The sequence below is a fragment of the Erpetoichthys calabaricus genome, chromosome 1, assembly GCF_900747795.2.
Source record: "Erpetoichthys calabaricus chromosome 1, fErpCal1.3, whole genome shotgun sequence".
Taxonomy (NCBI): domain Eukaryota; kingdom Metazoa; phylum Chordata; class Cladistia; order Polypteriformes; family Polypteridae; genus Erpetoichthys; species Erpetoichthys calabaricus.
In genome coordinates, this window is record NC_041394.2 from 106,019,890 (window position 1) to 106,141,785 (window position 121,896).

Below are 121,896 nucleotides of genomic sequence, written 5' to 3' on the forward strand. Positions count from 1 at the left end.
TATGATTTCATGGACACTTTTCTGCTCATTGAGGGGTTAAAGTAAGGTAACCTAGAAGCTAGACAGTTTAATGTGTGTGTGTTTGCCCTTAGGCGGACTGGCACCCTGTCCAGGGTTTGTTCCTGCCTTGTGCTCTATGCTAGCTGGAATAGGCTCCCTCAACCCTGGTCTGGATTAAGCAGGTTAGAAAATTAATAACTAAATAGACTTAAAAACTTAATCTGAAAGAGTTATCAATAGGACATCATGTATTTCCTTATTTAACACGTGGATGGACTCTGGGAAAAGCTCCTACTCAGTCTCTGAATTGGACTTTAGGCAGTGGTAGTGTTTATCTGACTGCGCGACAAAAAAGAGGCTATTGTAGGGATGGCTAGTGTCACAGATAATTTATTTTGCCCTGATTTGATATTGCTTAGTGTGGATGTCTTTAAGGTTAGTAAGTGCACATCCTGTGATGCGTTCATCTGACTGTATCACTCTCTGCTGTGCTTTGCGTTCCTGCTCCTTGCGGTTCCCAAGCCAGACGGTGATACTTTCTGTCAGAATACTTTCAATGGTTGATGTATAGATGTTCTTTAGTATCTGGGAGAGCAGCCTGAAATCCCTGAGGCTTCGGAGGTGATACAGACATTGCTGTGCCTTTTTCACCAAGGTGTTGATTGCTTGGACCAGGTCAAGTTCTGTGATGTGGACATAGAGTTATCTGAAACTGTCCACCATATGTGCCTGAGTGCTTTTAATACTGAGGGGGCATAGTGTATGTACTGTTTCCTTCCAAAATCCACAATCAGCTCCTTTATCTTGCTGACATTCAGTAGAAGATTGTTGTCCTGACACAAGTGTGGCAGACTGTCCACTTCATTAAGGTAAACCTGTTCATTGTTGTTAGAAAGCAGGTCTACCACCGCTGTATCATGAGCAAACATGACAATGATCTTTGAGTCGTGTACAGCTGTGAAGTCAAACATGTAGAGGGAGTACAGCAGAGGGCTCAGAACACAGTCCTGTGGAGCCCCTGCATTAAGAGTGAGGGACTGCTGAGGTGCAGCCACCCACTTGAACCACCAGGGGTCTGCCTGTCAGAAAGGTAAAAAAAAATTCAGCTGCACAATGAAGTGCTCAGCCGAAGGTCCCTGAGCTTGGTAATGATTTGATGTTTTAAACATTAAAAGTTCAGTTAATTTCCTAAAGCACTGTAAGTCTATCTTTCTAAACACCAGAATTTTCTTTTCCTTTCTAAACCCTGCCGCTTCTTTCATTTCAAAATACTAGTTTCTATGCTCTAAACTCTTATGCCTTCAAGTTCCTTTTGTCTGACAAGATTTAAAAATTCAAACTCTCTGAAACTGACATTTTCCCACCATTTGATTTATTTTTGTTTACCCCAACAAAACTGTAAATTCGTATCTGTTATTTGTTCTCCTTTATTTGCAGCATTTTATCTTTTTTTTAGCACAAAAATGCTTTAAACAAACAGTTTATCTTTGAATACCCAGAGCAATGCTGCTTTATACTCAAAATGACACCCTATAGTATCAAAAAACATTATAGAACTTGCTTTATTCAGGCCATGGCCAGGTTGTCACTGATATAGTATATGAGACAGTTATTGGAAAAACATATACAAAGAAAATGTAAAAGAAATAGAGCAAAATGTGCTTAAAAACTCCTGTGAGTGCTGATGACTGTGCTCTTGTATCACTTTTGGTTGCCTGGGCTATACAAAGTGAAAGTTCAAATCAAGATGGACACCAGAGGAAACCAGGTTCAAACAGGTAGCTGAACAGAAAAGAGGAAGACGGACAAAAGCACAGGCTGGTAGCTAAGTATAAGACTGAAGACAAAAATATAAAATTAATAGGCAAAAAATAGCAAAACTAAGTTGTAAGTTGATACTATCTGTTCAACAGAACAGATGCAAAGAAGCCTTCACAAAGCAGGTACACTGTTGATCGAATCAAATGATTGCACCATAATTCATTTTGCTTAGTAAATATGTGAGAAGAGGACTGATTGGTGTCTGAGTTTTCCTAATATAGTGTTATGCACATATTTAACTAATGGACTGTATGTTAAATGTGTCAGCATAATGTGCCATTTACAGGAACAAATTTAATGGGTGCAGGGGGTGCTTATCCAGCGTGTACAGATAGGTTAGGGACTACACATTTGTGTGTATGATATAAAGTTTTCATGCATGTGCAAAACTGATTGAGCAATTTGATAAAGTGTAATATAGTATACACACGTTCTGCACATGTGTGGTGTGAATTGGGCAGGGGACACATATTCAGTAGTGACATACTGTTCTGAAAATAAATGACCTGGAAGAGTAGCTGTGACCTAAACTCAGATTCCCCCACCTCTCCACTACCCCAAAGACAAGAATGGCATTGCAGATATCTATGTTTCTACCATTTTCTCTTTACCACAAGTGGTCAACTATTAAATGAGCTTTATCGCTTTCTACTTCTAAAACAATTTATGTAAAATTAAAGTAGCATGGAGCCCTGCAGGACTGCCCTTGTGACTTTAGTTAATTTAGAAAAAGATTTTTCAAAACAAAAGCCAGTGTGTTCTTCTCTTGGGTCCATTCAATACCAATCTGCATTCTCTCCCCTTAATTCCTGTCTGCTCTATTATGATGAGTAGTCTCTCATGGGTTACCACATTAACATTTTTATGAATCATTTCATTAAATTAATGTAAAAAAAGTATGAGACACCTTGTTACTCAGAATAAGTGGGTTCAATAAGAGAACAGATTAATGAAATATTTCAATAACGTTTGCTTTCAACTTTCAAAGCATCTAGGTGTTATTGGTGAAAAGGTTTATGTTTAAATCATACCATTTTCTAAGCCCACTTATCCTGAGCAGGATCGTGGGATTGTGGACAGGGCCATTTATGTTTAAACCATACAGAATAATACCTTAATTGCATATTTATTGTTCATTATCCTAAACATTATGTTACTTGTTTTATATTTACCAAAATCCAATTTCTCATCCTATGACTTCACTGTATGAAGTTTGATCATAACAGTTATACTTATCATAAGGTTAGTATTTGTCAACAATGATTTGTTATTTATGGTGATAACAATAATGTAGTATATTGAACTAATATAAAACACAAAATGCAATAGAAGTGCATAATTAAATTAAATGTGACAATACTATTACGGTGCCTAAAGAAGTTTGTAACAATTAGAGCATCATGAAATCCTATGAATTCGGCACCACTTTGACCTGAGGAGAGCTAGATTAGTGAAACTGTTGGATCACAGAAGGATCACCTCTAAACAGTAGCTAAACACATCATCCTGCCTGTAAAATATCATGTAAATAAGTACAAGTTGGATAATAAAGGAAACAGAAACATTAAAAGAAAAAGGAAATGAGATTTTCATGAAATAATGTACCTGTACTGAGAAGGTACCGTAAAACCCAAAATTAAAAACAGTACAGTGTCAGCATTTTGGTATTTTTGGAACTGGAAGTAAATGTCAGGTTTTTTCTCAATCGCCCCCCCAAGTTACACCCACTGCTCATTGCTATGAAGTGACCATGACTTTCCTTTGGCGCAGCACCATGGCATTGCACCTGGGAGGAGGATGTGAAAAGTGATACGGTGTTGTGAATTATGTTGCGATCAGGAGTTCACTGGCTGCACTCCACCCTTTTATTGCTTTTAAGCGATCTAGAATACATTGGTGACCCAGCCCCCTTATTGCTTCAAAGCAGTTGCAGTTTCACGGGGACACTGGGATTTATTACTTCAATGTTGTGCATGGTACAATTTGGAGGGGACTCCAGGGGACTCTAAACTCTAAACATCTCTAAACATTGTGTATTGCTTCACCGCATCCACAACTTTATGTGGAACCCAGTTGCTTCGGAACCTTGTAACGGCCGACTCACTCTCTCTAACTGCCAGCTACACTGCCAAGATCCATGGCCTGGCAAGCTGAGGACGTTAAACTTGACAAGCCGTACTTCTTCCAAATAAACTTTCCCAATCAATGATCAAAGATAAGCCAAAAGACAAGCAATATGTAAAATAATAAAGTGAGTATATATTAATAAAGAAAGAAATGAAACAAACTCCAAACAATATATATGTCCCACCCCAACCAGCCCTAACATAACACTCAACACGGAAAAGTGACCGGCGGAATGCAATAATAAAAAGGTGCAGCAAAAGAGGTAATATATAACACAAACCCTCCCTTGACCCCACACTGAACAGGAAATCAATGAGACACACAGAAAACATGAAATTCACATAAAAGTCCAGAAGATTAAATGGAAAACAAATAATGTTTGTGAACCTTGTTCAGCTGGAAAATTGTCCCCAAACAACAAGAAACAGTCTCACCATGCTTATCCTCGGTACGTTGGCATAGGCCAGGACCCTGGGGTTTTGTGTTGCAAAGGTGAAGTTGTCAGGTGTTGAAAGTGGCAAGTTGAAAAAGGGGTAAATGATCTGGATCGCTGCTTTCTCGTGGCTCTGCAATGATTTGGCGGTATAGTAAAACAGTTTTTTTTTCTTCTTCTTCTTTTTGACCTCCTGTCTAAATAGTGAATGTCCCAGATGAAGATGATGGGATTGACAGGACAAATTTTCATGAGAGACCACGGCTTCACGGTGTTATCCTTCCCCCTTTGATTTCAGGGGAGCATATTTACTGTATATAGACACATAGACCATGTAAACAGGACAACGCTATGAAAGACGGGACTCAAAAGCACAAAATACATTTATCCATCCATCCATTTTCCAACCCGCTGAATCCAAATACAGGGTCACGGGGGTCTGCTGGAGCCAATCCCAGCCAACACAGGGCCAAAATACATTTATGATGACATTAATCATGTAGCACCCATACAACCTGATTTGGTATTAGTACTTATGTCCGAAAGAGGGTATTGATACCAAAGTCAAAATTTTATTTCCAATCGAACACTAATATCGGATTAGTGAAGGAACCAGGTTATAGGGAGGTGGATTAGTGGTAATGCAATACTCGAGCTAGGACGTGCCTGCAGATATATCACATGTGCAGGTCTGGTGAGTTTTTGGCAGGGGTTATTGTGATAGCACAGGGCAGTGGCTAGGGGGAGAACACAATTTCATTGACAACATTCAAGAAAACAGCAATAGCAGTGTCCTAACTTCAAACATTTCAATGTTTCCATTTTTCAGAACATCTGCTCCCCAGCAAGCATGCCAAGTGTCTGTTCCTCTGAGGGTAGAGCGTATTTGTCTTTTCAAACTGTTTGGTTAAGTTTGGTGAGATCAACACAAATATGTACCATCCCATTCTTTGTGGATACCAATCTGTTGGCTCATCCACTTTGGATGTGACACATAGGCAGTCCATGGAGCAAGTTCCTCTCTCACTTTGCCGAACGGCGTTATTGCTCTTCATCTGCATCTAGTAAGGAAGAGGAGTTTTGCCTTTGGTCCCAGCTTCATGGCGTATAACTGGTACACCATTCCCAAATCATTTCACAGCTAAGATTAAGTTTCCTTTAGCAACTTTAATGGCAGTGCTCTCCAGTCTGGACACAAGTTTCAACTTAACTATTGTTGGTCTACCCAGTAAAGCAGTGTGTATTCATTTAACTATATAAATGTCCACCTGAACTTCAAAATCATATTTTAATAAGTAGCACACTTGTCACCACAAGAACAGAGAGTGGTGCACCATCTGGACCATAAAGAGCTTTTGGGCTTAAGTGAGATTGCATGGGCTGTTTGATTTGGTAATATCTTCATAAATATGCTGTGGAATTCTTCAGAACCAGTGTCAATTTTAAATTTAACTTTATGGTTTCTGTGATACATCACAATTGTCCATGGTTATTCTCCAGTGTCCACTATGCTGAGGATTGTTAGATTCTACAACATGCACAGCCGTGGCTAATCTGCAAGCTTTACTGTAGTGATCCTTTATCGTACATGTGCGACACTGCATTCCTGGCAGGGCACTGCCACTTCTCCTGGCCTGACCCTTCTCATTTATAATACACTTACTGTTGTAACCATCCCTTCACTGCTTTTGTAGTAGGGGTTTTCTGTGAATGCATTTTTGTTTTACAGATACTTGCTTTCTAGCTTTAAATGAAGTAGCGTCCTCTTCTGCAGCAACAATTCGATCACAAGTAAGCTCATCTCAGATGGCTCCGTAATTACAGTTTTCTGGCAGATGAAGCAAGGATAAAAGAACCAACTGTTTAACCTCATGTGTTCGTGGTTAAATTAAATATTGAATGTGACAACTCAATGTGGGCATCCAACGCGTTCAAAAAAGGTTCAATTGTTCAGTCAGAATTTTGTCCATATTCTACCTTTTTAGAACATTAGAACAATCTACATTAGACGAGAACAGGCCATTCAGCCCAACAAAGCCTGTCAGTCCTATCCACTTAATTCTTCTAAAATAACATTAAGTATAGTTTTGAAAGTCCCTAAAGTCTTACTATCTACCACTCTACTTGGTAGCTTATTCCATGTCTCCCATATAAGACTAATAGTCTTAGTCTATTCTGACCATGCCTCCTACATTTGGACAGGTTTTTTTATCCAATTAATTTTAAACTATTTCCTTTACATTTCACCTTTCTGACAACTGAATTAACAGTTTTTGTATGTGGTGATTTACACCATGCACACATGTCTAAATGTTTTGCAGAGAAAAACTAATCAAATGAAAATTGTATAATTCATTTTGGCAACATGACTAATAAAACTGATTTTTGGCCTAATTCAAAGTGATTATTACCTAATCCCATATAAACTGAATCTAAATCATTTGTAAAAACAATGTGAAATGACATTCTGTTGTGAGAAACTGACTTAAGGGTGTTTAGGTTTTCCTATGTGGTTATCAGAAGTACCATTTCCAATTGAAGATTTGTCCAAAGCAACTGAGACAAACTGTTACACATCTTTTTTTTTACCGGATTAATTCCTTCCAGCCTTAAGATGACTGTTGTTACACCGGTCCTTAAATAACCTGAACTTAACCCTGTGTACTTTAAAAAACTTTCTATTTCCAATCTTCCGTTCCTTAGTAAACTTTACTGTAAGTGCTCTTGCGTGGTTTAAAACACACGTTAAGGACTGACAGCAGTTTCTTGCCAATTGTTAAGTCTGTTCTGTTTTATTTGTTTCATGGTGTCCCTCAGGTATCAATTCTTGGCTCCCTGCTCTTTATTATTGATATGCTTCCTCTTGGTCACAATATAAGATGGTTTCACTATTATACTGATGACACACCACTTTATTTACACACAGGACTTTACCTCCTTCTGCACTGGCTGCCTGTTTGGCCGATATAAAACTCTGGTTGTTTGAAAACATTCTTAGACTAAATAGTGAAAAAACCGAAGCATTAATATTTGTTCTCTAGGATTTTTAAGGGAAATTGACAATTTTTCATTAAAAATCACAGGCTTTTCTTCATCTCTGTTTGCATAGGTTAAAACTCTTGGAGTATTTTTAGATCCTATACTCTCCTTAGTACCATATATTAATAATATCAACAAGGTAGCCTTTTTCCATCTTAAGCAAATTTCAAGGTTGTGTCTTTTTCTTTTGGATACAGAAACCACGTCTCTTATCCATGTTTTTGTCACATCACAACTTGATCATTGCAATGCATTGGAGCCTGCTACAGTATGTCCAAAACTCAGTGGCAAGGGTTGTTGCACACTTAAAACCTTGGGAGCATTTCATGCCCACACTTCAAAAATTACTACCCATCCTTTTTTTTGCATTCAACATAAACTTCTCCTCTTGGTTTTTAAGGTCCTTTATTGTCTTGCCCCATCTTTCTTTTTTCTTTATTGAACCCATATATCTATCACGCTCACTTCACTCTTCCAATTCTATGCTGTTAACCGTGTCCCACTGTGCAGATTGTGTACTATGGGTGACAGAACTCTTCATGCTTCAGGCCCATGGTTATGGAATGCCCTGCCTTTGGAGCTTTGTATTTGTACCTCATGTAAACTTAAAATGTATCTTTTTAGTGTTGCTTTTTGTTGATTTTGCTAATTAACTATATGTATAGGAATGTTTAACGTGTTTTAATATTTTGTATTGATATACAGTGTCCTTGGGTATCTTGAAAGGTGCTTTCAAATAAAATGTATTATTATTATTATTATTATTAATAGGGTATGAGATGTATCGCTTCTTTATGCAGGAAGTGAATCACACCTGTCCTTTTACTCAATGAAATAATTGACAGTACATGACTACATTGGTTCCTAATCCTGAGAGGTGACAACATGAGACCGATATAAAATGATGAAAAACCAAAAAATTTTTCACTGCATATACACAGCATTGGCCCGCTTAAAGAGGAAATAAAAGAGAGTCTGTACATGATGTTCATCACATTTGAGGTTTAATACATTTGTCATGTCAGTGCACATTATAATAAAAGTACGGCGATACTAATTACTATGTGTGTGTCGTCATTTAGTTGTTTTGGCTGCATTTTCCTACTTGATCAAGTTTCTCCAAAATGTTGTGTACAGATGGGTCAGAGATGCAATAAATATATGCAAGTTTTCCTGTCAAGTTTTCTTGTATAAATTCCAGCTTTGGCAAGGAACATTGCATACGCATATTTTCGTGTGTATATACTGTCAGAAAACGACCAAAAGACATCGAGAAGGTTTGGGGCAGCCACCCATTTAATCGATTATGGCTGCAAAAGCTATTAAAGAACAGAGACATGTTCATTCAATTGAGTCCAAAACAGAACTGACTTCCAGGTAGCAAGATGGCAGCTTTAAAGGCCAGTAGCGGAAGTGATGTCATCCCGACCGGAACCAGAAGTGACGTCATTGGCTGCCCCAGAGCTGGGTGGGATTTCCCTAGAATGGTCTGCAAAAGATCGAGAGGGAAAATTAGTGCACTCCGCCCCCCCCTGGTCTGGCATGGAACTACCTGTATTTAAGCCCTTTAGCTGTCTCCTAAACACACGTGTGTGACAATACGCTTTATAAATCTGACCCTGGAACTCTGAATGAATATGTAGAATTTGAAATTTCTTCTGACTTTACTAAAACGTTCAAATTATTTCCTTTTCAATATTTCTGTTTCTGTATGGCATTTGAAACTTCCCTGCAATAAAACAAAAATGTTATTTATGTTATTATTTTGTGAATAAATTTAAATGAAAACAAATGCTCACACCACATGAATGCTCAAGCCTCATATAAAAATAAATGCCAAAGGTACATTCATATTTTTTATGAGGGACCTGTGATTACATTTAGCCATATTTAATACTTGCATTTTTTTATTAAAATCAACTCTTGGACAATTCCACTGGGAAAATATTACTATAGAAAATGTTATGTTTGCAAACACATGGAATGTACACATGCACTAAAATGTTTATTAATGGACGTTTTAATATTTTGGTCTTGCAATGATATATACAAGTTAGTTTCTCACAGAAACAGTAAAATTTAACTCATATGTTGCTTGACATTTCATAATCACCAAACAAATTAAACTAATAAATGCAGTAAAGTGAAAAAGTAGATACACCCTCATTCAGTTTTCTGGTTTTACATATCAGGACATAAGTAATAATCATTTAGTCCTTACCAAGTCCTACAATTAGATAAATCATTTGAAAAACAACATATAACTTTGTCTTTATTCATTTCAGAAAAGGAAACAAGAAGAAGTTATGTGTGAAGAATTCAATACACTGCACGTTTCATTAGCTTTTCTGACCATTTGAGGCCCACATATTAATACAAAACCGACATTGATAATTGTGAGAATTTGATAAAATGATTATTAAGTAGAAATAGTATAAGGTTTTATATTTGGTGTAGATAGAAAGCATATTATATTATGCAATGCTACATAAATGGAATGATTTAAATGTTTTTAATACAGTTAAGCCATAGTCCTTATGGACTATGATGTTTGCTAATGACATTGTGATCTGTAGCATGAGTAGAGAACAGATTGAGGAGACCCTGGAGAGGTGGAGATATGCTCTAGAGAGGAGAGGAATGAAAGTCAGTAGGAACAAGACAGAATACATGTGTGTAAATGAGAGGGAGGTCAGTGGAATGGTGAGAATGCAGGGAGTAGAGTTGGAGAAGGTGGATGAGTTTAAATACTTGGGATCAACAGTACAGAGTAATGGGGATTGTGGAAGAGAGGTGAAAAAGAGAGTGTAGACAGGGTGGAATGGGTGGAGAAGAGTGTCAGGAGTAATTTGTGACAGACGGGTATCAGCAAGAGTGAAAGGGTAGGTCTACAGGACGGTAGCGAGACCAGCTATGTTATATGGGTTGGAGACAGTGGCACTGACCAGAAAGCAGGAGACAAAGCTGGAGGTAGTAGAGTTAAAGATGCTAAGATTTGCTTTGGGTGTGATGAGGATGGATCGTATTTTTGCATTAGATACACAAGAACAGCTGGAATCTATCTTGGCAGCATACTGTACAAAACAAAACCCAAATTTAAGAAAGATACCATTGCATCAATAATTATTGAAGTGGAACAGTGAAAAGATGGTGTTTTAGGTTTGTTAGCACTGTGACCTGAGGTTAGAATAAGGTCACTTTAAATCTTGTAAAAGCTGATTTAAGAAGGTCGGCATGTAGAAGGGCAGTGAACACACAAAAAATGGTCACTGAACAGGTATGGAGAGAACTGTCTTTAATTATAATATTGTAAATGCCTTGATTTTGCCAATTCATTTATTTCTTAGTGATAAGAAGCTTTCAGAATGAAAAAGTTAATAATATCTGATCAAAAATGTCTCAGGTGCTCTGTTTCCTTTTAATTCTATTAATAAAATCTGATCATAAAAATAAATAAATTCTGTTTTGAAGATTAAAGCCATCTTACCTTTGTGGGCACACAAAAAAGTGCTCTATAAAAAGCCCTTATATGAGTAGGTGTGAATGACTGTGGTCATTCTTTGGCAGACAAAAGTAGACAGAAATAGACAGTGTTATAAAACTCTCCACAGGCTATTAATAAAGGCTCGTGATTAGATACTAGCTCATTCAGTGGTTTAACACAAACTCCTACACATGGTGTGGAGGAGGGCATTGACTTGCAATACAAGGATTTCTATAGAAGAAGCCTTTTTTGTCGACATGTTGGTGCATTAGCTGAGCCTAAGTAAAGATATTTTTTTCATTCTAAAGTGTAAGCATGAAGCAAATTATAGAATAAGAAAATATATATTTAATCAGCCAAAGTGAAGTTTCTTTGCTGTTGGATATACATTTTAGAGTCGCAAAGCAAAATTGAGTCATTTGTTTCCCTTTAATGTAGTTTCTAATAGATATACAAAATGCTTTTCAGTAGATAACAAATGCTTTATAGAATAACTAGATATTACAGGCAGGCAATGTGGCCTAATAGCCAAAACTCTAAATTTTGAATTTTAAGATTATAAACTGAATCCCTACCACTGAAAAACTGCACTTCCCTATGCAAGTCACTTAACACACCTATAATTTTACTGAAAAAAAGAAATGATTGTAAAGAAAGTACTAAAACTAAAACCGTGGAAAAGTGTTCAGTAACGAAATTCAATTTTTAAAATGGAGCTGTGTTGCCTGGTCAGCTGGGTATATCTACATTAGTTGACACTTCTAGTGGCTGAGCTTAGAGGTCACCACGCTGTGATCAGTGAACATCTTAGCACTTCATTTTATCAAAGTGACCACAACTGGTAACATGACTACTACCAATGACCTATGATCCAAAGAGATCTAGTGCCAGGTTTCTAAAAAAAATGATGTTCATTATGAATTATGCCTGACTGGCACAGAAACACAATAATTATTTAGCAGTCTAATTCAGATCAGAATGCTGTTGTAAAAGCCAACTATATTGAGATTTTTTGTATAGCCTATTCATACTTTTTCTTGCTATTCTGTTTTAATTGATGTCACAGTTGAGCTTTGGTTTTCTGTCAAATCCCTTCTTTTGTTTCCAGTTTTCACCTAGCCATCCCATCTCTACTGTTTTGCTAGAGAACACAGACCCTAGTGCTCATAATGGCAGTGTACCAACATACCCTGAAATAAAGATTACCAAAAAGAACATCATATTCAGTCAAAAATACACAAGGGAGAAAAAGGCAGAAGCAGTAAAGACACGCTCAAGAGCTTAATCTACAGTATGTACCCCAGTATTCATAAATATGAAATGGCTTTCCTCTAACTCTAAGGTGGGGTGGCTTTCTCACTTACCTACCATCTGAAACAGGGAGCTCAAGCATCAAACAATCTTCTGCTTACATCACAAATCCCCATCTTCGTCTGAATTCTTGCCTCAGTACCTCCCTGCTAGGTAACAATATAACTGGCATGCATTTTTTGGGTGCCAAGTGGTGTCTGTGTCTTTTTGCCTACACTAAAGTTTGTCCCTACTGCCCTGCCTCACAGACCATAAGTATCCAAATACAAGCAGCTTAAGTTCACATAAAAATGAGTTTTTTTTTATATGCAGCTTCTAATTTGCATGTATTGTTTTAACTAAAAAAAAAGTTTACAGAGTGGTGGTGCTGCACAGCCTAAAATAGCTTCATTTATGTATTTGTGAAAAGCAAACCAAGATATTTCAAGAAGCTGGGTACATAAAATGACAAAACACAGTTGAAATTGATATTTTTTTGCTGAATAAATAATTTAAAATGTATAGCCATACTCACATTTTTCACATTTGTCTATCCACCTCTGATGGCCAGTTACCTACACAGGCACTTAGCTTAGCTTTACAGTTACCTGTGTGGAGTCTTTTTTAAAAGAGCTACATACAGAAGAACATGAGCTCTGTCCAGCAGCTCAGAAGTAAATGTTACCCTTTTGTGTCCATACTTCAATGCTGGAGTATGAATGCTTATCTCATACTGAACACTCTGGTTGTTTACCTCAAATCATCCGTTTTCATTATTACCACTGAACATTAAGGTAAAAAGCCGCAATGCATACTTTTCCCTACATAACACTTAAAAAACATGTTAGTCCAGATGTCTTTGTCATTTCTAGAATGAAGTTTTAAGTCTCACAGTCAAACTACAAAGTAAGTCCTAAGGTGAGTGATCTACCACAAGATGAAGGGTTGATTTTGAGTACTAACATCTCTCTCTCTCTCTTTTACCAGATCCAAAGAAGACAAATAATATCTCCATGCACTTACCTCCACCACTTCCGGATTCTCAAAATGGCCACTCGACATCAATTCCGTTTTCGGCTCCAAAAGATGACGTCACTTTTCAGTCCCACCGTAATGATGTCACTTCCAGCTACTAGCAATGATACTGGTCCTGCCATGATGACATCACTTCTGTCTCCTAGTGATGATGTCACCTCCGGTCCCGCCATGATGACATCACTTCTGGCTTATTCGTGATGACATCACTTTCAGTTTCTGCCACGATGACATCATTTCCAGCCTACAGGTTTAGTGTAATTTCCTGCCATATCACATCCTGTTGCCATTTTCTGTATAAATATCTCCATCTCAGTACTGTATGTTGTCAAATGCTTTGCTTTTTGATCCACTTTCATTCATTTTCCATCAAGTCCAACAGACATTATTACGGGGCAATTTCCCCAACTCTTTTTGACGTGTCTGTGTCAAATTAATCATGTTACAGTGCCAACAAGGAAACAACAGTTAAATATTTGGTCTCTACACACATTTTATTGATATAGTACTAGTGAATGAAAGGATAGACCCCAATTGCAAACAAACCTGCCGGGGACTTATGAGTATCTTAATGCCCATTCATGTCTTTCTTAATGGAACAACTGTAGTTAGTGAGACAGTGCTTTATATAAAGGCGAGTCTGAATAGATCTGTTCTGTGCTTTTTGTCTCCATCAACACCTTTGGCTTGTTCAATCACTGGATCTGTCCTATGCATGTCCATGATCTGGTGGGCAGTGCACCTGACTACAATCATTTTAATAGAGTCAAGTCAGTGTAAAATAATGGAATATGAACAAAAGAATCCAATCTGTTTGTTGCAATTCTCATGTGACTCACTATTATTATTTTCTTATGTGTTTCCCATGGCTCAGAAAAAAATCAATTTTGTACCTTTAATTATAATTTAATCTAATCTAATGCCATATCTGTACCTGTCAGGCAGGCATAGGTGCTGCAACATGATAACATGTCTAATACATATCCATGACAAAGGCACTGATGTTTTCTAAGGAGGTTTTAGAGTAACTATTACTAAACATTGAAGTTAAAGACAAAGAAAGCCTACATTTAAAATAAACATATGCTTTAAGATTCTGAATTTTTAACTCTAAATATTTACTTAAAATATTTGATACTACAATAATTTTCATGATTTTAAAAATATTTATGTAATGTAGAGATCAACAGCCTAACAGTCGGAAATGTGAATGTCAAACAAGTAAGTCAATGCAATAATCTGTAAAGACTGATTAGGTACGATGATTGCCAGACATGCCAAAAAGAAGAATGAGTTATTCTATCCCAGATTCTTTAGTATTTGAACTCTTCGTGAGTAATTCATAATTATTATGTGACCTTTATTCTAATGTGTAAAACATGCGTTGTCTTTTTTACCATATGCTAAGCAGGATATGTGAAGAGCAAACATAAGATCTAACTTGTAAGGTACACAAAGTTTTTCATTAAATCAGTACTGTCTTGTTATTTTATTGTGTGCCTTAACAACTGAAAATTATATTCCTAAAATTTCTCTTTCTTGCTTATCTGGTGAAAAGAGAAGATGATGTGCAATAAATTCTTCACATGCAGATGCATATATAGCTGGGGGCAAATCGTGCTAGGGGGCAGTTCTATTTGCAGAGTCTCAAATGAAAATAGTCTCACAATGACTAACAAGTTATGGAATTTTATCATTTATTAATTTTCTAAACTACACATACCTACTCTTAAGGTCAGTATCAGCTTACCATCTAACAACACTCATAGGTGTGGCACCAGAAAGAAGTATCTGAGGTTTTTTTACCAATTGGTACCAAAAACCTTGGCTTTTTTGATACATACATGCATAATTATATTACTGTCTGTCTTGACAGAATGGCTCTGATTTTGAAATTTTCATTGGAGTATTATTTATGTTTTTGTATATAGGAATAACTAAGGAGAACCCCTCTGACACATGTTAATGCTTTTTCCGCACATTCGTATATCCTTCTCTATTCAGTTCAAGGACACATTAGGACAATTTGTATCTCTAATTTGTCTTATTTTAGGTTGTCTATGTGCTCAGCTATTGACTATCATCCTGCTAAATGTTAGTTTCACTGTGCTGAGTGCTGAGGACTTGGTTACCCAATACAAGTTATTCATCAGTTTGAGCCTTCAGTGCTAACACATTTCATCAGTTTCTGGATCTGCAGACGTCAAAGTGCATTTTATCACTTTTTCTTGTGTTTAGTGGCATGCATATATCATAGTTTTCATCTTTTTGCTTTTTTGTTTGTGTTCTGGTGTTCATATCCTGATCTGATAGTGTCACTGTTATGTGACTAGTTTGTGATGTTATAGGGGCTATTTTATTTATATTCAGTTGAAGAACTCACCATTTTATCAGGTCTTTGTGAATGCATGTGGAGACAATGGAAAGTCTCAGCTAAAAGATAAAATGCCTTTTTATTTTTCCAGTATGCTGTATCATTGTTTACAGTCAACTCTATTTTGATAGTTTACAGACTTTGGTGTGTTCCTATATTTGAGTTTTGATTAGACTTCTAATATAAAAAAATACATGCATAAACCAAAATTATGACTAAAGCATTGCTAAGTAATTTGTTTCCTGAATCTTTGCAACTTCGTTACAAATTTCCTATGCTAAACAATTATTTTTGAGCCAGGGCAATCGTGACAGTTAAGTCATTAACAGAAATCATTTTTGCTTTCAAGTCAACAAAGTTTCAACGTATTTTTCCAAATGGAAAAGGGCAATTGCACAAAGGTAGCCGGGAAAACAGAAAAATTACAGGAGCACCCCAAATTGTAATCGTTAAACAGGAAGGGGTTTAGAAAGCCAGGGGAATGAATCAGCAAAGCCAGAGTTGATAACCAAAGATCCTGAAATGAACTTGTTTTGTTTTCTCCTAACTGTTGTTAGATTAGTTGTGTTTTTAACAAAAAGAATCCAAATCTTGGCCAATGAGTAATGAGTTATTGGTTTTATAGATGGAGGGTAATGACATGTGTCATGTGACTTCTTCATCACTTGACCAGCAAGACGTGTGGCGATGGAAAGCGGCATGGCTACTGGCCATGCAGGTATGGCACAAAATGGTGGTGATAAAGATGCAAAACCACAAAATGGCAGCAATTCAACATCAATATCATAACAATAAAAATAAATGATCAAATAAATTCAAAGCAAAGGAAAACAAGTGACAACATCTACAGAGACCAGAGAAGGCCATGCCCCTTCCTGTCAGGAACGAATAAAAGGGGGCATGCCTGGAGTGTCAGATCTCAGTCTAACTAAAGATATGGAAGGAGAAGGAACTCCCAAGCTGTCTGATGCCATGATCTGTTTTGTTCATGAAGTGCTTTTTGTTTTACTGCTATTTAGAGGCTAGAATTGCTGACTTTTCTTTTGTTTGCCAGCAATACTTCTGTTTTATTAACATTAAACTGGGTTGCCTGGCTAGCTCTCCAACAATTATTGTCGATTCCATGACTGGTAAACTATTCCTTGCTTGACCAGCAATAAAATTTACAGCGTATACCTACAGTATATACATACACATGTCTGTACAATCATGCAATCTTAAAGTCATTTACTTGGTGCTTTAACACCTGGTTTAGTGCTGTCACATTACAGTGAAAAGAATGACAATGACAAGCAAACTAAAAATTTAATTTAGTAGAAAACACTGTAGAAGAGCCCAAATAAAAGTTTTTAAAAAACTGCACAGGTCATGAAAACATGAGGTTCAAATGAGGTGCTTTTTTATTTAAAAATATAGCAAAAAATCTTTCCCTGTACATCAGGGAAAATTGGCAAAGGGAGACCAATTCCCGCATCAGTCATTAGTAGTGTGAGTTTAGACAATACTCACTTTTACAAGATGCATCTACATGTAAGGCATTGAAAACAAATCACATACACCCTCAATTTAAAGCCAAACTACTACTATTAGGCTCATTATGTACTGTATATACATATCATACTAACCTGCATTGACTGACTGACCTGCATCATTTTTTCACCTTTCACCCATTATCCCACTCTAACTGAAGGATATAATGAAGTAAGTGAAGGTCAAACAAGTAAATGTGAATTATAACCATAAAAACTTAACACAAGAAAAATAAAAAGTAAAAAATGTAATTGCTAATAAAGGAGACTCCCTCAGTCTTAGTACACAGAGTGCATAATTGTGGCTTACGAAACAGAATACATTATGTAATAAAAACTGCCCATATAACAATTTATTTTGTCTTTGAAACATCCCTTTGTTTTGTCAGAATTCTACAGACAATAGGAGGAAAGTGTAAGCAGACTAGAAAAGATTAAAAAAAATTAAAAATAATAAATTCCCGTGAAAATCAACTTCTCTTTTTAAAAATGTTTCACTGCTTAAAAAAGCAGCTTCCTCAGTTCTTGATGCAAATTGCTTATCCTGAGTATTTAAAGCGTTGATGATCAATCATGTCTAAGGTCAAGCTCAAAGATGACCAATCACATAATAGAAGAAACGTATTCATGGTGAAATACCCAGGGAAGCCCCAAGATGATGCCATTGTAAGCTGCGGATAGGTGGTGGGGACAGATGGCGTCTTAATCCGCCTCCTTTGTTTAGTGATGGTCATTCTTTCTTCACATAAATCACCAATTTCACCCCTCTATTCATTTTTAATGTGGATATTTATTGACAAATCAAAAGACAGATCTTAATATATAATATAATAACATATAACATATATATATATATATATATATATATATTAACGTATGTGCGACTTTGGGAAACTGTTAGGGCTTAAGTAAGGTAAACGATGCCACCCCAAACCCAGAGGAGGCGCTGTCACTATCTGTTCTCTCTGTTTTATCTGCAATACTGAGAGGGCTGAGCCCCAGCGAGGCAAGTGATGCCATCTGCAGAGAACAGAGAAGGTTGTGCCCCATCCTGTCAGGAATGAATAAAAGGGGGCATGCCTGGAGTGTCATGTCTCAGTCCAACTAAAGATGTGGAAGCAGAAGGAACTCCCAAGCTGCCTGATGCCATGATCTGTTTTGTTCCTGAAGTGCTTTTTGTTTTGCTGTTATTTAGAGGCTGGACTTTTCTTTTGTTTGCTAGCAACAATACTTCTGTTTTATTAACATTAAACTGGGTTGCCTGGCTCACTCCCCAACAATTAACTGGTAAACTATTCCTGGCATGACCAGGAATAAAATATACAGCGTATACCTACAGTATATACATACACATGTTTGTACTGTACAATCATGCAATCGTGAAGTCATTTACTTGGTGCTTTAACACCTGGTTTAGTGCTGTCACATTACAGTGAAAAGAATGTCAATGACAAGCAAACTAAAAATTTAATTTAGCAGAAAACACTCTAGAAGAGCCCAAGGAACTGAATAGCAGATGACTTGCCTCTTTATTGCACAACACTAAAAATATTTTAAGATTTACTGAACTTGTAAAATACATCTGGCTTAGAAAATATATGCAACTGATTTGCTTCACTGAGCCTGAGATTTGGGAAAAGCAAGGGACAAATTTAGAACAGATACTGTAGGTTAAGTTTCCTTATCAACATGTTTAAGAAAACATTTTAGGCACAAAAGGCTCATATTGCTGCTTTCCTTGCTTCCAAGTATGACAACATTTGTTAACACTCCTGAACTTTAGATGACTTTGGAAAGTCAGTGCTGTACAAAACTTAAACTTTAACATTTTTTTTATTCATTCACCTACACAGCTATTTGGTTTGGTTGACTTTGTTGAAAATACATTTGGATGGAATTTAAATGAAACATGTACAGGTGTCTGGGCAGACATACAAATTACAATATTTTGTGCCATATTTAGCTAAGTAATGTCATTAAGATTGCTTTTACTCGCTCAAACATATATTATAAAAATTATTTCCTCACATCTTCAAGAAACTGACTTCAAACTCTTATCAGGTTTCTTGACAAGATGCATTTCATCAGCCTTCTTCAAGATCTCCTTGAAACTCCAGTGTGTTCAACAATTAACTGATAATTCATACAGACACATGACCAGCTGTAATAAAGAAAAAAATAATATGGGTAAATATTTGTGAAAATTCACACACAATTGTAAAGATCTATTTTTTATTTAACTTGACTAAAATAAGAATGAATGTTGCCGTGTGTGCTGACGAACTTAAATGATTTTGCCCCAGATAACAGTTGTATCCTTAGGCCAAATGCAGAACATTTGAATCACAAAAGCAAATTAAGTGGCAGTGCAAGTGAGCACACAGTGAAAGACAAAATTAAAGTGGAAAGAGAGCATAGCGTGATAGGATGGCGTCATTTATGATTTACTGCAATTGAGGCACTGACAGAGTACAAACATTCCTTTTGGAAAAGTGGATCACCCACGTTTTGAAGCTTATTTCAACAAGCAGAGGTGCAATTTCAGCACAGTGTAACTTTGCAAGAACTATTTGCCCCAGGGCTGCTAAAATCCTAAAACCAAACAACTTATCAAAATGTTTGGCTGAGTATCTTTTACTACATTAAAACATACAGATATGAAAGACAGGCAGACTTCTGAATTTTTAGGTTAATTAGGGTGCTTTAGGAATCATTCAAGCTGACACACTGAATCTGAATCTTGCTTCCAAACTGAACACATTAAACTTTATAACAGTATCCCTGGAAAGTGTTGCAGAGAAAAATAATTATCCCTCAAGTTGCCAATTTCTCACCACTCCATAAAAAAGTTATTTAAGGATGAAACATTTATCATCCAGCTTTTTAGAACCGACAGGAATATTGACATTTCACCAAAGCCACGGAAGATACAGTTTTGGCAAAGTCTAAATAAATTGAATATATGTCTACCTATAAATGGAAAGTAATGAAAGACTCTAGCCCAGTTAGGCAGGGAATGTATTAGAAATGCAGGGCCGTGATGCCTCCACCTACACTGAGAATAGATGAATGACTGCTATAGAAACAGAGGCTAAGTCACTTGTGATTTTTACTCCGACTGAGGGCTGGTGAGCAGGCGGTTACGGATGTGAGTTCGGGAGAAGACTAAGCTAGCGAAGGGCATTTCACAAACCTTCTTTCAATATCTGGAAAGTCAGAAAAGAAGAATCCATGAAGCCTACGGTTCCATGTGAATATCCAGCAAATATTACAAAGCACCTTTTGCAGAACACATCATCACAAAAATTTTACAAAGCACAATAATTAAGAGTGCATTTAAAAATATCAAGAACAATGGCAGATCATCAATAACAGTGAACTAATGCAAGAGTGATTGTATGAGATGACAATTTAGAGAAATCATAAACACTTCAGAAGAGGCTATAGCTCTGTCCATTATCCAACCCACTATATCCTAACTACAGGGTCACGGTGGTTTGCTGGAACCAATCCCAGCCAACACAGGGCACAAGGCAGGAACAAATCCTGGGCAGGGTGCCAGCCCACCACAAGACACACACACACACACGAAGCACACACTAAGGACAATTTAGGATCGTCAATGCACCTAACCTGCATGTCTTTGGACTGTGGGAGGAAACCGGAGCACCCAGAGGAAACCCACACAGACACGGGGAAAACATGCAAACTCCTCGCAGGGAGGATCCAGGAAGCGAACCCGGATCTCCTAACTGCGAGGCAGCTATAGCTCCAGGAATAGCCAATTTAAGAGCAAGAGAGTAGAGATGTGATTTTAAGAGTGAAATAAGTATGTTACCAAACAGAACTCTAGGAAGAGTTTCAAAGAGTAGGCGCCATAAAGCTACCTGGACATTCTCAGGGTGTTGCTTTGCAAAAATGAGGGTGGCAGAGTCGGAGCATCACAGATGTCTAGCAAATTGGTATCAGCCAAGAAACAATGACAGGTATTCTCTGTTTCAAAAATTAACAGCTTTAAAAGCCAATATAGTGTAGTGAAGCCAGCCTTAGGAGAATGTGGAGAATGGGTTCATTACGCTTGGTCCGCCTAAGAACCTTTTCAGTAGCATCTTGAATCTGTTGTATTCTTTTGACATTTCCAGCAGGAAGATTGCTAAAAAATGAATTACAATAATCCAGCTAACAGCCTACAGTAATGTACAAAGACCGCCTGAGTGCTGCAGATATTTAACTTTCAAAGCAAATAGTGCTGTCATCCATAACCTAAAGACTGGTGAAGATGGATGACGGGAAAATCTTACAGGCTATGTCAACTGGGATAAGGACTGAAGCTTTTAGAGATGAACTGAAGATCTCACAAAAGCTGTTCACTTTTGTTTGTATTCAGGTGAAGAAGCTGGCAGATATCCATTGACTAATGCCATCAGGCAGGTGGTGAGCTTGTTTGTATTGATGTTCATCCAGAATGTAATTTCATACACAGCTGTGCATCTACATATGAAGGGAAAATGAAGTCAGTGCTGACAAATCAAATATCCCAGGGGCAATTCATTAATACTAAATACAACTTCACCAAGCACTTACTCTAGGGTCACACAACTGGAAATTGCCAAGCACAAGAGACAGCATCCATCCAATGATTAATGACCACATCAAAGAGTTGCACTATAATATTGTTGCTGTTTTTTTGTACCAGCACCTTTTATTCAGATGTCCCTGCTGGTATCGTCTTCATTCCTCTTTTTTGTAAAGCAACTCATAATATAACATTCTAAAACTCACTCCAAGTCCAAATCAGGGTCACAGGGGGCTACAGCTTATCATAGCAGTGTCAAAAACAAAGCAGAAGACTGCCCTGGACAGGCCACTGTTTCATCAAAGATCTTACTTATACATACTGTAAGCCCAAGTTTATGGTGAAGTTCATTGGCATGTGTACATAGTACAATTACATTTTTACTTGCATGTTGCCTTACAACACTAATGCACACACACAAAAAAAATCTTCTGCAACTAATATAACACACAAAGGAGAAAGTGTAAAATCCATGGACTATGACTGCATTTGGAATTTGAAATAAGGATGCTGGATCTGTGAAGCAGCAGAGTTAACTACTACATTACATGCAAGCTTTGTTAAACCAGTACCTGCAGAAAGACCAATGTGTTTCTTAGTCAGGAACGAGACCACATTGACCTTTTCAAATGGATGCACAGGAAACTTCTGTACTTAGAGAAATGACTCCTCCATTTGTGGTCGCTAGCAAGTCTTTGGAAAGTCTCTATAATCTCAGAGACAGCAGGTCTAATGCTTAATACCTGCATGTAATGCAGTATTGCACCAATCCAAGACATTTTAATTTCATATAGGCGTCCATCATAACCTGCTCTAAATGGGGTTTTTTCCCCAGATGGGATGCTAACTGTTTTTTTTTTATTTCAGTTTTACTTCGTAGCACATATGTTACTGAATTGACTAAAAAATCAAACTCGCCTAACTTCATGTCACACTCTCAGACAGGCTTAGCAAATGCAACCTGGTTCTGTCTCTATTTAAGCTGTGAGTCATTGAGTTGAATGGAGAATTGATGTTAATATTCCAGTGAATCCCCTTTAATAGAACATTTTACAGAATGTCATACATTGCAATAAGAAAGTAATGAGTAGTAAAATCAAGAAGAGATTCCCAAGGCTTTCATATATCACTGTGGCTTCATTTGTCTGTTTTTTCCACTTAAAAAACTTAAAGGAAAAATAGAATTATTCTAATCAACCATGCAGAAAGCTTGGCCAAATAAATGAAGTTAAGGTTACTGTTTAGAAATGCTTCTTAGATATCAGCTACCCTTGAGATTAGTTTTAGAAAATGTTATCATCAATTAAAAAATGTCCAGGATGGCATTGTTGTGTATCATATTTTATCCGGCTTAGTTCAGGGTCATTTATACTCGAGACCATCCTTGAAACATGAAGAAGAACACAGGAAGCAACCCTGGATCAGGTGCCACTTCGTTGCAGACCACACTCATACACACAACCACACTCATACCAGGCAAATTTCAGAGTTGATAATTAATTTAACATATACGTATATACTCGCAGATAAGTTCTAACGCGAATAAGTTGGGACTTGCTTTTATAGTATAATTTCTGGTATTTTATAAAGTATAAGTCGAATGTGTAAAGCTCACACTATTGGTACAAGGGATTATGATATGCTAACGCTTAACTGAGAGAGTAACCACGGAGCATGCTGCCTTTTTTTTTTCTATGTGGGTGTGGCAATGCACTGTATCAGCGTGGGCTCCTAACCTCTTCTCTCTCTGTTGTGCCTACGTGACCACATGGTAATACCCGAACTGTTCCGAAGCAACATTTGCACTGTTTTTTGTATCTTGTATCTCAAACCCTCATACACCTTTATCATAAGAGAATACCTTATCTACGATGGAGCGTTCGATCAGAAGAAAATATGAAGCTGGTTTTAAATTAAATGTCGTTGAAGTAGCGAAAAAAATTAGTAACTGCGCTGTTGCAACAAAATTTGATGGGTCTGAGAAACTGGTGTGAGATTGGAGGAGGCAAGAAGATGTAAAAAAAAAAAAAAAAAGTGTTGCAGTTTTGAACGGGCGTATAAGTTGGGGTCTGATTTTATGATCAAAATTTTTGGGTTTCAAGACCCGACTTCTACATGAGTATATACGGCATGCCTTTGTGAAGCTGGAACAAAATTAGAGTTGGGCTTTAACCATTGCAGACACAGACAGTGGATGGATATATTAACAAAGCTGTTATGATTTGGAAGACAGTTTGGGCATGTAACAAGAACAAAGAGAGAAGTCAGTAAACAAGCAGAGGTCAAAACCAGGAATGCTCAGTATGTGAAACAAAAAAGAAGTCAAACATAACAAAGCCAGAAAATCATAAACCAAAAAAATAATAATTTAGGAAAAGCAGGGATGAAAGGTTTTAGAACTGATCCACAAACTTGAATAACGATCCTCGCAAACAGCATTGTATTGATGACATCAAATGATGCAACATTCAGGAAGCGCAATGCTAGCAATGGACATTAAAATCTTAACCTCTGCTGAAAATGTCAGTGTGAAGGAAACAACACCAGCAATAAAATAAAATAAGTCAAGCAGCAAACCATGGAAGCAAAATAAGAGTGAAGCTAAAATCTCAGAATATCAAAAGAAACAAAAAAAGAAAGAAAAAAGCAAACAGACATCCTGCACAAAAACCTATAACAGAATTGATCAGGAAATTTGCCTTTTCGCATATCACCCCGGTCTCTACAAAGGTTAGGGTTAGGGGTAGGGTTCATTTTTTTTTATATTCATTATTTACCTGTTTTTTTTGCCTAAGAGAAAAAGAAAACCACCCATTGTACAGAAAAAGTGCTCCCTTTGACATGTATTTCTGGGTCTGAAGAGATGCTTGGAGATGCCCCTTCCTGTTTCAACAACAAAACAGAAACACACAGTGGTCAGTGGTTTCAAATATTGGCACTCCTTATTGTGTTAGCATGTTTTCCTGTGCTCAGGTCAGTAGGTACAAAATTCCTCTGCAGGTGTCCTCAGCCAGACTTGCAGCAGTCAGCACCTAATGCCCGTGCTGTTAGGTCACCACTGCGTGTTGTGTTTTGAATACAACAGTTACCAAACGTTAAGGTGCCTTGCACCAGACTACACCAACAACAACAACAAGAACATTTATTTATATAGCACATTTTCATACAAAAAATGTAGCTCAGAGTGCTTTACATAATGAAGAAAACAAAAATAAAAGACAAAGTAAGAAATTAAAATAAGACAACATTAATTAACATAGAATAAGAGTAAGGTCTGATGGCCAGGGAGGACAGAAAAAACAAAAAAGAAAAACTCCAGATGGCTGGAGAAAAAAATAAAATCTGCAGGGGTTCCAGACCATGAGACCACCCAGTCCCCTCTGGGCATTCTACCTCACATAAATGAAATAGTCCTCTTTGTATTTAGGGTTCTCACGGAAGGACTTGATGATGATGGTCATGCAGACTTCTGGCTTTTAATCCTTTAATGTTGGAACATCATGATGCTTTGGGTAGACAAACCTGCTCACCTTCTGTAGTCCACTGACAGACTGAGGAGATCGTTCCTCCCCCAAACTATGCGACTCTTCAATTCCACCCAGGGGGGTAAACGTTAACATTTAACATTATACAAAGTTATTGTCTGTTTTTACCTGCATTATTATCAATCTTTAATTTAATATTGTTTTTTTGTATCAGTAAGGTGCTGCTGGAGTAATTGAATTTCCCCTTGGGATTAATAAAGTATCTATCTATCTATCACTGCTGCTGGCAATCTTGTCGTGTCCCAAACTAATGTATGCTCCATGGGTGGCCGAGACTTCACTCCTGTTTACACCAAGAGCTGGCTGCACTAAAGTAATTTGATTTTCTACTCAATTAATTCTTTTAAAAGGTGATTTAAAACATATTTGTTTAATAGGATATTTTACAAAACCCTAACACTCTGACCATTTTTCCAACTCTCTCTTTCCAAGTGCTTCTGATAGTACAGTGTACCACAAATTATGTTTTCAGTATGTCTTCTGCGCCAAAACCACCTGATTAAAGCACCGTGATGTCCCTACATTAATGGATTAAAGGCCAGAAGTCTACATAGATAGATAGATAGATAGATAGATAGATAGATAGATAGATAGATAGATAGATAGATAGATAGATAGATAGATAGATACTTTATTAATCCCACACATGACCATCATCATCAAGTTCTTCCATGTGAACCCTGAGGACTGATTGAGGTCATTTATGTTAAGTAGAATGCCTAGAGGGGGCTGGGTGGTCTTGTGGCCTAGGAACCCCTGCAGATTTTTTTTCTCCAGCCATCTGGAGTTTTTTTTTTTTTTGTTTTTTCTGTCCTCCCTGGCCGTCGCACTTTACTTTTACTCTACGTTCCCTAATTCTACCTTCTAATTTATTTTGTCTTTTTTCTCTTTCTTCATCATGTAAAGCACTTTGAGCTAAAGTACATCATTTGTATGAAAATGTGCTATATAAATAAATGTTGTTGTTGTTCTAGCTTTTTGATTTGGTTCCCGTTAATTAATCTGATGTAAACCTGTGATGTGCCTTTTATTTGTTGTTCAATTCTTCAATACTGACGGTTTGTATCCATTTTAATTTACTGAGTTTTTCCTGTGTTTCTGCTCCTCTTGTTCCTTTTTGAATATATATGAAGTGCTTTGAGAAGGGCACTTTACAAATAATATATATTTTTATTATTATTAAGAGTGGAGAGTGTTTAGGCAAACACTCTGCTTTCATTAATTGGACAGTCTGACTTTCAAACCTTCTTGTCTCCTTTTTACTTTGGTGATTTCAGCTTTTTGATATTTTCTTCTACCTCACTGCCATTTTTCTTATACTGCTTTCTTTGCATATCAGCCATCTGCTTGACTTCTGCTGTATTCCTTGCCTCTCTTTACTGTTTCATGTTTACCTACTCTGATTATTGAACTTTTGCCAGCTTTAAACAGCAGGCTTTCTTGTCTAGAAAATGTTCATTCCTCGGTCTGGCCCTTGGCTTTTGTTTACAATTCCTGTGCCACACTGATCAAGTAAACTCTTTTACATTTACAAGAAATAGCTTAGTTATTGCTAATGCTTGTTAGATAAGCAATCAAACACATTTTAGCCGTGACATGTGTAATTAAATCAATTCAAGGTCTTTTGTAAATTGCTCTTTTAATATTAGTGTTCATTAAAAAGAATGGTACATGTTTAATAGAAACTGGAGAAGTGTCCCTTACAATAAAAGGTGTCGTACTGGGTGTCTTTCTTTTCTGTTTTACTTACTGTATGATTAAAAATGTTCACAGTGTTTGATGTAAGAATGTTTGTAAAGCATATAACATAACATTATTTATCATTCTTTTACTGTAAATTGTAAATGGATGCATGAAGAGATTCATAAGCAGTATTTCTAAATATTACAAAGGAGTGCAAAAGAATCAAATCACTTTCAAGACTTGTTGAAAGTGAAAACATTCACCCCCTACGTCCACCTATATTTTTTCACAGTGGAAAGAAAAAAAAAAGCATTTAAAGTCATATTGGTTTTATAGTTAGTCTTTTAGTTTTTAAACAGTATAAGGTGAGATCAAGTCACAATCCAAGTAAGTGTAAAATCAATCAAAATGATTTACTTTTCATTTGTGCCCACTGGATCGTTAATTTTCTTTTTTTTTTGTGAATGGTAAAGTTTAAGTACAACTTAGAGGCTCATCCCACACTCACTCACAAAGAATTCAAGTGAATTTAAGAGAGTGGAATACTCTGTAGTAATCAGAGGGTCCAGTCCTCCATTGCTGGCTAAAACTATGATATGGTATGAATTACATCTTTCCTGAAGAAGGGGCCTGAGTTGCCTCAAAAGCTTTCATATTGTAATCTTTTTAGTTAGCCAATAAAAGGTGTCATTTTGCTTGACTTCTCACTAAATAAGGAAATAAATTTAGAGCAACACTATGTCATCAGCCCTGCCAGTTATATTCTACCATATACCGTATATGTTGCCATGCATGTTCGTCAGAGGATCTCTGATCCCTTTGGATGAGAGGTGGAGCTGTCGCTAACATTCTCTTCTCCTTCTCTCCCTGCTGCACAGAGAACCTGTCTAGTTAGGGCACTTAGCTCCGCCAATTCCCATTCCCCAGTTAAAAGAACCCCGGCTGCCTGGAAGGAGGCATCTTTTGTGACCTGAGCAATTCGCCAGACAGAGCTCCTCTCAGACCATAAACCTACGACTTCTGTTTAGTTAAAGCCTAAAGGCGGAAAGCTTGCACTCCTTGAGGCATTATTTTTGTTGGATCTTTCCATTAATTAAACAGGACATCCCAGTTGTCGTCCCAACTTTTAATTTTCAATGCTCATCATATTGCACAAACTCACTACATACAGCATGTAAACCTGGTGTAGAGGTTTAATTGTTGCTGTTCAGCCAAACATTGGAATGGGCTGGAAACGTGACTTTGACAGCAGTATGATTGTTTGTGCATTTCATAGTGTTATAGGCATCTCAGAAACAGCTTCTTTCTTTGCTTTTTATGGACCACAATCTCTAAAATTTAAATAAAATTGTGCAATAAGAAAACTTCTAGTGAGTGGCAATTCTGTGGTCAAAAAAAACCAGTGTTAATGAGATCTCAGAAAAGATTTGTGATATTCATTCAACAGAAAAGCCACAAATATTTGAATAATAGCTGTTTAAAACAATGGTGTGTAGAAGAGCAGCTCGAAAAAGTGCAACATTTTATACCTTGAGGCAGATGGGATACAGCAGCAGAAGACCATGCCTGGTTCCACAATTGTCATGTAAAAACAAGAAGATTAGGCTTTAGTGGGCAGGGCTTCAACAACACTGGACAACTGATGATGGGCAAAATGTCCTCTGGTAACGAATCTGAAAAAACAAATTAACAGCATGTATCCATGGATTCAACCTGCCTTGGTACAGGCTGGTTTAGGTAGTGTAACAGTATACTGATTTTTTTTTGCACATATTACACCTTATAACACCAACTGACCATAATTTGAAGGCTAAGGCATAGTGTCTCTAAGCTTTGTTGCTCATACATTGTCACTACTTTTATGACCACTGCCTGACCTTTTTCTTACTGATACATTGAGCAGGGTAATATGCCATGACACAAATAACCAATCATCTTGGGATATCCCTAAAACATGACAGCTACTTTAGTTTATTCCAGTGGCCTGGACAGTCTTAAGTTCCCAGTCAAACAGAAGAGGTGGAGTAAGAGGCTTACAGCATGAAATTGGGATCAAAAGATCGCCAGGAATTGAATGATGTTATTAAGTCTGTATAGACGAAAATATCAAAGGAATGTTTCTTTGTTAAATCCAAACCTTGAAGAATTCAGGCTGTTCTGGAGGTAAAAGTCATTCTCACATGGCACTTTGCAGGTATATCTGAAAAATGTTTCACTGAGTGCGTATGATCAAATTATACAGTAAATATGTGGGGAGGCTAGGCTAACAATGGTGTGGCTCAAATGCTTTATGGCTTCTTTTTAGCTTTTGTTTTCACTCTAATCAATTTATGATTTATATTTTCCTTTTCGCCAGTGTGCAATCTTACAATACATACCAACTAGTGCCTACAGGTTGATCTACAATAATCATACCAATTACCACGGTGGAAAACGATGCCTTCATATCAGTATCACTTTTTTTTATCTTTCATACTTGGTTAATTTAGTAAGGAACTTTCTTTTTTGGTCCAGTCAGCTTGATTTGTAGTTTTAATGCTGGGTTTAGTACTCTTGGAATGTACAAAAAGTTGAGTAGTCAAATACAATAAATAGCAAATATAAATAAATAATAGCAAATATACTTGGACATTTCTCTTCTCATTAACTTATTATATCATACTGTGCTCCCTAAAATTAAGGTTTGACAGAATGGCATTTTTAATTTCTTGAGTTAGCAAAAAGAACCAAAACCCTATCTTTCATTAGCTAAATAACACCTTCAGAGTTGGCATTAAATGAGAAATGGTTTGAAATTCTGATTAGCTTTCCTACAGCTGTAAATCTGTGTACCCATATATAACAACTAATTTCTTTATGCTCTTTTTAATGCATGTTGCACTGAAAGCGTTTGTTAAATAAATAATTTTCCAGTGATTTAGTGAACACCACTAAAGTACACTTTACGACAAGAGGTATACCTATAACAATATTAAGAATATAAATTGAATTATAATTATTTGTTCCATTTTTAAACTTCATTTCACTGCTAGCATGCATAATGCATTGCATCTGTAAATAATAATGTTGTATTATGAAAAGCCAACTACAAGAGGTTTAACTAGCACTGTTTATAGTGATTGCTTTAATTACAGTCACTTAATAAGAATGAAAACTAATTTGAAGTTTAAGTTTTATTTGAAAATCATAGAAGAGAAAGGACATGCATAATTTAATTGATGAAAGGGAAATAATATTCTTTAAGAAACTCAGTCATTGCAATTAGTGAGAGCTGCCTCAGTATATTTTATAATAAAGTAAAAGCTTAACTTTTATACATTGCACATAGTGCATCCACTTTTTTAAAATGGCAAAACTATTGCAATGGTGGCACCAGCAAATGCAGCAGCAATAGCAACAGCACAGCAGGCCCACCCAAATAAAAAAAAAAATCATAGCGGTAACTGGACCACTGTCATATAAATGTCATTTATAGGTGCCCCCTATAAAAGAAACCATCTGCACAGCCATCTTGTGTTCAGTCTTCTACTGATGACTGGGTAAGCAGTCCTTGCCAGGAAAGCGAACCCATAAACAGCCATGAAAAAAAGCTTAATTTCATATGAGCCATATGCACTAGCAATGTGCTTCGCTTCACTATCATAACAATAGCATCGTGAAACACCTACGATGCTGCAAAATAAAAGCATCAGAACACATTAGTACGTATCCTCTGCCTGGTCATCATGTTTCCAGTTCCGCCCTGGAGCAGACACATAAACTATCTAATTGTCTGAGCCAAAGAAGAGCTTCTGTAGCTGGAAAGGCTAATGTCTTTGTTTACAGTTGGAGCAGTGCCATCACCGATTTGGAAATGTTTTAGACATCCATGTATAACAGGAAAATTGGAAAAATGTGATTTTGTGATGGCACAGTTTGCCTTCTGTATTTTGGCATTGTCAGTTTTTAGGCTGCGTCTCGGTAATATTCATCGATTCATTATGCCTCCTCCCTCATCACAGACTATATTTGCTTACCCTCATCTGTGCTACAGTATTACTCAAAATCAAACACACCATTTTTATGATGCTTTCACCTGAAATACTTTGCACATTAAAATCATATTTTGTACAACTAGCAATACGCTAACTGTGTTAGCATAATGATTTATTTTCCGTGGAGGATGTGTGTTATGACACATGTAGACAGTTGAAATGCTTAGTTTTTTTTCCGAGGGAGATACATTATATCACTCATCCAAGTGACTTCCTCAGGCTCCATAAATTTAAGGTATGCCTCCTTAACTATGTGCATACAAAAATATGTTGCCAGTTTGTGGACATCTATATTCATCTTTAATACTTCCTTTTCTAGGTTTTGCTGTTGCTTTGTTTGTTTGATTTGCTGATGATTTATGTATCAAATGTTAGGTCATGCTGATTGCATTCTGTTTCCTATTTTAATGTGTGTTTCTGCTCCAAAAACTTTTTTAACACTAAGGACATATAAGGGGATTTTCCAGTTTTAATTCATTGTAGAAGTGTCTTTTTGCTATTTTATTTCTTCCATCTGTACATAAGCAAACTTGGTTATGCTGAGCAAGTAAATGTACAATCATACTGCCAAGTCCGCTGAGCAGACTGGCCAAGAAAGCAGTATAAGTTGTTGGGAGTCTAATTCATATTATTTTAATTCATAATATAAAGAGGAACTTAAAAGAAGAATGCTCATAGTAAAAAGAGCAGTAAAAATTAATTTCAGATGAAATGTTTTTTTAAGCAGTCATAATGAAAAGCTGTAATCAAAATCAAAACAATTAGAAACTTTAGAAGTACTCATAAACATATAATTTGGATCCTATAAAATAATGTTGACAGATGCTTGAAAAAAGAGGTATGCTAAAATGTAATTCCCAAGAGACTTGGATATACAGTAAAATTTAGCAGGGGTAGTAGAATTTCCCCAATCTTGTTTATTTAAATTATTCATTTTAAAAATTAAAGCAAACTTTCTGCTTGATAGCTGATTTCAAGGAAACTCCTTGACGTAAGATTACTTCTATGAAAGATGCCAGCTCATCTAATATTTCAGGATATAAATCATTAAATTTAGAGTGGAGGTAAAGTCAGCTGCACTAATTTTAATGAAACTGTGTGTATTCCATCAATGTCACAGGATGACAAACACTCCAATCCACAGATGCAGTGACATATGGATTATTATTGGACATAAGCACAGGACAAGAACTGAACACTTTCAAGAGTTGTCAGTTCGTAGGTTCAAGAACTTTTCAAGAACACTATGGATCCCAATAACTAATTGCTTGTAGGACACTTCAGAAGGCTCTACTTAAATATAAATATTTAGTAGAAAAGGGCTCACTTATTAGGGCAATACATATATACTGTAGCTGTGGACTGTCGGTATGGTTTGTCCATTTTGCTGCTTGGCTGGTGAACAGCAGACTTCACTAAGCAGGTAAATAAACTGCTTTGAGTTGTTGTGGATCCATCTAGGTTAATTGGGGTTGACAAGGTATTACTGGTTGTATCCCATTCTCTTATTGTTCTTGTATATCACAGACCAAACAGGGTCTAACAACAAATTTTCCCTTGGTATAATATAGTCTAACCTATCTAAATCATATATACTGTGGCAGATTGCCGGGGTCATTACCTAGCCGGGATGCCTAAAAGGACCGGAAGGTGGCAGGAATAGCTTCCGGGCCATGAGGGGGCAACCGCCCTGGAGCAGGAGAGGACCACGGGAGAAGAACAAAAAGCTTCTGGCCTGTTGGGACCCGTGGCCACCGCCAGGGGGCGCCTCAAGCCTCGTAGGACTCGAAAATAGTTACTTCCGCCACACTTGGCAAGATGGCGGAGGAACCTGCCAGGGAAGTCCGGAGTGCTTCCGGTGCAAAGGGCAGCACTTCCGCCACACCAGGAAGTGCTGCCGGATGGACGTCATCAGACACCTGGAGCACATCTGGGCGGGAATAAAAGGCGCCGCCTTCCTACAGTCTGGGAGCCAGAGTCGGGAGTGGGAGTAGGACAAAGCTCCCAGGAGGAGAGGAAAGACGGCCAAGGACTGAGACAGAGAGATATAGTGGTGATTATTGCTGTGTGCATTGTGTGCTGTGTGGAACTGTCTTTATTTATGAATAATAAACATGTGCTTTTTATAAAGATGTGGTTTCTGACTGGTGGTGTCCGGGCAAGTCTCACAATGGCGCCCGAACATGGACCTTCCGCTTGTTACAAAGCGGGGAACCCAACAAATAAAATTTTTGTGAGCTGCCCGGTACCTCAGTCGGCCACACACACGTCCGGCATGAAGACGGTCCGCACACGCACCGCGGACATTCCGCGAATCGCCCTGAGGCCGTCGGAGATTCTCCAGAGTGCTGTCTTCCACCCAAGGGGGCTGAGGAATGCCAGCCAAGGCAGAGGAGAAGGGGATTCCCCAGCGTTTGTCGTCGCCGGAGGGACTGCAGTAGGCACAACCACTGATGCGTCCGGAGGAGCTTTCCTGGAATCGCGTCACTGGCTGGGGTGTGCCTATCCTGTCCGTGAAGCCAGAACGGCGTCGCTAGAGGAAAGGGAGGATTCACCATGTCTCCAGAAGCCGAGGCAGAGTAGCTGCAACAAGTCTCACAGACCCCTTGGGAGAATGGTGAAGATGGCAATAGACCGGAAGTCCCGCCCCGTGACAGGCGAGGAATTGGACGGTGTGTGCTGTGCTCCCGTCGGTGATTGGTTGACGACGGGACCGGCAAATGTCCATCCTGAGCAAGGGGAGGGTCCGGTGAATCCCGGAAGAAGGCTCCAGAAAGAACAGCCGGTGAGTAGGAACGATTTAAAATTAAATCCTCCACTGGCTGATGAATATTTTCTATCTGCAGATCAGGATATTTCGAAGAAGTTGCTTCAGTTATGGCAGATGGTGCAGCAGGTGGAACACGACCTCCGAGTCTGTATGGACGAGCTGAAGGGGAAGGCGGTCGTGCCATGTCAGACGGGACGTCACAGGGCGGAAGGGCGTGATGCTGGAAACTTTGGCCGGGGGTTTGTGGCGGTAATGGTGAGTAAAACCGATACCGAAAAGGAAAAGGGAGATGCGAGCGAATTCGTTCCAGGATCGTGTAGTTCCAGGGACTTAGTAGCTGCATCTTCGACAGTGGAAGTGACGCAAAGCGCTGATCGCTTGGAAGGGGTGGAGCCAGGACGCCAGCTGACGAGTGCCATGGGTCCTAGTGCTCTACCGCCAGAGCCAGCATCAGTCTTGCGTCATTCTGCAGAGGCGCAGACGGCAAGGGGTCTTTTCCTTTCCCGTAGAAAGACCCAAGCCGTCAGAATGCCCCAAAGGAATAGGAAGAATCGAAGGAGGAAAGCCGGTTCTTCCTACAAAGGGAGACGTGAGCCCGTGAGCTCACATAGCGTGATCAGTCGTCCTCTGCGTGGGCATAGGGAAACTCTGAAGTCAGCAAGGGCGATCCCAATATGTAACCTGATGAAGGAGAGTGGACAATACAGGAGCCGGTGCCGAAGTTTTGGCGACCAGGGTGCTGGTCAAAGGGGGGAGCATTGGCCTTATTTCAGAAGGAAAAAAAACAGACAATGGCATCAGGGTAACGTCTCCGCCCCTAGGCATATTTTATATTTTATAGGACCAGGCCATGGGAGAAAACCAATGATGCTCGCTTCGTTGGAATTACCCACTCGCGGGACAGGCCGCTACGAAGGACTGTTCTTCACTGGTGATGGGGCACTGTGGCAGATTGCCGGGGTCATTACCTGGCTGGGATGCCTAAAAGGACCGGAAGGTGGCAGGAATAGCTTCCGGGCCACGAGGGGGCAACCGCCCTGGAGCAGGAGAGGACCACGGGAGAAGAACAAAAAGCTTCTGGCCTGTTGGGACCCGTGGCCACCGCCTGGGGGCGCCTCAAGCCTCGTAGGACTCGAAAATAGTTACTTCCGCCACACTTGGCAAGATGGCGGAGGAACTTGCCAGGGACGCCCGGAGTGCTTCCGGTGCAAAGGGCAGCACTTCCGCCACACCAGGAAGTGCTGCCGGATGGATGTCATCAGTCACCTGGAGCACATCCGGGGGGAGATAAAAGGTGTCGCCTTCCTACAGTCTGGGAGACAGAGTCGGGAGTGGGAGCTGGACGAAGCTCCCAGGAGGAGAGTAGAGGTGGCCAAGGACTGAGACAGAGAGATATAGTGGTGATTATTGCTGTGTGCATTGTGTGCTGTGTGGAACTGTGTTTATTTGTGATTAAATAAACATGTGCTTTTTATAAAGATGTGGTTTCCGACTGGTGGTGTCCAGGCAAGTCTCACAATACATATATACATATATATATATATATATATATATATATATATATATATATATATACAGTACATTTGCTTTTAATATACCACTTTACTTTGCTAACTTACTATCCATTTCCATACATGCAATATTGCTTTGCACATTTAATCACAGGTGATTCAGAGGAATACCTAACCACCTTACCCTAACTAAACTATAAATGTACAAAGCCTTCCATACCGCTGTTGCTTACAATAACTTTGCGACTTGACAAACCATCTGGCTCACAGAAGAATCACCAAGGTCATCAGGTGGGCCCCCTTCTCTCAACTGGTGTTTCGTTAGATTTAAGGTCCATGACGCTGAGGTTTTAACCGGTCATGTACCATGTTACATGCACTACCCTCCTTTCTTGACGACAGAGGCCCAGCCAATTCTGTACATCTCCCTTAGCTTTAATTATACTAAAATAATCTAAAAACCATAAAATAATAAAACCAATAAGTAAATTCACGTCAGAGCCCGTTCCGCCAAACTCAAAAGTAAACTCCTATCGGAGTCACACAAAACAGGCTTGTACTATGAGCTTGTCTCAGCAACCTCTAAGGTGAAGTCAGATTGGAGTCGCCCTGGACTTGATTGTATTATTTAAAACTTATTAGCTACTACCTAATAAGTTAAAACCTATAATAAATAAATCATAAAATCCTAAAACGTACATTTCCCAACATGCATTCACCACTTACCTTAAAAACCAAAGCTAATTATTGCTATCTTAACATACTGTTAAATACAGCTAAATAACCATACGTACCTGCTGGGGTAGGGCCTCATTTGAGATTCATAGTCTCAGATGCTGCAGTCATTAAGACCGTGGCTACCTGAGAGGACTACTTAAAACTTTCACTAGTCTAGGAAATGTCCAATTCTCTTTCTAAGCCACCTTGATGGCTAACATCTCTCAGTCACTGACATCATAATACTCCTCAGAAGGGGATAACTTCTTAGAAAAATAATCATATGGATATAATGTATTCATATCAGAAAATGTTGTTATAAGATAGTGTTCACTTCTACCTGAAAATATAGTGAAATATTCGGTGACAGAGAATCCTGGCAGAAATAAACTTCTCTCTCTGAGTAGAAAATGCATTTTGAGGTTCCAGCATCCAAAACAAAAATGACCCCCCTTCATCTTGGTAAGATTTGTGATATGAGCAATTAATTCCCCGAAATTCCATGTAAAAAACATGAATAACAATTAGCAAAACCCACATATCTCTTGTTTTAGACAATCTGGTAGTTTCCAATGTAAGATACCATAGACCTTCTTTGGTTTCATCTGAAAACACACAGAACTGATATGATAGCCTATAAACAATGCAGAAGGCTGATGAAATTAGCACTTTTATAGATTCAAAAATAACTTTTTGCTCTAAGTCATGAGAAAGCCTCCTTCACCAATATGCAACTCAAAATCTTGTGTGTAAGTGCTTCAGAGATCATGCTTAGTGAATATGGTGGACTCGGTAATTTGATCAAAAAGTGATAAGATCACTGACGGAGGATAATTATTTTTTAGTGTTATTTTATTAGACTCTCTGTAATTACTGACTAATGAATGGACAAATAAAGTGACTACTGGGAGTACCAAAAGTCCTTGACCAAGATTTCCTTGGATATATTCAACTGTTTCATTGGTTTCAGTACAAGATAAACGATAAATTCTCCATAAATAAGTTTATACAGGCAAATGTGTGTTCTGTCACAATAGGAGACACAGAAAAGATTTTGATTATAAGATCAACAGATAAAATATGGGTCAAAAAATATGAGCAGGAGTCAATACCAAAAAGACAAACTAATTTTTCACCAAGCCAGTAACATAAAACAAGAATCAGAAACCACTGAATGAAAGGAAAGCATACTGAAATCAGAAAGACATGGATAAATTAGAATTGCATGTGCTGTAACACATTTGGAAAGATGACTATGATATCACAATGAAGTGACATCTCCCCAATATGACCGCTACATATGTGTGGTACATATACCACAAATATGTAGAGCCAATTGCAATGCTTTAATTTCAAGACCACATGCCCCAACATAATCGATACTAATGATGCTTTTAGCCGAACCTAAATCAATGAACACCAAAGCCTTCTTATTTTTTAATGCTGCAGGGAGTCAAAGTCACACAGAATCTTAATTCTAGAGCCTACTTGGAAAATCAACTAACTACTGCTAAGTAAAAAGATGTTATATCCACTGAGAGATGAGGCAGTGTGTGATTGCTGCCATGTTTAATTCGTCACAGCCTGTGACATCATCATGGTCACATAACTGGAATCAAAATGGCATCACATTAACAAAGAAAGCTGAGACATTAGCAAAAAATAACTGCAAATACAAATTAAAACATGAAACTAATATCAAACATTAATGAGGGTAAACAAACCACCAAACTTACAAATTTAATTCAACTTTAATATTAGAGCTGTATAAACTTTTAATACATTTTATGTATGTATATATATTGTCACAGGAGTCTGGGGGCCAGACCCAGCTGGGATGCCTGGAAGGACTGGGAGGCAGTCAATACATCCCCCGGGCCGTGAGGGGGCAACTGCCCTGGATAAGTAGGGGACCACGGGGATGGAGCAAGGAGGCACAAACCTGTGGGGGCCCGTGGCTACTGCCAGGGGGCGCCCCAAGTCTCATAAAGCCCGGGAGTTCTGCACTTTTGCCACACTTAGGAGGGTGGGGGAAGGTTCTTCCAGCGACACCCGGATTGCATCCCAGTGCTCATGCGGCACTTCCGCCACACCAGGAAGTGCCACCGCAAGAACGTCATCAAGCACCTGGAGCACATCTGAGTGAAAATAAAAGGGGCCACCTTCCTACAGTCAAGGAGCTAGAGTCGGGAGCTGGAGCAGGACAAAGCTCCAGTGACAGGAGAGAGAAAGGTGGCCCAAAGAGGACATTGGGAGAGGCCCATGTTGGGAGTGATTGGTGCGGGAGCACTGTGTGTTGTGAGGACTTTATTACTTTAATAAACGTGTGTTTTTGTAAAGTGCTGGTGTTTGTCTGATGGTGTTCAGACCCGCTCTCACAATATATATATATATATATATATATATATATATTGTGGCACATGGCTGGGGGTGGCACCCAGCCGGGAACGCCCAGGAAAACAGGAGGAGGGCTCATACCTCCTCCAGACCACGAGGGGGTGACTGCCCTGGTTGCTTTGGGGGCCATGGGTACAGAGCTTGGAAGCTCAGTCCTGTAGGGACCCATTGTCACCGCCAGGGGGCGCCCCCATTACTGAAGGTTCCTGGACCCCAGTACTTCCGCCACACCAGGAAGTGCTGGGTAGAAGATGTGTGGGGACACCCGGAGTGTTTCCGGGGATACAGCCGGCACTTCCGCCACACTTGGGCGTGTCGGTGGGAGATTGCCGGTGCACACCTGGAGCACATCCAGGTGCAGATAAAAGGGGCAGCCTCCCTTCACAGAAGAAGACATAGTGTGGTTGGCCTGGACTTTGGGGGAAATTGGGGTTTATGTGGCACTGAACTGTAAATATTAGTTGTGTAAATAAACGTGTGGTGGTGAGTAAAACGTGTCTGCCTGTCTGTGTCCGGGGCTCGTTCCACAGTATATCTACAGTATATATATATTTGAAATCAAAGCCCATAGCAAATATATAGTATAAATAATTGGATTTCTATTCTAGAAACACGCTTTTAATTTGTGTTCCTATTCTTCAAACATTTAATATACTTTTACAAGAGTCACCATCAATGAGCATAAGATGGAATGAACAATATTGCAAGTGTGTGGATCACCCATGAGGGTCTCTGTTATACACTCGTTGAGGTGAATAATGTACTCACAATAAAACAGAAGAGAGAGGATGATCAGAAGATGAAATTAGACAAAGAGAGCAGGTGGAATCAGTGTCAAAAGGTTCAGAAAGTGTTATTTTGAAAAAGAGCAAACACATATTGCAAAACCCAATGCACAGCAAAAATCTTTAGTCAAAAAAATTTATAGCGAAGATCAAAAAGCCAGAACTAACAAAAAAAGAAACATCCTAATCAAATCAGGTTCTTAGAAGCACATGACCAAAAAGATTTTTAATCACCCCAAAGCTTGGATACTCAATACAATGAGCCACCATCCTATATAGGCAGGACCTGAAGACAAAATGTGTCATGTGACCTTCATGTGAAGTGACTAGCAAAGGGCATAGCAAGGATAGTCACAATATAGAGACAGCCATACAAAAACAAAACACAAAATGGTGTTGCCAGGATAATGGTGAAAATTATAAAGAGATGAAACAATCAACAGAAGCGAAAAACCTAGATTTATAGCAGCCACCATGAAATATGGTTCATTAAAATTTGTTACACACTAGTTAATCATATTTCAAGGAAAGCTGCAAGACAAAATACATGGAAGAATCAATATGGAAATGGATATTCATAGCAAGCAAACTGACCGGCTTTGTTCTATTGTTTCAGATATGTCAACAGTAGCAGATATACCATTTGAGAGTGTCAGTTCTAACAGATATCTTTGCAACAGAAACAAAGTGCTTTTAATAATATATTTTAAAATTACTATCTTAGTGATGTTCTATTTCATTATGTGATGTGCAAAAAAAAAAAAAAAAAAAAAAAAAAGGGTACAATTTTTGTGAGTTCAATCAAATGTACAGAAAGAAAAACACTTAGGCTTTGATTGAAAAATACTGGAAGTTGACATAATATGGCAATAATTAATCTGACCCAAATTGAGCAAATACATGTTGAATGACATATCATTTAAAACATAGCCGTAAGGAACCCTTGAGTATATTTGAGAGGCTTGCAGTCATCCATTAATATAAACAATGGAAACTCTCAGACACTGATTTAAAATTAAGAATATCTGACAACTGACAGAGACACCTTCATAACAATCCACATGATGAATTAGTCTATTTTCTATGCTTTACACTGTTCTTTGGTTTATAGTGTCAAAGTGAATGGTAAATGTATGAAGGACAAAAATGGACACAGACGTTTTCAGACATCAAACATGTAATTCAAAACATTCATCAAAGCTTTTTCTGCATGATTGTATTACCTGGAAACAATTGTCAACTATGGGTGATTAACTTCTGACATTAGGTATATATCACCACTTTTGTATTTTACATGAAAACATTAGTATGGAAGATTTGACAAATATCTAGACTCTTGTGCATGGTCTGCAGCACAATACAACAAACATACTAACTGTGATGATTGATGCAATGATTGGTGAAGTGATTTCAAACACAAATAATATAAAGCTGCAAAAAAAGAAATAATACATTTCAAAACACTCCCACAACTCAGCTTTATCAGTTAATAAAAGCCTTACCACCTCAGCCCAAGTTGCATGAGAATGTAAAAGAGAATAATATGCTTATCAATCCCCATTATTTAAAAGCAAGGCACTGCTAACTGGCCTTTTTCACTTCACATAATCTTAACGCAAGGATCAAGGACATGGACATGACATAAAACAGATAATAAACATGACAAATGGCAAGAAGAAGGGTTATTAATCAAGATACCAGAGAAACCAAGGAATGCAGCCGGTTTGATCAATGGACTTCAGCTCTTGATACTTTTCTGTCAACAAAAAAGAAGTAGCAAACAATAAAGACTGATACATAGGTTAACCAGTTAGATTATTAATTCAACACACTGATAACAATTGATACTTAGCATAAAGAAATGCATTTACCTGACTGATACAGGGTATTTTATTTGGAGGCTCTAGTACATCAAAGAGAGACAATTCATTTTCTCCATCAGCCTCCAGCTATTATGGAATCTGTCGGCCAAGACCTAAAAGAAGGTGGAGTGAAGAAGAACTATGCCAACTGCTGTTTTTTGTCTCCCATGGCTGTTACTAGTATAACTTACATATTAGGAAGTATCTGATAAATTGAACTATTTTCTATTTTATTAGTAAATACTAATAAATTCTATTGCATTGCATAAAATTTGCATTATTCATTCACAAATATTGGTGGAATACAAGCCACACATAGAGTGATATCTTTGAAGGCACCTTGATGGAGTAAGGGCATAGCCACACACGTGTGTTATCTAGGGTAAGTGGGCCTTGTTCTCGGAGGGGATATAAAAAGAAGGCTGTGGCTGTGAATAATATCACCTCAAAAAGTATAAACAAACACATTATTCCTCTAAATAACTTTAAATCTTTGGTGAAAGTATGACAGATTGTTTTCAGAATTATCTTCTTTACTGATCTTCCAATGATACTCAAACATAGTCTGGAAACACAAGGATTATTCCTATAGCCACTTGACTATGCTTTAATCAAATTTAAATAACTATATTACTGAACCACTGCCTCTTTGTCATTCATGTAATTGTGTACATGTTTTTAAATGAGAGGTAATCAAAATATTAAGTGAAACGGTAACAAAGCAAAACAAGTTTTATTTTTCAATATAATCCCCTTGAACAGTAATGCATTTTTATATGTTCACTAAGCTTTTTAATCCCACTGAAATAAAATATTTTGTCACACTTAGGTGACCATTCTTCTGTAGCTGACTTCATACCTTCATCATTGGAATAGCATGCCCAATGAGAAACAGGTGGTAGCTACATGCAGCAGGCAGGAGAAGAGGTGGCTGTGGTCTCCTTTCAAATCTAGTTTTGCAAAGTAGACTTTGTAAGCTGTGCCAAGTAACCTTACACTTCTGCATTTACCTGTGCATTTTCTTCAGCCACATAAAGCCAGTGGTCAACAACACAACAGTTCAGATCAATAATATTTTATGGATTCTATAGCATCACTGTGGAGGAGTGCAATATGTTTTTTCACAAATGTGACTTGCTGTATTTTATCCATATGAAGACACACTAAAATATATCAATATGAACATTACTGTGTTTTCTCTGTCATTACCTAGCAATCACTTTATTTCTGTTTCTTGATTCCTACAGATGAGGTTCCAAATATGAAAGTTCTAACCTACATGTAGAAATATAATGAGTATCCTATCTGTCTCCGAAGCTTCTTGAGAATTGCAGTTATCAAGATTGTTGTCTTATTTGGCAAATAGGGTATCATACCACCAGAACAACCACTACACAAGTCTCATGACTCCATAAAATGTCTACACGTCACAGGAGATTAGTCCAGTGATGTTGTTTTTCCCTAGACAAGTTTATTTAAGCATGAAATGACAGACAGACACATGCAAAATTAGCTCTTTAAAATGCCTCCTGACTGGGACTAAACAACTTTTCTCCTGTATAGCTGTAAATTTTGCTTGTTGTGAAACACCATTTGTTCTGAAAAATTCAATGTGAATTAAATTTTACACAAAATGTTAGCTTGTCACTATTCCCAAATATTAACATGCTATTGTTCATAACAAGGACCTTATTGTTGTGCTACTGGAGGAAGGCATGCTGCAAAGGCAATAGAAAACAGGACCGCAAAATAGATGGGACTTGAAAACAAAATAAATGGTCAAAATCGGGAAGACCATAAATCTAGCATCAAAGCTCAAAAACTTGATCCTAACTTGTCGTTGCTAACCAGGAACTAAATAAATGTCTTGAATTTTAAATACACGTGCTTTGTATTTTTATTGAGTACTAGCAAAATACCTGCGCTTCGCAGCGGAGAAGTAGTGTGTTAAAGAGGTTATGAAAAAGTAAAGGAAACATTTTAAAAATAACGTAACATGATTGTCAATGTAATTGTGTTGTCATTGTTATGAGTGTTGCTGTCATATATATATACATATACACATATACACACACATATACAGATATATTATATATACATATACACATATATTTTTTATATATATATATATATATATATATATATATATATATATATATATATATACACATACATACATACATACACACACATAGATGCACTTACAATAACATAGAAATCAATATAAACAACATTAACATCATTATCATATGAGAATATGAAGTAATATATAAGAAGCACATTTCATATAAATATAAATTATTAAACAGTAAAATCTTCTTCTATAATTTGCTACCGTGGCTTTTCGTTGGTCTGTCCAGGATTTTAAATCACCTGTAGCTTGCAAACCGTTTCACCTATTGACTTGAAATCTGGTATACATATAATACGTTACGTCTGCTATCCGCTTTATGGGTGATGATTGTATTACTCTTTTTATGTTTATTTTATTTTAGAATCAACTCCTATCTGCGCACACCAGGGCGGCCGTGGGCAGATGCGTATGGTGTATTCACTCCATGTTATCGTGCATTGCGCTGTCACTGGTATTTTGATAAAAGAATTTGAACAATATATAAGAAGCGTATAAATTATTAAACAGTAAAGCATTAACATTTAAGAAGTAAGGTTACATTGAGTACTACTGCAGTGCCTTCGGGTATACCTCATTTTTTGTTTGCCCATTACATGCTTAAATGTATACATTTTTTGGTGTACCTACCCGAGAACACGCGACATATAACCGAGCGTGGGAGAAGCATGGATTTTAAACACGCGTTGAGTTCATCTGCTGGTCTCCCTCGTGGAATAACTGGTAATGTTTGACTAAAATGTACAGCGTGTAAAACGACATTACCTCCTTTTTTTTTTTTACGATCTCTGAGATCTTGCTTTTTTCGGTTCAAGGCTTCATAAGCTCTTTTATGTGCCATGGTGTACTTAATAAGTACTAATTATCCCAAACCATCATCTTTGAATGTTGCAAGACTTTCGCCTTGTATGTAGATCGGGGTAATTACATTCATTGCATTCCTAGTCTGAATCACAATCTGATTGTATGGGTGGTTACCTGGCACTGTAGGGTTGCCACCCGTCCTTTAAAATACGGAATCGTGCCGCGTTTGAGAATGAAATTGCGCATCCCGTTTTGAATCAATACTGGACGGGATTTATCCCGTATTTTTTTTATCATTTTTTTTTTAAAGCAGCGTGTCATGCAAATCATCCCACACGCATTTTATGAAGATGCCTCCTTTCCTACTTTTGATTGGGTAATACTTGATGTCATCGTTAGTTTGATTGGTCTTTTTAACTGTCCAGTGAGGAGGGCGTGTCTTTTAAGTAGAGTCTGTAGAGAAAAGCCAAGCAAAATGACACCTTTTATTGGCTAATAAAAAAAAAGGTGTCATTTTGCTTGGCTTTTCTCTACATTCATAATGGCTAACACGGTACAACACCCTAGTACTACAAGTAGAGTCTGCAAAGTGTTGGCACTGAGATGTGGCGTCAGCGCCATAGTTGAAGCCCCTAACGTTGCGGTCAGCAAGTCGGCTAACATCCGCCATGTGCCGTCTTTCAGTTGCGAGAAGCAGATCATAGAATGGTTGAAACTGTTGCCCCTAACGTTTGCGCCACGGCGTGTGGTTCGTTTATACCTCGTGTCCTTCTCATTAAACTTTTATCTCGCGAATATGTTATTGCAATCCGCAGCGGGAGCGTTTCTATAAACTTAATTTAAAGTTACGTTTTACACCGTGCTTTGTTTCCCTTATGAACATGCTTGTATGCTTCACTCACTCCGTTCTCAATTGTTTAATTAATTTTTTGCTCTTCGCTGTTTCCGGCTCTTCCTCCATTTCCCCCTACTTCGTTCTTTTATCTCGCGAATATGTTATTGCAATCCTTAACGGAGGCATTTCAATAAACTGATTGAAAATAGTTTTTGCATTTACCTTTTTAGTAAAAGGCGAGCTTTTAAGCCTGAGAAAATCACTCCGTAAATGCACACGTTTAATTGCACATGTGTTAATATGTATGGTTACACAGTATTAAAAGACAGTGAACAACGTCAGTTACCTTTGTTCCCGCGTTTTGATAAAAGGTGCGCTTTTAAGCCTGAGAAATCACCCCCGTAAATGCACACGTGTAATTGCACATGTGTTAATATGTATGCTTACACAGTATTAAAAGACAGTCAAAAATTAACGTCATTTACCTTCGTTCCCGCGTGTGACTCGTGCTGTAAATCTCTTCCTTGTTTTTAGTTCACGTGATTACGTAGGAGGCGTGATGACGCGATACGTGACTCCGCCTCCTCCATTACAGTGTATGGACAAAAAATATGTTCCAGTTATGACCATTACGCTTTGAATTTCGAAATGAAACCTGCCTAACTTTTGTAAGTAAGCTGTAAGGAATGAGCCTGCCAAATTTCAGCCTTCCACCTACACGGGAAGTTGGAGAATTAGTGATGAGTCACTCAGTCAGTCAGTCAGTGAGTGAGTCAGTCAGTGAGGGCTTTGCCTTTTATTATTATAGATCCATTAGTTCAGACAATGAGGAAGTCAAAAGGGTCGACCTTTACCCTCACTGATGTCATGGTCTCCATGACCCCTAATAAGCACACAGCAAACTCTAAACAAATCTGCATAAAAATAGTGACACCAGGAGAAAAAAAAAAATGGTTTTTGCATTAAAAAATGTAAAATTATTTCCATGACCATAAAAACAAAACACCCCAAAAAATAAATGTCAGGACTGGGGTTCAGTGACTACAGAAATGTATAAGGACAATAACATTCCAAAAACTTCAGTAGGCTTTGCGTCCAACAAATCAGCACATGTCGTCTCATAAGATGCTTAAGTTTTGAGTCTGGCATTTTTCTGTCAGCCATTTTAACTCTAGACCATCTTCAGAAACTGTGACACACCAGACATACACACAGACAGAGACAACCCCATCATCGAGATATTGATGTTTTCGATATCCATTGAAAAACTGGAGATTGAAATTTTTGACGAATCTAAAGCTTTTGCTCCTCCCCCGATAAATAACAGGTTATGGTGAGGAGGGGCGCAAAGCAAAAAAGGATAATAACACTTCTAGACATGTTTGGCATCATTAGATTCAGTTTGGGCGTTTTGTTCCAAATGCTCATTTTCCTTGACTCCCCCATGCTGGTTTCCTTATTTTTTTAAATTAATGCCACCTGACAAGTGACACTGAGTAAGTTAGAGAGTAGAGTTTTGAAAAAGTTTTAGCTGATTCATTTACAAAATTGGGTAACACTTTAGTTTAGGTACGGCAAGAAACGCATCTATTACTCATTTGCTCTTATGTAACAAACCTTAACAAAGGCTTTTTTTATCTTCATAACACTTGTAAAACATTAGTAGATGGGTTATTCATCTCTGTGCAGTGTGGCATATTGACATGGTGGGTAAAATGACTTGTTAATATGAAGGATTTACAGGTCTTATACTAAATATGTGAAATCAAAAGAAAATGTGTCTCAGTGAAGCCAACTCAGACCACTACAAAATGATGTTTTGTTAGTATGTCACATTGTAGAGAATAAACACTTTACTGATGTTGAGTAAGATTTATGAAAATTCAATCTTGTGTTTGTTATGGTCTTGTTACATAAAAGTGTGGGTGCCCAGGAGGAAAGACAGTCATCCTGGCTGGGATAAAAGGAAGGTTTCATACCCAACCAGGAGGCCATAATGGAAGGACCAGGAAAAATGGAGTCACCAACAGCATGCCATTCCCCCACATGGCAGGGTGACAGTGTTCCACAGGGCTAAGCCCGATTAAGACACCCACTGGGTTGCATGGGAAATGTAGTCTGGAAATGCAATCCTGTTGGGGTCTTTGTGGTCAGTCAGAGGGCACTGTCGGGGGAAGACTGCCCTGCTTTCTGCACAACCCAAAAGTGCTCTGGATGACTGGGAGAAAAGACCGGAAGCAATTCCCAGGTAGGGCTTAAGCACATTGCTTCATTTGGACTGAGACACAGTCAGGAGGGCAGTTGGCTACGCTCTTGGAGGAGTAAGGAAGATTTCTTTTGTTATTATTCCTGTGAAGAAGGCATTGGGAATCAATAAAATCCTTTATTTTGAATTGAAAGTGTGTCTGGGCATTACTGTGTCTGGGGTTTGGGGCTCTCAGGCCCCCCCTTGTGGTTCCAGCAGTAATAGAGTTATGGATTCATTTTTACAGTACCTAAACTAGAGTGTTGCTCAAAATTGTTGTGGTTACTGTGTTTAGTCCTACAGCTGAATATATGAAACCGTTGTAATCACAATTTCAGGCAGGAACATAATTGAAAAATAAGACTAATAATTTTTCAGTAACACTTTAGTTTAAAGTACTTCAGAAATGCATTGATTACTCATTTACTATTATGTTATAAGGCAGTAGCAAATACTTTGGTCTTAGTAAGACAAAGAATCAGTTAAGTGTTTGTTCATCTTGATCTACTCAAACAACTTTACTTTAAATTGGCTAAAGGTGGCTTACCTGATATATATTTCTCTTGATATTGCATATTTGAGTATATGACCTGTAAAACCTTTATATTTGCAGTTCATTTTACCAGCAGGTCAATATGATACACTGCACAAGGTGAATAACGACTTTACTCATGCTTTGTAAATAACGGACTTTGTTAAAGTCTGTTTACATAACAATAAATGAGTAACAGAGGCATTTTTGAAGTACCTAAAGTGTTACCAATTTTTTATAGATGTATTAAAGAGCTGAAAATGGAGAGGTAATGCTTTTACTCTTACAACATTTTGTAGACATATGTGATTCAAGAGATAAGGTCTGGGGTGCCATTCAATTCAGGTCCAAGGCTGGTAATATAACATGAAACAGTTAAGATGCCAAGGTTTCAAGACTCCATCTATCCATCCATTATCCAACCAGCTATATCCTAAATACAAGGTCACGGGGGTCCGCTGGAGCCAGTCCCAGCCAACACAGGGTGCAAGGCAGGAAACAAACCCCAGGCAGGGCACGCACACACACACACACACACCCATCCACACACTAGGGACAATTGCATGTCTTTGGACTGTGGGAGAAAACCAGAGCACCCAGAGGAAACCCCACGCAGACACAGGGAGAACATGCATACTCCACGCAGGGAGGACCCAGGAGAGCGAACCCAGGTCTCCTTACTGTGAGGCAGCAGCGCCACTGTGACGCCTGGTTTCAAGACTCCAACATTTAAAATGAAAAGTTGACACTTTTGCATTAAAAAAGAGATTTCATAAGAATCAGTTCAGCTTTGTTTTGTTAACATTTTGTTACTGAAAGATAGCAGACATCCATGCACCGATATTACAGAACAGACAGAAAGCCAATAACACTCACTTGTACAGTAGCTCTTATGTAAAATGGAGGTGAGCAATGCCACATCCAATACAGTATTCCCAAGAAGTCCCAAGATGGATTAATAATCAGACTTAATGTTGCCAAGAGGAAAGCACCTATTGAAGTAATTAGGAGTAATTTAAACCAGAAATTTAATGAGTAACAGGAAAAGGGAAAAAAAACATGGACAAGTAAAAGAAATCAGAGGAAAAGAAAGCCAAACAAGTTACAAAATGTATAAATGGCATAATATTGAGGAGCATTTGGGGACTTAGTTAACAGAATTGAAAGTTGAGTATTTTGAATTTTTGAGTTACTTCGAAGAGATTGTAATCTAATTTTTGTTTATGAAATATTTATGTAACAATATGTCATATTCGCGCAGTGGGTAGCGCTGCTGCCTCGCCGTTAGAAGACCTGGGTTCACTTCCCGGGTCCTCCCTGAGTGCAGTTTGCATGTTCTCCCCGTGTCTGCATGGGTTTCTTCCAGGTACTCCGGTTTCCTCCCACAGTCCAAAGACATGCAGGTTGGGTGCATTGGCGATTCTAAATTGTCCCTAGTGTGTGCTTGGTGTGTGTGTGTGTGCGCGCGCCCTGCGATGGGCTGGCGTCCTGCCCGGGGTTTGTCTCCTGCCTTGTGCCCTGTGTTGGCTGGGAAAGGCTCCAGCAGACCCACTGTGACCCTGTAGTTAGGATATAGCAGGTTGGATAATGGATGGATGGATGGATAAGTCATATTCAAAAATATCAATGGTAACAGAATGCAATTACATGTTGTGGAGAACGGCCAGGGCCCTTGTCTGGCTGGGATGCCTCCATGCTGGAAGGACCGGGGGAGCAGGCGTGGCCAGAACGTTACCTCACCCAGAATGCTAGATGGCAGCCCCCCTGGGTTGCAGTGGTGGCCTCAGACTCCCGCAGGGCTTCATGGGAGTGGGAGTTTGGTGCTGCCCTGTTGGGATCCGTGGGGTGCCGCCAGGGAGTGCTGCAGCTGAGATAGGACGTGCTGAGCCTTGGAGAGCAGCTCTTCCACCACACCCAGAAGTGCCGCCGGAAGTAGGTCAGCGAGCACCTGGAGCACTTCTGGATGACCTACGTATATAAGGGGCCAACAAGCAGTATTCCAGGTGCCAGAGCCAGGTGTGTGTTTGAGCAGTTGGGGACACTGTAAATAAAATTCACGTGTGCTTTTGGACTTGTGCCTCTAGCATCTGTTTGTGTCGGGGTTAGCATGTTATAGTGCCATCTATCTTACACAATGTGTTGGTGCACTACATTAAATACACACTTTCTAACTGATCACAGATTCAAATTGAAGTGATGTAAAAATTGTTAGTTGTTGGTTTGAAACAGTCTATAACTAGTTCAAAATTGTTAAACAGATAATTATTGAAATAGGTACTAGAAGAGTAAAAAAAATCTGTTAAAGTCTCAATTTAAAATTGGTGGCTGCTTTGGACCATAATGGAGAGCAGGTCTGGAGCTTTGCTGATAAATTGTACTGTCAGAAAATGCTCAATTAATATACTGTACAGATAAAGCAACTATGAGGTTGTTTTTATTATAACATACTGTTGACACTGACTACATATTTGTTCACTCTATACTTAAAGAGTGAGGATTATGTAATTATTTATCTTACATTCTTTTTTTTATTGAATTTATTGAATCTTTTGCTGAACTTATTAAAAGCATGTAACATTATTAATAATAATAATAATAATACATTTTATTTATATAGCGCCTTTCCCATGCTCAAGGCACTTCAACAGATTTTAAGAAAGAATGGCAGGGTATACAGTATATAGCATTGTACAAACCAGATAAATAAATAAAGAAGATTGACAGTAAATTCAGAGAAAAAGCCTAACAGACAACATAATTGATGGCATAGCACACACACACAGGTTACATGAGCATTTTGACATAGAGATAAACTGAAAGAAGGGTAATAGTCAGGTAGAGCTAAAAGACTTCCTGAACAGATGAGTTTTGAGTTGTTTTTTTAAAAGAATTCAAAGAATTCATGGAGTCAGCTGACCTGATTAATTTCAGTAGGTCATTCCAGAGTCAGGACATTCCATACAATGAAGTCAAACTTAACAAAACTAAATTCAATTCATTTCATCTTACATTCACTTCTAGATAAATGACTTTTTTTTAGTCACCTTAAGCAGCCGGAGAAGTGAGCTGGCATACCACCCTGAGCACTTAACTGACTTGTTTTGTGTACCCGTTTCACTGTCTGGAATGACTGTCGGATGAAAAAAGATGAAGATGCACAAGTTGAACCATCCTGTCTCATGAAATTCAAATGATTGGTAACGTTTGAGTGAGCCTCATTTTTTTCCTCATAATACAGGTTTTTCCAAAGATGGCTTACTTAGCAATACTTTAGTAAAAATACATGCGTTTGAGACCTTGTGAGCATACTGCTGAATGACTTGATATGTGGGTTATACAACACAATTAATGTGACATGTTTTCATGGATATTTGAATATAATTACTATTGTCCAGTGTTGGTCACCATTGATGCCTATTGTATCAGGAAGTTTCTTATCTTCCTTCTGCATGAAAACATGAAATTAAATGTATTTTCTTAATTATCAGTACAAACAACATGAGATAAATAACAAACAAAAATATACCATACTTGAGTAGAGTATTCCTTCAAATTTCCATTTGAACAACTTTTTAAGCTTTTTTTCCATAGCATGACAGGATTTAAGTTCAGATGCCTGACCTTTGTGTGGATTTTTATATAATTGAGCTTGTGACATCATCACAAAAAAGAACAAACTGAAGTCAAATACAGTTGGTAATGTTTTTAACTTCTGGATTCAAGATAATGTCAGGATTCAGGTTTCCAGTTTGAAATTGTATACTTTTTGTAAGGTCTGTTCATAAAACACTAAATCTGAAATATCAGAAGCATAAAAACAGCAAAATCTCTTAGCCAGTATTTTTCAAGGTTTTACATTAAACAGCAATGTTGTGATAATGACTGCCATGTCTGAGAGTCTCTTTCTCTGCCTTTTCCTTTGCTGGCAGAATTTCTGTCTAATTAGCAACAGATGTAGCTGTGCTTACTGTGTAGCCAAATTATCTTTGATTGTGTTTGAGTATTTAGGTAGATTTTGCATTTACTGTACCAGTTGATGGCCAATTCTTTTCCTAGATTAGTGCTGTTGACCTCTGCTTTTTTGGTATTCTTTGCTTTCACTCACTCCTGCACAGGCTTGCACTTGCTCTAACTATGCATGCTCTTTCATAAACTCTTCTACAGATACTCACTGATCTATGCTTCTTGTACCTATATAGTAGTTCTTTAAGCTCATGTCACTGATGTGAGGCCATTTTTTTGAGTAGTAATATTTAAAAAAAAGAGTGTAAGCATGTATAATGTGGGACCAGATATCAGCTTTCGCTGTATGTACATTGTCTTATTAAACTACCAATCCCATTGAACTTACTATTGTAATAAATAAAATTTTCCTCATTTTGTAAAATAAAAAAAAAATAATAATAATTCTTTGCATTTATATAGCGCTTTTCTCACTACTAATAACAAATTTTATTTATATAGTGCCATATTATTTTGCATTGTAAAAGAGGCAGGCTACTTCATGCTAAGAAGAAAAGGTCACTAAATGGACTCCAATTGGCAGGATTATAACAGATTGGTTATTAAACCGGGTTCCAAGGAATTTGAGGTCACATATTTCAAGCATCTTTGAAGATCAAATCATGTATAATGAAAAACTGTGGTTTCTACAGACAAACCCTTTCTTATATGTTTGTGGTTGACCAATACCTTCTGTGTTACAGTTTGAACATTTGCCCTTTCATTTATCCAGACTGGTACCACACGACTTACTATAACCTCAGTAATATAAGAATGTCAATGGCAAGAAGAAAACAATAATTATAATAAGCTATGGATGTGGATTTCATCCAGCTTTTATGAATTCCATATTTTTTGTCCAGCTTTATTGCCAACATAAATTCTGATTTAAGTCTCAAAGAATTCAAAAATTAGAATTAAGTCTTAGTGCAATTCCTGTTCTTTCATATGATGAAAAAAATAAAATAGCTATTTAATGAGCTAAAACAATGCAATGCTTTCTTAGTTTTCTTGACACAATACACAAAAGATATGTCTCATCCACACAATACAAATAAAATAATTCATTATGTTAATGAATACTTTGAAGAGCTTTACTCTAACAGGAAAGTCAGTATATGGGTTAAAATCTGATGTCTAAGGAATGTAAGGAATGGCATTGCTATAAATTAAGAACATAGAAGGAAACCCAAGAAAGTTTTTAAAGGTTAGCATGTGTATACATTTTGAAAAAGATATTGACATATGACTTTAAAATATCAAGTTGAGGACAAAAAAGCTCATGCAAAAAATGTTTCTGCAGAGTTTTAATAGTCTGATTCATATCAGGTAGTGTTTTGGTAGGGGTGTAAGAACAACTTTTGGATAAATCAAATTGTAAAGATGTAGATTTATTCCAAGACAGAAGAACATGAGCTTTGTGAAATGATTAAATGACTTTATTTTTTTCTTTTAAAGCTGGAGAAGATTATTATATGGTATGATGCAAATGGTTAAATTTGTAAAGAGAGTAGCCATGGTAGCTTTAAGAGCAAATACTTTCAGAAACAAGTTACAAGTAAATTTCCCAACAGTTAGAAGTGCAGATTCATAGACATTGCTACTGAGAACTATTCTTGAACGAAGCTCCTTGGGGTCGTTCTTATCTAACTTCAGTAATATTTGGAAGATGATTAAGGTAGTAAAAGCTGAAATCAGGACAACGGAGGGTTGGGATGACATGGAAGCCAAACAAAACCAAGAAAACCAGTAACAAAGGAGAAAAATGAAAATGAAAGTCAAATGCTGAAAAGAGATCGTAAACAGAACACAAATCTTACCGCTAGGGCTTACCAGTCTGAAAACTACTTTTCACTAAGAATAACAAGTTTTAAATCCACTGAGAGAGTAAGGCATTATATCATATATTGTCACTTACTGTGACATCAATCATGTAAAAATTTTAGTTAACGAGGTATCACATAATGAAAAAAACTTAACAGTAATGCAAAAAAAAAGAGCTTTACTTTCAAAGAGCTATCATAAAAATAACTTCAGAATATGATTCCTCATATGTCAAGAACGTAAAATAAACAAAAATGCACATATTTATCAGATTAAATACTACAATTGCACTTGTACTAATGATGTCATAGGAAGTGACAGTATAAATATAGTGGTGACCTTCACACTACTTAATCCCTTGGCTGATTAAAAAAAAAACCTTTGTTTTCCTTACCAGTAGTTAGTTTTCAAACAAGTAGGCTCTAGAGGTAGGATTTGTGTTCTGGTTCTGATCTCATTTTGTATCTGACTTTCGATTTTGTCTTATCCTTTTGATTTCTGGGTTATTTAGTTTTGTTTGGCTTTCCTGTTATTTGACCCTAGCTTGTTCTGATCATGGCATTTTGGTGCTTAATCAACATCTAGATTTTTTAGCGCACACAATAATTCTTGTGCACGTTTGTGTATCCACAACAGTGACCCTAATGTGTCCCTTTGACTCCTTTAATAGGGAAAAATGACCACTTCCTGATTCATATCCTGATTCATTTTGTGAAATCATAACACTGTTGACATTTTGTGTAACTGGATAACAAGATTGCAAGATTGTAGCAAATTATAAGCCACAAAAAAAGTTTAAAAAGATTGTTCAAATGATTGACACACCTGATTGAAAGAAACCTTTTGGGAATATCTGTGGCTAGTCATTGGGTAGATATAAATAAAGATTGTTTACTGCATATTGGAATATGAAATACAGTATTTTGAGTTTTTTGGAACTGAAAAATGAAGAGAAGGAGTCAGTAAATGAATTACCAGTAATTGTGAGAAACTTTAGAAGCAGAGGCAATAAACAGTTTAGGTATCATAGGAACAAAATTATTGAAAATAATGAATAACCTCTTTGATTTATAGGACCTTCTGTGGCTACATTTTCAAATGAGTCAGGGTCACCTAACATTGCCAATAAATGCCTCAAGAAAAGCCATAGCCACAATGGAGTAAATTTCAAAATTTCAGAAAAAAAACTAATATGGTAATATCAGAATAATTATGGGGTCAACAGTCTGCAAGAAAAAAAAAAAAGGATCCTAAAGACAGGACTGTGCTGTTAGTTTGCAAGGTAAAAGAACAGAAAAAAGATTTCTATTGTTCAATAATAATAATAATAATAATAATAATAATGTGCATGCATTATTATCTTTCTTTAATTTAATATTATTTATTGTATCAGTATGCTGCTCCTGGAGAATGTGAAATTCCCATTGGGATTAATAAAGTATCTATCTATCTATCTATCTATCTATCTATCTATCTATCTATCTATCTATCTATCTATCTATCTATCTATCTATCTAATAATAATAATAATATATTATTACATTATGTTTATAATAATAGTATGCAACTATTATTAAAATGGTTCCAAAAGAGGAAGGGAGCTTAAAAACATATTTATTGATAATGAAACACTTCATCTTGAGGCAAGCTGCAAACCCTAAAATACTCCAAGAGGTATTCTAAAACACAATTGACTGAAATAGAATGATGCAAATGGAGGAAGGCTTAGCAGCCAGTCAATTTATTCTATAATTTCTATTGTTTAAAAAATCAAAACTATGACCCAGGAAGTGGCAGCTGAATGTTGAGAGAGAATAATTTGGAAGTAACAACAGTAAAGTATTTTTGTATGCTTTCTTTATTAAAATACAGCATCTATCTCAGAAATATAAAAGTGTTAATAAATGTTAGAGACCTGTCAGAAAAAGGTCAAGTGAACAACAAAGACAAGGTTGTACCAGGAGAAGGTTGTAATGCACCAAATGTACTAGGAGATGATTAAGAGAATAGCAGATGTCCTGTAAACAACAAGATTGGACAGTTGTCACATACACAGAAATTGCAAGGGTGATGGCTAAACCTAAAGTTATTTGGGTGTGTAAGCCAATGAACCATATCGGAGTAAATGTGAGGTTATGTTTATGCATTGATCAGCACTGTTATGTAAATTAGGTTGTTTATAAAATCTTCACCAATCTGATCATTCTGTAACTCATGATTGCGCCTGGATGAATGCTACATCTTCAGGTATTTGCTGAAGAGATAATTAAAGATGCAATGGACGAGTTTCCTCCTGCCTGGTTTTCTGACTCGGAGAGGTTTTATCAAACCTATCCTAGTAGATGATATGTTTCTTCTTTTAATTAATATGTTGTTTTTATACCACAGTGTGAGTATCAGTGCTAATTTCAAGAAGCAGGTTATTAAGACAATGGAAGATTCACACAAGGAAGAAGGAATTGGAAATCAAAGAAGGCAATAGAAACTCATTGAAAGAGAATTACTGTACATAGAAATCATGGACTAACAGGAATACCTTAAGGAAGAAATGAGTCAGCTGCAAAATTGCATGTGTTTTGGTGGAATATGACTTTAATCAAATTTATTGTGTGGCTGAAAAAAATTATTAATAGAAATGAGTATTACTGATAACAATATGTGAGCAGATGTAAAGAAATTATTTTGTTTTTAAGATAAAGAAGAAAATATTTTAGATTCAACCATTCTATATATCTAACAATGAACAGCAAGCACAGCCAATGGATATAATGATGATGACTTGCATGTTTTGAAAACTAGGATGCTATTTTTGTTTTGAAATGTGTAGTTCTACTTTTAAAAATACCTTGTCAACTCGTTGTAACATCATTTACAAATTGTGTTATCTGTGCAATATAAAACAGAACTCTTACAAATTAAATACAAACTGGCAAAGAATCAATGATAAAATAAAAGACATAATCAACTAGCACCTAAGCACAGAAATAAATCACAAGCTGAATAAAAGAACAAAAAACTAAGTGCAGCAATAACATGTTCAAGGAACAGAAATCACAATAAAAAAAAGAAAGTTATAATGACAGAGACTAGCTTTGTAGTAGTCTGGCTAAAGCTAAACATATACACCCTGGAGACAACCATGAGTGAATTTTGCTTAAAAGTGGATGGTAACAATTAAACGGCCCATTGAGTGTCACATTTCTTAACCAATTCATGAAGACGGCACTCAAAGTAGGGGCTGTAATTTGAACTGCAAATATTAGAGGTGCTCACGTTACCCTGGTCCAACAGACAGCAATGTTCTGTGTTCTGTTTATGATGAACCGTTTACAGTCAAAAGTCTCTTAAAAAAATATTAGCCATATAAATGTGTGTCTTGTCTGCAGAAATCACATTGCAAGTTTTAAAAATAAACTTAACCTATTTTAAAAATAAACATAACCCGATGCAAGGTGAAAACCCCTTCTGTAGCATCAGATTATACATTGACATTCATCTGTATAAATGGACGAGTGGTAAATGTGAACGATACACTGTCGAAGGTGCTGTGTCTGTGTTTTTTGTTGTTCTGTGTTACGATGATAGTGTAGGATTTCATGTATGTGTGAAATAACTGGCGGCTATATTCATGAAAATATGAACTGCAAAATATGCTTTTGAAGTAAACAGTGTGTTACGCTCTGTCAAGGTCTTCCGTTAAGAGAGCTAATAACAAAGAACAACCAGAGATGCAGATTTCAGTACAACAAATCAGTCAAATGACAACAGTAAAAGCCTAGATCAGGCTGCACAACATTCACCTTCTGACTGCACGTCTAAACAAATAACTAAAAAAAATGTAATATTGCTTTCTAATTGGAAATGGAAAACATGCCATGACAAAACAACCACAGTATATCCGTGGTCCACTTTGCTTATCAAAACTCTGTTTGCTGTTTTTTATGTCATATAGTGATGCAATAATAAAAACAACAGAAAGATATAGAGAAAGAGGCACTTCCTAAATGTATGGAGCCCAGTGGGGATCTGGCTTGTGTGTCTGTCCATCTGTCTCCTCTGTCGCAGCACTTATTACAATGTGCACATTCATTTTTAAGCTTACCTTGTACTATTGAGTTCCCGAATGGATAACAGCAATTTAAGCTTTTTATTTTCTCTCAGAGTAAAGTCTTTTGTTCAGTATCTTTTGCTCTCCCTGAAACCCTGGTAGCGGTTTAAAATGCACAGACTGGAGACATTGGGGGTGGATGTTTTAGGAAGAAGCCCTGTGGGTGTAGCCTTTGCAGCACTGAATGTTGCCGCTATTGACTACACACTTTTAAAAGGGTTGTTTTCAGTCATGTATCCTGCTTTGAGGGTCATGTCTGGCACCTTGCGACTAGGTTTATATTACTAACCAGAAAATCTCACAGTCTTTTCAGTGACTTAAGGCATTTACTTTTTGCCATGTGCACACTCCGTGATCTGTACTTGATCCACAATGGTGGAAGCAGTTAGTATTTAGGACTGGATACAGATACATTTGTCACTTGGTAAAAAAGTAAGCTTGATATCAATATCAAGGTTATTTAAATCTGGTTGCATGGCTAATGAATTGGTTGACTTTTAAGAAAAAATAAAAAAGAATAAATTACAAAATTAGACCAACATATAAAATAAAGCTAAGCAGTTTGTTTAAGTAAGAATTTTTTAAAATTATAATGGGCTAAAACACAAAGGAAGCTGCAATACTTTACTTTCCCATTGTCAGTTGGATATGGCAGTTGTGTGGTTTTCAGCCCTTTGTCTCCTCTACTTTTTATTTCGCATTTCATTGTTGTTAGATGTCACATTATATAGTTTCAGTGGTGTAACATGTCTGGTGACTTAAAACCAAAACACAATTCTTGTTTGAAAGATAAACAACATGCTGCAGCAGCTCCATTCACTGTTAGTGCCGTTCACAAAGTACCGATTATTGGCAAACCTCATCACACTTCAAATATGAAAAATATGTTAGCATCTAGATCTGAGCCTAGAGGGTGACCCTGGTTATCTGTCCTGTTTCACTGACTAAGGGGTGAGAGATGTGGAGGCAATGGTGACCTTTGGGCCCTTAAGGTTCTCTCTGCAGTTCCACATCTCTGGTCCTAACTAACTTCCTGGTGCTGAGAATTTAACAGGTCGCAGGCCATTGTCTCATAGACCTGAATTTAACATTATTAACCCTGTTTAACACTTCAATGAGACCCCTAAATTGACATCCCCTGCTGTACCGCCTGAACCTCCAAGACCAGAACAATGTAAAAATGTTGAGCAAATTTATGTCAAAAGAGTTTATCTTATTTATTAAAGCACAAGCATGAAATACACAGATAAAAGATTTAATGCAAAATATAAGTAATGAAGAAAATAATATTCTTACCACAGCTCGGCAATGATGGCACACATTCAGATGTTCCTCTTTATCATCAAGATGATCTTTAAATCTTACAAATCCTACAGAATCAGACATTTCTGCTTCAGATAGTTCGGATCCTCGTAGTTCTTAATTAAGTTTTGTCCCACTCTGGATTTTCCCTTCTGAGATGTTGTAATACTTCATTTGAAATGAACAGTTTCTTTTCATGTCTAACAACCAATAACACATAATTACAATATACTGTACCTGTCTTTGCAAAAGTGACTATATTTCCAAATCTGTTTTCACTACCATGTATCATATACTTCACACTTAGTATTATTTAAACATGTTATTATGATTCAATATTCAGGTAATTATTTCAAAGCATCACAGCTAAAAAGATCAGCTTCTTGTAATAGATATGAGTAACAAAAACTGCCTTTGGTTCAAAAGTTCAGTTTTCAGAGCAGAACTTGAGAGGAACTGGATTTTGTGGTCTTAACTGAGGCTCTTATCCTCATGTTCAACCTTCTGCTTTGTTTTCAAATTTGTCAACATAATGGCCACTTCATGACCTGCTGATTTGAGCCTTTTGTTATCTCAGTCCCTCCAAACCATTTCTGACTCAATTTGATTCTTGGGCCACTCTTTTTGCTGGTAGGCCAGGGTGGTCAGTTTTTCTGACATTAGCAACATATTAAAATATTAACACATATTCACAAGTTGTATGTTTGTCTTTCCATCAGTAAGCGTCATACATATGGCTGGATGTATTCTGCTCTTAATGCATCTGTAGACAAGAAACCCACAGAAACAGCAGCAGCTATAGATTCAGAGGGAGACACTGACACTGATTGGGAATGATATCTAAAATACTGTATAAACAAAACAAGAATTTGAATATAAATAGGATCCTCTAGCATCACAGAAACTGAGGTAATATAAGACAGATATGTGAACTTGTTCATTATTTCATTCTTCTCTTGAAGTTATCTTGCAAAGATCGTTTTGCATATTCACATTAATATAAGAGTTGACTCATTTCTATCATTTTTGTCATCCCAATCGTGTGATTAAACACATGCTCTGCAAGAACTATAGCATGGTCTAATAAGGATTTTCTCATGTTGAAACTATCAATACATATATCCATTTATCTTATTTCTAAGCCCGCTTATGCAAAGCAGGTTCTTGGGAAAGCTGGAGCTTTTCCCAGCAAGCACTGGGCACAAACCAGGAACAAGCCCTTGGCATGGGTTCCTGCCCATCGCAGAGTGAAGACAGGGCATATTAGCATCACCAGTCCATCTACCCTGAATGTGTTTGGACACCGCAAGAAAACCATAGGAAACTTGTGTGGACTGGGGGAGAATATGCAAACTCCACATAGGAGACACCCAGGACTTGAATCCGGTCTCCTTGTTGCAAGGCAGCAGTGCTACCACTGCCACTTCATGACACCCCAGAAACAATACATGTTATAACATTTTGTGATTTCTTTGTTGGTTTCAAAATAATAAATTGATGACCAATTGTAGCATTTTTTCATGTTCCAATATAAGACTGTAATACCTTCCACTATACAGTTTTCAGGCGTCTTTGGTTTCTCCAAAAATTGCTCTTCAGTGATCTCATTAACTATGAAGCTGGAAGGAAGAAGGTCTTCTATAGAATTGCAGTTTTGGCGTTCTACCAGTCTGTATATAAGACATTTCACAACCTACATCCAAGTCAGTTTGAAAGTTTACACCAGATAACAAATCTATACATCTGGACTTGATTGTAGTTCTTTCAAATAGGTTCATCTAATCATCTGACTAACTTCTTCCTCAAGGAAAGGAAAGCTCAAGTGTCATTAATCCTTTCATTACACGGCTTTCAGCACCACTGCCTTTCATGGTTTCTCATCTGCATGCATTTCTTGTTATATTGTAATATTTCAACGTTCCATTATAATGATGTAGTTTTCATGTGATCTTTTAATGCAATTGTCCACTTATTTTTATATTTTCTGTATTTATTTATTCTTAAATGTTTCTCATGGACTCTCTTTTCTTCCAGACCTACTTATACAAAATTATACTTTCTTTAGATCCTGAAAATCAGCGACATTCTACACAGCCTACTGTTCATTGCCAATTGATTCAGTTGTCAAATCTGAATATGCATGCTGCTAGTATTTGTCTGTGTCTTTTATGTTTTTTTAACCTGCTATACTGCAACAAGTTGTTATGTGTCTATTTAGGATTTCACATATATTCACATGATTTGTTGTGTATACATTAACTTCTGGGATGGCATTTGGGTATTTAGTGAGGATGGCACAAACTTATGGTTTGGGTGCAGTGGTGATTGCCCAGTTACTTGCAAACTACTAGTGGTCTGATTCGATGAGTCAAACATCCCATTTGGAAATTTATGAATGTTACACTTCACTCACATGTCTTTCATTACTACAAATGGGAGAAAAATAACCAAGAGAACTCCCCTGAACCTGCTTTCAACCTTCTGCCAACTCAAACCTTTCTGGTCTTTAGGGTACAGTGTAGCCCAACAAAGATCACAGATGCAAGTCAGGGTAGACCAACACATGCAGACAGTAGAGTGGTATGTGGAGCTGCCCTGTCTTAAATGCAGATCACGCACTGTGGGTGGAGCTCTAGATCAGATAACCAATGTAGGGGAACCCATAGGGAGTCTTCAGACCTCCACAATTGAGGGGCTGTGCTGAACAACCACTTTGAATGCACGTTTTTGTCACTTGGTTTACCTCACTTGAGTCTGATAACTCCTCCCACAAACCTAATCCGAATTATAATGTAACCAGGCATATCGCATAACAGCAATTTTATATACAGTAATCCCTCCTCCATCGCGGGGGTTGCGTTCCAGAGCCACCTGCGAAATAAGAAAATCCGCGAAGTAGAAACCATATGTTTATATGGTTATTTTTATATATTTTAAGTCCTTATAAACTCTCCCACATGGTTTATAAATATTCCTCGTACAGTTATACAGCATAAACCCTTTATATTCTCTTAGTTATTAGGTAAGATTCGTTGAAATTCTGTATGTAAACACAGTTTATATACTACTCACAAACATACGTATCGCATATCATTGAGGAGTTTTATTTAATACGTAATACAGTTTTAAACATATTGTAATTGAGTAGGTAATATAAAAATACGTGAAAAATCTATAACATGTAAATCCATCCATCAATTTTCCAACCCGCTGAATCCGAACACAGGGTCACGGGGGTCTGCTGGAGCCAATCCCAGCCAACACAGGGCACAAGGCAGGGAACCAATCCTGGGCAGGGTGCCAACCCACCGCAGGACACACACAAACACACCCACAACACCAAGCACACACTAGGGCCAATTTAGAATCGCCAATCCACCTAACCTGCATGTCTTTGGACTGTGGGAGGAAACCGGAGCGCCCGGAGGAAACCCACGCAGACACGGGGAGAACATGCAAACTCCACGCAGGGAGGACCCGGGAAGCGAAACCCGGGTCCCCAGGTCTCCCAACTGCGAGGCAGCAGCGCTACCCACTGCGCCACCGTGCCGCCCATAACATGTAAATGCTGTACATAAAACCAAAATGTTATTTTAAAGATACTGTAGAGCGTCTCCGATATCACATTTGTTACAGCCATTACGATAGACAGGCCACCGGCAATAAATACCTACAATGCAAGGAAAAAATTGTATAAAATGTGTGCACAGTTACAATAAACGTACATACATGTACTAAGTACGTAGAAAAATAGTTTTGAGTATTCACCAACTTGTCAGATAACGATGACATTTACTGCACTGTCACAGCTGTTCTAAAGGAGTCTCTTCAGGCGACTGTGTAGCACTGCCGTCGTCTTCTTCCACTGAAGGCGTACTAGGCAGTGTTTTGGTGTAAGGAACATCGTGATGGGGCCGCGTGCTCTGATTGGGTAGCTTCTCAGCCATCTGCCAATAGCGTCCCTTGTTTGAATTCAAATGGGCAAATCAACTGAGGAAGCACACGTACTGTAAACCACAGACATCCGCGAAGCAGTGAAAAGTCCGCGATATATATTCACATATGCTTACATTTAAAATCCGCAATGGAGTGAAGCCGCGAAAGACGAAGCGCGATATAGCGAGGGTTCACTGCTTGACTCTAATGGGTTTATTGCTGTTTCATGAATCATCAAATTAACATCATTGAGAGTCACCTGTTGTGATCATTTTAAATTAATGAGAAGAGAGATGGCTTCATTCAACACCAGTCCAGAGCACAGAAAAGAAAGAATAAAAAAATAATATAAAGAAGTTGCTCAGTTGTGTTTAGAAATCTAAATTTGTCCAACTTCCTGTGAGCTAGCAAATGGTGCATCATTTGCCAATACACCATAGCTAGCTGTTTGCTGGACTAATGGAGTAGCACTATGTGTAACAGTTTTGATATTGAATGTTTAACAGATATTATCTGATGTTACAGTATCCAGCTCACAATTGGTTGAAGATTATTTATCACCACCATATAGACCTCAGGACCCATACACATTGTTAAAGGCTGCATATGTCAGTCGACATATGAAGCGCTCTGAGGGTTGTTACATTGAGGAGACGTTTGTAAGTGTCACCAACACAGAGGCTCTCTGCTTACTAGTTAGTTATTGGATGAACTGTGGAAAAGCACCAGGCAAGCAACTTTGACGTAATAAAACAACAATCAGCTCAGATTAACTTCAATTGTTGCTTCATTTTATTGGTAGCTAACACTTCTGATTTACTTAATACATTATGCAATCTGCTGTCATTGGAAGGACAAAATAAAGTTTAGATAAATTCATAACTGTAGGTGATACATTCACATGCTCATTTTTTAAAATATCTAAATATTCATTTTGACACTTTAATTACTGCATTAAGTAAGTTTATTAAGCATGTTCAGTAGTTGTAGTAATAGTTTTTTATTTTATTATTATTATTGGTGGTAATAGTAGTAGTAGTCGTATTAAAATTATTTTTGTTGTTCTATCACATGTCACAAGCGATACTGTTGGTTATCAAGTAAAGAAAGTAACAACAAACTAATACTCTGGACCATTATTATTATTATTATTATTATTATTCTTATTATCATCATTATTATTAGTTTGGCCTTCATTTATAAAGGAAACTAATCATGGTACAGTAATTCAGTTTGTAATCTATGAGTTGCCCAAAAGTTTGCAGCAACCCTTTCCAGTTTTTCAAATCTTAACATACTTGAGGTCTTGGTACAACAACATATAAGCAGCTTGGCTATCATCAGCATCGACTTGGAGCTCTCACAGAAGCTGTCATGTCATAGATGACTTTGCATTTAGAAAATGTAGTCATGTACTGTTGTGATACACAACAAAGAGACTGGAGAAATCCCTAACTCTCTTGCTCTTTAACTTTTCCCACTTCTGTATGTGGCTGATGTGCTTGATCGACCTTCTCCATACGGCTCGGTCCTGCAGCTCCTCGCCAGTCAGACCCTTTTTACTCTATGCATAGGAAACCCCTAAACATTGACTTTTCAATTTTGATTATAAAAAAAAAGTAAGTTATGGTTACATTGGAAAATGTGCTTTTTTATTTATTTATTTATTTATTGTTCAAATTAAAGCTGTTATAATAAATACTAATGTAGTGTATTCAGTGGGGTGGGAGGTGTTCAAGAAGATTCCATCTAGGAACTCAGTTTGGCTAGGTGTTACTTTTTGCCAGATGGAAATAAATATTTTGATGGCAGGTTCTTCTATAACTAAGAAGAACTAAGAAGAAGCTAAACTCATTCTCACCCTGGAATCTCATATTTCTTTTTTCAGGTCTTAATGACCCGACTAACTTTTTAATCTCTCCCTTCATCTTCTGTAATGGCAGCTTTTCACACCTTCTCTCACTTTTTCTCCTTTGATCTGTCTTGGCTTTGTTCCCCCTTTCTGATCCTAATTATGTTATCCGCTTTGCCTTTTCAGTTGCACACCTGATGAACATTTTTTTCTCTTTGCAGATGCATAAACATTAACAAAACCTTTTTTCCTGTCAGAGTCTGACTGCAGGGGCTCCAGGTAAGCAGAGTTTTGCTGTTGGCATCCCCTATATTTGAATAAAGTGCAGGTGCTCCTTCAGCATCTTTCTACATGAAGTAGAAACTACTGAAATAAATCAAAGCATTGTTGATTTTGCATCTATTTAAGAATATTATGTGCCAAATAGTGCCAATGATTGGGCTGTCCCAACTTTTAGCACAGGAACTGCAGCAGAAGTAGCTAACTTAGGAACTATAAATATAAAAGTAAATATAGTAAATTAGTGGTAGGGAGTTAATTGTTAGACAATACAAGGAAAGAATAAAAAGGAAGATTTTTGGTGAGGTGTGGAAAAAAATACATTACTTGCTCATACTGCTAGGGAAAGAACACCAGACATGAAATAGTCAATATTTAGTCAGAATTTCCTCATGGCTGGTACAACGATTGACCATTTTAATAGATTCTCCTTTGGAACAGTGAGTTGATTCCCCCATTTGCCTTAATAACAGCCAGAATTCACTGAGATGTACACTTGAGGAGGTGTCAAAAGTGTGGCAAAGGATGTTTGACCATGTTGACTTCGTTATTTGTGATAGTTGTTAGAAATTACATCTCATCCTACATAGGATGATTTATATTGAGAGATGAGGAGGCCACTGTATTAAGCTGAAGTTGCTGCTGTTCCCTGGCACCTTTAGCCAGCTGACAAAGTTCTTTAATAGAGGCACACTGCTCCTGTAAAAAGATGTGCTTGATCTCTTCAGATGAACTGTGGCTTTCATATATTGCTTCATACTACAGTCACCCTTAAAACACCAAAACCAACCATCATTTACTGACACCCAGCAGGATGGATACTTGGAGTCGTAAATGTTTTCGCATAACTTTGATCTTCCATCAGTGTGTATTTACAGTTGTTAAAATTCATCAGATCAGAAGAATTTTCTCAAGTTTTCATTGCCCCAATGTCTCATTTATAAAACCTTCTGAGGATACAAACTTGAAAGTATGCATACTTGAAAAAAGAGGAAAATGCATATGCCATAAAAAAATCTGGTATATAAAACATCGCATTACGCATATTTCTAGGCAGTTTGCCATTTATAAATCATAGTCACCTTGTAAATTTGCATACTTGAATGTGCCTTGCTACCCTAAAACAACCATATGCAGACTATGCTAATTAGCCTCATACATACATAATCAAGACACTGCAGAACCTTCATTGGATGGTAGAGCAGCCACTGACCTGACGCATCAAGACACCATCACCGGCATTTGAGGAGTCCTATAGTGCACTTCACAACTGAGCATGCACACCATTATATTATATCTCATCTGCATTCTGGGGCCAGCATATGAGCGGGTAGCTGCTATCACCTGGCACATATAATGACTTGGCAGCTGTTGCAATGAATAGTACAGGCCAGTTACCTTACCAATAAGCCAGCCATCACTTTCAGCACCATTAGCATGTCGTCTGTCTATGCTACTTTGAATCAAGCTAAATGAAATGAAGGAATCAGGGGTTGACCCAGGCCACAGAGCCATGATATTTGTCAGCCTCATCCTGGCATCACATAACTTGTGCAATAACACCTCCATTCTCTCTATGTGCCCTTTGTGCAATAATAGCGCAGTCATTAGGAAAACTGGACACTGCTGTGGATTGCCTTTTTCTGTTGCCAATTTTATGTTTACAAAAACATGTTATGTTTTATGTATGCACAGCCATCAGAATGACTTAATTCCTAGGCCTCCCTGTAAACAGCGCATACACATAATTCAGTCAGTGACATGAAAAGATGGGAAACTCAGTGAACCTGTCAGTGATGGGATCACACATAGTAGACTGTAGATGTTTTTGTGATTGTTTGTATTCTATACCATCCTTCCTACTTAATCCTTGCCTGTACGTTTATGAGACCTCTACATTAATTGAAACAAATATTTATTTTATTGGGTTTAATCTGGTTTGAAATTGAATCCGATTCTCAGCAGTGTTTGGCTGTACCACAGAACTTAACACAGAACTTCATGTGTGCCTTTGCTAATCAATGAATCCGTTTTCACTTATGGCTTAACTGCTTCAAAACTTCCTGATTGCAGAGTTAGCAATCAGAAACATGGCTTCTATATTATCAAAAGATGTACAACTGGATAAGCAAAACCAGGAAATATTAGTAAAGGCCAACAGGTCAGTGCAAAATACTGTTTATTGTCATTTTAAAGAGTATATGTTTACACTTTTCTATAAAGAACAAGACATTTCAAAAAACTGAACTTTAAATCCATTTCTAAAACTAGGTTATAATAATGCACAGAAACCTTGAATACAAATTCATGCAAATAATTAGAGTTTTTTCTTCTTCTACAGAATTAAAATGCATTTTATTTTTTAAATGTAATTTATATTCAGAGGATATTTTAAACTAATGGAACAGGCATCACTTTTTGTGCTAAAGCACTTGTCAGCCTTTTACTTCCATCTTCCTCCTACTTTGCCTTTGCCAGCTCGAGCACCTTTGGCACTGCTGTCATGAAAGAAAAAAAAAAAAAAGGAATTGCTTCTTTAGAGTACAGTGTGAATAGAGGCTTTTTATACAGTATATAACTTAAAAGTCTTTCCTTCATAATAAATTGCAAACTGACTCAAAAATATTTAATTAAATGTATTATATTTAATTACTTTGGGGTGGCATGATAGTGTCATAGTAGTGATGCTGTCTTGTAATAAAGAGACTTGGTTCGTGTCTGGATGTATTTTGCGTGGGTCTCCATGGGGTGCTCCTGTTTCCTGTCACAGTCCAAACAACTCTCTACCATTGCTAAACTGACCTGTGTGTGTGTGTGTGTGTTCACTCTGTGAAGGACTGGCACTTGATGACTGCTGGAATAGACTCCAGGTGTCCCATGACCCTGCCCTAGGTCTGAAAATGGATGGATGGACATTTATATCATCCATCCATTTTCCAACCCACTGATTCCGAACACAGGGTCACGGGGGTCTGCTGGAGCCAATCCCAGCCAACACAGGGCACAAGGCAGGAACCAATCCCGAGCAGGGTGCCAACCCACCGCAGGACACACACAAACACACCAAGCACACACTAGGGCCAATTTAGAATCGCCAATCCACCTAACCTGCATGTCTTTGGACTGTGGGAGGAAACCGGAGTGCCCGGAGGAAACCCACGCAGACACGGGGAGAACATGCAAACTCCACACAGGGAGGACCTGGGAAGCGAACCCGGGTCTCCTAACTGCGAGGCAGCAGTGCTACCACTGCGCCACCATGCTGCCATCCATCCATTATCCAACCCGCTGAATCCGAACACAGGGTAACGGGGGTCTGCTGGAGCCAATCCCAGCAATTTATATCATATATAGCATAATTAAATAATATTTTTCATTATTTATTTAACAGGGATTTACTTCTTGTATTTTCACTTAATTACTGTAAATTTTAGTGTGTTACAATTAAGGGTTTTTTTATTTTGACATGCATGGTATTTATATTGTTTTTTACATATACTATATATGTAATATAGTCAAATAGCAAAATTTGATAGCTAAAAAGGAAGTAGAAAATCAAATGGCTGCTTGGGTAGCATGATAATATAGTGTTTATCACCTATTTTGGAGTAAATCAGTCTCTACATAGTCCTCCTGCACTTTGGGGTCTTATGTTATTTCCTCCCCCATCTCAAAGATTGATTGATGATTACAAGTAAATGTGTCAATGTGACTGTGCTTCGTAATGGACTGTGCGCTATACAAAGTTGTTTTTATCTCAGTGATGCTAGCATAAGCTCCAATTCCTTGTGTCTCTGTATTGGAAGGATCAGGAAAATAAACGGAAGGAGAGACACAGCAACAAACGAAGTTATTAAATCAGCCAAGTTTGCACATTACTGCTGCAATATGTTGAAAAGAAATGCAAGTGGTCACAGGAATATCTGAGGAGCAGGACTGAAAAATTACAGTGTTAATCTAATATACCATTCACAGTTATCACACGAGAATATATGCTATCCGTAACATTTTAATAGGTTTAATTATTTAACTTTGACCTTCTAACAACGAACCACCTATTATGCCGCAAACATTCTTGAAGCGCCACCCACTTACAACCACATTCAGTATATCACTCACTCATTCAGTCTATGAATCCTTTATTTTTAGTTATCAAATTATTAGTCTGTTTCGGCTGCCATCATATTCATTCCTAAAACAAGCTGCTGCCTGTTCTTGAACCCAAGTGAGGAGTCCAACATATTTCCTAAGAGAACTAACAGATTTGTGTCTCTAAATCTCACGGAACCTAACTTGAACAAACTGGTATGAGCAGAGTTGCCCTACTGTATATTAACTCATGTCAGATGGTTAATGACTCAGTGAATGCATGTGGATGTTGCAATAAAATTACACTTCAATCAAATTCCACACCACAGGCCATTCATTTTAGGTACAAACAATAATAAATTAAATTGCCTGTCATAATGATGGATAATAGAAAAGTACAGCACTGCGTGATGATCTCAGTGTAACATATTACATTTGACTTGCTTTCAAAGAATGCATTCATCCTCTGACTTTTTATAGTACTTTGTCTTTCAAGAGCATTTGTAATTTCAGCACAAATTCATTTTTTCTAAATGATTTCGATATGGAAAACTAGTCACTGTGAGTAGTGTTTGTGTTTTTAATTTAAAAAAAAATGTAGGCAAAAGTTAGTTTTGTGCTCTCAGTACCGTCTTTTTTGCTCAGTCTTGAATGCACAAACACTCTCAAAGTGGATCATTTAAGGCAGGGTCATGAGGGCCAAAGCTTATCCTGGGCACACAAAATGGAGAATAACCATGGACAGAATGCCAGACCATCACAGGGGGCACACAACCACATTCACACACTCACACTGCTGTCAATCTGGCACCCACACACAACATCAAGGATTTAAAGTGAACATCAAGGACCTGTAAAAAAAACAAACAATGTAGACATTGGGAGAATGTAGACAACTCCATGTGGACAATGAATTGGTATAGGATTTGGACCGAGAACAGTGGATCTGTGATAGAACAGAGCTCATCACTGCACTGCCATGTCTTTATTGTGATACAAGCTAATTATACACTGATGTAAAACCACTACCTGAATACGCAAATTACTTCGGGAACTCTCTTCTTTTATTACTGTCCTATTATGGGTGTTGACATTTTTGTGATTGATTTGATATGGGATGGATCTCCTCCTGCAGTCAAATTCAAATATATTTATAAATTATTTGAAAAATATTTCTATACACAATGAGAAAACAGAATCTAATAAGCTGTAACAGATTATTATTATTTGGAAAAGTAAGAGGGCGAAACGGTGGCACAGTGGTAGCGCTGTTGGCTCGCAGTAAGGAGACCTGGGTTCGCTTCCCGGGTCCTCCCTGTGTGGAGTTTGCATGTTCTCCCCTTGTCTGCGTGGGTTTCCTCTGGGTGCTCTGTTTTCCACCCACAGTCCAAAGACATGCAGGTTAGGTGCATTGGCGATTCTAAATTGTCCCGTGTGTGTGTGTGTGCCCTGTGGTGGGCTGGTGCCCTGCCTGGGGTTTGTTTCCTGCCTTGCACCACATGTTGGCTGGGATTGGCTCCAGCAGACCCCCGTGACCCTGTAGGTAGGATATAGCGGGTTGGATAATGGATGGATGGATGGATAGAAAAGTAAGAGTAATTAATATGAAATCATTATAATACTTGTACTATAATAGAAACAAAGTAACAGGAAAGCATTCCATCTTCTAAGCCCACTAAATCCTGAGCAGGATCACAGAGGGGTTGAAGCCAATCCCAGAGAGCATAGGTCACAAGGCAGGAACAAGGTGCCAGTTAATCGCAGGGTAACACCCTCATGCACCCACTAGGGCCAATTTAGCATCGTCAGTCCACCTAACCTACATGTCTATGGACTGTGGGAGGAAACCCACCCAGACATGGGGATGAACGAACAAACACCATATAGGGAGGACTCAGGATGCAAACCCAAGACTCTTTACTGCAAGGCAGCACTGCTGCCACTGTGCCACCATGCTGTCCAAGATTGTAAGTTATAAGCAATCAACTTTTATTTTAGTTCCAGTGAACACCATCATAAGGCACTCCATAAACACCTAGATAAATGACAGTTGTTTAATGCCATTTTGTTACAATTGGATTATCGGCAAGTCAAGTGACTTGCCTTGAGATTTAAAGTCCAGTGCCTTACCACTAGACTTCCCTGCCGTCCTACAATTTAAAATAGATCATGTGTATAGAAAAGTCATTTTCAAATAAGTCATTAAGACAGTTTTTGAAGACAGCCTGTTTTATATAAAAATATAGATGTCTTCATTACTTACTGTTTCTGATGATCAGAGACTCTGATGCGAAGAACATTAATCTGAAAAGAGAAAATGTGATAATCCTTTGTAGCACTTCGTACATTTGCTGAAAAGATATTATACTGTATGTAAACTTAAAGTGTTGACACTACATTGACATCCTCACCATAATTAATGACTTGAGAAACTCGTTGCATTATAATTCACTACCTTTACAGGGTGTTCTGGCAGACATTTGCACTCCTGTAATAATCAGTTAATCAATCAGTTTTCATTATGTCTAAACTATTGATTTACTGCACTCTATGTGAATAGCAAGAAGAACTTCAGTGTCATCATTTATATAAAACTGATCAAAAATCCTTCCAAAGCTTGTGTGTTGGATATTCTTAAGACATTAATTGGATTATTTTTCATGCTGTATTTTTAGCTGACAACCACTTTACACGGTTATAAATATAAAGACAGATTAAAGATCATATAATTTGACATATAATAAGCTGTTGTAAATAACCTGGAGCAAGCAGATTAGAAGGACGTGTACAGCATTTTAATTTTAATATTTATTTTAATCAGTGACTAAGTCAGTGACTAATCAGTGCATCTTAAATGTGCTGCTCTTCTGTTTCTGTCTTTACTCTTAAATAAAAGTAGTTTCTTTTGCTTTGCTAACATTTTTATGAAAACTATTAAACATAGCTGTTTTTCCTTTACTTTTAAATTAGTAGCATGGCAATTAACCTTAAACAGATTGAAGTAACATTAAATTACTGTTCTTCTGTACAGAATAAATGGCTTGTTGCATCAGTCTGCACTTATTACTGCATTGATCCAGTTTTGTGGAAAGTTGAAGACACACAGTATGGGTCACTTTCACAACACTTTTTTATAATCTTAGCAGCTAACATACAAATACAAAATGTTAGTGTAGTGTATGTAAACATAATTTGCCAACCACATTTTTCTATCATTTAATAGTAAAGTTTGTGTCATATGAGCTTTACGTGATTTGCTTATGATGTATTGCGCATATATATATATATATATATATATATATATATATATATATATATATATATATATATATATATATATATATATATATATACATATACATAGATATAACAGAGAGACTGCATCAGCAGTTGAACGTTTATGGTGTGTGATCTCAGTATTGTATCTGTTAGAACTGATAAATAAAGAGTTAAATAGTTATAAATGCTGATCTAGACTGTTCCTTGTAGAAGACAAGAACACCACATGGTACTAGCGGTTTCGTAACACAACGTAGAAATGAGATGTGAAGCGGTTTGCAAAGAACCAAACATTAAATGGAGCAGTACCTCACATCTCCAAGCGAGCTGAAGTTAATGGGCAACGTTGAAGAGCAAAGTAAAAAGTTCAAACAAAGAATCACTCTCTACCTAACAGCAAAAGGAATGAATAAAAAAGACAGCCACCAAAAGGTTGCACTGTTCCTAATGGTGGCAGGAAAACATTTTTGGAAGAACTGCAAACGAATAATAGAAAAATCTGAAATATTTTGCAGCCTTGGAAAAAATGAAACTTTTAAAAATATTTATTTAAAAGTTGATTGCAAGATGAGTCTGAGTTTGTGGAGGAGTTTATTATGGATTTAAAATTAAGGAAGGATGAAAGCCTTTTTTGGAATTGTACCAGTACAATGAAATTGTAAAAGCTACATAATGCAGATGCATTATGCACTGGAGATATCTTCAGGGAGGGCACAGAGCAGCCAGTGATTTTCTCTGTCATGGATATTACCCTCTGCAGAGATTTCCTGTCCGCTGCTGTACACCCAGAATACCATGTTGAGATACAGTATGCTAAAACACTCTTGATGGTTGAGCAGTAGAAGGTCAACAGCAGTTTCCCCTTCATTTCCACTTTCTGGAGAAGTCTCAGGAAATGCATTCACTGCCTAGACTTTTTGACAACCTCCAGAGTGTTTGCTGTCCCGAACAGGTCCTTAGAAATGTAAGTTCCCAGGAAATTAAAGGAGGTGACCCTCTCCACCAGGTCCTCATTGATTGAGAGTGAGTCTGGCTCTGCTCTGTACCTCCAGATTGTTCCTGGAGCAGCACACTGACAGCTTCTGCACCTCATCCTTGTATGCTGACCCATCGTCACCAGTTATGAGACCTGCCATTGTGGGGTCATCAGTGAACTTGATGATGGTGATGCTGGAGTAATTAGATGTAGAGTCATAAGTGTACAGCACATAGAGAAGTGGGCTCAGTACACAGCCCTGAGGGGAGCCGGTGCTAAGTATGAGAGTGGAGGAGGTGTGGGGGCCAGTTCTAACTGTTTGTGGGTGGCCAGTGACGAAATCCTTTATCCAAGTGCAGAAGGAAGAGGAACATTTCGGGTGATGCAGCTTATTGATTAATATACTAGGGATCATTATATTAAAAACTGAGCTATAATCGACTAATAGCATCCTTATATAGGTCCCTGATTGTTCCAGATGGCTCATCACTGCATGGAGGGCTGTACTGATGGTGAAAAAGTTAGTTGGAGAGCCTAAACTGACACTTGAAACAGCTATTCAGTTATGTCAAGACATTCAGTTATGGCAAGAGAACTGATGCAGAATAGTATCAAAACCGTGGACTGCAGCCAAGTAAAAGATGCCATTTTGAAAACAGACAGAACTACAAAACAAAAAGCCAAACACAATGATGGCAAAAAACACAACAAAAAGAAAGCTGTTCGAAACAGTGCAGAGATGCAGTGCTGTACACACTGTGGAGGTGAGCACAGGCTTAGATAATGCCCAGTCTACTGGACGGAATGTCATAACAGCGGCAGAATAAAACATTTTGCAAAAGTGTGCAGACAACAAAAGAGTAGATTGGGTGATCTGTTTGTAGAGACACTTACAGGAACGAAACAAGACAAAGATGGGAACACAACATATAATGTGAATTGTTTGGACACTGGTGCACAGGTTAATATACTGCCAGACACAGAATTGGCAAGGATGAAATTTAAGTCTGTAGTAAACACAAAAGAAAAAGTAAGCTTAAATGTTACAGGGTAAAGGAATTTCTACTCTAGGTACATGTACTTTGGAATTGGTTGTAAAAAATGAAAGAGATGATGTTCCATTTTTAATAGTCAAAGGTAATAACCCACCTCAATGAACTCATAGACGAAATTTAAGTATTTGTTTAAAATGTTATAATCATATTTAAATTAACAATATAGGTAATTGATGACAGAGTTAAAGAAAAATGTTACTGTTTGAAATATATAGTTATGAAGTTCTGAGATTTGTAAAGAAATTTCTTGTGCAAACAAGGGGGTTGTGTCATATGGGCTGTATGTCATTTGCATATCATATCAAGATATATTGGAGAGATTGCATCAGCATATGTATGGCATGTGTTCTCAGTATTGTATCTGTTAGAATTCAGCTTGTTAAATACAGAGTTAAATAGCTACAGTATTAAGGCTGATTCTAAGTGTTCCTTATAGAAGACAAGAATACCACAATATCTACCTTCCTGTGTCTTGGCTTCTATGGAAAACATCTACTTCTTTACATGACAGTTTTACTGAATAGGTAAGTAAGTCCAACACTCTATACGTCAGTTGTAGTCACTGGTGTATACTACTGAGCTCAACTCAAGTATTACCTGGGAGGCAGAAATAAGTAAAAAGAAAAATCTTCTCACGGATACAAGAGTTTTACTGGATCAGCAAGTATGTATGTCTGGTACCTCAATATCGATCAGATACTGTATACGTCCTATGTGTTAGCTTATTACCTCTTATTGTGCACAGGGAGACAAAAACTGTGATTTAGTTTAAAATAAAAATGCAATGCACATGCCATCTTCCTCCCCAAAGATTAGCACTATGAAGGAGATGGGGTCATGGGAGCAGGATTGGTTACTATAATTTTATATTTTGCAAATGTGTTTGTTTCGAGTATCGTCTTAGTGTCCTTTTGAAGTTCAGCCTATATTGTAGCACATTCTGTTCAAATCCCAAAAATTTTTTAAGTATTTAAATATATGTTAGATACACCAGATACATACCGTATGTTATTTAGTCATGAAATAAATATATTTTTACAAATAAATCTTAGCAAGATGAATCAGAGATCACTCTTAACTCAAATTCTCACAAGTACTTTAACATAGGCAAACCTCTGAGCAAATAAACGTAACTTGAATTTGGGAGCTGTTTTGGCATTATACTTTTAAATACAGTTAATTAATCTTATCTTAAAGTTTAAGTACTATATTTACCAATGAAATGAACTGCAAAATCTATGGTGTTTAAATAGTCTTAATTAGTATAATATACTCCTCATTTAAATCATTTAAGAAAAAAATTCAAAAGTAAGGATTTTTTAAAACATTATTTAAAGTTACTATCAATATCTTACAGTGCCTATAAAAAGCATTCACCGCCATGGAAGATTTCTCATTTTATTTTCACTACAACATTGAATCATAACGGATTTAATTAGGCTTTTTTGCCAGTCATCAACAGAAAAAGACTATTGTCAAAGTGCTCTAAATTTCTTACAAATACAAAAAGCCAAATGATTGCTTGTGTAAGTATTCATAAGTCAGCATTTAGTAGATGTACTTTTGGTAGCAATTCCATACATGATGTACACAGGTTTCTATCAGCTTTGCACATCTGGACACTACACATTTTCTCCATTTTGCTTTGCAGAACAAGCCCGGTCACGTTTTTTGGAGATTGTGAGCGAACAGACTTTTTCATATCCAGCCACATATTCTCAGTTGGATTGAGGTCTGGACTCTGACTCTGCCATTTCTGAACATTAACATTGTTATTTTTAAGCCATTGCCTATGTAGCTTTGGCTTTATACTTATGGTTTTTCTCTTACTAGAGAACAAATCTTCTTCCCTCCAGGATTTGTCTGTATTTTTCTGCACTAGCTTTCCCTTATACCTTAACTAGCCTTACAGGACCTGCTGCAGAGAAGCAGCTCCTCAGCTTAATGCTGCCATCAACCAGCTTCGCGATGGAGATGGTGTGCTTTTGCTGTGCAGTGTTCAAACACAAAGTTCTGGAAGCCAAAAAGCTCATCTCATCAGACCATAAAACTTTCTTTCAGTCACCCATGGGCCTTCCGGCTATCTCTAACAAAGATGCGTTTTTTAAAAGCGGCTTTCTCTTTGTCACTCTCCCATGATTCACTGAGATTCAATGTTCTGTAACAATGAAATGTGAAAACACCCAAAAAGCTGAGTACTTTTTATAGTCACTGCATGTTGTGGTACTAAAGAGAAAAAGTTGCTACAAGGTAAAGGTGCTCCGAATTGTGAATATCTGATATTGCTTTATCTCTGTGTACCCCTTCACTTCAAACACCCTTCCTGCACAAGTCTAGAGAGAAATTATTGAAGGTATTTAAATAGATAGATAGATAGCATAGATAGATAGATAGATAGATAGATAGATAGATAGATAGATAGATAGATAGATAGATAGATAGATAGATAGATAGATAGATAGATAGATAGATAGATAGATAGATAGATAGATAGATAGATAGATAGATAGATAGATAGATAGATAGATAGATAGATAGATAGAGCTAATGCACAGAACAAATTGGAATTCAACAAAGAAATTGGTCTCTCTTTGTCCTGACTAATAGTCCTTGACCAAAGTCAAGTCAAAATGAACAAATTTCTGTTGGGGGGTGCAAGAAGACCTCATTTATCATTGCTTACCATAAAACATGAGTTAAAAGGATTTTTTTTTCTGATTTTGCAATTATTTTTCCAATGAAGTATTCTGTCCAACTAATGCAACTTCAAGGAAAGACATTTGTGTCTCCAAATAATTTGGTAAGTCCTGCAAGACATGCTGTTCAAAACTTTTTAGACATCTCTCTTTGTTTAGTTAACGTGTCTTTAAGCATAATAATTTAAAAAGTGGCTAATTGACCATCCATTCTCATGAATACTACTTTTAATTAATATAACCATAAAAAATGCATGTACTTTCAATTGAGTGTTAGCTGCTGCTTAATGTATAAAATCCTCTCCCTGAACTATTTTAGTTTTCCAGTTAAGTTCTCCTTACATGTGGCTACTGTTAAGAACTTGACATATACAGGAAACCCCGGCTATACTGTAAATAAAGAGATTTCAGTGCTGCAGATTTTTTTTTTAATCTCAGGTGTTGAGTGTTAAAATAAAAACAACATACATCATATTTTTGCCTCTTCAGTTTTTCATTAAGGTCAAATTTTTCCCCTTCCAGCTGTAACAACCACTGATGTAGCTCATTCGCCTTCTCCCTGTAGGACAAAGCATAACATTAATAAAAAACATTTAAAAAACTTGCTTGGAGCTAAATACTTAGTTTATCATGTCCTTTAGTAAATCCATTCAATATGTATATTGCAGTTGAAATCCACGTTTCTGTCTTTTATAAGGCATTCTCAAAAAAGAAATAAAAATTGATTGCATTGTGTGCTTTAGAGGACACACTTATATTCCTTTTAGATAACAAACTGCACATACCACCATACTGTTCTCATGATTCTTTTACACGAATGTCTTGATATCATGCCATATTTTCCCTTCTAATGTCTCTTTTGAAATTCCATTTCATCTGATAACTCTGCAATGGCACTCATTCACTACTGTTTGCTTACCATCATTAGAAGAGAACCGACTGGAATTGTAAAGATGTATTTTGTAATGTTTGTCATTTATCATCATTTTTAGTGTAAAGAAAATCTGCTGTTGTAGTGGCTAACTTGCAAATAAATGATTTTCGTTACTATTATATAGAATTCTTTTTTCTGTTTCTTTGCAATGGACTCTCCAGTACAACCCAAAGATGTGTTTGTTAAATTAATGAGTAATTATCTGTAAATTATGAATAGGTTATGCCCTGCAATAGACTGGTGTCCTGTCTTGGAGTGGTCCCTGGCTTGAGCTCGATGGATTAAATATGAACACGGTTGGATCCAGACTAAGAACATGTTACCTTAGCCTAACAAACTCTGTTTGGCGGTTTATATTGCAACCCTGTTTCTTAGACATTTGCAAAATACGATTATGGCAGTCATTAAGAACCATAACTGACTTTCTTCTATTCTGTTTTTCTTTGTGGTATCCTGCTGTGAAGACCTCTCTATATCATCAAGCTACTATTGCTGCCCTTGGGATGTGACACCAGAGATACTGGGATCCTAGTAATTCAGTAATGATTTCATCATCTTTGTATTACACAGCCCAGCACAAATTATTATGTTATAGACTGCCTAGGAGGGGGTCAGTGGAAGGTTAGCCTTGGTCACAAGAATTGTGTCAGTGTCAGAGTTTAACTGGGGCTTTACATGTTATAACTGACTATGGACCCCAAGAGGTTTATTTTCACCAGGAGTGCCATTGACTGAAGCGTTTGTTTTCCACTCATATGGCCATATCTCTGTGATAATGTTAATGGACATATATTGTTATGACTTATGTTAATGAAACTGAAATTGCTTGGTTTTACTCACGTATGTCAATAATTTATGTTTTAATTATTCCTCTCATTGCATTATAACTAGAAAATTGTTCAAACACCTTGATCCTGCTCTCAATGAAGAGTACTATACAAAATAAATCAGCACTGAATTGAATATGCAGAAGAACAAAAACAAAAGCCTGGAAATGCACAATATCATTTAAAAAACTATTGTTTGTCATATTTGAGGTTTGGATTTTAATTTCAGTTTATTCTTGGAGTATGAGTAGCTTGCAAGAGACAGACGCTTTCTTTAAAAGAATATGATGAATTTGAGCTTTTTGCCTGTTCAGTCTGCTGGCACTGATTCTTGCAGAAATAGAGGCAGGGTCATTATCCTGTCTTGACATTGACATTTTTATTTAGGCCAAGAGAAAATAGGGCTATTTTATTTTTTACATCATTATAGATAATAGCAAAATACCATTTTACTTCCATGGTAGATTTTTTTTTTTGCTTTGTGATAATCCTTCTTTAATTATTTTGTATTAAACTGCTTGAGACTTCACTTGCATCATTGTGGGGAGAGACCTTAGAAGAGGTTAATAGGTGGTCCCGTTATTTAAGGCCCTGTGGCAAATTCTATCATTAATTTTTATTTCAAATGTGGATGAATTTAGTTTGGAGAAGAAGTTCTGCTCAACATCTAGGGGTCAACAGTACAAGTTTTCTTCCACATAAGCATTATGTTTGAATGATTCTAGTGTTTCTTTATATAAAGAAAAAATATTTGAGTTGTTTTTAACCCTCTCCCAACATAATCAGGAATTTACAAAGTTCATGGGGTGATAGCCCTAGCTGATGTGCACACATATAAACTTATATTGCTAATAACTATAAGCTGGCCTGGCATAATGTAACTGTATTTTTGAATCAAGAAAAATATATTGTACATCATCAGTATGATTAAGAGCAAATGGAAAAGTTCAGATAAACCTATGTATATAAATGTAAGGGTTCAATAGGGCTCCTGACAACTGCTTTAGTACAAAATTCTTTTTCTAAACATTCTGCTTTTTCATACAATTTTATATAGAAAAACATATGTAAATGCAAATATTGTATGCTTAACTTATGTTGTAGTAAATTCTACAGAACAAAACACTAGTATAATGTGTATATTATTTATGTCATTTGCATTTTGTGTATGACATTGTATTCACAATCTGTGTTTGTTGTTACAGTTGTTGGTACTGTAGAACTGTCACTAGTCTATGGGAGACACGCAGGTAAGAATTTCATTGTACAATACTACTATTACATATGATGCCAAACTTGAACTTAAACATGCCACCAATATTACTGGATGTGTATTAAGTCTGAAGGGTGGGATATCATATAGGGGAACACTGCAGTAGGTGTTGTATTGTCATTTATTTTGTATGAATTTACTTAATAGCATGCATCACTAAGAAGATGACTGTATTTGATAATCAATACAGCTCTCGATGCAATTTTGTCAAACTGTGACATGACATAATAGTTGACTTTCTTCCATCACTTTGTGACAGCAATTGCTGATGTTTCAAATACTCAGGTCTTGAAAGTGCAAGTTCTGTTACGTTTCTCCCAGTAGCCATTGAAACAAAGCAAAAATAAATTATATATTGCACTTAATCTTTTCTAAAAGGAAAATCCTTGCTGCTGCCTAGTATGGTGATTTACTAAAAATGATTTACAATATACTCTATGATGAAGTTCACAGTCATATTACAGCCTGGACTACATCATCTAGGTACAGGCCACTCACCTTAGATTTTATTATAATACTAGCTGATTACCCAGTGGCTTCGCTCACTGAGTGCAAGGAAAAAAAAATGTAGCATTTATAAAATAAGTTTGTTAATTGCCAATCTTATTTTTCAACAAATAAAGAGCACTTACAATAACATAGAAATCAATATAAACAACATTATTAACATTATTATCATATGAGAATATGAAGTAATATATAAGAAGCACATTGCATATAAATATAAATTATTAAACAGTAAAATCTTCTTCTATAATACGCTACCATGGCAGTTCGTTTGTCTGTCCAGGATTTTAAATCACCAGTAGCTCACAAACCGTTTCACCTATTGACTTGAAATTTGGTACACATATACTACGTGACGTCTACTATCCGCTTTTGGGGTGATGATTTTATTACTCTTTTTATCTTTATTTTATTTTATTGTAGAATCAACTCTCAGCAGCGTGCAGCAGGGCGGCCGTGAGGCGGATGCGTACAGGCACCGTTCTCATTCGCTACCACCTTCGTTAATCATTCTCGAGGCAGATTGAAGACTTAAGTGCCAGATTAAGTGAAAGGTTAAAGAAAACATACTAAGTAATTGCAACACAAAAACTAACTTAATCAGTTTTAACGCGACAAGATGCCGATGAAAGAGAAGCAGCGGGCCACTAGGGTGGAGTAAAGAAGAGCTGATCAGGAAGCAGCAAGCACATCAACCTCTGAGCAAACGAATGCTAAACATACAGAGAAAGAGGATGAATACTATGAATGCTCAAGTCAAGCGTATTCACTGCATGTTATCGTGCAGTGCGCCATTACTGGTATATTGATAAAAGAATTTGAACAACATATAAGAAGCATATAAATTATTAAACAGTAAAACATTAACATTTAAGAAGTAAAGATATATTGAGTACTACTGCAGTGCTTTCGGGTATACTACATTTTTGGTTTGCCCATTACGTGCATAAATGTATAAATTTTCTGGTGTACCTACCTGAGAACACATTACATATAACTGACCGTGGGAGAAGCATGGATTTTAAACACGCGTTGAGTTCATCTGCTGGTGTTCCTCGTGGAATAACTGGTAATGTTTAACGAAAACCTCCTGCGAGTAAAACGACAGTACCTCCCATTATTTTGGCAGGATCTCTGATATCTTGCATTGTTTGGTTCAAGGCTTCATAAGATCTTTTATGTGCCACGGTGCACTCATCCCAAACTATTATCTTTGAATGTTGCAAGACTTTTGCCTTTCCAGAGCCCTTGCGTATGTTGCAAATTGGATTTTCGTTGTGAGCGAGGTTTAATGGTAATTGCAATGCCGAATGTGCTGTACGGCCTCCATCTAATAATGTAGAAGCGATTCCCCATGACACTATAGCCAGAGCTATGTCACCATTCGCTCTCTCAGCAAGAATCAGGTTTATTAAGAATGTTTTTCCTGTTCCTCTGTGGTCATACGTAATTTCCGTTTCAAACGCTCATACGTAATTTCCGTTTCAAACGCGAAAAGAATTTTATATATATAGATTAATTTTTAGATTTGTCAGATTTTTTCATATATGTTTATATGACATTTATATGTTTATATGTCAGACTTTTTCATATATGTTTAAAGGAATATCTGACCCTCATTTCAGTGCCGTCCATGAATTAACATTACCTAATCTAATTAATAAGACTAAAAGATTGCAGTTTACAGATAAAGCGTTTCTCTCAACTTTCAACAGCAATAAACTTTCTTTGGATAGAATAAATAGTATACTCCTGGGCTAATTATCCTCTAAACTAATTTGCATTAGTGAAACCATGCAGAATGTTGAGAAATGCTTATAGTTTTAATTATCCAGATAAATAAATAATAAATCATGTTAAGTAGTCTAAAGCCTCCAGAGGCCTACAGAACACAAATTATTGATGTGCATGTGCCTGGGAAGGTTTACAAAGTAACACAAATGTTATTTAAAGTCAATTATCATAGTGTATGAAGTATTAACTACAAAATTAAGAAACTCCAAAATCATAGGGAACAGTGACTTGTTTCACTATTATATCTTCCATAACTGAACATAAGTAATCAAGTGAACTTTGCTAGAGGAAATTTAGAAATTTAGCAAGGCTTCTGAAACATTATGTCACAATCTAGTCAGCTACAAAAATAAAAAAAAATTACAGAAGAAGAAAAATTAAAAGTATTAGAAGAATAAATTTTCTTTAAATATGTCCAGCCTACTGGTTCATGGTTTGTGAGACACAAGCACCTAGACAGCAGACTAATCAATAATTTGGTAATAAATCCCTAGCCAACAATCCATAAATATTAGTGTTTCCAGGTATGAAAGAAGGGAGACACCATATCAGTATCAATAAGTTTTAACAAATCAATGTGTATCTGAGAGGCTACACCAAAAATCTGGAATATGGACAGGCTGGTGCCAAAGTCAAAGAATCAAAACCAACTGCAAATCGTTACATTACATTTCCCATTTTCTTAATAGAGTCCTCCTATGCTAAGCGGTTTCTTTTTTTTCTGCCACTGGTCTGTATAATAAACTGATGCCCAGGGGCACCTCCTGCCTTGTGCCTAATGCTTGCAAGGGGGTCCAGGCCTTGTGACTTTGAATGTTTTGTGTTCCAACTGTGATAATTCCAAAAGTGGCATTTAGGAGATGATAAATGTATTCAAATTCTTAAAGCTTCCAAGAAGATATATCTATATATATAAAAGCCAAATACCACTGACTCGCTCATCATGAAATCTCCCGAACCATGAGGACTTGGGACTTGAAATGTGGTATGTGGGTTACCCTTGGCCCATAGGTGTTCGCTAAGAAATGGTTTTAAAAATTTCATGGTCCAAGCGCAAAATTTCTTATTGTTTTTTTAGACCCATTTGTATGTCTGTCCGTTTTTCACGAGAGAACTACTTAACAGATTTAGATCAAGTTTTTTTCTATAATTTGCTTGAACATTCCTTTGATTTTGTGACTTTCTCATCACGCTAAGTATCATAGTTCGCTTACGGTACCGATTTATTAGCGCAAATCCGAGAGAGACTCATAGGGGGTGGGGCCCTCCTCACTCACACATCTGCCTCGGGGTGTAACCTTAACTCCGTTTAGTTAGAGAACGAGAGAACTACTTAACAGATTCAGATCTTTTTTTTCTATAATTTGCTTGAACATGATTTTGTGACTTCTCTCATTGCACTGAGAATCATAGTTCGCTTGCAGGAGTGATATATTCGCATTAAACCGAGACAGAGGCTGCTGGCCAAGGGGAGGGGAAGCGTGACATCAGGAGTAGCAGAGCTGGGCTGGGCCCTCCTCACTGTCCTGTTTCACTAATATGCGGGCAAAGCCGCGGGGAATGGCTAGTATATATATATATATATATATATATATATATATATATATATATATATATATATATATAAACAGAGTCACCAGAACATCTGGCCAAGGGAGGTGGACAGTCGCTCCTTTCATGGATGGAGTCTAGTACTGGGTAGAATTTGGGGAGCTACTGCAAGAGAGGCATACAGGGTAATTTTAAAAGGTATCAAAATTAACAGTATATACTCTTTAAACAGTTGATTGTTATTCTTTATCTGCATTTGTAAACTCTTCCTGTAAATATTTTTGGATGAGCTGTTTTGTTGCTTTTAATATAATGTGAAGATTTGAAGATTACTGATTAAAACAATGATAGAATAAATAAGCTGACCAAAATAAGTCTACATGCTAGAACTGTGGTGTAGAACAGGGGTAGGCAACGTCGGTCCTGGAGTGCCACAGTATGTGCAGGTTTTTGTTCCAACCCAGTTCCTTAACGAGAACTCAATTATTGCTGATGAAGCACATATTGCTTAAGTGACATTTTAATGCTTCATTTTAGTGGTCTCGCTTGTTAAGGTTCTCCAACCTTAATTGCTTATTTCAATCTTAAACTGCTGCATTCAGTGTTTTAATTGCTCCTTATTAGCAATAAGATGTAAAACAGGGGTAGGCAATGTCGGTCCTGGTGAGCCGCAGTGGCTACAGGTTTTCATTCAACCCAATTGCTTAATTAGAAACCAATCATTGCCAATCTCAGACCTTATTTAATTTTATGGCTTGTTAGTCTGTGCAATGTAAGGCTTTTATATCGTAGATTTTTTTCCTTTCCAAGGATATCATCCAAATGATTTGAAGCCTAAAACAGATCATTTTCAGTCTGTCACATTTTTCTATTAAGTGTTTTATTAAATCAAACTGTGCATGATGAACACACACAGATGTAATTGGAAAAAAGCTAGCTGGAGAACTGCTGGCTGCTTTGTCTTTTACATCTTATTGCTAATAAGGAGCAATTAAAACACTGAATGCAGCAGTTTAAGATTGAAATAAGCAATTAAGGTTGGAGAACCTTAACAAGCGAAACCACTAAAATAAAGCATTAAAATGTCACTTAAGCAATATGTGCTTCATCAGCAATAATTGAGTTCTCGTTAAGGAACTGGGTTGGAACAAAAACCTGCACATACTGTGGCACTCCAGGACCGACGTTGCCTACCCCTGGTGTAGAATATTATAACCAGTTTGTCATAGTGCACCTTAATCCTACGTGGTAGGTCTCCAAATACCACATCAACTACGTGAAGAGTAATTTTAAATCCAAGAGGTTTTTTTTAACTTGATTTTAAATCTGTCTAACAGATATGCAAACATTTTTTCCCCAAAACAATTTAAGTGCCTGGCATTCATAAAATGTACAACCTAGTAATGACAATGCTCATACATTGGACCTTGCCTTTGGGTATAATTTAGATAATTTTAAACAAGATATTGATAAAAAATATTTTGTTGAATTAGCACCTATTGCACAAGAACAAGAATATAATCCACGAATGGGTGAGTTCCATTTCTTTTTAGAGATTTTAATTGTTTCCAAGGATCATTGAAGTATAAATTCCTTTTATTTTTATATAGTCAGAATCACCTCAGGGAAAGATATGGATAAGAGGTGTGGGATATTGAGTACATTTATTTTAACAAAGTTTCTCATTAGTACAATAGAAAAAGTATGTAGCTAGAAGATTAAAGTTGGAGTGTAATTGTTCAAAAGATGCAAATACATTATCAATAGAGAAATCTATATCTATCTAAAATCCCAAGCATTCCCCATTTGCTTCATAATTTTGAAAAGGTTGAAAATGGTGATTATGATATGTAGGAGCAGCACGTAAGAGCTTCTCTGCTTTAAAATGTGTCCTACATTGGTCGCTTATCTTTAGTAAGTGGTGAACTTATTTTGTTCTTCTATAATTCAGTAAGAAAGTGACTTACTATATTATCTCAAATTGGAAAAAAAAAATTTTCTGTATGAGAATCTGCATGCTGGACCTGTACATTATTTTCTTATTTTGCTTGCTATTTAATAATATGTAAAGAAGTATTTTAGATTGTATTCCTCACATTTTTCTATTTGGCTGGGGACTGAATGCTTAGTTGTGTTTTAAGGATTGATACTCTTGATTTTTACTATATTAATCTTATTTGATTGTGTTATACTCTGTTGTAATGTGTTTTCAAATAAAAAGAAAAAAAGACAAACAGAATATTGACTGCACTGAATACAGTATACAATGTCTGTAGGGTCATAAGAAAAAAACATGCTGAATACTGAAAATATTGGGAGAAAACAATATTTTTGTTTTGCTTAAAAAGAAATATTGACTAGTGCCACTTGCTCACAACATCCGAGTTTCTGACAAAAATTCTACCTTTGATTTCCTAAGTAAAATCAATCAACTATCCTAACCAAAGCAGTGAGAAATTCAACTAAATACATAACACACTCTTTTTTGAAATTATGAAGAGACCCAAACTGACATCAGTCAGTTCTTGATACATTAACATACACCATTCTTAAAGCTTAACCGACTAAATCAGATTTGGACCTAAGTAGATACAGAAGTTATAATTTAAGCATACCTTTTACTAAATAGTATCCTCTTAACTTTACTCTCATTTTAATCATTACAAATTCTTTTTAAAAGGTTTCAGGCTGGTGAGAGTGAGCCATATCATTTCAACCTAAAAATGTTTTTTCAATTGTGTTTGTAAAAAAGGAAAAATCATTTAATATTGAAAAGTACTCTTCTTGCCGGAGCTATAAAAAAAAAAAAATAACGACATGAAACAATGCAGCCTTTTTCATTTAAATCACCAGAAATTCACTGGTGTAACTATTGTTCTTGGAAAACAACTGAAAAAAAACTCCTGAATCAATGTAAAGGTTAGGGGTTGGGTTGGCCATTCATGGCTTGTGTTTTTTGCAGATCATTTCATGCTGTCATTATTTCAGGACCCCCACACAATAGAGTACTTTTAACTATTAAACAATAGTCTTCTTTAATCAACTGCTTCAATACATTTAAACAAATAAAATGTATACATGGCATAACATTTGGGTGCTTTTGGACTTGGTTAGGTGGTTTTAAATTTTATGGTCACTTCATTAAAGAGTTTGTTGTCTCAGTCTTGTTTATTAAATATTTTTGTAGGACAGCACATGGTAGCACTGTTGCCTTGCAGTAAGAAGACTAGGGTTTATGTCCTGGGTCTTCTTCCCTGCGTAGAGCTTGCTATGATCTCCCCATATCTGCATGGATTTCCCCTGGGTGCTTTGGTTTCCAAAGACATGAAGGTTAGGGGAATTGGTGATGCTAAATTGAGTTTAATGTGTGTTTGTTTGGTCTGTGTGTGTATGTGTATTCATAAAAGAGACTTGTAATTTCAGCATAATGGTTGTGGTGTTCCTTAAGTTGGTGAAAATCTACTACTGGCAACAAGGTAAAAAAGGGGAAATTAAATCATTGTGTTTTCTATAATAAGTTACACTAGCAATGAAGAGTCTTCCAGTCAGTAAGCCAGAGACTAAAAGAGTGAAGTGTGTCATAAACTGGTGACATTCGGGTGAACAGAAGAACTTGAAGCAGATTCAGGAAGCACATGTGGGACTTCAATGGTTTTTTTTTAAGCTAATAACATTGAAACACCTGAGAAGAAGAGTTTGGTCCTTTTGAATGTGTGTGGGGCTGCTGCTTAGATCTCTTGTAGAGCTATGGAAATCTAATCAAGTGGCATATGCCAAATTAATCGAATTTTGCAGAAACGTTGACTCAACACCATCTACCACTGTGCAGCAGTTGTGAACTGTACTGCTGATTAAGGAAATTATCAATTACTCTGAGTTAGGGGACCAACTAGAAAATATGCTGTGAGATAGATTAGTGTGTGGTGTCCATGATGAAGCACTTGCAGAGCCAATGCTATTGTTTAAAATTGCCAATGATAAAACACTGACTTTGGAAATGACTGCTTTAAACTCTCACTAACTAAGAAAAGAACATGAAAACAGCACTTCCCCTTAGTTGGAAGTGTATTAGACAAGACCCTGAAAGTCATAGGCAAATTAGAGCCCCACATCAGAGCAGAGTTTTAACTGTGGCAGTCCACATAGTGCTGGTTATTTTCGCTTTTCAACAGAAGCATCCTGAAACTGTGGCAAGAGAGGTCACATTGTAGGTCAAGTTTGCAGGATGGGGCAATACTCTCTAAAGCTGTTGTCAATAACACAGGCTCAGGACGAGGATTTCACAGAATATCCATGCAAGCAGCAAGATACTGAAATTACTGAATGTAGAATTAATAGTGTACACATGGGAAGACAAAGGAAAACGCCCTGCTATGCAGAAACAATGATTAACAATAAAAACCACAGAATGGAGGTAGATTCAGAATTAGCATGTACACCCATGAATGAGAGATCCTCTCCAAATCAGCCCCATAATGGCAGTGCTTAGACAATTTCCACCAACACCATTGACAATTTCACTCCTCATAATCAAAGGCAAAGTTTCCAGTCTGCTCAGGCTAGGACTGGCTTGAAGCTCTAGGCATCAAAGTAACAGGGGTTAACCAAATCAAACATTCCTCAATAGACATTACTATACAACCACATGCACAAAAGGACTGAGGGGAATATCAGGGTCCTTCAGTGTCAATTCAGGTGGACCCTTCAATCACCCCTGAATTCATGAAACCCTGACCAGTGCCTTTTTACTTTATGTCACAAGGTAGATGAGAAACCAGACAGTTTAGTGCAGCAAGGAGTTTTCACAGCAGTGTGTTATTCCAAATGAGCAACCACAGTTGTACCGGATATCAAAAGGGATGGAACATTAGGAATCTGTGGAGACTATTGCTGTACAGTCAATACAGCTGTGAATCCAGATGTTTAGTCCCTTCCTAAAGTCACAGAGATTTTTGCATCAAAGGCTGAGGGGGACAGCTTTCCAAAAACTCAATTTGAAACAGGCATATCAACACCTAACCATGGATTAAAGTCAGCTGAATTGTTAACAATAAACATGCATTGTGACCTTTTCGGAGCTAACCATTTACAGTTTGGTTTGTCAACAGCTGCTGCTATATTTCAGGGCTTCATGGACACATTTCTGGCAGGGATAGAAGGTGTAAAGCCATATTCAGAGAATATTCTCATATGTGGAAGAAAGGAGCAAGAGCAAAATGAACATCTACAACAGGTGCTGCAAAGACTCTCCGCATGTTGAGAACATCTGCAAGAAGGGAAATGCATTTTTGAAGCTACTCAAGTTGATTTGTTGGGTTTTCGATTTGTTTAGCTCCTGGCATCAGACTAACCAAAGAAAAAGTTAAAGCAAGTAAAGAGTTACTGACTCCTGGGAAATAAACAGAGCTACAAGTCTACAAGGATTGCTTAACTTTGACAACTGTTTCTTAAAACACAAGGCTAATGTGCTTGAGTCACTACACTGCCTGCTAAACAAAACATTCACCTGGAAGTTGACCGGAAAACATGATGCTGCATATTTACAAGGTAAAGAGTTGCTTCAGGAAGAAGAGTTGTTGCCACATTACCATGATAAAAAAAACCTGCGGCCCTGGTATGTGATGTTTCATGTTATGGAACTGGAGCAGTTCTGGACCTTGTAGAGCCTAATGGACAGGACATACCAGTAAGTTTTGTTTTGCGCACACTAATGAAAATAGAAAGAAATTATGTTACAAATTGATAAGGAGGAACTGGCTGTGATCTTAACTGTAAAAAATGTAACCAGTATTTGCTGGTGCATCATTTTGTAATTTACACAGACCGTTAGCCTCTGTTAGACCTCCTAAGTAACATGAAAACAGGTTTTTGTTTCCAAGGATTCCATGGTGGAGTTTCATGATTATGACTTGTGCCACAAGCCTGGAGATTTCTTTAATCTTTAGAAATTCAAAGGTTTCTTTAATGTTGATGCTTGAAAAGTAACTTGTCAGCTGCTCTCATCTCTTTTTTATGTTTGTTACTGGAAATGGCACGTCTTCAAGGAAAACAAATTGCTCACTTGACAGTGAAGGACTCGATTTTGTAACAGGTGCTTCATTGGGTACTAAATGAATGGCCAATTAAAATTACAATCACCATTTTTCACCATATTTCCAATGGCAAAAAGAATTGATGGCTCACAAGAAGTTTGTGTTGTGGTGCTGTAGAATTGTGGTTCCTCAGCTGATCTAAATTTCAGTTTTAAAATGAAGCAACAATCTGCTTAGATAAAATTAAACAAAATCAATTTTCCAATACAACATTCCTCTAAGAGACAGAATTACATTCTTAGCTTTTAAAAGGTTATTCTTTTTAAACCACTAGTGGGCTTTGCCCCCTGCTCGCTTCGCTCGCCAACCCCCGTGTTTGGTTGTCCGGATACACACTTTTAAGATTTTTTTTTTCTTTGAATTGTTGCTATTTCATTAGTTTCACTTTTATTTCAGAACTTCGTTAAAAACAATATTTGGAATCTTCCAAGTCCCAACATGCTGAATCTTTTAAATGAGGTCCATGAGACATGTGTTTAATGACTTTGTACCATAATTCAGGATAGGTTTCTCTGTTTGGAATTTCAGCACAGACAAAATGATCCACATCATCAACAGTTAATCATTTTTTTTGCAAAGTAACCAATAAATGCATGTGAGGTAAACCCTGTTTTTGAAATTCTCTGACTTAAACTTTAAAGCCTTACAATATTCATATACTTCTGACATATCACCTATGTTCATTATATTCGATCTCTATTTGCCTTTTCGTTATTTCTCCAAGTAAAAATTTCTCTTTATTTGCGCTAATGCGATGTTTACTTTCTTTGTTTTGACACTGTCGTTTTTTTCTGCTTTCATATTCTGTATCTTGCTCTGCATGTGTATAGCGGCAACGTTTTTGAACGTCTTTATGAAGTTGTTTTGTTCTTTTGTCTTTTACTCTGTCTTTTAATTCGTCGTGGACGTGCTTTTTTTTTAATTCCACTTGTTTCTGACTGATTATTACTTTCCTTATTTTCTGAATTTGCAGCTAGATTATTCTTTTTCTTTTTTGCATTTTTTTCTCTCCAACGCTTTTGAGTCTCTTTTCTCCATGCTGTTCTTTCTTCTTTATTTAGTTGTCAACATTTCTATAACATATTGTCCTTATACGCTTTGTATGCGCTGAGAGCCCTGGATCTGTGTGAGCTCAAAGCCTTTACACGACTGAGTGTTTTTCTGCCAGTGGTCTTATTTGATACTGGTTGTAAGTAGGGCGTGTCTTGCAAGAATCTCATGTTCTACATCCCCGTGAGACAGTCCTGGGTCAATCTCTTGGCATAAAGTCTCATGTTTAAGGTCCCCGTGAGACGCTCCATGGCCGATCTCTTTCGTCTTGCGTGTCTTTTAAGTGTCTTCCGTGATCTTCACGTGAAGATCACGTCTTGTCTCCCAGGATTTTTTTTTTATAATAGAGAGACAATTGTGCATCCTTTAAAGAATCGGTAACTACAATGGAACGATATCTAAGGTAAAGTGAGAATTGTTAAGAGCAACTGTTTAAATTAGAATTCTGGAACTTACTTCAGCTTGTCATCACTTAGATTATCAATGTTAAGTGGCTTTCGTCTTTCTGCCAAAATCTTTTTCTTCTTCTCTTTTTCTGTTTGCTTCTTAGCACCTTTTTTTACGTACTTCAGCCTGAAAAACATGAATGTTTTAATCCAACAATCGATCTTTCACAGCCATTTTAATATTAAGAATCATCCTAACCAAAATGTCTTGGGGAAATCTGAGGAAAATCAAAAATACCTGAAGAAAAACATACACTGGAAGTAGAGAACATACAGAGAGAGAGGTTAGGAGTATACGCTGATACAGCGTGTTGTGCACAGATTCTTCACAAACAGTGATAGGATTCACGCCCTGTCAAATGTACAGAACCTGACAGGTACTATGTCACTATGGTGATTCCCAAATATTTTAATGAAGAGTCACAGTAATCTGAGAATGAAAAACTTAACTAAAAATGCCTTCTTGTGTAAGAACTATCATTTATTCACCCATTCTGCAGAACTCATTTTGGTTGGTGGCAGTGCAGTGTTGCCCAACAAGTAGCAGTAAGTCCAAGGCACCTAACCCTCACTTTTACCAAGTAAATTTATAAATGAGAAAAAAACCAAGATGCAAACTCTATGAATACTGTAGCCACAGCACTTTTGATTGTGAGGCATCAATTGCAGTGTACTGCCTCCACATTAGCATTAACAAATGAGTTTCTGTAACATACTCTGAAATTCTAATTTAAGCCAACAGGAGAATATAAATCGACCAGCCACAACATTAAAGCCACTGACAGGTGAAGTGAATAACATTGATTAACTCATACAATGGCACCTGTCAAGTGGTGGGATATATTAGGCAGCAAATGAACAGTCAGTTGTTGAAGGTGATTTGTTGGAAGCAGGAAAAATGGGCAAGTGTAAGGATCTGAGTGACTTTGACAAGGGACAAATTGTGTTGGCTAGACAAATGGGTCAGAGTATCTCCTAAATAGCAGGTATTGCAGGGTGTTCCCAGTATGTAGAGGTTAGAACCTCCCAAAAGTACTCCGAGGAAGGGCGACCAGAGACCTGGCAACAGGGTCATGGGCACTCAAGGCTCATAGATGCCCATGGGAAGTGAAGGCCAGCCCATTTGGTCCAACCCACAGAAGTAGTACTGTAGCACAAATTGCTGAAAAACTTAATGCTGGCCATGAGAGAAAGATGTCAGGAAACACAATGCATCACAGCTTGCTGTGTATGTGGCTGCATAGCCACAGATCATTCACGGTGCTGTGCTGCCCCCTGTCTACCGCTGAAAGTGCCTACAGTAGACATATGAGCATCAGAACTGGATCATGGAGCTATGGAAGAAGGTGGCCTGGTCCAATGAATCACATGGATGGCCGGGTTCATGTGGTTTCTTTATCTGGGGAAGAGATGGCAGCACGATGCACTATGGAAGGAAGGCAAGCCAACAGAGGCAGTGTGATGTTCTTGGCAATGCTCTGCTGGGAAAACATGGGTTTTAGCACAGCGCTTCATGACAATGGTATTCCTTGATGGTAGCGGCATCTTTCAGCAGGATAATGTGCCCTGCCACACTGTAAAAATTGTTCAGGAATTATTTGAGTAACATGACAATGAGTTCAAAGTGTGGACTTGGCCTCCAAATTCCCTAGATCTCAATCCAATCCAATATTTGTGGGATGTACTAGAAAAATAACTCTGGTCAATTGAGGCTCTACCTCACAACTTACAGGATCTGCTACTAACATCTTGGTGCTAGATACCACAGGACACCTTTAGAGGATCTACACAATATTAGGCAATTGAATTTAATCTTGTGGCTCATCTCTCTATTTTAGATATTAACTTGGAAATGTCATGTATAAAAATAATAAATTGATAGTCACAAAGCCTCTCATCTGGCACTCGTATCAGTGAAATTGCATTCACCTTGATACATGCTGTGTAATAGAAGAAAATGACTGTCATTTGCTGCTATGACATAAGGGCTTTTAAAAAGTGACTTTTGAGTCAATAGCTTTCAGTGCCCTTCATACAGAGTAATTTAATCCAAGGTCATAATATTGCCTACCAGTATTTCTGCTTCATCCAGATGTTCTTGAAAGTAAGCACAGTACTGCTGCCAAATATTCTTTGATTTGATTATTCCTATGAGACCCGCATATGACAGGCATCAAATTTCATCAAAGAGACTCTTGACTGAAAGATTTGACACTGTAAAGGCCTAAAGAATATCCCCACTTAAATGTTTTTGCCACTTGTATCAATGGCAATCTGATTTAGTGTGGGAAAGGTGAGTCTGTGATAATGTGAGTCTTCCCAAATGTCTAAATATAAACTATAAAAAAATTCCATTCAAAAATAAACAAAATACTGTACAATTATTTAGTAATTGCCCTGATATGAGTATAAGCTATAGTACTGGTACACAGACGTTCATTTACTGTTGCTGCTGGTGTTGTGATGTGACCACCATGGCTAATGTGATGATCTGTGCTTTGAAAATTGGGTTTGGACACAAGAATAGTCACCCAATAATACAAGCGTTTATATCTAGCAAATGAAAAAGTTCTTGCACAAGTTCAGATCCAACCAATGAATTCTGCCTAATATTTAATTTCTGAATTAGATAGAGTTAAGAAAAAAGAACTCTGTCTACGAATTTGCTACTATTTATAAAAACTGTTATAACTGTTGCTTGCTGCTAGCAGAACCTCATAAGAGATTCAATTTACAACTTTTTAAAGTCGGACCGGATGAGCCACTGCTCTGCACTGTGATATACTGTCCTCCTACAGCTAGCGGTAATTTCATACAAGATTTTTCAGACTTTATTGAAGCTTTTAATCTGACTCAGACTGTTTTCGGCCCAACGCGTGAATGTGGCCACATGATGGATCTGGTTTTATCATATGGCTTTAATATCAGTAACTCCTCATATATGCACCCTGTATTTCTGACTATATGCCTATTGTGTTTAGCATTAACATCCCAGGGTCTGTTCAGAAATGTCGTCCTTCCTCCTGCTACTCACGGATTATCAATCATTTAACTATAACCCGAATTTGATAGCGCTTTTACTGCTATCTCTTCCATAGCGAAAATCCCTCTCCGGATGAGTTGGTGAACATTTTTAATTCCTCCTGTGAATCAATCCTGGACTCAGTGGCTTTAAGCTTAGGCGATCTAGAGCCAAGTTTCAGCAATGGCTCAATAAAATTACCAGACAAGCCTGTAGAACGTGTGGAATATGACCCGGACACAGACAGGCAGACACGTTTAAATTACCCCACACACGTTTATTGTGGGCTTCCATGATACACAACAATGCTCTCACACCCCAATACACCACAGTTCTGGACAACACAATGCCTTCAGACCGCCTCTTTCTCTCCTCCAGAGACCTCGTCCACTCTTCACTCCCGACTCAAGTCATTCTCCGAAGGGAGGCGGCCCCTTTATATAAGCACCCGGATGTGTTCCAGGTGTGTTCCCGGCAATCTCCCACCGACATGCCCCAGTGTGGCGGAAGTGCCGGCTGTATCCCCAGAAGCACTCCGGGTGTCCCTGCTTGTCTTCCCCCCAGCACTTTCGGGTGTGGTGGAAGTGCTGAGGTCCAGGGTCCTACAGGTATTGGGATGCCCCCTGGCAGTGACCACGGGCCCCTACAGGGTCGAGCTTCCCAGCTCTGTACCCGTGGCCCCCAGGGTGGTCGCCCCCTCGAGGTCTGGAGGAGGCACAAGCTCTCCTCCGGTCTTCTTGGGCATCCCGGCTGGGTACCACCCCCATCTGGGTACCACAAAGGGCGGAAAGAAAAAGAAAGGTAGGCTACAGATCTCTTATGAGATCCTTAAACATTCTTAGCTGTTTTCCAAGAGGCTGTTAAGTCAGCTAGAGAAAGATATTTTTCAGACTTGGTAGCAAAGCACAATCACCAACCAAAAGTCCTTTTTAACACATTAAGCACTTTAATAAACTCCCCTGACAGTGAAAATGGTAACATGTCCTCACTTAGTTAACAAGATATCTTCTGTCTGTGCTCATGTATGTTCCAGTGGTACACTAGTAGTAGCTACTCCAACATTCACACTTACCTTAAATAACTTTCACCCTATTTTACTGAAACCCTCTACATATCCATTAGGCTCTATTCCTCCTTGGGTCTTAAAATAGGTATTTGACAGCATACTGTAGGTTCTTCTGTTCTGTCAATTGTAAATAATTCTCTTACGTCTGGACAAGTATCAGTATTTTTTTAAACATGAAGTTGTGCAGCCTGTCTGCAAAAAGTCTGGACTTGACCCTACAGATCTGATTAACTACAGGCCAATTTCAAAACTTCTGTTCCTTTCTAAGATACTGAAAAAGTTGTTTTTAATCAATTGCAGTCTTTTTACAATTAAAATAATATTTTTGAGGAGACCCTGGAAAGGTGGAGATATGCTCTAGAGAGGAGAAGAATGAAGGTCAGTAGGAACAACACAGAATACATTTGTGTAAATGAGAGGGAGGTCAGTGGAATGGTGAGGATGCAGGGAGTAGAGTTGGCGAAGGTGGATAAGTTTAAATACTTGGCATCAACAGTACAGAGTAATGGGGATTGTGGAAAAGAGGTGAAAAAGAGAGTACAGGCAGGGCGGAATGGGTGGAGAAGAGTGTCAGGAGTAATTTGGGGCAGACGGGTATCAGCAAGAGTGAAAGGGAAGGTCTACAGGACGGTAGTGAGACCAGCTATGTTATATGGGTTGGAGACAGTGGCACTGACCAGAAAGCAGGAGACAGAGCTGGAGGTGGCAGAGTTAAAGATGCTAAGATTTGCATTGGGTATGACAAGGATGGATAGGATTAGAAGTGAGTACATTAGAGGGTCAGCTCAAGTTGGACAGTTGGGATACAAAGTCGGAGAGGCGAGATTGCGTTGGTTTGGACATGTGCAGAGGAGAGATGCTGAATATATTGGGAGAAGGATGCTAAGGACAGAGCTGCCATGGGAAGAGGGAAAGAGGAAGGCCTAAGAGAAGGTTTATGGATGTGGTGAGAGAGGACATGCAGGTGATGGGTGTAATAGAACAAGATGCAGAGGACAGAAAGATATGAAAAAAGATGATCCGCTGTGGCAACCCCTGACGGGAGCAGCCGAAAGAAGAAGAAAAAGCAGTCTTTTTAAAATGAAAATAATATTTTTGATATTTTTCAATCAGGTCTCCAGGTGAAGCATATTACTGAGTCTGCATTTATCAAAGTCACTAATGTCCTGTTGCTGTCAGCAAATTCTAAAGGCTGTGCAGTATTAATGTTGTTAGATCTCAGTGCTGCTTTTGACAATGTAGATCATCACATTCTTGTAGAGCACCTGGAAAACTGGGCCAGCATGTTAGGCTTTGCTATCAAACAGTTCACTTCCCAGTTTCATTGAAAGGCTCATCATCTGACCCTGCCTCCCTTTTGTATGGTGTACCACAAGGATCAGTGTTTAGCTGTATTTTATTTTCATTTTATTTTATTCATTATTTATTATTTGACTCATTATTTATTCATTATATTTTATTTTTCATTGCATTGGCCGTGATCTTCAGCTCTCTCTGGATCGGTTCGCAGCCGAGTGTGAAGCAGCTGGGATGAAAATCAGCACCTCCAAATCTGAGACCATGGTCCTCAGCCGGAAAAGGGTGGAGTGCCCTCTCAGGGTTGGTAGCGAGATTCTTCCCCAAGTGGAGGAGTTCAAGTATCTCGGGGTCTTGTTCACGAGTGAGGGAAGAATGGAGCGTGAGATCGACAGGTGGATCGGTGCGGCATCCGCAGTAATGTGGGCGCTGCATCGGTCTGTCGTGGTGAAAAAGGAGCTGAGCCGCAAGGCGAAGCTCTCAGTTTACCAGTCGATCTATGTTCCTACCCTCACCTATGGTCATGAACTATGGGTAGTGACCGAAAGAACGAGATCGCGAATACAAGCGGCTGAAATGAGTTTCCTCCGCAGGGTGTCTGGGCTTTCCCTTAAAGATAGGGTGAGAAGCTCAGTCATCCGGGAGGGGCTCAGAGTAGAGCCGCTGCTCCTCCGCATCGAGAGGAGTCAGATGAGGTGGCTCGGGCATCTGATCAGGATGCCTCCTGGACGCCTCCCTGGTGAGGTGTTCCAGGCACGTCTAACCGGGAGGAGGCCCCGGGGAAGACCCAGGACACGCTGGAGGGACTATGTTTCTCGACTGGCCTGGGAATGCCTTGGGATTCTCCCGGAAGAGCTAGAAGAAGTGGCTGGGGAGAGGGAAGTCTGGGCATCTCTGCTCAAGCTGCTGCCCCCGCGACCCGACCTCGGATAAGTGGGAGACAATGGATGGATGGATGGATGGATGGATTATTTTCATTGTATATGTTGGTGATTGCGACTCTTCCTTTGAAGTCAGTAGACGGACTGGGAGAGCATGGGGCGGGGGGGGGGGGGGGTCATGACGTCTCTGGAAAGGGGTGTTCGGTGTTCCTGATATCTGTGCTAGAGGACGTAGTTCCAAGTCTTTAGAGTCCTGGTCTTTCCTTTTTGTTATATGGTTGCGAGACATGGATGCTATCCAGCGATCTGAGATGAAGACTGGACTTCTTCTGTACTGTATCTCTTTGGAGAATTCTTGGGTACCACTGGTTTGACTTTGTGTCAAACAAAAGGTTGCTCACGGATTCCCAAATAAAACACATTACATGCATTGTTGGGAGCATTAGTTAAAGTACTACAGCCAGGTGGCACAATTGTCTGAGTGTTCTCATTGTTGAGGACCTGAGTGATTGGACCAGGCCAAAGGGACACCCACATAATACCTGGCTGCATCAGCTAGATGGTCATTTCCAGGGACTGGACAGCCTGGAAATGTGATTATCGGGTCTGCCTTGGGGGTCACCAACCAGGATCCCGAGCTGTTTCGTTGTACCATTGCATGCTCCCTAACCTGACCTGACCTGCCACATTATAAAAAAGCATTTAGTGTCCTTCTATTGTTATGCTGATGATACACAGTTGTACCTTGCTTTGAGAGCTGACAGCCCAGATGCACTGAAATGCCTGTATGAATGCCTAAATGATATTAAGCTATGGATGGTTAGTAATATATTTATATAATGAATGAGAGCAAGACAGGAAATTTTAATTTTTGGATCTCCAAATCATGTTAATAACTAAACTATGATCTAGGGTCACTGTCCGGTTATGTTAAACCATATGCAAAAAATCTTGGCATCTTATTTGATCCTGACTTGAAATCTGATAAGCAAATAAATGCTGTTATTAAGGCCTATTTTTATCATCTAATAGTTTTAAGCCAAATAAGGCACATGTTTTCTTTTGGAGATTTTGAGACATTAATCCGTGCTTTTATTTTTTCTCGTCTGGATTATTGAAATGGGCTGTATTTTGGGGTTAGTCAGACTACTCTGTCATGTCTTCAGCTTGTGCAAAATGCAGCTGCATGTCTGCTAATAGAAACAAAGAAATCGAGCTTTATTTCCCCTAATTTTAGCATCTTTAGGCTGGTCACCTTTGAAATTTAGAGTCAATTTTAAAATTTTACTGTTTGTTTTGAATGCCTTAGCTCCAGCTTACCTCATTGGCCTCATACACCACTGCTGTCCTTATAGAGCACTGAGGTCAGCCAATAAGCTGCTGCTTTCTGTTCCAAACAGTTGTTTGAGGGGTAAAGGTAGCCATGCTTTTCTGTGGCTGGGTCCAAATTGTAGAAGCGTTTTCCTCTCCATATTCAATCGGCCCCCACCATTGAATACTTTAAATCCAGACTGAAAGCTCACTTATGTACTCTTGCTTTTTAGGTATTTTAGAGGTGTGTGCATATGTATTTTTGTATTTGTATTACCCATTTGTTTTTATATATTTTAATATTTTTTTATTCATTCATTAATTTTATTTTAATGTTGTAAAGCACTTTGGTTAACCACTGGTTGTTTTTAAACTGTCCTATATAACTAAACTAAACTAAACTAAACTAAGAAGGTATACATTTTAAGGATTGAATTTATAACATCCTTAGTTAGTCTAAAGAAAACGATGGAGCCATGGAGGATGTCTAGAATACCTTAATGTCTGGCATTAGGTGAGACCATACTGAATATAGTGACTCATTTATACTGGATAACAAAGCCTAAAATACTGTGATATTATCCATCCATCCATCCATTTTCCAACCCGCTGAATCCGAACACAGGGTCACGGGGGTCTGCTGGAGCCAATCCCAGCCAACACAGGGCACAAGGCAGGAACCAATCCTGGGCAGGGTGCCAACTGTGATATTATGCCTGTTATTTTTTGCTGATGTCTTTCAAATGTCGTATGCATAATACTTTGTTTCTTTGTGAAGACAGTGGCAGGGAATGAAGCTTAGTTGTCTGTGCATTCGCTTTCATTTCATATTTAGCAGTTGATGGGTCAAGCAGTAAGAATGATCTATCCACCCATTAACTGACCACTCATGTGTTGCTTGTGGAAGAATGATAATGTGCTTGTGATTACACAGATGAGTAAGTGAGCTTATGTATGTACAGTAGTTACAGTATATTATAAATATGCCATTATTTTTTATAAACTTAGGCAAGAAAAAGATTGTATGTTTGCATGAATTATAATTAGGACTGAAAAAATTACAACGTGGCAGTAATGTGGACAAGCTGTTTCTTAAAGATAAAAAGTGATAATCAACAAGCCATATTACAAAACAGTGCAACAAATAAGGATATTTGAATGACAAATTGCATGTTTTTTGTTATAATCAAACAAATTTCTCACCTTCTGCAGGTAGCCTCCATATTGGTAAGACCTGTTTGAAAGGACCTTTTTCTTTTTAGCATCCTCTTCTTGTCTCTTTCTATGCTCTTCTTCTTCCTTTCTTGCTTTTTCCACCTAAATGAAGACAAGTAGTACCCGTATAAAGTTACTGATACTTACTTTTTAAGTTCAAGAACTTTATTGTCATTGTGTAACACAACGAAATTACTTTTTGTGACAGCCCCAAGGTGCATTTAAAGAAAAGTCAAATAATTCCAAATATGTCGTATACAGTGTTAAGTGATCAAGTAACCAGAGCAAATTATTATTGCTCAAAGTACAGCAGCATAAATTGTTATTGCACCTGTTAGTGAATAGTACATTAAGGAACCATATTTATCCATTCCCTGCACCCATTTTACACAATGTGTGGGGTCACCATGTTTTGCAAAGACTCAGCTTTTAAAACTTCTAAAAACTCATTAGCCATGTCATAAGGACAAAAATAGCTAACATTCTAGAATACAGCACTATAAATATAGAAACAAATTTCTTTTTTTCTTTTTTTTTTAAATTTAGAAAAAAGTAAAAAATAAATATGTAGTACTGCAAAGAATCTTGGTCTTTTTTCAACATTCTGAAAGAAAAATGTATGTTTTGACTTTCTTCTCATTTGAGAAGGCGATAGTGAGATAGAACATTTTGCTTGATGAATGCCATCTGACTGACTAGAGTTTGGAACACAGAGTATCATTAATACCACTGACAGAATAGAAATATTCATCAAAAATCTCACTGCAGTAATAGCCTTGTTTGAAAAATTGGTATTTAACATGTTGTAATACAAAAATCATGGTTACTGTATGTGTCTCTAATTAAGTCATATATTAAGCATTTATATCTAAGCCAATTCTTGTTTTATGAACTGGTATATGTGATGCTATCAGGCTAATGATACCAGTAAAAGTTCTGAAATCAGATAAATCACACTGCATTATTTATGCATTCATTGTGATCTTCTGATTAAATATTTTAACTGTCTACCAATGTATGTTGTTTCTATATAGAGTTATTTACAGTTCTTTTAAGTAGTATACTAAAATAGGAGGTACTGAGATTGGAAACTGAGACATACTGATGTTGTGCCATTATCCTTATGAGTTGAACTGGAAGAAGAACTGTGGTTTGTGCTGTGTTACTATTGTGTGAGAATGAAGTAAAGTACAAATTTTGTTCCTAAAAACATTTTTTGGTTGCCTCTACAGAGTCAAGCCGGAATTTATGAAGCTTTTTTACCTTTAGCAGGGTTTTTTGCTCTTTTTTCACCTGCACAATAGCAAAGGTAGCTGAGTGTTTAGAATAGTTCTTGTATTTCAAACTAACATTGGTGGAGCTAGGAGTGGATCTGGCAGGGTAGAAAGTAGTTGTAGAAAATGGCAAGTCCGTAAGTAAATATCTGACATAATAGAGTTGAATATTTTAAAATAACAGCAAATCCTTAGTGGAAATAAGTTCCGGGTTATAAAGAATAATTGGATAGAGCACTTGAATAGTAATGCGTTAGCACTAGTAGAAAGCAAAGACATACAGTATACATTAATTCCTTAAGAAAAAAGCATTTATTTTAAGTACAGAGAGCCGGCTCACTGCAAAGTAGTTAAGAGAGAAGTTCAGCGGTATGTAAACAGTTATCAAGAGAGGCAACGCAGATTGGGAGCAAGCAGCAGTAGAGACAGAACAGAACAGAATATTCATAACAGAAACAGTGAATAAGGAAATAATTAACTGATAGAACAGTTTTTAGTGGTTAGGAAAGTTAGCACAATTAAGAGGGTGACAGCATAAGGGCTCATTAATAAGAAGGAATATAAACGTATAAGTGGAGAGCTTCAAAGTAAGTAAGCAAAAAGTGGGGCACAAAGTTAAGAAAACAGACAGGGAAAAAATAAAGTTAATAACTTCAAAGAAAGATGAACACCAGGCAGTCAAGGGAGAGAGTATTATAGGAGCTTAAGTGGTCAGAAGGTGTTAATCAACAGCAGTAGTTCTTTAATCTATTAGCCTATTAATTTTAAAATGTAAATTAAATAATTTAACTTTAATAAAAAGGTAAGCAGTTTAGTAATCCAAAGCCAAATTTTAAAACTTAGGCCCGTGCAATGCAATTCCTGTTGGATGTTGAACTTTTTGTAGGATGAGTTGGAGGAGTCAGTCCTCCTTGAAGGCTACATCTGCAGGAGATGTCAGCTACTGTATTTTAGCATCTTAAGCTTAGGACCACTGAATTGGAGGAGAAGTTGGTTGTCTTGTGTTGTTAGATCCTGTGTTGTGCAGGATTGGCGGACATTTCCCAGGTGTCCTTTAGAGAGATAATGTGCAAATCTGAGGTGATGTGGGAACAGACTTAAGACCACTAAAGTACAGATAGATAGGCCATAGTCACAAAGTACAAGGCAAAGAGCGCACAATGTCCAGGGGCATCAACCTCAGAATTGTAAGTGTCAAACCATTTTCAGGTCCTTGGGGAGCTGGAAGGTGTCCATTCAAACTCTTTGGTGGTAGGCAGGCATCAGAAGCCCCAAATGTCCTTCTGAAAAACAGTCCCAAGAAAGAGAGATAGTGGAGGATTCAATCAATAGGTGGACTGAAGAGCAGGTTTGCTCAAGAGACAGAGAGTCTTGCACAGTGTGCTGACATTTGGGTGCACAAACGGGAGACGTCCCTGGAAGGTTGGATGCCTTCTTGGCTAGAGCAGTGGTGAATCTAGTTGTTATTGTCCATGTTGGAACAAATTACATAAGAGCAGGCAGTCAGTACTGCAATCCAATTTTAAACAGTTGGGTACTAGGCTGAGGAGAAGAACTGACAAGGCAGTCTTTACTGAAGTTCTGCCTGTGCCATACACTAGTCCAGGTAAGATTAAGGAGATTAGAAGAATTAACATGAGACTCTAATATTAGTGTAGGATAGAAGGAAATAGTTTTATTGTTCATTGGGACATTGGGAAGTATATAACCTGACTGATTTAGAAATTGTAGAGGCAGAAGTACAGCTCATATTAAATAGGCTGAAATCAAACAAATCATTAGGACCAAATGTAATATCACATTATATAAAAAAGTGATCAGGCAGATCCAAGTAACTATAGCCCAGTAAAGTTAAAGTGCATCACAGATTAATTAATGCAAATAATTATTAAGGAAAAGAGCAGCACATGGCAAGAACAGTAGTTTTACTGAACAGTAAGCATAGACTCAAACGAGGGAGTTTGTGTTTTACTAACATGCTGGAATTCTGTGAGGAAGCAACAAAAGATTACAACCAGATTAGTGCATACGATATTATTTATCTTAATTTTCACAAAGCATTTGAAAAGGTTTCTCATGAGAGGTTTGGCATCAAATTAAAAGAGGTAGGAGTTCAGGGTGTAGTTTTTAGATTAGTGCAGAATTGGCTAAAGCACAGGAAGTAGAGGGTTATGATGCAATCAACATTATAAGAATTGGGTAAAGTTAAGAGAGGTCTCCCTCAGGAGTCAGTGTAAGGGCATCTACTGTTTTTAATATATATTTATACATGATTTGGATAGGCCTATAAATAACAAGCTGGTTAACTTTGCAGATGATATCATGATAGGTGGATTGTCAGATAATCTCGAATTCATTGAATCATTTTAGAGGGATTTGGACAACAAACAGGCTTGGGAAGATTTTTTGGCAGATTAAATTTAATGAAAGTTAATATAAGATATTACCTGTAGGAAGTAAAAACGTAAAACTGCTGAATTTGAATAGACAATGGGAGGTCTGAAAATTGAAAGTATGCCTTATGAGAAGGATCTAGGCGTCGTAGTGGGGTCTGCGCTATCAACTTCCAGACAGTGTTCAGAAGCCATTAAGAAGTCTAACAGAATGTTAGGTTATATCGCAATGTGTAGAATACAAGTTCAAGAAGGGTTTGCTCAAGCTTTATAAAATGCTGATGAGGCCTCTTCTGCAGTACTGTGTATAGTTTTGATCTCTAGACTACAAAAAGACAGAGTAGCATTAGAAAAAAATCTAGAGAAGAGCAACTAGGCTTATTCCAGGACAACAGTGGATGAGTTATGAAAAAAGATTAAAACATATGAGACCTTTCACTTTAAGCAAAATGAGATTAAAAGGAGACACGATTGAAGTGCTTAAAATTATGAAGGGAATTAGTACAATTAATACTTTAAAATGTGTTCAATAAGAACATTGGGACACATCTGCAAAATTGTTAAGGGCAAATTTTGCACAAGCATTTGGAAGTTTTTCTTCACACAGAGAACCATAGACAAATGGAATAAGTCATAATGTAGTGTGGTAGGACTTTAGAGACCTTTAAAAACTAGGCTATATGCTTTTTTTGGAAAAATTATGTGAATAGGACTGGCTATTTTTTGTGGGATGAATGGCCCGTTATCATCAAAATTATTATAATTTTTTAATACACACCAGCATCTCCATATACAGTACAAACACTTTGGGGTCCCAAACTGTCACTTAATTTGCTTATGTCAGGAAGCTGCATTGCTTCTTTATGTGCAATATGTCAACACTTACTGCCACTCTGTTTTGTCTTTCTTTTTCCCTTTCAGCACGGTCTCTTTGTTGTTCAGCTCTTTCAGCCCTTCGTTTTTCCTGTGAAGATTAATTAAAAAGTTGATATAAAATGAGCCTAATATGAATTTTCCTAGTATAAAAAGTCTGCTCATTTTTATTTTGCCTGAAGAGAAGACAGATTGTTGTCAGCTCAAATTAACACTAGATGTTTGTGAACACGTTATTTATTTACAGCAAGAAACTGTCTATCCAAAGTCTATTGCCAAAACCATTTGAAAGACTACATAATCCATTTACAAAGTCTACTCATCAAACAATGTCTTACACCTAATACTATGTGCTTAAATGTAAATTTAACAAATGACAGGAAGCCATTAAGTCCATCTAACTAGTTTGTTTAGCTAATAACTGAGTTGTTCCAGTATTTCATCCTGATACTTCAGCTACATGTTTTGGTAGTTTGTTTCAGATTCTCACAACTCTTTGATAAAGAAGTGCTTCCTAGCTTCAGTTTTAAATACACTTCCCCTTAATACAAGAATTCTACATAATCAACATATTAAAATAAATAGTTAAAAAGGAAAAGGCCTAAGAGTTCTGCAGTTCAAGGATTATCGTTACTCAGTGGGTAGAGTTGCGTTTAGGCTCCACACCAATTCTGAAGACATGTGCCTTCCAGATGAAACTTTAACAATATCCACCACAGCATCTTTCCTCCTACAGTCCAAAATCATGTTGTTTGCTCATATGCTATCTATATTTTGTCCCTCTACTACTGTAGATGGTTTAATGACTGCGTAAACTGTGAGGTGAGCTGCAATGCACTTGCTGATCTTTAAAGGGTTTCAGCTCCTTATGACATTGAAACAAACAATTTACCAAATAAATTGATGCAGTTGTTCTATTGTTATCTTTGGCAGTGGGTTGACTTGGTTTAAACACCTAAAATGTTAATAATATTGATTATTAAATAAATTTGTAATTTGGTGTTCAATAAAAATTATTTTGAATATTGCTTTTATTCAGTGTACGGTTCCATAGACTATGAATAATACACATATCCGACCAAAGTAAAACAGCTTTCAAACAGCTTTGTTTATGTGTTCAAGTACAATGAAATTTTTAGGTGCATATCCATAGTGACAGTAATACCATAAGAGCAGAAACACTGAGCCTATATAGAGTTGCTAATGTGTATCCATCATTATTTTCATATTATTATGATGTGATTCTTGACATTATGTCATTTGAAATATGATATTTATACATTTATTTTAAACAGTTTCAGTATCCATAAAATAATTGACCAGATTCGGTCCTCCAAACCATAATTACATTTTTTTATATTTTTTTCTTAACTATCACTTTGGTGATATTGGTGTATTTTACACAGGCACTGGTTGCTATTAATCAACTGTTTTCTCAAAATTTCAAAGAAATTGTCAGAGAAAAGCACTTATTTTACTGTAGAATTCCCATTATTACAGAAAATGCCTGACAAAACTAGAGACAAATGCATACAGGTGATTTGCCATACTGTATAAATTTGATACTCAGTCAGTGTATTTAATCAGTAAGTAACCTTTAGTTAAGAAACACAGTAAATGAGAGTTAATAGAATAAAAAGCATTCTAGTTAAATTTTTACTTCTGTTTCTATTTTAAAAAATGGTATCAGTTTAAAAAGCACTAATGAGGTTTGTTGCACTAAAATGCACTCCATACTGGTAAATTACAAAAGCTCTATTAGTTAACTATAATTTTTAAAACAGTGCTCTTTGTGAAATGCTTTTCAATCAAAGCTGCTCACCATATGTATATTACTGGGAAGGCTGTGGAAACTTTAAGGTCATGGGAGGTAGCACAGGCTGGCTGCAAGTGCATTCCAATTATTGTGCCATTAAATATTAGGATTTTTTTTCTTACATTAATTAATTAACTATTTTCACATGGCTGTGTGATTCTCTGAAAATTACTTCCTGACACTACAATAATGTAACACCTCTTTAAATTTTTTTAGAAAATATCTAAGACAAGGATAAATAGTTGAGGAAAGCTATTCACATTCTTTCTTTATATAAGCTCAAAATCTTAACTCTTTGCTTAATTTTCTCTCTATCTGAACTTCACTTGCTGCCAGTCTTCAAACTGATCAAACCCTTTCTTTGTCTGCATTGTGGACCAATGGAGTCTGATGAACAATGTGAAATAGTTTTAATATTCTCTGCCTTTGTACAAAAATCATTATTTAATGTATTGCAAAGGATTTTGCATTTGCTATGAGACATACAGTACTGACACTGTCAGACACACAAATTTCTAAAAGTAGGCCGTGGGCACAGAGGAGCACACATCCACATGCAAGTTCATGTCTAATGGTATGCTAAATGCAATTATTCTAAAAACACAAAATAAATTAACTTACTATTCTTTCCTTTAGAGCTATTAACTCTTCTTCCTCTTTTCTTCTTTGTATAAAGTGTGCCTCAATAAGAGACTGTAGTTCCATCAAGTCCTTCTCCATGCGCTTCCTATGAATATCCTGTAAGAGATTAAAAAATAAGGTTGAATTATTTAAGATCTGTTTTCCTTAGATTAATCTGGTTTATCAGCAGTAATACCATTACTTTTATTCTAAATCTAATTTGGACTGCAAATATCACTACTACCATCCAGTACTTTTTAGGCTTTGTTAAAATATGTTAAATCCATCCATTGATGACTTTGCTGAATCTAGTTCCAGTTTGAAAATCCATTATCCTCCCTGGCAACATCAGGCAGAAGGCAGGAAGCATCCCTGGCAAACTCACTCATTCATATGGCCATTATAAATGTATACCTTTTGTATGTGGGAGAAAAAAACAGAGTATCTGGAGAACAAATCCATAGAGACACGGGGAGAATGTGCAAGCAGATACAGGCAGTGACTGTGCCTTCAAACCTAGTTTCTTTAGCTTGAAATGAGACGCAGCAGCTTTTATAACAATTATAACTGAAAGGAAATTTCTTGACTAAAAATTAGGGTTTTTTTTGTGTCTAGACATCCAAAAATAGGAATGAACCCCAAAAAAGCTTGATATCTTGCAAAACTAGACGTCAAGATGAGTCAAATAGTATATCATATGTGGAGGTTTTCTCATACCAAAGAGTCAAGTAATTTCAAAGCGTTCAAAAGTAATTTTAATGAAGACAAACATTAGGAAGACAGTATCCCTCTGTGCACCTCCCACAGGAGGTTTACCATACAGGGCCCAGAGCAGGAAGACAGGAGGACAAATATATGGACAGTCAAGGTAGGTGAAGAAAAATGTAGTATGTGGAAGGTATTGATCTATCCACACCTTAAAAAACTTTAAATTAGTTTCACCACAGTGTGATCTAAGGAAGCCCTCAGACAATAACCTGAAGATTGTTAGGAAAATGGAGTGCATTAAAACAACAATAATGCAGATAATTTATATTTAAAATTATACCACGTAAGAAAAATAATAAATAATTTCTAGTGAGGAGGAAAACTTTAATATCTGTTGATTTCGCAACATGACATAGTGTGAGGTGTTGCTATAGCCCCACAAATACTTCAGAAATGACCACTAGATGGCACAATCATTCACTTTATTGGATAGTAGAGCATTGAAAAGAACTGGCATAAAATCACTCATACTCTTTCTGTTTAGAAGGAATAAACCTAGCGGTCTATAGCATATGGGAGAAAAAAAGAAAGAAAACCCTACTGGACACGTCATGATTTTTTAAAAATTCACCTATGGGAATTGCTGGACGCAAATGATTGTTGTGGTGATATTTTGCTCCCAGGGTTGCCTTCCAGATCCCAACAATATGCCTGCTAGATTAGCTGGCTTCTCTGAACTGATGTTTATTTGTCTGAGTCTGACCTGCAATCGATCAAAGTTCAATTAAGGGCTGGATTTTGCATTATCTGCTTCTTGTGACTGTGTAGTAGGAAAAGCATTTAGTTTGTGAATCACAATACTGCGCTCATTTCTGCATTATAAGGAATTTGTTTTCTAAAAACGGTGACCTCCAACTTGAATGCCATTGTCATTTTTAAGGTATTCCAAGGAAAACAGAAAATGTTTTGAGAAGGTAAGTTAAATTACTCAGCTATTTGGTGCAATTTGATTGCAGAATGTTAACTAAGCTGTTAAGTCTGTTGAGGTTTGAAAAAAACACTACATAATATAATATAATATAATATAATATAATATAATATAATATAATATAATATAATATAATATAATATAATATACACCCTTGGATTTTCATTTAATTATTGATTTATTTAGCATCACTGCCAACAGACTATATGATATGATTAAAAATATGCCCACCACCACACGGAGTCTATGCCACCACACACTTTAATATTTTGTTTTACAATTGAATAAGCTACATGTCACTGTATTTAATTGAATTAATTATTTTCTAGGTAGAGTGACAATTAAAGGATTATTGCATTTATTTTATATTGCATTATTGACGTGTAGCGCTCAGGAGGCAGGGTTCAGATGGGGTAGAATTTACATGTTCTCCTTGTGTCTGTAGGTTTTTTCTTTTGGTATTCTAATTTTTGTCTTACATCCCAAAGGTGCACATTTTTGGGTTAGGTGATGTTGTTTCCATGAGTCCTGCAATGGACTGATATCCCATCCATCCATCCATCCATTTTCCAACTCGCTGAATCCGAACACAGGGTCACAGGGGTCTGCTGGAGCCAATCCCAGCCAACACAGGGCACATGGCAGGGACCAATCCCGGGCAGGGTGCCAACCCACCGCATCAAAAGTGAATTCCTGCCTTGTTTCAATGCAACCAAGGCTCTGGCTTTTGTGACCCTGAACTGAATTAAGCAGGTTTGACAGTGGACATATTAAATTATTTTTACTGGGACTTTTAATTTACCATTACTTATTATCAATTTGTTAATTCTACTTGGAATATTTTTGCTTACATTTTAAATTATATAGTGACAACTGTAAGTCAAAGTGGGCGTTGCCCATTCTGCTAGACTTTAGTGGCACACCAGGGACCTCATATATAAACGGTGCATATGTACAAAAATGTTGCGCATTTCCATTTCCATGCTCACATCGAGATGTATAAAAACTAAAATTGGCGTAAAGCTGCTAACAGGCATACACACATTTCTTTCTGCTTGGTTTTGCAAATGGGTGGCACCCAATATCAAAGTAGGGTTACTGTTTCTGTGTGGTCTCTTTGTCTTTTTTAGATTTGCGTCCACTTTATTGAATGCACCAAAATTAATTGCATATAGTTTATAAATTTAAGGCACTTGACTGTAATCATTCTGTAACTATATAATGGTGCACAGAATGGCCAAACTATTCCAACTACCATGGCTGCTTCAGCATTGTTACAAGATATCGCATTGTGTACCTATCTTTTTTTTCTTTTCTAAATGGCCCTAATACACTTCCATATGACATTCAGACAGAAGGCTGCGACTTACCTTTTCACTACTACTTTGATATTAGACCACTTCTGTTTTATTTCGGGCACTGTGTGACTTTCTGAACTGGAACATTTGAGTGCCTCCGCAATGCTGTAGGCACCATAAATTTCCTTTTGTTGCTCATACCACTGCTTAAGCCACCAAATAGTATGTTTTTAATTGCCACCACTTCACTGAGCAGGACCTACATTTCGCATCTTTTTTTTTTTTAATTTTATTAATTTTATTGTAATCATTCATACAAACCGATCAATTTAAAAAAAAAAATGGGATTGAAAAACAAGTCGACCCCCACCCCTGAGAGAGAGAGCATGGCCATAGGGTAAAACTTAAATTGATGAGTTTAATAGGCCATTAGAGATGAATGGAGAGGAAAAAGAAATGCAGAGATAATTACTTCCTCGGTGCTTTAAGAGCTTATTCTAAAATTTTATTGATTATATCCTGCCAGGTTTTAAATGTAATTTTAAAAAAATTTTTTTTTACATTTTTTTTAAATTTTATTCTGTACAGATCCTCTAACTGAATATTTGATATTTGCCAATTTAAAATAGTATAAAACATTGGTTACCCACTGACTTAAAAGAGGAGAGTTAGGATTCTTCCAGTTTAGCAAAATAAGTCTGCGTGCCAAAAGTGTAGTGAAAGCAATCACAGTTTGTTTGTCCTTCTCCAATTTAAACCCATCTGGAAGAACACCAAACACAGCTGTTAATGGGTTAGAAGGGATTGTGACACCAAGGCAGTCTGAGAGGCACTTAAAAATTTTGGTCAAAAATGATGTTAATTTGGCGCAGGCCCAAAGCATGTGACCCAGTGAGGCTGGGACTTGATTGCAGCGTTCGCAGGTTGGATCTTGCCCCGGAAACATTTTGGACAGTTTTAAGCGAAACAGATGTGCTCAATATATAATTTTGAGTTGAATAATTGAATGCTTTGTGCATATGGAGCTTGAGTGAATTATCTGCATTGCTACTTTCCACTCCCTTTCTGATATATTGATTAAGAGATCTTTTTCCCATTGTCCTCTTGGATCTTTGAAAGGGAGGGACTGTAAAATAATTTTATATATTGTAGAGATGGTATATAAGTCCTTGAAATTGAGCAATATTTTTTCCAGCATGGACGAGGGTGCAAGATGAGGAACATCAGGCAAGTTCTGTTTAACAAAGTTCCTAATTTGAAGATAGTGAAAGAAATGTGTAGCTGGAAAGTAAATTTGGAATGTAATTGTTCATAGGATGCAAAGATGTTGTCTATATAAAGATCTCTGAGCAATTTAATCCCAGAATTTTTCCAGATATTAAAAACTGCATATGTTTGCGAGGGTTGAAAGAGGTGGTTCTCTTGCAGAGGTGCCACAAATAAAAGCTTCTCCATCTTAAAATGCTTTCTACATTGGTTTCATATTCTGAGTGAGTGAAGCACAATTGGGTTATTAGTATATTGCCGATACCTCGCATTTATTGGGGCACAAAGAAGGGAATATAAAGAAGTACTGCAGGATTTTACTTCTATTGCGGACCAGGCCTGTGTATGTTCATCTGTTTGTGTCCAAGTTTTTATAGCTTGTATGCTTGCTGCCCAGTAATAAAACTGAAAGTTATGTAGAGCCATGCCACCTTCTGCCTTAGGTCTTTGTAGGGTCGCTCTTTGGATACGTGGATGTTTTGAGTTCCAAATAAATTAGGTTATTGTTGAATCTAATTGCTTAAAAAATGATTTATTGATGTATATTGGAATGTTTTGAAATAAAAAAAGAAGCTTATTCATCTTAACAACATTAATTCTTCCAGCTAGAGTGAGATGAAGGGTTGACCATCTGTGCAAGTCTTGCTTAATTTTTTACATATTGCCGGCGAAATTTTGTTGATAAAGAGCTTTGTGTTTACTTGTGAGGTTTACCCCTAGGTATTTAAACTGATCTGCAGTAATAAAAGGAAAGGTGTCCAATATGATATTGTGTACAGTTTTATTCAGATTAATTCTGAGACCAGAGATCTTTTGAAATTCTGTAAGTGCTATTAAGACTGCAGGCACAGAATTTTGTGGGTCTGATATACAGTGCATCTGGAAAGTATTCACAGCACATCACTTTTTCCACATTTTGTTATGTTGCAGCCTTATTCCAAAATGGATTACATTCATTTTTTTCCTCAGAATTCTACACACAACACCCCATAATGACAACGTGAAAAAAGTTTACTTGAGATTTTTGCAAATTTATTAAAAATAAAAAAATTGAGAAAGCACATGTACATAAGTATTCACAGCCTTTGCCATGAAGCTCAAAATTGAGCTCAGGTGCATCCTGTTTCCCCTGATCATCCTTGAGATGTTTTTGCAGCTTAATTGGAGTCCACCTGTGGTAAATTCAGTTTATTGGAGATGATTTGGAAAGGCACACACCTGTCTATATAAGGTCCCACAGTTGACAGTTCATGTCAGAACACAAACCAAGCATGAAGTCAAATGAATTGTCTGTAGACCTCCAAGTCAGGATTGTCTCAAGGCACAAATATGGGGAAGGTTACAGAAAAATTTCTGCTTCTTTGAAGGTCCCAATGAGCACAGTGGCCTCCATCATCCGTAAGTGGAAGAAGTTTGAAACCACCAGGACTCTTCCTAGAGCTGGCCGGCCATCTAAACTGAGCGATCGGGGGAGAAGGGCCTTAGTCAGGGAGGTGACCAAGAACCCGATGGTCACTCTGTCAGAGCTCCAGAGGTCCTCTGTGGACAGAGAAGAACCTTCCAGAAGGACAACCATCTCTGCAGCAATCCACCAATCAGGCCTGTATGGTAGAGTGGCCAGACGGAAGCCACTCCTTAGTAAAAGGCACATGGCAGCCCGCCTGGAGTTTGCCCAAAGGCACCTGAAGGACTCTCAGACCATGAGAAAGAAAATTCTCTGGTCTGATGAGACAAAGATTGAACTCTTTGGTGTGAATGCCAGGCGTCACGTTTGGAGAAAACTAGGCATCGCTCATCACCAGGCCAATACCATCCCTACAGTGAAGCATGGTGGTGGCAGCATCATGCTGTGGGGATGTTTTTCAGCGGCAGGAACTGGGAGACTAGTCATGATAAAAGGAAAGATGACTGCAGCAATGTACAGAGACATCCTGGATGAAAACCTGTTCCAGAGCACTCTTGACCTCAGACTGGGGGCAACGGTTCATCTTTCAGCAGGACAATGACCCTAAGCACACAGCCAAGATATCAAAGGAGTGGCTTCAGGACAACTCTGTGAATGTCCTTGAGTGGCCCAGCCAGAGCCCAGACTTGAATCCGATTGAACATCTCTGGAGAGATCTTAAAATGGCTGTGCACTGACGCTTCCCAGCCAACCTGATTGAGCTTGAGAGGTGCTGCAAAGAGGGATAGGCGAAACTGTTCAAGGATAGGTGTGCCAAACTTGTGGCATCATATTCAAAAAGACTTGAGGCTGTAATTGCTGCCAAAGGTGCATTGACAAAGTTTTGAGCAAAGGCTGTGAATAGTTATGTGCATGTGATTTCTCAGTTTTTTTATTTTTAATAAATTTGCAAAAACCTCAAGTAAACTTTTTTCACGTTGTCATTATGGGGTGTTGTGTGTAGAATTCTGAGGAAAAAATTGAATTTGATCCATTTTGGAATAAGGCTGTAGCATAACAAAATGTGGAAATAGTGATGTGCTGTGAATACTTTCCAGATGCACTGTATACAATACCATATCATCTGCATATAGAGAAATTTTCTGTTCCAGTCCTTCTCTGATAATCCCATTTTGACAGTGAACCGCCCGTGGTTCAATGGCGATTGCAAATAGCAATGGTGACAAGGGGCATCCTTGTCTGGTACCACATTCTAGTTTAAAGTAGTCTGAACAAATGTTGTTAATACAAACTGAAGCTTCTGGATTGGTATATAGTAGTTTGATCCATGTACAAATGTTCGGGCCAAACCCAAATTTCTCGAATGTAGTGAAAAGGTATTTCCATTCAGCCATGTCAAATGCTTTTTCTGCATCCAATGATAATAATATTTCTGGGGTGTTTGGCTTTGTTGGTGAGTATATTACATTAAACAGGCGTCGAAGATTGGATTTATCAAGGGTCGACACTTATCCTTCAGTTTGATCTTGTGATATTACCGAAGGCAGCACTTTCTCCATCCTTCTAGCTATGATTTTTGAGATTATCTTAACATCATTATTCAGAAGTGAAATTGGTCTATATGATGCACAGTGTAATAAGTCCTTATTTTGTTTAGGAAAGATGGTGATTAATGCTTGGCGAAAAGTTTGAGGTAGAATTTGATTGTCTCTAGCTTCTGTAAATGTTGCTAATAGGAGAGGAGCTAGCTGAGCGGAGAATTTCATATAAAATTCTGCAGGGTAGCCATCAGGGCCTGCTGCTTTCCCGCCTTAAAGTGACTTTATAGCATCTAGTAATTCTGATAGCAGTTTAGGTTTATCCAGTTCCTCCGCACTAAAAGTATCTATTTGTGGTAGCTGTAATGTATCCAGAAATGCATTAGATTGTGTGTTGTCTTCTTTAAACTCAGTAGAATATAAGGATTTATAGTAGTCTCTAAATGTGTGCATTATATTTTTATGGCCAATGATTTCGTCTCCATTCGTGTTGATTACTGGGATTGCATTGCAAACTTCTTGCTTGTGGATTTGTTGAGCTAAAAGCTTATTAGCTTTCTCTCCATGTTCATAGTAATGATGTCTGGATTTATAAATTAGTTGTTCAATTTCTTTAGTTGTCAAGAGGTTGAGTTCTGAATGCAGAGCCTACCTTTTCCTATGTAGAGCCTCGCTTGGAAGCCTGGCATGTTCTTCATCTATTCTAGTAATTTTGCTTTTTAGTTCTGATACTTTCTTGGTTTCTAATTTATTCCTGTGGGAAAGATGTGAACTAATCTGTCCTCTTAAGAAGGCCTTTAGTGTTTCCCAGAGTATTCCTGCAGAAACCTCTGAGGATGTATTTGTCTCTAGGAAGAAAATGAAAATTCGCATCTTAGCAAAACACTGAATGGAAGGGGCTAATTAAATTGATTTGCATATTCGAATAGGCAAATTCGGGGAGGAGTCAGGGTAGGGCTGTAGGGTTGTACATGTGTGTTAAAATTCATGCTGATTGGTATTTGTAAAGGGAAAGTGTGTAGAACTTTGCTTACACACATTTTTATGCATCTGAATTTTGTTGTGCGCACACAGATTTCTACTTTTGTCCATACACCATGTTTTAGTGTGAATTCTACTCAAGGCATTATAGAGTATATGAAGCGAAAGGCCTGTTAAGATTTAACATGCAGAGCATCCCTTCACTTGCATTCCAAACTAGGTAACTGAGGCTAAGGAGCCATTACTTCAAGAGGGGAACTATCTAAACTCTTGGCCCAGAATCAGTGATGCTTTTTCCACAGGAAGTAGCATAAGACAGAAGAATACATGCTGAGGAAGCAGCAGCACAGCACTGACAAGAATCATGCAGCAAAGAGAAAGAGTGCACTGCAATGCATGAAGAATCTTCCACTTGAACCTGGAGCAACAATAAAGCAACAACTCCACACAATATCGGACATCATCCATAAAGACTTGGTATCAAAAAACTATTTATCTATGCCAAGATAAAGTAGAATATTAAATACCAGTAAACAGCCAGCCTATATGTTACATGTTTGGCAAGTCTGTCTGTGTTCAGTCTTATATGTCAATAAATGTTGTATATGCACTTATTATACTTCTGTATTCCTTGTGCCTCAGTCACCTTGATATATACAAGTCTAGAGCAAGGAAAACTGCTTCATACAAAATGGTAAGGTAAATAAAGGAGGAGACTTGCCAGAGTATTTGGTCATTTACAAATATTGCCAAAGGTAGCACTGATAATTAATTAACAAACTTAAAATTCGCTCAGTTCCTACATTTAAATTGACTGTCCCTGGATGGGCAAGTTAGCATTTCTTTTTCAACTACTATACGACTTCCTTGAAGAGCTATGTGATCAGTTGCCTGATGTTTGACAGGGTGGAACCTGCTAGCATAGTTCAACATTTATTGAGAGACTTTTTTTTATAGTATACGGATTATATTGTAAAAAGTGAATTTGACTTTAGATTTTCTAAGTATTTTATTTATTGATTTTTCATTTTTGAAACATTTTGTCTTCCTTTTTGGAAAAGCTAAACTCAGACCAAAGATATTTCTTTAACCTGTGTGTGTGTGTTTTTTTTTTGTTGTTTGCTTAGGTAGTTAATTTAATTAGTGCCTTGCACTGAAATCCTGTGCTGGTCGTTGTCTGTGTGGGTTTTCCTCTGGACATTCTGGTTTTCCACTCAAATACCTGAAGATCAGTATGTTTAGGACTCTGTAGAGAGGAATGATTATAAGGAATGCTTAAAGGAAAAAAACCTTTTACAGACTGTTGCTGTGTATATCTATAGTCATTAAGTTCTATATTCTCACATACTGGGATAACTAAATATAAAATCAAATTGGACATGGATTTCAAAGCCACTGCATTCTTTGTGCAGTAAAGAGATAAAACCTTGTTTAAATCTCACTTTGGCCCGACATGATGAGTAGGGCAAAGGACAGATTAACTAGAGACATACTGTATATTAGGATGATAAAAAAGATAAGGACATTACATTCAGCATTACTGTAAATGTATGTGGAAAAACAACTATTAATTGTAAATGTGATAGCCTTGCTGAGATCAGAAATAGTGTCAAGACTTGACAGTGACTGCAGGAATGGCCTGCCCACAGCTTTAGTAGAGCAGGCAGCTGAGGTTAGAGCAAAGGCTGGTGTGCCAGGTGTGCCAGCTCACAGCACCATATAACTTCCTTAGGTGTAAGTGTGGAATCTCTGTTCCCTGAATAGAGTATCTTTGGTTGCTCCCACTAGAGTATGTTGAATCTAGAATATGGAGGTGACTAAAGGAGGAAGGATGGGAAAGGGAAAGAGAGGAAAAGCAAAAAAGATAAATAGGGGATTTGGCAAAGAGGAATGGGGAGCGGTCATGCTTTATTATTTTAGCTTGTGTATATATAGTTCTTCAGTTTTATGGGTATTTGTGTTACACTTCTGTTAATAGATAGTGAATTCCTGAGAAAGTAAAGTAAAAAAAAATTGCCTTCTATGCTGTGGTCATTTTATTTGTTCCTTGGTGATGTACAGGCGCACAACAATTACAGTTTTAAGAGAATGAAGTTATGAATAGACAATGAAAGGAAACATCTGCAAAAGAATTGAAATTTGCTCACACTTTTTTCTCAGTTAATTGTTTCCTTTTAATTAATGTTTTACACTTTTACTTTTTTTATAACTACAAAGAGCCTCTTTTGTATTTAACTAACAACAGTATTATTTTTTTTTTTTGTTAGATAAGTTTTTTACACATTTCATGATTGCTAGAAAATGTTTGATAAATGCCTTACATGAATTAATTGAATATTGCCTATTGTGATAACTGAAGCGATACATTATGGTATAGTTTTCATTTTTATGTTTCTGAATCATCTGTTTGTCCATTTGTAAGGTCAGTATCTACTCGTCCTCCAGACTTATTTACCAGACAGGGACAGGAATGTTCTGGCACATCATATATTTGCACTGTGTATTTACTTTTATTGAAGGTTAAAGCCTTGTAATTATATTTTAGTATTTCCTTCTTCAGTTATAAAAAGTCTCATACAAATTGTATTAATGTGGAGTCCCAACGATACAAAATTGTAATTAGAAGACAAAATTAAAGGAAAAACGCGTGCATTGTGCATCAGAACAAATTAGCCAAGATGGAAGCAGAATCCCGATTAAAATGTGTATCTAGTCTACTGCTAGCGTTAATGCCAATCAAGGAGTACCCCACACAAAACTACTGGTCTATCACTGTATAAAATCTCATGGTCAGATCCATGTCATGTCCTACTTCTATGCCACCATTATGGGATGAGGAAATCCTTAGTGCTGTAAATATGAGCTTTAATGTTTTCTTCAATAATACTGATAATATGTATAGAATACTTTGTCATACTTTTGTTTGGGTATTCATTATAAACCATCTAGTATTAGTCTGTAAATATTTTATTAGCCTTGGAAATAAACAATGCAATTAACAATAATAATTGTAATTAACTGAAATATGTTACTTTGTTGTATAACTTTTTTATATATAATTTGAAAAGGCTAATCAATTATTTATAGCATTGAGAGTGCTAAGAGCTGCTTATAATCGATGTAAATATATAAATATAAACTGATTGCAATCCAAATTTGTAGCCTATTCGTAATTCGTTTTTTTAAGGAGATTCACACAGAGCAAGAGCCTATTATGATAAGATCACAGGGCCCACTCAAACCAATCGGGTCAATTTACAGTCACTAATAAACTAACCTGTACACCTTTGGGATGTGGGAAAAAAATGAAGTAAGCATGGAGAATATGAAAACTCCGTATAAACATGGCCTGGACAAAGATTTGAACCCAATCTCTGGAACTATAAACGAGAGGCTCTAACCACAGTACCACTATGCTGTACATGTGTAACCCCCAAATCATTAAAAATGGCAACAAGTAAAATATTACCACTGTTATTGGAGAAAAAAATAAATCAGTAGTACATTTTGACTTTTCATTCTATTGTTATCATAAACTGGATAGTTTCTTTGAATGGTTAGCTTTTAATGGGTTGGGAAATGGACAGCCTTAACTCCATTAGCCATATGTTTTTAGAAGAACATGGTTTTCTCATACTATCACATATTTTCCACTTTTACACACAAATTTTTTGTTAAATCCTATTTTTCCTAAACAAACTCTTTTAAAAGCACATTATAGGTTGATGCTACTGTATAGTTTTCTAGCAGCTTACTTTCACAGATTTCAAAAAATGTATTATAAAGTTAGCCAATCATATAAAAAGTCTTACATGAATGTCCTGATTAAGCGTTTTCTTACACATATAAAAACTGGATGCTTCTTTAACTATTAAGTTCACATTTCACAGGCTCATTAAAAATACAAATTTAAAAAAAAATGAGAACTACACATGCTTTCCATTTCTACACAGCATCTCCATGATTATAATTCATTTTATTGAGTTTATGTATTTGAAGTTGCTCCAATTGGAAAGCTAACGTTAACCACTGATTAATGGGTATTTTACAACAGATGTAAAAAAAATTGTTAGTGAAGCTCTTAATAAACGTAAACCACAAGCAATATACTGAACATTTTGCTCTGAATTTGACAATATTTAACTGATGAGAAAAAAAATGACCGAAACTTACATCGAAATCAACTTTTTCTCCTTCTGGCAATTTAGGCATTGTAATATTTGGCACAAAAATCCTAATAAAAAAACAAGATGACAGACAAAAACTTCAGATTGTGGTGAGTAAACTTAATTTATGAATTAAGTGGTTTTTCCTATCCCTTTTGGTAAATCAAATGTTCACTATTAACTCTGTAATTTAACAAATAAATGCTCACATTTTCCATCATGACCTGCCCAAAAAGGAGGTGCATTCAGTAAGAAGCTTTTTCACATTCACAGCGTGCAGTATTTTTTAAAAGTTGAGCTTTCATATTCCTTACAACAGCACTAGCCCTTCTCACATACCCTATAGAAATCAGTTGTTGTGAAGTAACGCACTTGAAAAATGAGATGATATTAAAACACATCACACTCAAATTGCTATGTTTGAAAAGTTTTCAAAACTGCCTTCCTCATCCATTTGTCTTTAAAATATAGATAAAACAGATTTTCATATTTAAATTTTCTGTTTCTTGCTTCTTGGCTCGGGTGACAAAGGCTAATCACATCCATTTAGATGAGAAGAGAAACATTTCAGGCTGAAAAAGGTGTTACTAATGATTTTATCCATTGTTGTAAAAATATTAGCTTTGGGACTATTAAAATAGATTATTGTTGTTTATTTTAATATCTGAAATGATTTTTATAGCACATTATTATTTTCTGACTGTCTTTTTTTACCACAATTGCTGCCATTTTGAGACATTTGTTTTTTTTTTTAACTAGCAGCCATTTTATGAATAGTCACAGAATCTCATTGTCATCACATTACACCAGGAAGCTGCATGTCCTGACCTTGCTACCTAGAACATATTTAAAACAATGGCATGCTCCTCCTGGGCTCCAGAATCATGATCTGTTTCAGTCAAGAAAAGAGCAGAATTAAGTGATTTGTAAAGAAACAGGAGATGGGAGTAGTGAATAACTTGCCAGCATCAGGTACAAGAAAAGCATTGAGTGAGGCAGCAGCCTTTGGACTCACTCAAGCTGAGTCGTAAACCTAATTAATACACTCGCCTTTGGGATGTTTGAGGCAGTTGATGAATGCACAAAAAAAAATCTGTATGGCTATATGGAGGGTGTGCAAACTCCACAAAGATTTCAAGGGGTTGGTATTTAACTACTGTAGTTTGTTATTAGGGCTGCTTAGGTAAAGCGTTGTCTGCTCCATATGCTATTTGAAGTTCTTTCATGGAAGCAGCAACATTCTTGTCATCAACTATCTGCACAAAATGGCCCTAATTGTCAACCAGCTAATACTGCTTAACTTTACAAGCATGTTTTTTCAAATAGTTTGCATACAAAATTATACATTATTATGTGATAGTAAGACTATACATAAAATAACATTCCTAATTGTACTGTACATAATGCAATCCAGTGTCAAGGGGGCTGAAGCCTATCTAAGCAGCACTGTAGATACTGTATGAGGAATGGAAACAGCACTGGACAAGATGGCAGTCTGTTTCATGGCCTGTTACACAGTCCACTTAAACATGGACCAGTTAGGAAATACCAATCAACTAAACTATCATATGTGAGGGTGTGGGTGGAAACCCAGTAAAGACACTGGGAGAGTGTACAAACTCTACAACAGTGAGCGACTGGGTATGGAGTTTGAACCCAGGACACTGGCTCCATGAAACACCAGCACTAACCCCAATGCCAACCTATAGTAAAATCAGACAAGAAATAATTATTCCTATATATTTACAGAATGTTACCAGGCTTTCATTTTTGTTAAGTGTAATAATTTGATTATTTGACGCTGAGAAAAGAAAATGAATTTGCTCTCTAAGGCACATACTACTTTTCCAAACAGTGTAAAATACAATGGAATGACTTTTAATGCTTTTCTCCACACTGCCTCATTAAAATATGGTTTTTCAGAGTAAGATAAAAAGAAAATTATTGTAGCATACCATAAAAACAAAATACTATATGATAGAAAATCGAAAAGTTGATACTTACTTTGGTTTGGGTTTCGCTTCATCTAAAAATGAACATGTGAAAAGAAAGGGAAATTATTCTGTACAATATTTTTTTTTTTAAAAAACAACAATTTCAGTAGCAGATTGATGAACAACTCTTGCTTTACATAATATTGATACGCAATCTTAGTTTGCCATCTACAAAAGCATTTTTACATATGATAATCTCTTCCACAGGGCAAATACACAACATTGATACTCTTTCACTCACTGAAGGTTTTGCTGCTATCTAAACTTCCAAAGAGAAAAGGAGCAAAAGTAAATGGATTACAAAGGCAACTTCACTAAAAACAAACAAAATCACTATACATTATTCAGATATT

At 37.2% G+C, this 121,896-nt stretch overlaps 2 protein-coding genes across 2 annotated transcripts in view; both read right to left on the reverse strand.

Annotated features, from left to right (window-relative positions):
* The window catches only part of LOC114647671 (glutamic acid-rich protein-like), a 792,149-nt gene extending 770,442 nt beyond the window's left edge, over positions 1–21,707 (reverse strand). Inside the window, exon 1 of the mRNA XM_051919342.1 lies at positions 21,701–21,707. The gene's annotated coding sequence lies outside the window, so the exon portion shown is untranslated. The remainder of the gene's footprint in view (positions 1–21,700) is intronic.
* A 45,317-nt stretch (positions 21,708–67,024) lies between these two features.
* LOC114654288 (troponin T, cardiac muscle isoforms-like) lies at positions 67,025–121,649 on the reverse strand. Its single transcript, XM_051919346.1, has 10 exons — positions 121,554–121,649; positions 119,557–119,617; positions 107,200–107,316; positions 104,776–104,853; positions 100,211–100,324; positions 91,781–91,783; positions 91,442–91,551; positions 77,426–77,516; positions 71,215–71,255; positions 67,025–67,360 (listed from the first exon to the last, which is right to left on the reverse strand). The coding sequence occupies exons 2-10, from the start codon at positions 119,593–119,595 to the stop codon at positions 67,306–67,308; spliced, it is 648 nt and encodes a 215-aa protein (XP_051775306.1). The 5' UTR covers positions 119,596–119,617; positions 121,554–121,649; the 3' UTR covers positions 67,025–67,305.
* Between the last annotated feature and the right edge of the window lie 247 nt (positions 121,650–121,896).

Bases quoted from the DNA above. Each gene is read 5' to 3' on its own strand.
- LOC114654288 (XM_051919346.1), bottom strand. From the start codon at position 119,595: ATGCCTAAATTGCCAGAAGGAGAAAAAGTTGATTTCGAT. The intron at 107,317-119,556 runs GTAAGTTTCGGT...AATCTCTTACAG, and splicing joins GAGAAAAAGTTGATTTCGAT to GATATTCATAGGAAGCGCAT. The intron at 67,361-71,214 runs GTAAGTAATGAA...CTTTCATGACAG, and splicing joins GTCTCTGATCATCAGAAACA to CAGTGCCAAAGGTGCTCGAG.